A 132,235-nucleotide genomic window follows, 5' to 3' on the forward strand; every position below is an offset into this window, starting at 1 on the left:
CATTTAGTTCTATGATTCTATATCTCCTAACTATTTGAAGATAGCATAGGTTGCATATTGAAAACTATCTTTGCATGTGGTTGGGAAAAAAGCATTCTTTTTTTTTTTAAAGAGTGTGCTCAGTCTATCTCCAAGTCCTTAGAACGTAGGAGCCAGGGTGAGTGGTATAGTCAGAAAAGGACTAAGTATACTTAAAGGAAAGAGATATAATGTGGATTGAAAATTAAAGGATTAATGAATGTTTCTAGGCAACAGAGCCAGATTTCCAAAGAACACAATGGATACCAAAGTATTTTTTTTTGCATATATGCTATACAAAGAACTATGGAGAGAGACAGGTGATATAGGTATGGGGTGCCAGGAGAAAATATTAAGACTTTAAGTTTGTACCTAAGAAAATAGTACTGAATAATCAGGATTGGGGCCTTATAATAGGAGAGATATTGTTTTAGAATTCTATCCAGATATCAATTAATTGATGGAGGAAATGTACAGTTAACCCGACCTAATAGAATGTTAATGTTTTGTTATGTGCCGCCATTAAACATCTTCTCAGATATGTTTCAACACTTTGATGAATGTAATACTGGTTTTGAGGCTCTGGGCTTTCTGGCTTAGGGTAGAAGAGAAATAATAGCAACACCAGGGAGCTATCTTCTCTACTTTGCTAATGTGCTACAGTTTGTAAATTGAAGGGATTAGTTCTCAGGCCTTGAAATTCTTGGATCCAAACTTTCTGGTTCTGGGTAGGAAAAGCACAAAGATCTTGGACTTAAAAGGGCCTTATAGCCATGGTCATTTTATAAAATATAAAACAGCATCTGATATACTGTCCTTTGAATAATACATATATGGATATATATGTATACACACAATATGTGTTATATGCATGTATATGTGTACATATTTGTATATATACACATATATCTTTCTATTGACAGGGCTAGGAAAGAACATCCTAATGTTCTTTGTCTTAACACAATCCATTAAGGATTGACTTTTATCACAATTTTTGTTGAAATTCTCAGCTATTTGATAATTTTTCTCTCATTCATAACTGTAGCCATTCATATAATTTAGACAGCTTCTCTGAATGATTACTTATTGAGATCTCCCCTTCAGAGAAGTGGATATCAGATCCTAATGACTGCCAATTTAAGGATTCACTCCCCCTGCTGGCCTAAAACAACTTGTCATTTATTGACCTTCAGAATGTGTCCCAAGGCCGATTGCTTTTTGAAGTGATTCGCTAAAATACCTATAGCATAAGGATTTTACTATCCAGCAAAATGCATCAGTAATTTGTTTCTTGACCTGGAGATGTCTGTTTTCATAAATTAAATGGGCCTATACACATTTTTGTTTTCTTCCTATTGAAACCAAAAGTCTTTGTTGAAGAGTTACACACAGCTCAGTTCTGAGGGCAGCACAAATTTAAGGGATGAAAAGTGTAATTCAAATATGTATCAACAGAGTCTGTTCTAATCTTCCAGGTTCTGCTTTATTAAAAATATCACCAGTGTTTTATTTCTAGAGAAAGCAACAGCTTGTGTATGGGAATAAGGCACAAAGTCACAAATCAGTATCTTATCATCTTATCTTAGGAAAGCACTTTGAATCACGAAGGTTTAAAATATAACATGTGAAAGTCACATATGTTTAAGTAAATGAACTTGTTAATAACAATTACAAGTATTTCCAGTTTCATCCTGTTTTCTTTCAGAGATTGCAACTAAATCTATTTACAAAATAATTACTGGGCTTGCCCATATTAAACGGTAAAGCCTAGCCAGTCCCCCCCCCGCCTCCCAGCATGCCGCAAACCCAAGTGAAATATGTTGTAATCTTCCCTCACTGCAACAGGGTCAGGATGGGCTGGCGTCAGCGTGCTGGGCGAGACGTGGGAGACGAGAAGTAACTTGTCAATTTTTAATAAACTCTTCCTTCCTTGCCAAATCAACTGCACCATTCTCTCTGCAAACCAATGAGATGATGACATCTTTCTAGTTGGTTTCCATAGCACCCATTCCTGAAGAGCCCCAGGATGGTCTTTTGGAAGGACTGTCCTACCTCCTCTAAAAAGTTGGCAAAGCAGCGGACTCAAAAAACCTTTCCCTCTGCCCTCCGTGCCCTGTCCGTGGTCCTGAAATCCAGAGGCAACGCCAGACCGAGAGGGAGCTGTCCCCAGTGCTGAAAAGCTCTCGTGCTCTGTCCAAAATTAGACCTATTTGTCTCACTAAATCACATTTTCGCTTTTCATTGATTCTCGTTCCAAGGAGCGTCAAGTTCTCTCTCCATCTTTACTCTCCACTACCGCATATCTGAATTGCTTCCCCGTGAAGGGAGCAGAAGCTCATTTGTGAAGATGAAGCCTTAGGGTTGGCACTGCCCACCTAAGAGCTAAAAACCATCCATTAATTCTCTCTCAAGCTACTCTGCTACGGAAGAGGACTAACACTGGTATCATCTTCTCTTTGCACTTACAGAAGAGCTTTACGATTTCCTCTATTTGAAAATCCTGCCGTTTTTGAAAAGAGCTTCCAAACCAGAATTAGAAATCGTTTCCAAGAGGACTAACTTCCATCAAGAAGGACTTCTTCGTACCCGCCCAAATATCATGGCACTGCATGCTTCCTCTGCTACCGGATCCTCCCCTTCAAATAAGACTTTCTAATTGTGTCTAGCAACTCTCCTATTAGGAAAGCCGTGGGTTGCATGTAGCTGTACTCTGTTATATCCCCTTTCTCTCCCTCCCTTTCACTCACATTCTTCTTCTCAGAGGTGCACCAATAGCCATTTCGCGGGGAAGGAAAAAGAGAGAGAGAGGGAAAAAAAACACCTTAGCGATTAAGCCAATATGCGCAAGCTTCGCCTTTCATAGCTCAAACCTAGTACACACCGGGAGCCACTGCTGCAGGGATGGAGTCGATAAAACAAAGGATTTTGACCCCTGGCAAAGAGGGGCTGAAGAATTTTGCTGGAAAATCTCTCGGCCAAATCTACAGGTAAGAGAAAACGACTCCCGCGTTCACTGGGGCTTCTTTCTGGAGAAACTGTCAGATAGGTTTCAGTTAAATGAAACCACTTCGAAGGCTTGTAATTTGATCGGTAACGTTTGTTCGGTTAAACATTGGGGCTCACCCAAGGTTGGCAAAAGAATGTGGCATGAAAGCAATCTGGTGTGTGTGTGTGTGTGTGTGTGTGTGTGTTACCATCTGTATGGGATGATTAGTGGCAGATACTTCTCCCCTTTCCACTCCAGAATTCATCTCTTTTATAATAAGGGAAGACTCCACACCCTATCCACGGGCTTTCCCTCTTCTCTCATCATTTACTTGGAAAAAGCTTGAGTTAGATACCTTCCATGCAAAAAGCATTAAGCCCATTCGATTAGTAATCTCCCAGGAGATCTTCCTTTTGAATTAAAAAAGAAGAAGAAGAAGCACTAAATATATCAATAATTGATTGCGGGCCAATTTCTGGGTTTGAGACCGAAACAATTATGTATTTTTAAATTATGTATTCGTCCTCTCACAGACATCAGTCTCTGGTATGGCTTGAAAGGTTGTGCATTATGAAAAGAATAATCCTTCTAAGTGCAATGGATGGATAGAAACGATTTTGAAACTAACACTCGCTATAGTAACTTGGCCATTGAATCCTGTTACAACAGGTAACTCCAGGGAGATCGTTTTTCTGTTCTTTTCCTTTTGTTTTTAAGGGTTGTCTCTTTTCTTGGAGTATTCTTCAAAGAAAGGAGATCAATCCCCAAGGAGATAAAACAGACAAAAAAGAGCAAGAAAGTGTATTTTGGGTAGCATTTTCTTTCCAGATTTAGAAAGAATAATATTTAAGGAAATAAATAGAAAGTTTTGAGAAAAGGTAAGGCGGGTAGCTCAAATACTTCCTTCCAGCTTTTTTCAGGTTCGGGTTGGCTCCACTTCTGGTCAGGACTTGTACCTATCTATGCGGCAACATTCCGCATTCTCCACTGCAATCCTACAACACTACTGAGAATTGCTCATTCAGTCACATTCGATCAGATACTAAGGACACCCAAGGAGACCTTTTGCTCCAAGACTGGAAGTTAGATTTGGAAGCTTTCTAAGGGAAAACTTGATTGAGGGATACATAAAATCTGTATATATATATTTGTTTTGAATCCCATTACTTGAATCTTCATTTCCTCTTCTCCTCTAGTATTTGTGGCATTTAAAAAAATCATTCTTATATTCTTAAAAACTTCTGGTTAAGAATGATTTAAAATATTAAACTGTCAACATCACCATGAATTTATTATATTTAGAATAACAAGGAATTTATTATGGTTTCATGTGTTGTGAAAGGCTTGAAAATCATATTCCAAACGTAACACTCTTTGAACCTATTTGATAATATCATTCAGATTATCATATTACATTTATAATCATATTAATATTTATAATCACATTATATTTAAGCAACCCTATATGTGTGTGTTTATAGTTATGTGTATATGTAGTGTATATATAATATAAATGGCCGAACTGATAAAAATGAAAATTGATCCTGCTTATTTCAAACCGAAAATACTACGTTTAAGGAAAGGTTTCCTTTAAATATTCGAAACTCTTACACCCTAACGTAACTAGGAGATACTCCTTTTAAAAGGGGAGGGGGTGTCTTTGTCTAAAGAGAAATCTCACAGATTTAACTCTCGGAAGAAAACTGTTGTTACTCGAATGTAAGAAAGGATTTTAGCCCTCTGAGACAAATGCATTGATGTGATTCATTCCTGAAGGTTTGGAATTTTTAAAATATCGATGGCAATGGCATTTCCAAAGTGGTGCAGGGTCTGCATTGAATGCGGAAATGCCTTATGCACGAGTGGTTTTCTTTGGATGTGGATAGAATTGCATTTGAATGTCTAGAAAAGGCTCCAACACATTTTTTTTTTCCTGGCGTGTAATTGAGAAATGTAAATAATTCATTTCAAATGTATGAAAGGTAGTTTTTTTGGGGGGGGTTATTTTGTCTATATTTTCGAGGGCCCTTTCTTTCTCTTTCTCCCCCCCCCCCATCCTCCTCCCCGCCATCTTTAGAAAAGAAAAGCCATATATAGAGGATGAGAGCCAATGTAAAATCAAGATCAAGGATTTGAGTTCAGATGGCGGGGCTGATTCGAAAAAGACAATCTGGGCAGAGCCTGCTGCAGGTGTGACACACGAACCCCTGCATTGTCCTTCCCTCTTTGAAATCCAGATTCAGGAAGGACTTGGCCCAGAACACTTTTGCTACGAGAAGCGTGGGCGTGGCTACGTCACCTCCCACCCAGAAAACCCGCATCCCTTTGGGAAAGGACCCCCGCAGGGAAGTCAGAGGAGGGAACTGTTGCTTTTGCAGGCTAACGGAGATTTGGACTCAGCGGAGAATGACAGGAGATTGGAATTAAGAGTAGTAACAAAGAACGTTTAGGGCATAAATGCTGCAGGAGAGGGAGAAAGAACACAAGCGGAGAGGTTCAAAATAGCCACCTTGAAGCTATTAGCTCCAATTTCTTTTTTCTTTTTTTTCCCCCTTAGCTCAAGCAATCCCGTAGGGAAAACAACATGGAGACTATTTAGGAGTTGGTGGGGAGAGAAATGGGGTTCAGGGATTAGGGAGCATTCAGAGTAGGGAATATCGCGAGCATTTGAGCCAAAGGAGTGTAACACCCGGAGTTTGGTTGGGGTGGGATGTCCTTCTTTAGAGAAGAAAGGTCGAAAGCCAATTCAATTCAATTCAGTTCAATTCGATTCCACCAGCACTGTTTAAGCACTCACTGTGTACACAGTTAGACGCACAAAGCAGTTTCTCCTCTTAGAGTGTTTACCTTTCCTTCTATTGGGATTACAAATGGTAAAAAAAGCCAAGGAGTTTGATTAAAATTTTTAGCTAGAAAGACGAGTGGATTCCCTCGTCTAATCGCTCATACTCCCCCTCCCCCACCAGGTGCAAAAATCATTTCCAAGGGCTTCTCAACCTGGGGTGGCAATATCATTGCTTTCCTTAGTCATCTTAAATATTGTGTTTAATGCATCTCTAAATATTCTTTGGATAAAACGAAAGCCTTCCCCGAGAGGGTCCAAGACAAAGACAATCAACAATCATCAAAAGCAAGATTAAGAAGCTCGGGTTTTAAATAGATCCCTACTTGCCAGAGAGCTAAAAACACCCCTCCCCAATTCCACCCTGGAGAGGCGCTAAGTGAACACAGCAAGGAGAGAATCAGGGCTCTTCAATCTCCTCCAGTCACTCCACCTGCTCCCGGACCTCGAATTGGACGCTGTCCTTAATACCTCCTGTCTTCCCTCTCTCTTCCCTGCCCCCTCCCTGGCTCTCTGTCCTCCCTTCTTCACTCCAGGGTGCTCGAGAAGAAGCAGAAGACTGGGGAGACTATTGAACTGACCGAGGATGGGAAGCCCCTGGAGGTGCAGGAGAAGAAGGCGCCACTCTGCGACTGCACCTGCTTTGGCCTGCCACGCCGCTATATCATAGCTATCATGAGTGGCCTGGGCTTCTGCATTTCCTTCGGGATCCGCTGCAACCTGGGGGTCGCCATCGTGGACATGGTGAACAACAGTACCATACACCGAGGGGGGAAGATCATCAAGGAGGTGGGCCACTGTGGGGACACGGATCCCCTCTTCTCCTCTCCACTTTTTTTTCTTATTTCACCAGAGACTCCACTCCCTTTCCAACTCTATGGCCATAAAATCATCAGTTTAGAACTGCAGAGGGTCTTGGGAGTCCATGTAGTCCAAATCCACATTTTGTAGATGAGGAGACTGGAGGTCAGAGAGTGACTTCCCAAAGATGTAAGCAACAGAGATGGGAATTTAAACGTCCTGACTGGAAATCCAGTAAGGGGACAAAGTTGTCCTCAATTTTTATGGTCACACATGGAAATAGATCACATATAATATTATGGGATAGCAATGATAAGGGAGCAGGATTCCATGGGTAGAGGTAACTCCCAGTGAGAAATTTCCTCTATCAAAGCAGATGGACACCTTCTCTGTCATTCCTAATCTTAGAAACTTACTTGGCCCTAAGTTACTGGCTCAGATTCACCCCACCAGTTGGGACTTGCACCCATATCCTCATGAGTTTGAGGTCAGCTCTCCTGCCACAAACATCTAACTGCAGAAAATATTACATAATAATAAAATACTAATAGCTCCAATAGAGTTTTCTTAGTTCTCATCTTTGTACCTTAGGGGGCTCTTTTCCAAGACCATTGGACTGTTGCTCCCATCTCAACCTTATTGTGAATTTGTTTCTGCAAAGGAACACAACTCTTGATCTTAAATAGAGGACTTCAGGAGAGCTGTAGCTTTTCCACTGCTTCTAGGTTTCATGGAGGAAATCTGAGGGAAATTAGTATTTAAATAGAAGAACTAGATGAGCCAGGCCACAGGTCAATCAATCCACAACATTCACTGTGCTCCCTTTATGTTTCCATATCATTAAAGACAAAAAAAGATAGAAGTTTATAGTCAAAGGGCACACACAGACACACACAACACGAACACAAACACACAACTATATAAGAAATATATGGTACAAGTAATTCGGATACAGCATATGACCAGAGGAATTGATAAATGATGTTTCTTAAAAAAGAAAAAATATACTAGTGATCTCAAGTACAGCCTTTTTACTCCCATCTCTTCCCTCAGCAACCCTAGGTCCAATAATATGGGATTGAGAAAGAGCGAGCTCCCAGAGCTTATTTGTTTTGTTTTGTTTCATTTTTCCCTGAGGAGTGTAAGCTAGTCTGGCTTCTTGTGTGGAAGCTTGGCTCTCAACTTTGACCTCCATACACCAGTTTCATTTATATTCGTTTCTTTCTAACTAGTATCCAGTTTTCTTCGGAATAAAAACCGCCTCCCTTTTGGTATCCTCATAGCCCGGTGTTTACCCTTTACCCTGCCCTCCCCCAACTGATCTGAGTCCACAGACCAGAACTCTCTCTCTGAAGCAGGTGTGTGCTGCCTTCTTTTTTCTGCTCCCTCTTTACCACTTCTGTAATTGCAAGTTTAATTGCAGTTTCCAATCTTCGAATTTTGTTTCCTATATCAGCCCCATCTCGCCTTTAGTTCAATTAAACTCTAATTCAGCCAATATTTATGATGGCTCTGGAGATAAAGTTAAAAATCCTTCCCTTGTCCTCTATTCTAACCTTACTTCCCTTCCGGCGCTCCCTTTCCCTCCGAGTGTCCCTATTATAAGGAATCTAACATTTCCCTGCACCCCATCCCCACAAAGCTGCGGTTAGGGTATCTAGCTTGCAGGCAGACAGACCTTTAGCAGAGGAACAAAAGAGTGCGGGAGTTTTAGGTAACCTAAGAGAGCTAAGCCCGGGTCACTGTGCACTACAGATCCCTGTATCTTCACCATGGAAGGTGTAAAATGAAATTAGCAAAGACTCTCTGCGGTTCAGGCTAGCACGCTCATTTTCCTGCTTTCTTCTCTTTTCTCCTGCTTCTCTGGCCTTGGTAGAAAGCCAAATTTAACTGGGACCCGGAAACCGTGGGGATGATCCATGGCTCCTTCTTCTGGGGCTACATCATCACTCAGATCCCCGGAGGCTACATCGCGTCCCGTCTGGCCGCCAACAGGTACCTGCATTAGCCGGGGAACCGGCCTGGGGGGTCTCTGGGGGGTCAGGGAGACTGTGTGGAAAATCCGAGATCTTGGAGAAGCGAAGGATGACTAGAGGAAGAATATCAATAGGTATCAACTCTCCTCAGTGTGGTTGCTCTAGCATTCTGGCTGCGCCCTATGGGATCCGGGTCTAGCTCGGGCCTCAGACCAAATGATCAAGTCCAATCGAGAAGTCCCGGCCTAGTACGGATAGCTGGAGGGCTAGAGGGGAGGGGCACGGAAAGGCCTAGTGGCGGGGCTGTGATTGACAAAGATTTCCCTAAACTCACCACGGCTAGATTGGGCAGCTGGCTTGAATCTGGGTTCATGGGGAGATGTGGCGGAATATTATTATTCTCATTAGCTGATATCATTGCTATTACTTTCGTTATTATTACTATTAATGTCGGCAGTCTCATCCTTCTTCCCTCCGCGCTTCCCTTTCTCCTCCCGGCTTCTTGTTACCGGGAAAAAGCCAAAGCTGCGGGTGTCGGCTCCTTGGTGGGCGAGGTGAGGGCCGCGGGGGTGCTTCGGGCCCTGCGGCCGCACTGCCAGGCGAGCTCTTCTAGGCCCGGCAGGCCCGCCGCCCCCAGCCGCAAAACAGATGGTGCCGGGGTCTTAAAGCGTGGTTTCTATGGTGTCTGGCGAGCTTTCAAGCACCAGGGGTGAGATTCCACCTGTTAATTAGCTCCGCGGAGAACTGCGGGAAGACGGAAGGCATGGAGCTCAGTCCCCCTGGGCGGGGAGGGCCGGTGAGGTCCTAGTGCCTGCTCCCGGTCAGCTCGACCCCCTTCCCACCTAAGCTTCCTTCTCTGGGGCTGTCCCCGAGTCTGGGAACCTGAGAACCGGGAAAAGCCGTAGGGCCCTGGTTGGGGCCACAGACTGATGGGAGTCTCAGGTTCGTTTTAGAGCCCTAAATTCATTCCTTAAGACCGCATCGTTGCTCATGAAGGGGAGAAAGAACCCGTTTTGTTCCCTCCTGTTTAAAGATTTAAAATTGTTGCTTGCTTTAGACTGCACTCTAACGCCCCATCCTAACGCTTCTTTCCGTCCCCTCAAAAGAATCGTGCTTTAAAGATGAACAAAAATGACAAGAACAACTCCTCTTTTAGACCGTGAGAAGCATACGCCAGTTTCCTCGTTAATTACTCATTGGCTCTATTCAATATCCAGACCCAGTTTGTCATTTTCAGTCTCCCCGATCCCGCCCTGGTGTTTCTTAAGTCCAATTCTGCTCATCTAAGATTCTAACACAAAGATCAAGTCTTCCAGCCTCTGACAGACAGCTCAGGCATCTCGAGGGCCCTGAGGGGGACTCCTGGAAATTTACTTGAGGCTTAGCAGGCAGAGGGCACTGATTTCAGGAGAGTCCTTCACAGCGGTAGAGGATGGAATGGAAGAAAATTTCATAAAGTTGTCTTGGAATAATATCTACCCCCAGATTTTAACCCTTCTCTCCATACAAGTTACAAAGCTAAGACAAAGAAGTAGAGATAGAGGCCAACATCCCCATGTTCATGTAAAGTGACCTTAGGTAAAAATCATTAAGGGTAAAACAGATTTCAGTGTGCGTAATTATAAATTACAGAGCTTTTTAGCTTTCAATCAAGCTTCTAGCATCGAGGCTATTTTTTCCTTGAAAAGAAAAGTCTTGATATTTTTCCATTTCTTTAAAAAAAAATCTGCATTTAAGTGCACTTTCCATTCCTGGAACAACTTCAGGGTTCAAGAGCAATGTGTGTAGACAACTAAAGAAGAGATTGATGTCAAAATACAATAACTGGACCTTTAAGATTCCATCCAAAATCAGAACCTTAAGCTTGCCAAATGTTAAAAGGCTAAGGTTTTCCTGCCAGGCAGAAACACCTGGGATTTGCCAATTTCCCTCTCTTTTAAAAATGGGAAGCCAAAATGGAGAGAAATCGCATGTAAAGTGCAATCTTGTAGCTTTCATTAGAAATCACAGCTAAAATGGCACCGACTGACTATGCAGCACTTCAGGCTCTGGAAAGCACCTTAATACATTATTAATCTCATTTGATCATCACAGTTACTCTATGAAGGAAAATGCTAATATTACCCCCAATTCACAAATGAAGAACCTATCCCCCAGACAATAAGGAATCCGCCCAAAGTCAAACACAGCTAAAAAAATGTCCAAGGTGTGACTGGATTTAGGTCTTTCCTAAATTCCAAGTCCTGCACTCTGCCACATGACTTCTAGTATGCAGTATGCTTAACATTTATCCAATATCTAATGTCTTTGGCATAATTTCCTTTAAAAAAAAAAGATGGGGTGACTTAAAATTATGATTTACATCAATATTTATCTGATATTTTTAACCTCACATGAACTGTCTCTGCTTGTTCAGAAAGCTTGATAATATATATGAATTATTTAAAAGTACACATTATAAGAAGAATTTCTTCTATAAGAAATAAGGGGGAAAATTGCAATCCTTATCTGGAAAGCTATTCTGAAATAGAGAGATTCAATTCAACTAATTTGCTATCAACAGACATGGACACCCATTCAAAATTGCTTCTTCCTGGAAACTCTAAAAATGGCATAAGATTCCCCTTGGCTAGGATACTAGGGACACATTCTCTCTCTGGGGTGCAAAATAATCTCCCTTTGGGGGTGTTTGTCATGGTGTCTTCATGCATACAATCCTGTGGAACTGAGGTGTTTGGAGAGAGAGCATCAAGGGAAAGATATTCTGTGTCTATACCTTTTCATAGAAATGTTCCTATTGAAAAAAAAAAAAAAGATAATAGATCTTTCTATTGGCTGGGTCCAAAGCAATCCTATACCTGCTTACAATTAAGGTTGTTGGTTCATTGTCTAGGTAGGGCAAAATCCACATTTAGTTTTTTATTTATGAGGATGAAAGACTAGGAGAGCTGGGGAAAGAATGAGCTCAGTCCCCAGAGAAAGGGAATTCTTGCATCATTTTCTTTTCTGTTATCCTTAAAGTGATATTACATACCTCTAGCTGCAGAATTGGTGATCATGTAAGGAAAAATAGTCATTTTGATAAAGAAAATTGGAGGATTATTGTTTTTAAAAGGTGAGGGAGAAAAGCCCAGCATATTTGGCATTGTTAAAAAAAAAAAGAAAAATGTATTTTGATACATTTATATAATAGAGGCTCATCTGATGTGTTTACTTTTTAACTAAAAAAGAGATATTTTTTTTCTATTGTGGCATTTTAAAGTACAAAATTCTTAAGGATCTCTATATATCAGAACTAGAATCATAAAATATTAGATTGGTAGGGGAGTTTTGATTTTAGCCTGCCCCCAAACCTCATTTTACAATGTTAGTTCCATACAGCACCTACAATGTGACAAACACCAATGCTGGAAATGCAAACACAAAGCTACATCAGTCCTTGGCCTCTAGGAGCTTACATCCATTTTCCTTTTCTGTAATGTTGGCCAAGTGTGAGGTGATACCTTAGGTATGTTTTTGAATTTCTCCAATAAGTTGTGATTTACAGCATTTTTATGTGACTATTGATAAAAGAAGTCAACTTTCCTCTTGATTTACAAATGAGGAAAGTCCTAGAAAGAATGATTTGTTTAAAATCACACCATTAGACAGCACTGAAATTGATGGTAGAAACTGGGTCTTCTGACTCATATTCTAGTGCCTTCTTCACTGCAAATGCCGTCTTGCCAAATTTATAGCAGTCATTGAATGGACCAAGTAAGCAAGGGAACTTGTTCTAGTGAGGTAATCAGATTTTGCAGTTTTCGGGAGATAGGCAGCAAATACATAAAAGTTCATGTCCAAAATGGAGTTCTATAAAGCAAGTGATCCAAATATGATTTTAGTGTATCCTGTTTTGCAGCTTTTATCCTTTTTGCAAAGACAGATTAGTAGTTCATTAAATACAACAGTCTGAGACAAAAGAAAATATAAAACTAGAAAATATTGTGGTTCTGGAAGGTGAGGTCTAATATCTCTATCCATTTAATATATCTATCTCAATGTATCTCTTTCTATCTATATATCTATCATTTATCTATCTTATCTCTATCTTTATGCATTTATCTAGTAGTCACCTAAATATGAATTAGTTGCCTCAATTTCCTAATATGTAAAATGTGGATGACAAGAGCACTTGTCTTCCAGATTGCATTGAGGATTAAATGAAATAATATTTGTAAAGCACTTTTCAAAGCTTAAAGCATGCTGTATAAATGTTAGCTGTTATTATTATTCATTCTGCCTGCTCTGATTTTGTTTTTAATCTGATTTCAACATTTACAAATGTAAATGGAAAATTTCCATTGTGAAAAAAAATTGCCTCTTTTCAAGTGTCAAGTTTCAACCTTATTAAATTATCTTTTCGCCCCCATTATTCACTGTTGAAGTTAATGTCCACTGAAAATGCTTTACATCTCATTTGAAGGCTTTTAAAGAGCAGCCTTGAAATGGCTTCATTTCAACACCACTCATCCAAGCATCTAAAGTTCACTGACTGATAACAATGCTGTGTTATTCCTTTAAAATAAAAATGTATGTCATTTTTATACTCTAGGCAAGCAGACATAAAATATTAACCCAACTGAGAAAATTTAAGATTAGAGTTTAATTTTCCTTTTAACGTCTACAATTATTTCACTTTTGATATAATTTAAACAAGATTTTACATAAGGTACAATATGGTACAGAACAGAGAAATGTCCTTGGAAGCAAAGAGGCTTGGGTTCATATGTAGCCTTCAATATTTAATGTATATGTGGCATTTTGGGTGACCCTGAGCAAATTTCTTAATTAGTCAATGCTCTAGGATAAAAGTCAAGCATATGGCTTGCCCTTATAACATTCAACAGTATGGCACCAGATGAAACTATATAACTGGGAACTATTTAACAAAATAAATAAAAATGCGATAAAACATAATTGATATTACCATGTGGTTTTCTAAGTCATTATATATTTGCATTGATCCTTTTATTATTATTTAGTGATTCCCCCATTTCTATTTGAATTTGACACTCTTGCTCTAGACAACTCAGATTCTAAGTTGTAAAGAAGATAATTGACCTACTTATAGACCAAACACATTATAACAATGAAACCATAGGTATGGCTTCTATTCCTTTGCTTTAGAAAGGCAATATTTGTACTTTGGGGTGTATCTTATTCTCCTAATTCAGCTTTTCATTTGAGTAAGGAACCCCCCTTCCCAAATAACCAAAGTATCATAGAATTGTATCTTGAGGGAATGTCAAGGGTCATTTAGTCCAATCTCTTTATTATATATAGGAAAACAAGGCCAAGAGAAATGGAGTGACTAACTGAGGGTCACATTGTAAGTAGTAGTCCTGGGATTCAGATCCTGTTCTTCTGACTCTCTTTCTGCTGTCTCATCCTACCAGAAGCAAAAACTGAGGTGGTGATGACTGAGGCAGGGTTCCTGACTATCTATGATGATTTATAGCATCCACATAACCTTTAAACATTTTGCCAATCCATGACATGCTTTCCTCCTTTATATATATATATATATATATATATATATATATATATATATATATATATACTATAATTTTTTGCTGAGGCATTTGGGGTTAAGTGACATGCCCAGGATTACATAGCCAGGAAGTGTTAACATGTCTGAGTTCACATTTGAACTCAGGTCCTCCTGACTTCAGAGATGGTACTCTATCCACTACAATGACTAGTGTTTATAATTTTTAAAAGCACTTTGTTTAGAATTATTGAGCTAGCATCTCACCATGCTGAGATGTGGGTACTGAACGACAATTACAGATATCATTGCTGACTTTTGACCGATTAGAAAACTGAGGTTGAGGAAGAATTCAGTGACTTTCATGATCACACAAGGAGTATCAGAGGAGGTTTTCAAACCTAGGCTTTCCTGATTTCAATCTTCTGTATATAACCATGTACTTTCTCTGAGCTGTTGACTGCATGAGTGACTACCATCTATAGTATTTCAAATCCAGGGGAAAATCCAAGAATTAGAGAGAGAAGCTTTTAATGGATCCAAAGGGACCAAAAGGATTTGTGTCAGGAGTGATTGGGACATTTAGTCATTTTTAAACTACATCAGATACTAAACTCTTTTGACCTTTTTGTCTTCTCATAAAATCATGACAGACATTTCTTTTCTGCATTCTAAAAAAATCAAACCAATAGGGACATAATCTATGAATTTGTTTTTTACCTAAAGGACAGCATGGATTATATAGCCCTTGTGCCTTTTTGTACCCTCCCCTGAGATTACAGAGCCTTTAGAATGATGTGGGTATTGTTGACCCTTTGTTGGGAAGAGAAAGGAAGGCTTTTCAATGGAATTTTACAAAACATTTTATTATATCTTGATTTAAAACTGACATTTTCCTAGTACTAGATTTCATGTGGAGGATGATTTGTCTCCTGTAATAAACATGCAAATCCATAGACCTAAAAGTTAATCACTAGTAAGTATTTGTATTTTTTTTAAATAAAAGAAATAAACATTTCAACAGCTTGAGGAAATGTAGCCTTCCAGGAATGGTTATTGTTATAAAATCCATTCATGAAGAATAGTGTAAGGTTTTTGAAAGAGATGTGAACTCATTCTATCCACAAACCTCATATTTCAGGGCCAAAATAAAGAGAATTTATAGTGGTGATAGTGATGGTTATATGCATATGTGTGTATAATATATATATATATATATGTATATATATATATGTAAAATTATCTGCTTTATATATGGCGCAAAGGAGTGAAAAGAGAAAAAAATAAGCTGGATTTCTTAACAAAAATAATTCAGCATTTAGAATTCTCATGAAACTGATTTATTCTCTACTTAAGTTTAGAAATAACATCTCCTACAAAACAATGTTCCCTGGTTCCTTAACTCTGTGCCAGGCAACAATTCTGAAATCCCTTTGTGTGTGAAAAGAACTCAAGCATCAATAGAGGGGCAAGAGTTGGCATTCCGCTCTGGATGAATGGGTTTTACCCACAATAGAGTCAGAGGTGACTCTATCTCCCTGTTTATCTGCCTAATCTGTCTATCTGTCCATGATAGAGTCATTCCTGACCCCAGAAAAATCAAATACATGAGATTCCAATCTGGCTCCCCTTCCTTCCAAGAAGAGGAAGACCCTGCTGGACCCTTACTCCATGCTTTGCCATGTCTGGGGTAGATGATGAACTTAGCTTAGCCCGCTTGTCAGCAGAGGTAGAGAAGCTCTAGGGGCTGAAGGGGATGGTATGTGCCTCTGCCCTTTTTCTCTCCCTCCCCCCTCATTAGGGCTGCACTCATGCTGCATTGCAGTTTAGCAGACTCCCTAGCAGCCTCCCTGGGGTAGGGAAAAGTCTGGGGGGAGGGGTATATCAGGTGGGCAGCTGGTGGAGTGATTCTCTCGCTGCCATATGTCGCTGTTGGAACCATCTATTTTTTCTGTCATGAGTGATGAAGTCATTTTTACAACTTAATGATGTACCAAGGGACCCCGAGCACTGCGTTTGTGCATGTGTATTTCTTTTTTTAATATAAGAGTCGGGCATCAGATGTGGCAAAATGAGGAACAGAGAGGCCCCTGTTTGATTAGATTAAGCAGCAGGGAATCAGCCTGCTCCAATTCACCCTCTGGGAGAGACTTAGCCTTCCATTCAGGGTCAGTTATATATCAGCTCCACATTAAGCTACAATGGAAATAGATTGATATCATCTTTTAAAATGGCTTACCACCCATGTTCTTGTCACTTTTCGGAGTAAGTCTCCATGGGGGCAATGATTCATACAGGGGGCACGAAGGTGTTAGGACTGTGGGCCAATCAAGGGTGTAAATAGGAATCTCACCAGTAACTCACCATGGCCTATGTTGAGTAAGAATGTTCTCAAAATGTTCCCAGTTCAGCCATAGATGACTTGCCTCTCATTTCCCTCCAATGCTCAGTCTTCAATTCCAATATGCCTTTCCCAGGGTTAGCTACTAATTAGGCACAGATGACCTTGCCTTACCAAGGCACCACATGGCAAACTCAGGGAGATGTAGGGGACATGAAACAGCCTCATATAACAGGGATTTTGTTCAGCAATAGGCAAAAACTAAATCTCTTTCTTTTACACAGTATTTCCCCATCTTTAAATCTGATAAGAAAAATAAGGATGTGACTGTTTTTGAAGCAAACATTCTTAATGGCATTAAACTTCAATGTGTCACTTGTCACAGATGAAATGGGGAAGAGAACAAAAATTCAAAATAGATTTCTAATCTTTTCACATTATAGAGGATTTCGTTAATAAATGAATACATTCAATCTTTCTTCAGTAAACCAATAGATGGAACATTCAGGAAAAAAAAAAACACCTAAGTACTTGCCAATTTTTATATCTGGCACAATGAATGGAAAAAGAAAACCAGGATTGGGAGCCATAGAATCCAGTCCAAATTCTGGTTCTTACTTATTTGTGGCTTTGGGCAATTCTGTTCACAACATAGTGACTTAGTTTCTTCCTCTGTAAAATAATGATCTTGGATTAGAATATGTCTGAGGTCTCTTCTAGCCCTAAGTTTATGAATTCATTTGTGAAAGGAAATTTTAAGTCAGTATTTTTACTAACAATTTACATTTCCTGGCTTCTGTGTCTCTTGGTTCAATTGTTCGAATCTGATCAGGGACTCACTTTCACACTAGGAGAACATTTTTTAAAAATTAAATTCTGTGTCCAGTTGTGAGAAGCAGATATTTAAACCAAAGCTGTTTGGCTTTGATTCAGCTTAAATGGAATTTTGATGTTTCAGTTCTGCATGTTTTTTTTTAATATGTAGCTTAATCATTAAAAGGAAGAAAAATGAAAAAGTAATCTCTTTTTGATCTTACTAAATAGATAATGAAACCTACCTCCTCTATTTTAATAGAAGTGGAGTTTTGTGGGGTTTTATATTGCATACATAGTCAGAAGCTTATTAAGATAAAAATTAATATTTGGTGCCTATTTGCAATAGGCAGGATTTTTTTTGCTTGTTTTCTAAAAAGTCTGGCTCAGTTCTTTGCTCAAGAAAAAGAAATAGTCTGAGTTCTCAGCATTCAGAAATGAGTGTTGTGCAATGCGGTTTGTGATTTATTTCTCATTTTGATCAATTCCTCTTATTGGGACTGTACTGTCAAACTGTTTTTGAGAACCTTGATTCACAAATTTTTCAAATTTTACATCATTCAATTCCTTGTGTGATAATCACTTTCATTCCCAGGCTATGCTTCCCAGTATAAAATCAGATTTTTCCTCTAAATATGGCATTCCCAATCAAAGTTATATAGTGTCATCAGAAAGAAATAGAACTTAGATATAACAAAGGGTATTTTATTATTATTGTGGTTATTATTATCATCAGTAGTGATAATAATAAGACGAACATTAGGTAGAAACATATGAGATAAAAAGTCTTCCCTATTGTCTTGTTTGCTAGAGGAGTTGTATCAAAGCTGCTTTTTACTGCTACAACAATTAGATAAGCTTATCTCCTGATGTTTTGATTCCATTATAAAAAGCAACTTTCCCCCATCTATATAATAACCAATAGGATGAATGTAAAATGTAAAGGAACAACAATGAGATAGGTATTTTTTCTAGAACCATTTTTATCTGAACCCCCCCAAAAAACCAAAAGTGGGATGAAAATAATTATGGTACTTTGTTGTCTTTAGAAGTGTAAAAAGTGATAAATTCCTATATCATAAAAAGGCCTCAAAATATTCTTGGGAACTCACCTAATAAAACTACTGGAATTAGAGCATTTTTATAAACAGAACTGCCAGCCCATAATACCACCATTTCAAATGTCTTTAAGCTACATAGGATGAAAAACTTTCAAAATACAAAGATCAAACATGTGGGAACAAGCTGAAGTCCTTATCATTTCTTTTGTCCTATGTGCCACTGGAGTTGTTAGAAAGATTTTTTTCAGTGAGATTTACTGAAGAATTCTGGTATATTTATTCAATTATAAAAGTCATTAATTTTATCCACAGAAACTATAGTCTGTAAAGTATGAAATATTAAAAAATATAAGAGCACAATAGTGTCTTGTTAGGAGGGCCTTTTTAATTTAAATTCTACTGAACAAGATGAAACAATAAGATAACAATAAAGGGCTTTAAGGTTTACAGGTATTTTATACACATTATCCTATTTGCTTCTCATAACAATTCTTTAAGGGAAGATACTGGAGGTATAATATATTATTTCCAATCTTAGGATAAAAGGGAAACTCTAAAAGACTTTAAAATTTTCAGAAGTCACTAATAAGTGTTTTAAAACTGTAGAGAATTGATTTCTGTAATGCAAGAAAATATTGGAAACATTATCAGACATATTACATTATTATAAAGTAAATAGAATAATTACCCTTTGGAGAATAATGAGCAGGCCTGATATTATCTCAATGAATAAATTAAATAAAAACAAATCTAAAAATAGTATGTAAATATTTATTTCCAGATCACCTGAAATCAAACAGAAACATGCTTTCCAGTGTTATACTGAAAAACACCTGACAATCTATTTCTTGTTCCTTTCCCTGAATTCTCCCAAACCAGTCTAAAATGGAGGATTCTAGAGGGGGGAAATGCATAGTTACATGAATAATCTGACCCTAACCAAAGAATAGAAATGGGAATAAAATTTTCTTTGACATGATTTACATGTGGTACTATACTTAAATATAAATGAAGGTCACTAATCTATAAGGATCTCAGCCAGGCACAAATTAACTTAGTTTAAAAATCTACGGTTTACTGTATTTTTATTTGTTTTATTAAAATTTCCCAATTGCATTTTAATCTGGTTTGGGCCATACTTGGGAATGTTGTGGGCCTTGTGCAATTAGACATTTCAAAATATTGGGGAGAAGTAAGGTGAACTTGACAATGCAGAGTACTAATTTGTGACATTCAAAGCTAAAATTCTTCACTCTTCCTAGCAGTAGCCCTCACCCCTACTTCCTACTACTAAATCTGGGAGGCAGACAAAATTCTAGGTAATATATCAGCAGTGCTGCATTTAATTTTTAACAAGTCTTGTGCCCCCAGTATTTTTAGTTTTTTAATATTTCCTACATTTGGAAAATATTTGGGTGGTCATAACATTAGAAATATGGAAAATAATACTTATGATAATAGAGCTAGGAAGTGGACCTTGGATTACAGAGATAGAGGCAACTCCCAATGAGTAAAACTCTCACAGTAAAGGCAGTTTGGTACCTTCTCTTCCTTTTACAGTCTTAGAAAGTTGTCTAGAGAAGAGGTGTCAAATTAATAATTATTCCATTACATATTTATCTAGAAATCCTCAATTAACATTATGCTATATTGTATTTTTATTTATTTGTTTAACATTTTCTAATTATATGCATTCATCCTAGAGAACTGGCATCGTGATTTAATTGTCATGAGAATAGCTGATTTTTATATATCAATTCCAGAATTTCTATAAACAGCTTATTTGTATATATTTATATGTTATCTCCCTCATGAGATTGTAAGCTCCTTGAGGGAAGACTTTGCCTTTTGCCTCTTTTTGTATCCCCAGATTAACACAGTCCGCAGACTATAGTAAGTATTTGGTAAATGTTTATTGATTTAGTAACTGATTTGCAAAATATGCTGAACACTTTATTTAAACTTCCTATTATTCTGAGATTAATGCTATTATTCCCCTTTTTACAGATGAGGAAACTGAGGATGAGAAAAGTTAAGTTACTTGAACAGAGTCACATAGCTGGGAGAACTAGAATGACTTCTCAGGAACTATATAACTCTAAACCTAGAATTCTCTATTCCTACTTTAGGCTAAAATAAGACAGTAGATAAAGTGTTGGGCATGGAATCAGGATGATCTGAGTTCAAATTTGGCTTCAAATAGCTACCAGCTGTGCGATGATGAGCAAGTCATTTAACTTTGCCTCCAATTTCTCATCTGTTAAATATGAATAATGATCAAACTTGCCTCCTAAGGTTGCAAGGATAAAATGAGATATGATTTGTAAAGTGCTTTGTAAAACTTTAAGGTGATATGTGAATCGTAGCTATTATTATTCAAACCCAGTGATTCTTCATTTCAAGTCTAATTGTATTAGTCTAGTATCTACAATACCAAGCTGCTTTACGGTAAAAATTCTCATTAAATATTCTAAATGTGACATTTAAAAGCTCATTAAAAATACTGATTTAGGTACTTGAAAAATAATAAGATTTATACTTGACAGTTGCATTACACTTATGATTGTGTAGAGATTTACTTCACCAAATGTTTTCAAATGCCATACCATTTGACTCTTACTGTCAATCAAAACACAAGCTTTTGTTAAGCTTCTGCTCACTAGTCATTTGGGGAATACAAAACCCCAAATGGAATAATCTCTGATGTCAAGAAGTGTTTGTTTATTTGAAAAGACAACAATTATAAACAGAATAAATGTGATATAATTTGGTGGAGAGGGAGTCACCAGAAGTTATGGGAAAAAGACTCAAATATATGTCATGGATAGAGTTTTAAAGGAAGCAAAATATTCTGAGAGGCTGAGGTTAGATGGGAGTGTATTACAGTTGTGGAGGAACAGTAGTGCAAAAGGCCCAGACATTGGAGATGGAGAGTCATGTTCAAGTGGGAAATAATAAAGGCCTGAATTTGTGTGTTTTGCACTATGCATTAAAGCTGGAGAATGTTTTAATTTCATTTGTCCTTGGGTAGCACCAGGTAAAAGGAGAATTATGGCTGCAAAACAATTGTGATATAATATTCTCAACCATGTTAAATATTTATAAGTGGTAAATCTTGTTAAGGGAACAATCCATCACCTGTTTAATTTTGGAAGTAGACCTCAAGAGATTACTTTTTCCAGAGTGAAAGGTAATTTTTTTGATGGGCAGGAGGTCTAATGGAACTTGAATTTAGAAGATTTTGCAGTGTTATTTGGAGGAGATGTGGATGTAGCCAAAATGGGCCACATACTTGAACTTGTCAACTATCTCAAGTGAGGATTTATCCACAGGAGCATTCTGAAAGCTTGTCCAGGGCTGTTTATCTATACTTACTCTGAGATAGTTAGTGAGTCTTATAAGGACATAAAAATACATAGAACAGCAGTCTGTCCCTATTTAAAAAATCTCTCAGAGAGAAATGATTAGTAGATTAAAAAGGTTATTGGGATGGATGCATAAACAAAAGAGATCTTTTTTGAACTTGACGTATCTCAAAGGTAGTGGCAACCCAGGTCCTTCTGTCTTCTGTTTGGTTCTGTGATAGGCACTATTATCATAATGACTTGTTGACCATCATTTCATATCAAGTGTTTAACCAGTAAAAGATAGATATTGAGAAGAAATAAGGAATTCTAAATAGGAGAAATTTAGCCATGGACTTCCATTGTTGAGATCATTGTGTTTCTATTTACCTGCTATCAGTTTATCTAGGTCCTCCTGGGCTTCTCTCATATTCATTGCTTTTTAAAGACCCATGCTATGCCTTGATCAAATTATGAATTAGTCAATCAACACATATTATTTTGCTATGTTCCAGATGGTGCTCTAAGTTCTAGTGATAGAAAAAGAATACTGAGGTAGTTACTACCTCTTTGAGCTTACATTGTTACAGAGAGATAACATGCTCATACATAAACATCTAAAATGAATAAAAGATAGTTTTAGAAGTGAATGTACTAGCATCTGGAGATTAGGAAAACATTCATGTAGAAGGCAATAGTTGAGCTAAATATTGACAGAAACTAGGGATTTTGAGACAAAAAGGTGAGAAAGGAGTGCATTCTAGGCATGGAGGTCAGTCAGTGAAAGGCAAGGATGAAGCATCCTGTGTGTGTGTGAAATACCAAGATGACCTGAATATTTGGATTGTCTAGTGAATAGAGAAGAGTAAAGTGAAAGAAGACTGAAGAGGCCAGAAGAATCCAGGTTGTGAAGATTGGGATGACAAAGTAGTTTATATCTGATCTTAGTGGTGATGGGGAGTCAATGAAGTTTATATCGAAGAAGGTGATAGTATCAGAACTATGCTTTATAAAACATTTTCACAGTTATGTGGAAGATTGATTGGAGTGAGGAAAACTATGAGGCAGGATGACCAAATAGGAGAATATCAAATTAGTCCAAATGAGAAATGAGGATCTGAGCTAGGGTAGACACTCATCTGAATGAAGACGTATTAGAGAGGTAGAAATAGGAAGATTTAAAAATTGAATAAATATGTGGGATGAATGAAAGTGAGGAGTTAAAAGATATCAAAACTGGTTGGCTACATGGATAGATGGCAAGAATCTCAAAAATAGAAAGAAATTTGAAAAAGAGTAGTAATAATTCCTCTTTTGGACATACTGAATTTGAGATGCCCAGTTCAAAATGTTCATTAGACAAATTATTAGACAGGAAAAAAACATAGATTAGAATTGTATATATAAATCTAAGAGTCATCAGCATAGATATAGTAATTGAACCCATGGGAACTGATGAAGTCATCATATAAGATAGTATATTGAGAAAAAAGAGGAGGGTCCAAAACAGACCCATTATATCCATGTACCACAATTTGTTTATTCCTCAAGAGATGGGTTATCTCCTTTGTCTCCACTTCTTTGATAATATAAAAAGTTCTGCCATAAATATTATGGTGTATTTAGAATCTTTATTTGAGGTGGTAATATATTGTGAAATAACTATTGAATATTTAATGCAATCCTAAATAAAGTTAAGATTTAGTATTTCTCTGGTTAATTTCATCAGGGTAGAGGACCAAATTTATACCACTGAAACCCACTTTGAGCCTTGAATTACAGTGATCAATTCAAATAATGATTAGTTCTAATAAGAATGTTGAGACTTTTCCAAGTGTTTTTGCCCCACTCCAAATATCTAGCAACTATATGCTGACTAGCCACTTGCTTCCATTATTCATGATCAATCCTTCCCATGACTTCTGTCCATTTAGCTAAGTTCTGTCCATCTCCATGAAAGAAAGGGAAAGAAAGATAGATATACATCTTGTGAAGATACTTCAAAACATATAGTGACTTTCCCCCATATCCCAAGCTACTAGTCTAGGAAGATAATGAGTTATTTCCTCTCTGAAGGCAAATTGTTTCTTGGAAGATGGTCGTGGAGGAATGCTTGCAGGACCACATGAATCATAGATATTTGTGCCATTAGTGTTGGAAATTCGCTTGTTCTTTAATAGATTCATGGCTACATTCTTTTTTAATTCTCTAATTGTTTCTTTTATGTTTCTTCTGGTACCTCTTTTTCCTTAAAAAAAATAAACATACTCCTTAAAGAGTGTCTTCTTCAAATTTCTATGCTTTGCACTTTTCTCATCTCTATCAATACACCTCTTCCTCAGTGAACTCATCATTTACAATAGCTTTAACAATTACCTTTCTGTCTCTGAATCTTTGTTTCTAACTCTAACCTTTTCCTTGGCTAATAGTATTTTATGTATTTCTAAAAGCCCATTTTCATCTGTATGACCTTTCAGCATCACAACCTCAACATATCAAAACAGTTTTACTCCTTCTCTCTCAAGTGTCATCTCCCCTAATTTCCTTATTCCTTCTATTCACTCAGGCTTGATACCTTGGGATTATCCTTGCTCTTTACTCTCTCAGTTATCCTTGGCTTGTAAGCAATTGCCAAATTCTGACAAGTTTCTTTCACAAGGTCTTTCCCATCTGTCTTTCCGAATGACTTTCCTACTCAAAAGACTATAGTGGCTCCTTTTAGGATCAAATATAAATTTCTCTTTTTAGCTTTTAACACCCAATGCAATCTGACTACAACTAATCTCTTCAAGTTCATTGTACATCACTCTCTCTCCTACCCTTTGTGATCCAGCCAAATTTGACTTTTCCATGCACTCTTCACACATGATACTCCATCTTCCTTGCCTGGAATGCCACTTCCCTTCCTCACCTTTATCTTCAGCGGATAGAATTCCTCTCTTCCTCCAGGATGCAGCTTAAACACCACTTCCTACATGAAACCTTTCCTGATCGACCCATATACTGGTGACAAATCTTACAAACTTTCTTGTAGTTGACTATTTTTTATTATTTGTATACTCTTTATATTTACTCTGTATATACTAATATATATCCATGTTTTCTCCACTGTTAGAATGTAAGCTCTTGGAATGTAGAAATTATTTTATTTACTCCCAATAACCTAGCATGTAGTAGATGCTTAATAAGTACTTGTTCATTAATATATCCCTATTACAATTTCTTTACAATTTCTGACCTTACCAAATATATGTTTTCCTGCTTCTATTCTTTCTCTACTCCACTGCACTGGACATGCCTCTGAAAATAATGTATCTTTCACTAATTTGCCTTCCTAGAGCTACTTTTTAATATTGCAGCCCCATATATTACATGTTCTTGCACAATTGGAATGTGACATGTTCTGTACCTAAATTTGCTATATTCTTTTTACCTCTCCGGTTGGAACACTGAAATCATTGAATTCATCTGGTTCATCTTAAATTCAGGGTTCATCTTAAAAGCCACTTCCCCTGCAGAGTTTTTTTTGATGACCTTAGCAAGAAATTATTATTTCCCTTTCTTGTTTCTTATATTTCCTTGATATGTATAGATAACACACACACACACACACACACACACACACACACACACACACAAACACACACCACACACCTTTCTTACTTGAAGATAAGAACTGTATCCAATTCATTTCCTTCCTCCCAATACCTAGCACAAAGTAAAGATTTCATAACTATTAGCATAATTAATACTAAATGAGATCCAAATTTCTCTTTTGGATGGATGGATAGGAACAGAAAAAACATAAATTATTTTTAGATAGCCAATATCTAAATGCTTAGGTTTTTTTAATTATAAGAAATACTAATTACTTGGATCTGGTATTGATTTGGATAGTAATTAATGAAAGTAAGAATACAAGATGAAGCTCCAGAGAGGTTGAAAGATTTTGAAGATACAATGACCAGTTGTGAAAAAAAGAGATGATTCAGTAAATTAAAATTTTGCAGGTTTCTAAAGATGCTGTGGTAAATTTGTCAGATTATAAAAACTAATCAGAGTAATAATTGAAAGGAGATGTTCTTATATATGAAATGTGGGGAGCTTTTTATGATGGCCTCTTGAGGGGAAGGAGAAAAATGATTTCACTGGTAGGCAGTAGAATGGAGATCTAGTTCAGTTTCTACCATATGGGTTTTTGGAGTCTGGGCAAATTGCCTCTGTAGGCTTCAATTTTCACATTTGTAAAATGAAGGGATTACACCACAGGGATGTCCTCAAACTGAAATTGGATATGGGCTCTAAGCTTGTAGCACTTATTGATATTTATATGAATTATTTCAGAAAGCCATGATTTCCTGAAATGTATGTGCTATCACTATCAAATCACTATCAAGAATTGTCTTTATTGGTTTATAGTGGCCAAACCAATTATCTCCTGGTGGACTTACTTCTGCTTATGGGGCTTTCCAAATTTAATTCCTCCAAGAAAGGTTGCCACCTGGCATGTAATGAAAGACTATTTACTTGATATGACTTGCCAGAGCTTTTTGCCACTGGCATTTCTACTTGGAGAACACACTCTGTGCCATGGTCAAAGGTCATTTACATAATTAAAATCAAAATCTATTTTTCTTCATATTGATCATCTATTATTCTTCCAATGGCACAGTGGATCTGGAGTCTTTCCCTTGACACTGGATTTGGAGCCAGGAAGACTTGAATCCACATCTTAGTCCACATCAGATACTAGTTGTATGACCCTTGGCAAGTCAAGTAATCTTTCTTTATTTCAGTTTCCTCATTTATAAAATATAGATAATAACAGGATCTACCTAGTAGGATTGTTGTGAGAATCAAATGAGATCATAATTGTAAAGTATTTAGCATAGTAAGTAGAATATAGCAAATGGTATATAAATAGTATAATATAGTAAATCTATATAAATGTTAGCTATTGTTATTTTATTATTCCTTAAAAATGTTAATAGCACCACCTGTAGATTTTAAATAGTGTAAGCATTCAAGAAGGTTCCTAGAATTTTAACTCAGATCTTCCTTGGGGTCAAAATGTATTAAGGCACGATCCAGGGCAAAGACACTTGTATATCTCTGAAAATGTTCTATGTTGTGTCCTCCTACATTAAAAAATTGAACCCCTTTGCATTATTGTTCAGCAGGCACTTTGCACCTCCTCTATAAAACATGCGACTAGATTTCACCACAGAAAACAGAATTTTCCTGGTATTGAAAATATATACACTTAGAAAAAGCCATATTAAAGTCCCCCCCTTACTGCTATAGTATTATTATACCACTAGTTTGAGTTTTGTGTATATTTTAAAAGAGAATCCTAAAAATGTCCATTTAAAGTTATAGTTCTGGTAAAAATACTGTGGACCACAAAATAGGACTCCAAAATTTTATAATCATAGATTTTTACAACCAGAATGGAATTTTAAATTTAACTCCATCATTTAAAAATTAAGTTAACTGAAGTTCAGTGATGTGCAATAATTTGCTATTAATAATTAGTGGAACACATATTTGAAACCATATCTTCTAATTCTCTAAACAGTATTTTTCTACTTGGTTAGGTTAATTGTAAGAATGAAAGTAAAAAGATCTTTCAGATCTAAATAAAGAGCATTCCAAAGGAGAAAAAAAAGGTTGAAAATTTAAAAAAAAATAAAGATAGCCATCTTAAAAGTGGGAGAAGGCGGAGGAAAGAAAAAAAGGGAAAATACATGATAATTTTGTTGTATATTTGAATGGAATAACAAGTTGTGCATAGCAGATTTGCAGTGTCAGGTACAATCATCTTTTTATTGTGTGTTATAAAAATGCTTGTTTTATTTCATAAATTTAAAATAAAATTTAAAGAAAGAGAAGAAATAAAATCAGAAAATAGAATGCTAGTGGGGTGTAGGAGAAAAAGCACTTATCTTAGAGACAGAAGACATGATGGAGTTTTACCTTGGGCAGATTATTTGCTTGAGATATGGTTTCCTCATCTATAAATAATAATTGAGCTGCCTACTTCACAGAACTCTCACAATGAAAAAGTTTTGCAAATATTGAAGTACAATATATATAATAAAATCATATAATGTCACATTTGAAGAGAACCTCAATGGTCAGCTATTTCAATGCCTATCAGAATAGGAATGCCTTCTACAGATAAGTGGTAATCCAGCTTCTGTTTAAAGATTTTAAAAAATGGGAAACCCAACAAGCTCATAAAGCTTCTAATTCCTCTAGGGATAAGTGAAACAATTCTTAGCTCTTTTCTAAACATTTTTAGTTCCTTTAACAGATTTTCCTATTTTTCCCCTAGTTCTTGATCATTTTTTTGTAGACATGAAATAATTTGTCAGTGATCTTATTGGATGATGTATCCAGAACTTAGTGTAATATATTAGATCTGGGCTGAACAAATTAAATGTTATTGGTATTATTATGTCTCCTTTTTTTGAATACTGTGCTTATCTTAATAAAGTCTCAAATAGCAAAAATTGCTCAAATTTGAAAAAAAATTCCTCTTTTGCCCCCAAATAAAACTATTGATTCATATTAAGTTTGTGTTCACAAAGATGCTCTTTTCTCACATTTTTCCCTAGCCAAACATCCTCCATCTTGTACTTGTGTAATTGAAATCTTAGGCAAATTACTTAATTTGCCTGAGATGTTTTCCTCATAATAGTTGAGCTACCTACTTCACAGAGTTATCATGAGGAAAGAGTTTTGTAAATACTGAAGTACAATATACACAATAAAATCATATAATGTCACAATTGAAAACCTTATAATATACACATATCTACACACATAGATACACATATATTCTTATTAGGTTTCATTTTATTATATTTGCCCCATTTTGTACTATGTCAAGTCATCCAACATATCAGATATCCCTCTCAATTTCATGCCATCAATAAATTTAATGTATAGCATCTATGGTTTAATATATATATATATATGTATACATATGTATATATTTATATTCCATGAGATCCATGATCTTGCTAAAGTGAATATCTAATCCATTGGTGCAAATCACAACTTAACCACACTTTCTCATCCTTTATGAATCTATCTTCTCCTATTTCTTTTTTAATAATAATTTCCCCAAATGTTAAATCTTCTTTAAAGTATTTTTAAATTTCACAGAAATCAGAGCAACTCTTAAGCTGTTTATTATTCCTCAATAGCACCAAAGGAATGACCCACTTCCCTTTTTATGATATATTTTCTCACAATAATGCTCTTTATGCCAATTCTTATGTGTAGTTAAGTCATCATTAGAAATGTTTCAAGGAAGCCAAGATTAAAAGGGAAGAAGAAAACTGGAAAAATTTTTACAAGGGTTCTGATAAAGGCCTCATTTCTAAAATATAGAGAAAATGGATTCAAATTGTATAAGAATTGACACATAGTCAAAAGATATGAACAAATAATTTTTAGATGAAAAATTAAAGTAATTTCTAGCCATATGAAAAAATGCTCTAAATCACTATTGATTAGAGAAATGCAAATTAAGACAATTCTGAGGTACCACTTCATATCTCTCAGACTGACCAAAATGACAGGAAAAGATAATGATAAATGTTGGTGGGGATGTGGAAAAACTGGGACACTAAATCACTGTTGGTAGAGTTGTGAACTGATTCAACCATTCTGGAGAGCAAGTTGGAACTATGTCCGAAGGACTATCAAACTGTGCATACCCTTTGATCTTCTACTGGGTCTATATCCCAAAGGCATCCCATCATAAAGGAGGGAAAGGGACCCACATGTGCAAAAATGTTTGTGGGAGCCCTTTTTGTACTGGCCAGAAACTGGAAACTGACTGGATATCCATTATTGACAAGAACTGATGCTAAATGAATTGAGTAGAACCAAAAGAACATTGTACACATTAATGACAAGAATATGCAATGATCAACTGTGATGGACGTGGCTTTTTTCAACAATGAGTTGGTTCAGGTCAGTTCCAATAGACTTGTGATGGAGAGAGCCATCTACATCCAGATGGAGAGTTATCAGTATTTATGAAGGCTGGTTTTCAATGTTTTATGAGATAAAAACTTATAAGTGATTTTATATTCTAACCTTGCATTTGCTTTTGCATAAATGTCTTTCCTTTGGAAAAGAAAATCACATGTTTTCTGGGTACTTTTGCCTTTTTTATTGTTAGCTTTGTTTTTGTTAAACATTTTAAAGAAAATATTGACAGTCAATGTCAGTGACTTTGGCTTTTTCTGTTTCCCATTTTTGTCATTAATGATAACTTGTTTGAAAAGATTAGGCTGAAGTTGTGGAAAGTATTAGTGGTATCTTCTTGTCTCAACTTTTTGTCTAATTTCATATTGATTTTAGTCTTAGTTCTAACCAGTTAATAGTTTTTAATGCAAATTTTGAAACTCCATATAAATAAGTAGTCACTTTCTGACTCTTAAGATAGCCTTAATTTATTTTTTGGGTGATGTTGTTGAGTGCTCTACATGCCCAACATTTTCTGACTTTCTTCTGGAAGAAAACATTAATAATATTCATATACACGTTCACTTTTAAATATGAGGCTTTTCAGTAATCTACAATTTTGGGTATTTTTTGTTTCTAAAATCAGATTTACAAGTCTAATACATTATAAACTGATCAAGTTAAAATAAGGAATATCCTTTTCTTGGTGATTACAACTTCCTTTGTAAATACTCATGTTATATCTTTAATAATAAATATCAAAAATATTAAGAATCAAATTTCAGCTCATTAATAATAATAATTTTAATGATTCTCCCTTATTTTCTTTTTGGAAGGGTAGAACAATGTCATTATCAAGTCCTTTGACTTTTTTCCCATTCATCTCAATTCTTCAGAGCTTCTTCATATTGACTAATGAACCACACTTGCCAGTTCTTTTCATAATTTGGAATTTAGTTTAGTTTTTTTATACTTGGTATTTAAACTCATTGGGGGCAACTTTAGGAATAATCTTTCCAAGCCCTTATTTGACATACTGAAACCTGAAAAGGTTATGACTAGTTTAAGGTCACTGGTGGAGTTAGAACTAGAGGTCAATTACCCAATGTACAGTTTTGAAATCTGAGAATAAAGCATAGACTGAATCCAGGCCAAGAATAATGTTGTCATGTAAAGTGGTTATTTACTTCAGTGAAGAGAAGCTATAAAATAGATGATTACATTAGGGAACTGAATGAGAGAGAGAGAGAGAGAGAGAGAGAGAGAGAGAGAGAGAGAGAGAGAGAGAGAGAGAGAGAGAGAGAGAGAGTGTGTGTGTGTGTGTGTCAGAGAATCAGAGATAAACAGAGAGACAGAGAGAGAGAAAAGAGAGATTGCAGGTCTTTTTCTTTATTCAGCAATTCCTAGGTCTAATCCTTAAACTTTGGAAACTGATCAATGATGTTTAATCCAATATTCATTAAATAGTTACATGTTAATATGCTCATCTATACAAATTAGGGCTATTACCACATGATCTATCATGATTAAAGGTTGAATGGGAGGTCCATGTTGGGTCTGATCAAACTTGTATCAAGCACAAAGCCCGCAATTAGAGATCTTACATCCCTGAATATCTTGAACAAATTGGTTTATTTGAATTATTAAATTAAAATAATGTGTTTTTTTCTGATACAGCTTGAGCATCACTATAACATGCTTTAAAAGAACAAGGATTGTTTTTTTTTTCTTTTGCAGATATAATAAAATTTTAACTACATTTTTCTGTCAATATCTTCCAAAATTATGTATTAAACTATGTTTGCATGGAGAATTAAAAAAATACAATGGTAATGATGGTATAATAAGAACCTCATTTGTATTTAAATAATAATACTATCAAATTGTTGTTTGCAGTCCCAAAAGTCTTTAATTTCACAATTTTATCTTTTTCTCACTATGATCTAATGAGGTAGGACAAGTGTAAATAATCATCTTATACCAAAACAGGACATGATGTTCCAAAATGTTGCTTAAGGTTACATGCCTACAATGTAGCCAGCAAATCAGAGATTTGAGTCTCCTTTCTTTGGCTTTTTTTGTTACCTTTTCAAAAGAGATTTCATGTAGGAGTTCTTTTAGCATTAAAAGTAGGAGTCCATCTCATCCCAAATATGTGTGTATGTGTATATATGTATATCCACACATACACATACTGCACAATATATGTGTATATATGTATCATATATATTTTAATATATATAATACCCTTTATAGCATATAGTATTGTAGTCTGCCTGAATAGCATTATTATACATGTATGTATAGTTATATATGTATATATAATTTACATAGAATATATGCATATATTTATAAACATACTTATGTCTATACATTGGTCAAATGAGATTAATTAAATGTTAGTGTACTCATTTTCATGAATGTATATGAATAATAAACTGTTATTTAAAGAAATATAATCCATTCCTCTATTTGAAGTTGCTGATCATTCACAGTGAGGATGAGGAATGACAAATGTTCAGCTTTCATGATCCACTGGTATCTTTGAGATTCAGGAGAAGCCGAGGAAGGGATCTACTAGGTTGAGTGATCCTACTGTGGCAAATTTACAAGAGGATATTCAGAAGAGTCACATAGGATGGGCAGACACAGGTTGGAATCTGCTTTGTTGAAGGGAATAGCAGAGTCAATGGGATCAAGAACCCATGGAATAATAGTCAGTAAAATACAGAATATTTTTAATTTTTATTATCTGTGTCAAAGCTAATTTCTAACAGATTTTTAATTTACTCCAGAAATGTAAATTTGTGAGCACAAAGTGTGAGATCCTTCGAGTAATGTTTTCCCTTCTTTTCTGCTTTCTTTTTCGCAGGGTTTTTGGAGCTGCCATACTTCTCACCTCCACCCTCAATATGCTAATCCCGTCTGCAGCTAGAGTGCACTATGGCTGTGTTATATTTGTTAGGATCTTACAGGGGCTTGTTGAGGTATGCCGTAGGACAGCAAATGGAGTTAACAGATTAATATTTCTGACTGATAAATGAAGACTTGATATAAAGCTAGGTCTACACAATGCCAAACCTATTGGTTGGAATGCAGTATAACTCCATCCAATAACATCCTTATTTTGTGTTGAGCACTATACTCCCAGGGGAAAGCTAAAGACTAGATGTCAGGGTCCCTGCCTTCAAGGAGTTCAGAATCTCACAGGTATGGGATGGTTATAAGAGTTTTGATGAATCACTGAAATTTAGAGACGGAAGACCTCTTGTGCCATTTGGTCCAGTCTGCCAGAAAAGAATGCCTCCTGTAAGTTTCCTGACAAGGAACCATCTGATCTCTTCTCAAAGAAAATGAGAGGGATTTATTACCACTGGAGCCAGACTTTCCACTTTGAAATGTATTTAATTGTTTAAAAGTGGTTTTTCCTTCCCCTTTCCCTCCCCTTACCCCTATCTTTCTTCCTGTCCCTTCTCCTTCTCCTCCTCCTCTTCCTTTCCCCTCCTTCTTTTCCACTCTTCCTCCTTCTCTCTCTCCTCTTCCTCCTTTTTCTTCTTCATATCAAGTTAAATATTTTCCTTTGCAATCACTACTCTTTGCTCCAAGTTCTATTCTTTAGAGACAAGAGTACCTGAGTTCTCATCACTTCCGACACTTATCATCTATGTGACTATAAGCAAGCCTTCTGTCCTTGCACCTGAGCGGTCTGTGTAAAATAGCTATTGTAAAGCTGTCTCACATATCTGACAGTATAACAGGGAGGTTTATTACACACATGCATGCATATATATGTACATATGCAAATACATATGTATGTGTATATATATTTATATATATATCCATCCATACATTTTCTTTCTTCCTTCTTTTCTTTCCTCCCTCCTTCTTTTCTTCTTTCCTTATCTTTCCTTTCTTCTTTTTTCCTTCCTTACTTCTTTTTTCTTTCCTCTTTCCTTTTTCCTTCCTTCCTTCTCTTTCCTTCATCCCCTAGGATTTCTCATTAATGAAATCACAGATATTATTTACTCCCATTTTACAGATGAGGAAAGTGAGACTCAGGGAAATAAAATGATGTTCATTTTCATATAGCTAAGTCAGAAGTGAGTTTTGAATGCATATTTTTCTGATGCCAGATTGAGCATTCTTTCTACTATATCATACTACCTTCTCTAGACTCTAGGGAAATCAATTACTTATTTAATATGTCAGGGAAGGGTTAAGGAAGGAGATGCCTCATATTGAGATTATGGCAATGGGTAGAAAAAGAGAAAGGATGGAATTGACAAGACTTAGTAATTGGCTTTGCCAAGTGAGAAAGATGGGAAAGGTGGCAGATAACACTGAATATAAAGATGTATCCCTTTACAGTCGCTCCGTCTTCATGATACCAAAACATTGGTATGCGACTTTCAAGAATTGACTTTTTAAAAATTGATTAGTTTTCTTGGCATTGTACATATACAACTCTGTCAAAATGGGACAATAAAATATTTTGAGCCAGGAATTTGATAGGAAAAACTATGAGTCAACGATGAATTTCTCTCAGAAAGTTTTAGTTTGTAGTATTCCTGCTCTTGTTCTGCCAATTTAAGCTGCTATTCCACTAAACAGTTTCCTGCTGTCTAGAAATGGAAGGAATAACTGACTTTTAAGGTTTAAAACTTAACAGAAATTCTGAGTTTAGTCAGTGTTATTTTTATTTGATATCAATTTGTGAGGAAAAAGAATGTTTTAAATCACTGACAAAGGCCTTGTCCCTACAGTTAGCAGAAAAAACCACAAATCATAGAGGAAGCTAAATGTTTTGCTAAGGTCATTAGGCTTCAGAAATAATCAACAAAGCTTAGTAATTACATTGTTCCATAAATATGAGCTATAAAAAACAGAGCTCATCAATGGATCCTGGTTATTGTAATCAATAATTTGCATGGCGAAATTAACATCACCACATATCTTTCAAAATTTTCAGAGAAATGTCTAGAGGATCAGATCTGTGTATCTGGAAAAAAAGTCTTAGCTTCCTTTTTCCAAACTGGAGCTAAATTTTTTTTGAAGCAGTGGGTAAACCTTGGAGGGTGGATGTAATTGTTACTTAAAATAGACCTTCTCCCTCTTGAGACCAAAAGTGTCTGAGAGGGCAGGGAAAACTAAGAAACAATGACATTTAATTGCATTTTGTAATAACTTGGACTAGTTAGGTAAAACACAAGAAAGGCAAGCGTTCTCACTTTTTGATTTCTCAGTATTCTGTGACTCCTTTCCCCCATTTCCGACAACAGGGAGTCACCTATCCTGCCTGCCATGGTATATGGAGTAAATGGGCCCCTCCTCTAGAAAGGAGCAGACTAGCAACCACTTCATTTTGTGGTAAGTAACTTGCTCTTCTTCTCATGGAATACAAACTCAAGTCAACAATGTCTGTTCATTTCCTGTCTACTTTTCCATTTGTCGTAGGTTCCTATGCAGGAGCTGTGATTGCAATGCCTTTAGCCGGGATTCTCGTGCAATATACTGGATGGTCTTCTGTGTTTTATGTCTATGGTATGTTAATCTTTCTCATTCAAGCAGGCCTGTTCTGCTCTTTCAGATGTCAAAAGATAGTTATTATTAGTCACTATTAATTACGATAAGTCCAAGGTGAAAAGAAAATAATAAAGTGTTTTTAAATGAAAGATAATATTTGGTTATGGTGAATTTTGGCATGAATTAGCATTTCCTTTACTAAAGTCCACCTCTGATGCCATCTTGGAACTGGTGACCTGGATTTTTAAAAGCTAAATCTAATAGGTTTAAAACTGGATTCTCAAAAGCTAGGAAATATTGTTGGAAGGATCCTTAGAGAATATCTAGGACTCATTTTTATAAATGAGGCAAGTGAGACCTAGAGAGGTTGTGAGTCCCCTCTACCCAGATCTTAACTTGATATGTTTCCATCCTCTGTCAATCTTTCCTTTGTATTTTTTTACTTTTGGAATCTAAACACTGTCAGTTATCACTAAACTGGAAATGCTATGTCATCCCAGAATCCATTGGGCTTGTCAGCTAAGGACCAGATTAGCTAAATGGACTTGGTTAACCACCAAGTAATAAATATATATGCCATAGTAAGTCATAAAAATATTCTACTAAGGCATGGAAGGCTTACAATCTGTGGGTGAAGAGTAGTAGTCCATATGGTTGAAATCACAGATACTGTGAAGGATTTGAGTCATGTTGTATTTATTTCTGTCATGTCTCTCTCACCTTAATATTTTGAGATAAAAATGTTTCCCACTCATAATTCTTTTCATACTATTCATTTTTTCTTAGAAATAACTATTAAGTTGCCAACATAGGCTTCTCTAAGCAAAATGTTCTTTTTTTCTTTGGGTGTATGTGTACTTATAAAAGATAAGATGTTTTATTTCATTGGCATAGAGTGCTCTTCATAGGAAACTCCCCTTACAATGGACATCATTGCATATTCTAGGATTTATAGGCTTAGAAAGTTGCCTAGGGCACTTAAGGGTTAAATAACTGGATCAATGGCCCCAGCCAGTATGTGTCAGATGAAGATGGGATTTGAATCAGGGTTTTCCTGACTCAGACCTCCTCTCTATTTACTATACTATGCTGCTTTTTGCTAGAGATAGTGAAAGGGTGGATTTTTAAAAACCAGTATATTATTATTATTATTTTTGCTGAGGCAATTGGGGTTAAGTGACTTGCCCAGTTAGGAAATGTTAAGTCTCTCAGGTCAAATTTGAACTCAGGTCCTCCTGACTTCAGGGCTGGTGCTCTAGCTACTGCACTACCTCACTGCCCCACTATATACATACATATATATATATATGTATATATATATATATATATATATATATATATATATATACATATATATATATATGTGTATATATATATATATACATATATATATGTATATATATATATATATTTTTTTTTAATTTGTTGGTATTCTTTGTCTATTACAAAAAAATCAATGAAATATTTTTTTCTTTCTTCATCCTTTGCAAGGAGAAACATAATCAGTCTATTAACTAATTGCCAGAGGTTGAAATGTGATGAAGGGGACAGCTTGCAAAGACTTACTTCTTTACCTTTCTTCTCCCTCATCATCCACATTCTTTTCATGTCCTTTGACTTGTGGATGAAGGACTCCCAGTCTCCTAATATACTGGAAAACCATGTAGAACTCCTGTATCATTATCTTAAGCTAGTAAACTCAGACTGGTCTTTTTTCCCTAGACTTGAAAGGGAATCATGATCATAGATGTAGACATGAAAGGGTCTTTGAAGATCATCTAGTCTAATACCTAAATTTTACAGATAGGGAAACTGAGGTCCTTGGAGATTATGTGATTTGCCCAAGGTCATACAAATGGTAAGTGTGTGGATCTAAATTCTGGTTCTGAAATGTCAACACCCCATTCTTCATTCAATTATAGACCATTTTTCTCTAGTTACAAGCCTTGTTTCTTTAAAACCAAACTATAGTCTTCCTTTCTAAGTGACATTTTAAAAATAACTAGATAAATTGATAAAGGAAAGAAGAAATTGCTAGAGAATTAGTTTTCAACTGCCACCAATTGAACTTTGCCTTTCTCCCTTAATAAATGAAGGTGAGAATCTGAAAGATGAATGAAAGGTGACAGAGAATCAGGTCCCAACAGCTCATACAATTTGTCCTATTTTATTACTGTTTTATCAAGAAAATATCAGGGGATGGTGGAGATTGTGAATAATTTATAGGATATCTATTAAGTTGTGACTTTGTATTATTTAGGGAGTAAGAAGATTCATGATCTCATTAGATCAATAGCTCAACTGCTCATTTAGTTAGAGAGAAAGTGGAATAAATGAATTCAATTAGGATATTTATTATAAAGACCAGAAGACTGCACTAGGCACTAGAGCAGACAAAGTTTAGGGGAAATATAGTCCTTGTCTTCAGTGAGCTTTTGGGCCAATAGAAAATAAAATCAATAATTATGATACATGATAAGCGATAAATATATTATAGAGGTTCAAAACCAATGATTGGTGTGGTCCAATGGGAAAAGGGATCAGGGCAATTTTAAAGGTTGGGAAGGAATTTGTTGGGCATAACAAAAGCAGAAGATCTTTGTAGGTGTAAGGAAAAATATGAGAAAAGACTCATTGGCTCAAAGATTTAGAATTGGAAGACCTTGGAGATAATCAAGTCTAATCTTTTCATTTTATAGATAAGGATACTGAGGTCCAGAGAGGTTAAGTATCAAATCCCATGGATTTGAAATCTCTTCCCACCATATCATACTATTTCTCAAAGGCAATGGTGTGGAAAAGTACAAGGTCTGATCAGAGAACAGACAGTAGCCCAGTTGGCCTGAAGTGTAGAAAATGTGGATATGTGGATTTTGTGGTAAGGTAGGATGGTGATAGTTGGTGAAGGTCTTTGGCTATAAGGTACCTAAAACATGAACTTCTTTCTATATACCTTAAATTAAAGTCATGCTACATACAGTGATCACTACTGATGCTGTAGACACTGGACAAACGTTAGAGTTTAAATTTTTTTTTTAAATGTTATATTTAACAAATTTACCTGGATAGAAATCAGGAACTGAAATATGTACATCTAAGATAGGAAATGCAAATTTCAAGCTGTTTGAAATGGATATTTGAACATATAACCCCCTTCCCTGTGAGACAAAGAGAGAAGGAGAGTAAGTAATTTTCCACAATTGTTTGGAACAGAACAAGAATGTGAACTAGCCAGAATATTAAGGAGAATCAAAGGAGATTTAGAATGGGCTGGGGAGGGAGAAGATTGGAGACATTCACCTTGTTCCTTATTGAAATAAGCTGCCAAGAGAATAGCATGAGGGAGAAATTGAAATATCTACCAACTGAAAAACTCAAATAAATCAGTTGATATTCCTTCTATTATTATTAAGAATACAAAGTATACAAATACAAAAATACAAAGAATGCAAAGCAGGAATATTTTTAATGGTGAGATTGCTAAAAGAAAAGACTCGAAATTCATAGGGAAGGAGTTTACATTCATTTATGGAATGATTTGGCAATACACTAAGTCACAATATCATATATTAAAAAGAATATAAGGGTTATTTACATGAAATATAAATTTTGCTTGATTCCCATGTCTCACTTCTTTTGTGGTCCAAGCACCTTGAACAAGAGAAGATGCTGAGTTTTATTTTAATAGAGGTGCCTTCTCTGACACATCTTGGATAAGTAATCTTGGGCAAGTCACTTAACCTCTCTCTTCAGCAATTCTCTGAGACTATCTATCATTTGCTGAGAGTATGTGTGGAAGGTGGTTCCACATACATCAATGAAATCACAAATCCAAAATCCCCCAGCCACCAACCATCACCAAAAACAGCCTATGAAAGTGATATTTCTAAATTTTAGATAAATAGAAATTAAAAGAACTCTTTCCTCCAAAACACACACACACACACATACACACACACACACACACACACACACACACACACACACTCCCCTTCTTCTCTCTCTCTCTCTCTCTCTCTCTCTCTCTCTCTCTCTCTCTCTCTCTCTCTCTCTCTCTCTCTCTCTTTGTATCTCTCTCTCTCTCTGTCTCTGTCTTTGTCTCTCTCTGTCTCTTTCTCTGAATGTTAATTTTTTTTTACTTTTCATTTCTGTAATTTTTTTTTTTTTTTTTTTTTTTGCTCTACCAGTAGGCAAGTCATATAGAAATAACACAGGTCATGTCCATATAATAATTTGCTTTGATTGAATTCAGTTTAGAATTTTTGATTTATTAAAAGATTTTATTCAGATAAGAAAAGTGTTAATCATTTAGCTAATGCAAAGCAACCAGGTTATTTCCATTTATCACTTTCCAATGAATTGTCTTGGTTTGTAAAGATGGATTGGGCCTACCTGTAATGCTTTCTTAAATTCCCAGGTGCAATGGCCAGTAATTCGCTCTGCATACCATTAATATCTGCAACTCTATGTGCTGCTTAAACCAATTCGTGAATGCTCAGAGTGACTGACGTCTATTAATACAAGCTCTACTGTCTTACCCAGTGGAATGTATATATTGGTGAGAGCAATTGCAGTGCCATTCCCACCTCCACTGAGGTATGCTCTGATTGCTATGCTGATAGGAGCCAGAGCCATAGAGTAAAATGGATTCTTGGCTAAAACAACCAGCCTTTTGGATCCATAGGTCCTTTACATTGCTAATGAAACAAGAACTAATTGCCAATAATACGAAACGAGTGGAAACTTCTGTATGTGGGCCCATATTTTAAAAGATTTCTTCTTCATTGTACAATTTTCTGCCTTTTTCTTCTTAATAGGGAGCTTTGGAATGGTCTGGTATATGTTTTGGCTTTTGGTGTCTTATGAGAGCCCTGCTAAGCACCCGACCATTACAGATGAAGAACGAAGGTACATAGAAGAAAGCATTGGAGAGAGTGCCAATCTTTTAGGGGCAATGGAAGTAAGGACTTTATTATAGTGTATATGCCTGCTATTATTTTCTTTCCCATATTCTTTTTCAGTCCATATTTAAGAAAATGAATTTTCTGAATTTTCAATACTATTGTAAAAAGTCCAATTCCCCTTGATTCATTGGAATCAAAACTGGTTTGCTTTTAACTTCTCACTTTGGGGTTTCTTTTACTCAATTTCCCTTTGGTTAATAATTCTCTATAAAACTTTAGTCATATGATTATAGATAGAAAATGGTTCAAAACTACATCGTTTCATAGTTTCAATAATTGGTGCATCAAGAGTGGTTAGGAGAGCCACCAATTGATAGACTGAGTATGTCTCATGGAATTACATATGCACTGTGCCTTCTTATTAAGGGATAAGAGCCTGCATCAGAAGTCATAGAGAAAGCCTAATTGATGGCCCTAATAAGTAGAAATGAAGATGATTAAAGACCGAAAGCCAGGTGGACAATGATCTCTTGCTCAGAGGAGCTACTCCCTCTGCAATCATTAAAAAAAATTACTCCATTCTCTTTTGGGATTTTTTCCTAGAATTTTCTCCTTCCTTTACTCTTAAAACACATAAATGGGTAGGTTTCTCCCAACAAGAACTTTAATTCTTGACTCTCAATTGATAGTCATCTTTGAAGCAGCTTCTGGGAACTCTTCAAGAGTTCCTTATGCTATTTTAGTGAAATATGTATGCCTTGACAGAGAATCAAAGTGCAATCTAGTTCTAGAGAAGGTTCAAGTGAGGGATTTGTCTAGACACTCCTCCTAAACCAATTATCTGACTGAACTTAACCACACTGGTTAATTTCAAAACAGAAAATCCCTGATTTAAAATTTTCAAACAATAAATATTCTCAATGAATAAATGACTGTTTATGAAACTATAAAATCTGTTACTTGCATTTTGTTTTAAAATGCACTTACTAATTTTAGCAAGTGACAAACTCCTTGTTTGAACCATTTAAATTACCAAATATTACAATATAAATTTGATGATTGTAGACTACAAACACTTATAGAGTACCAGTGATACAACAGTCTATTCACACCTTGATGAACAGGTGATGGTTTTGAGATGCAAAATGAACTATATATTTCTGACCAATGTGAGAAATTGTTTTGCTATATTTGTTACAAGTGTTTTGTTTTTCTTTTTTTTGGATATGGGAGTGTGGAAAGGAAAGATAATCAATCTTTGCTAATTAAAATATAGTTATATAATCATTATTTATGCTTTTATATGCTACATATTGAGGATTACTTTCTGAAGCATTAGAATCTAGTAATTGACATTAGTCCTTAATAGCACCCTGAACATAATTTAATTTTATTTTATTAAAAATTGGAGTAAATAATCTTTAAGTGCTCCTTTAGTCTTAACATCCCAGTATTCCAATCCAATTTTAATGTATTAGAAAGCATTTAAAGAGCTTACAGGATCATAATCATGCATGTCACATAGTCTTCTCTAGTTGTATGGATGATTCAATCCAAAGTATACTGTGTAACAAAACTTGGAACCCTCTTTGAAGTCTTTGGACACCCCCAAGATGCCAATGTCTTGACAACATATCATATCAACTATCCACTAATTTTCCTTAATTCTTGCCTCCTAATTAGTTTGCCTTCTTTTCTGATAATATATTTGGTGACATTCCTTATAAAAGTTCTAAACTCAAATAAAAATATTAAAGTGATGAAAAGGTGCATTAATTACTATAAAAGGAAAATCTTTGATTCCGGTGTGATAGATATGACCATGTCACTTCCCTTCTCAGGAAGCATCCTTGCCCGCTATTGCCTCTATAACAAATCACAACTTTTTTTCAGGAATTTAAAACCATTCGCAATACTTTTCTAATCTACCTTTCCAGACTACTTTCATATTATTCTCCTTCATGCATTTTACATGCTTGCCAACCCGAACTCTAGGCTATTCTCGGTATACAAGATTCTATCTTTGACTTTCATGCCTTTTGGGTAGTCTTCTTCCCCACCTCCCTTATTGCGGTCCCCAGCTTCCTTCCTTTAAGGCTCAGCTGAAACAATTTCAGCAACAAGAAGCTTTTCCTGATTCCCAACAGTTAGTGACACTCTGAAATTATTTTGTAATTATTATGTATGCATTTTGAGTTACTTAGAAAAATTTAAACCTTTGATGTGAGATATCTCATTTTTTGGTTGTTATTTTTAATCTTATCCCTAAATAGTATTTGATACACAGTAGGCATTTTAATGTTGATTTTAATTGAATTATTGCCAAAAGCTGAACTGGTTTCCAAGTAAAACTACATAAGGTTTTGATCTGAAGGACAATTTGAAGTTGGGTCTGGGCTGTATCATATTATGTATATATAGCTTTATAATATAAAGCATATTTTCTAATAGCTCATTCAATAGATTGAGATTATAAATATGACTATTTTTATATTAGAGATAAGGAAAACGAGGCTGAGATAGGTGAAGGGAATTGTTCTGTGTTACAGTTAGGACATCTTCAGAAGCAGTATTTAAACCCAGTTTTCTCCTGTCTCCAAGTCTCTGTGACTCTCTTTTAGAACCTTTGAAACAGTTGGGAGTCTTAGTTATTATCTCCCAAGATGATGCTCTATGGGGCTAGAGAAGATGCAAAACAGCAGAGTCATTTCCAGAAAGGCTTATCCAAAGTCTGGTCAATAATCAACAGAAGTGTGTTGGAGACAGCTCAAACTAGCTCTTGAAAGCTGATTGCTAAATTTTCATCATTTACACCCTGAAAATTGGCAAATGTTAAAAATCACATCTTGATTTATGGTTTTACCTATTGAATAGACTTAGGAAGGTATTAATAATGAAAATTGAACTTAAAAGTGTGCATGAATTTTTCCATAGAAAGATGGTTGTAAAATATTTACCAGCAAATCTTTGTTCAGATGTGTCAAACAGTGTGGTAACAGTGCCATGTGCCATGAAATGACCCTATAACCAGAGAAGGAGAATTTAAATGTGGCTCTGACAGGTACTGTTGTCTGAATAGGGTTAAATTATTTATTTTAATGCCTCACTTTCCTTATCTAAAAATTGGGGGTAACAATTCTGAAGATTGCTTAAAGAACATTAAAAAAACTAAGCATTGTTTAAATGATAATAATAGTTTTCCTTTTGGGGGGATTTCAGAAATTCAAGACTCCATGGAGAAAATTTTTTACATCTATGCCAGTCTATGCAATTATTGTTGCAAACTTCTGCAGAAGCTGGACCTTTTACCTGTTGCTTATCAGCCAACCAGCTTACTTCGAGGAGGTCTTTGGATTTGAGATCAGCAAGGTATGTAAAGAGGTCTTCTCTTTATTTATACAATTTTGGTGAGGTTGGTTTTTAATTTTTATTTAGATGAAAAGCAAGTTCCAGGTTTTTGTCATAATAGTTATATATAAACTTTGAGAAGGTTTCTATAGATGGCATGAACTTGAAAATGTTGATCACTCATGTCCTTTTCTGGATAATCTCAAAAAATAACAAGAAATCTGCTTATTTTCTTTTCTATCTAGACCATCTACCCAAACTCTGTTCAGTATATAGGTTCCAAGGTACTTGAAATACCCTGTAATATAGAGTAGATTAAATAAGGTAGGATACTATAAGGTGGAATAGGACACAACAGGATGGGATATCTTTTCACAATAACCTAGGACATTCATGTATGTAGCACAGCATGGTAAATAAAGGTCTCATCTTAGAGTAAGGATGATATGGGTTGAAGTCCTGACTCAGACACATACTATCCATGTGGCCATAATCAAGTCACTTTAAACTCTCAGTGCCCCCAAGAAACTCTGTGAGACAATAAACTACAAGCGAGTTGACAATCTGTTGTGGTAGGGGGTATTTCCAAATTGGAAGTTCTTTAAACTAATGATTCAGTAATTTTGAACCACTTGCTTCCTCAATAAATACATGCTATATAGAAACACAAAATTTTTAAATGAAATTTTATGAAACACTAGGTTCGGTTGTATGCATGTACTTTGATATATATATTTATACAAAGCATTTTTGATGATCATAATAGCTAACATTTATATAGCACTTGCTTTGTGCCAGATATTGTACTAAGGGCCTTATAATTTTTATTTCATTTGTTCCCATCCTGTTCTTTATGTCCTTACTTACATACATAACAGCTTTCAAATATATGTACTAAACCTCTACATGAAAGAATTCTTTTAAGTGATGGACTAAAGAAAATTTGGTAGGGAGCAGCTATTTTTCGAGCCCTTTGGTAATTCCTGTTTCTAAGGAAACTATTTTTTTCCTTTCCAAGGAAGAGAGCTATATCCCATTGTACTCATCTTTTCTTTGTAGTGTATCAAATACTCTAGAGAGCACTGTGGGCTGTGACAGCTCAAAACCAATCCCTCCACTTTCATAAGCCAGGATGAGTTTGACACAGAGCTTATGAATAGAGATGGAGTTATCCATCTGGGTAAAAGGGAAAACATGGGAATGCTAATGCATTCCTGGAAATAGAAATCTATATAATTAAAAGGGCCTGAGCAAGAAAAAAAATATGTGAAAAATCAATATTACTTTTTTATTTGATTAAATCTTTATGATAAATCAAATGATATATCTCTATGTTCTTTTTGATTGATCCTTTGTTTTAGTAAGCCCACATCAGGAATATTGTTTTCAGTTTGGACCATTAAATTTCAGGAAAGATATCGACAATTCCTGGACTGTCCAGAGAAGGCAGCCAGAATGGCTAAAGGTGTCATTATCAAGTTCATTGTAGATAAAAATTAGGTAAAGGAGTTAGGAATCTTTAGTCTAGGGAAGAGTTGACTTCAGGGGAGAACATAGCTACCTTCAAGTATTTGAAGAGTTGTCATAGAGAAGTGGATTGACTCTAATTTTGTTTATTTCTAGAGGGTAGCATTAGAACTAAGATATGAAAGTTGCAAAGAGCCCAGCTGCATGATGGCCTGAAATATTTCCTAATAAGTACATCTATCCCAAAGTGGGCTGGGCAATCTCAAGAAGTATTAGATTCTTCCTCATGGGAAATCTTCAAGAAAAGATTGGATGACCTCTTGTTGGTATATTGTGTGTGGGGGTGTGGGTATATTCTTTTTCAGGTATGACTTAGAGTACATAGCTTCTGAGGTCCTCTCTAACTGAATTATCTAACTCTCCAATTTTAATTTAAGATTCTGGGATTAAACAATGAGCTTTGTATCTTTGGTTCATCAATTTAGCATAAAGAAATAAACCAGACTTTGTGATTACATAATACAATCAGTTGAATGACTTAATTTTTATCTTAGTTTTCCTAACATAATATAAATTCTCTCAAATTTCAGCAGTCTGATTAACAGAAAATTTTGTATGTGGTCTAAAATGGTCTAAGAATGTCTCATAGAAACATCATTTTGACACTATCTGAGGTCTGTTGATCCATAGATGAGGGACAAAGGTTAATAGAGAAATAGATGTGACAGGTCAGGTTACAGGATCTAGCCACCCATACACAATCAGTAAGAGGACCCATTTCCTTTCCTTCTAACTTTTAGTGGAGAAAGACTTTCAATGCTTGGCTAACATTCTTTGCTTCTGGGCAACCTGCCAGATCCTGCCACAGGATAGATTGATTGGATTAGAAATGTGACTCAAAGTAGTAGAAATGACTGAGTCATGAATTCTCATCCTCCGTAATGGGTGTATTAACAACTGATGAGCTAAATATAGGAAATAAATTTAGATTGTTATTGTAAAACCTGTGATAAACTATAATATCATTGCTATGGCAATAAGGTAATGGGCATTGGTTTTATGACAAATGAATACCAGTAATTGGGCATGAAATAGCAGAAGTGGTGAAAGGGAAATCGATGAGAAAACAGGAGTTTAATGTTCTTAAGATTCAAGAGACCCCTATCTAAAGCACCCAAAGGCTAAGTCTACATGATGCTAAAAGAAATGGTTTATTTAGTGGAGAAAAAAGTCAATTAAGCAAAATGAAAGCCATTCCAATATACTGTTGGGTCAAACAAACTTCATTCTTAAAAGATATTGTGTAGGGGCAGCTAGGTAGCACAGTGGATAGAGCACCAGCCCTGAAGTCAGAAGGACCTGAGTTCAAATCTAATCTCAGACACTTAACACTTCCTGGTTGTGTGACCCTGGGCAAGTCACTTAACCTCAATTGCCTCAGGGAAAAAAATTAATTAAAAAAATTAAGAAGATATTATATAACCAAATGTGAATGGATGAAGATATACAATGGTTTGACATATCTGTTTCTGAGATAAAACAAAGGCCAATAAATAGACCCTAGAGTAGCTATTTAGAAGTCTGGACATATTCCCAAGTTAAATCAGCATTTTAGACCTAAAAAAAGACTTTAAAAGTTCCAGGATCATAGATTTGGATTTGGAGGGTACCATAAAGGTCCTTGATTCCAACATTTTTATTAATAAAGAAAGAAATTGATGTTCAGACAAGTTTAGTAACTTGCCCAGAGTCATAGTGATAGGTGATAGGAGAAGGGAATAAATACATGTTGAATCTACTATGTGCCAGGCACTTTGCAAAGCTCTTTTTTTTGTTGTTTGTTTTTTTACAAATATTATATCATTTGAGCTTTACAATGTGAATTGTGTGATATAGGTGCTATTATAACTCCTGTTTTTCAGTTAATAAAACTGAGGGAAATAAATGTAAAGTGACTTCCCCAGATCATAAAACACACCTTTGGAGGCATAATTTGAATGCAGGTCTTCTTGATTCCATTCCCATTGTTTATCTGTAACATTACCTATATCATTTAGTTTAATATATTCCTTTTTTTAAATCTGTATGTATATGTAAATGTAGTATAGTGGATAGAGTTTTAGAACTGTCAGTTATTAGCCCTGAGTTTGAATTTAACTTTGGACCTATCTAGGTGGTACTGTGGATAAAGTTCTGGGCTTGGAACTAGGAAAACCTGAGTTTAAATGTGGCCTTAGACAGTCACTAACTGAGTAACCACCAGACAAATTACATAACCTCCGTCTGTCTTAGTTTCCTCAACTATGAAATGTGGACAGTAACAGGGCTGTTGTGAGGAGCAAATGAAATGATGTGTCAAGAACCTAGCATTCATGAAGCAATTAATCAATGCTTGTCCCTTCCCTTCACTATGTAATCCTCAGTTTCTTTAGCTAAGGAAATGGGGATAATGATATTCTGGCACTTACAACAGGAGGGTTTTATGAACCTTAGAAGATTATATAACGCTGAATCATGACAGCTGAGGAGACTGAGGACCTGAAAGGTTAAAAAAAAATCACATAGACTAGTGGCTAGAATAAATCTCATTATTCTAATTCAGAATTTCCCCTTAATAGACCAAAAAATCATAAGCCTACTTCTGATGGCTTTTCTAAGAACCAATCTGGATGGAATCTTCTACCAGACTTCTTCAAAAGTATCCATTCCTGAAAACTTACATGTTTAACAGAACTATTAGCCTTCTTTATAAAAGAAACATTTTTATGGTGAGGGAGGGAGGAGTTCCCAGAAAGAAGTTCTAATGTTGAGGAACCTCATTCTCCTAGGAGAAAATTGTGCTAAACTGTGACAGAAATGATTAAGAATCTTTCTATGGATATTGGAAATTATAGATATTTGGAATTTGCAAACAAATCTCCTCATGTTAAAATATATAGACAGCATAGGATTGACATTTCACCATTAGACTTAAAAGCAGGAGGTCAATATATTATAATATTGACTATGTGACATGAGTATTGATTTTTTTTTGTAAAATGTCCCTGGAAACACAATTCTGAAAAAGACACAGGATAATTCATCTGAAGGAAGAATTTTCTGGGCAATGTACTTATTCCCACTGGATCACCATTACCAAACTTATGAGAAACATACATCTTAGAATCCAATTAGAGTATTTTAATCTTGTTGAAGTAAAGCAATATGGCTATTCAGAATCTAGTTCACTTCCTTCTGAGGCATTCATACATGTATTCACAATACATATTTATAAAATGAATTTGAGCATATAAGGCTTTTGTTGAGGCAGTCAGGTATATTGTTACTCAGTTAATCAAGAGACATTTATTCAGCACTTATTAGATATCATTGTGCAAAATCCTTGGGATACAAAGAAAGGAGGGAAAGAGAAAATAAGTATTTATGTCGCATCTGCTATGTACCAAGTACTGTGCTAAGTATTTTTAGAAATACATTTCATTTCATCCTTACATAGCCCTGCATGGTAGGTGCTGGTATTATTCTCATTTTGCAGTTGAGGTGATTTGCTTAGGATCACACATCTAGTGAGTATCTAAGGTGTGTTTTGAATTCAGCTCTACCTAGGTTGAAGTCCAGGGCTCTACTTATTAACCTTGCAGAATTTTGAGAAGATTAAATGGGATAATATATGTAAAGTGGTTTGCAAATTTTAAAATACTGTATAAATGTTTGCTATCATTACTAACATCTGTAAAATGAGATAATTTATAATAGTAAAACTTACCTTATGAGGCAAAAGGAAAAAAAATTGAATAATGTATATAAAATTCTTATAATCTTTAGAATATAATATAAATATTTATTATTATTTATAGTAGAAAAAACACTGGGTAGAACTATGAGATTCAATGTCCAGTTATGACTTTGCCACTAAATCAATCAATGACCTTGGTTAAGATTCTCCCTGAATCTCAATGCCATCTATAAAATTAAGATGTTGGGTTAGGTGTATATTTGGATTAGATGTGTATTTTTCATAAATTTGGCAATGACCCATCAACTCTTAGATTCCGTTATTTCTATGATATTCTAAAGTGATTTATAGAATTGGTTTAGAGATCCTCCAATTTACCAACCAAATTGTAAAAATTTTCTCTTTTTGGTATAGATACATATTGTAGTGCATAGAAGTAGAGTGGAAGCTAGGAAGACATATATTCATATCCTACCTTAGGTATCTTAGCTATGTGGCAGTGGAAAAGCACCTCTCAGTGTCCTCAAGTGATTCCCTAGCTCTATAAATTAACAAAGATACAAGCAGATAACAGATCAGAAGAGTCATGGGGAGGTATTCAAAATTAGTAGGGAAAGTTTATTTAGGTTTTTCAGTTGCATTTTATCTCAAGGAAAGCTTCAGTGTAGTTTAAGGTAAAGAAAATTGTTCACTCTTGGAGACTAAAAGTAGAAGCCATTTGTTTAAAAGGAAATGGCTACCCTCTCCAGATTTTCATCAAAATATCCAAAGACATTTTTTGGGATTGGCATTAAGAGCTAACAGATTTCTTCTTGGCATTCATGTCTCTTATTATCTTCAAGATTTTTGGCCAAGTTCAGAACTGTAGTTATGATCTCAATAAATCCCAATCATGATTCTGAGAGTAAATCCACCCAAAAGATGGATCACAGCAATGGTGATTATAAAGGCTGAAGTGAGGAACAGAACCAATAATCTATCTCTTCTCAATACAACTAACTCAATGCAAATCCTAACTCAATACAAATTATTACTTATTCTAGGAGGTCAAACAAGTTTTTGGACATGTACATCATGTCCAATGTCCAAATGGACATAATTTTTTTCAAAAGGTTATTTCATCACCCATTCTTCATATACAAACCATGAAGAAGCCAAGATATGGGGCCATCAGACCTTTATGTTAAGTAATTAATATCTATTTCCACTCCAACCTCCATTTGTTTTCCATCAGGTGGGAATGTTATCTGCTGTACCTCACTTAGTGATGACTATCATTGTGCCAATTGGAGGTCAAATTGCTGATTTTCTAAGAAGCCGGCAGATTCTTTCAACTACTACAGTGAGGAAGATTATGAACTGTGGAGGTAAGTCAATGTATTGAGCAATCCCCTGTTTTTGTTCCACTGAGGCTATCTTTTCATAAATGGAGTGTGTTCATTCATCCTAAATATTAAGAAATATTCAGATCCAGCTGTTTATTTTACCTTCCATTTTACTTAACCCAAATTAGTTAAGTGACTTGCCCAAGAGCACATATGCATCAGAGCTGAGATTTGGACTGAAGTCCTCTGCCTCAAGAGCCTCATGCAAAGGAAGATGTGAATATGCACCATTAAATTACATCATCATTCTGAGAAAAATATTATATTATAACTACATAGAGATTGGTACTAGCTCTCGGACAATCCATCCTGGAAACGTCAAATTCAGTAATATACAGAAATTTTCCATGGCTCTCAAAAGAAGAATACTTTGGGTTCATCTCTTTCCCTCAGATTAAGATAATTTATATTCATTAAAATTCACTGCTTTCTAAATATTAGAGAAGACTAAAATTGCTCTCTGGTATCTACTGACATTATGCTTAGAATTAGCTTTGTCCTTTCCAGACATCATTTCAGAGTTGGAAAATTGGTGAACAACCTGTAGGAGATCATATTAAATGACTTGTTCTTCAGATCTTATTGATGCTCCTGTGAAATATCCTTGAATTTTGATTAAGTTCTTCTTCTCTGTTTGCTTCTTAAGGTTTTGGCATGGAAGCCACACTGCTCTTGGTCGTAGGCTATTCTCACACCCGGGGAGTAGCTATATCCTTCTTAGTGCTTGCAGTAGGCTTCAGTGGCTTTGCTATATCAGGTAAGGTACAAATTTAGTTTTTTTTTGTTTTTTGTTTTTTTTTCAATAGTGAAATTTATTTTCAAGGCTGTAATGAAAAGGCAGAATTGGGAGGTGAATATTCATGGGTAAGAAACAGGAATAAAGCCAGTGTCATTGGATTGCAGAATATGTGGAAAGATAGAAAGGGGTTAAATTATAAAAGACTTAAAAAGCTAAATGAAAGAATAGAAGCAGGAGAAGTAAAAACTGAGAAAGAGCTAGCATCTAGGACAAAATGTTGAAGAACAGCATCGAAGACCACAGAGAAATCAAGAAGGATGATTGAGGAAAAGCCATTAGATTAGTTGATTAAAAGATCATTCATGACTTTGGAGATAGCATTTTCAGCTGAATGATAAGGTTTGCAGGTTTATTGCAGAGGGGTTAGAATCAAATTAGAGGAGAAGAAATGGAAAGAGTGAGTGTAAATAGCTTTCTCAAGGAGTTAAGTCATGAAGGGGAGGAAAAATAAAATAATAATGGAGATATTTAAGGAAGCTTTTTTTTTTTTTTTTTTTTTTTAAGGATGGGAGAAATATAAGTAAACTTGTATGTAGCAGAGAAGGACCTAGTGTTAGAGCAGGAATTAAAGATTAGAGAGTAAAGATGGTAGAGAAGAAAAACTGAAAGAACAGATAGGATAAGATATGGCCAAATAATGGGTGTAGAAGAATTTGATTAGGAGAAGGATCATTTATGTTTTCATGTGAGATATGAGTGAAGAGGGAGATAGTAATGAAAGACATCTGAGTGCCATGAAATGAAAAGAAAAGAATGCTTTTCTTTAAATAACCTCAATTTTTTTTTCAGTGAATTGAGGTGAAAAGATTGGGGAGGGGTCCTGTTGATGACTTGAAAAGGGACGAAACGTTGGAATAAGCTCATAGGAGAATGAATCCACTAGATGAATGCAAAAGTATTATTTTACAGCATGAAGGACCAGTTGAGATTATGTAACCAAATTTGTAATATTCCTAGCTAGTTCAGTCTCTTGACTTTCTCCACTATTTATCATTACGTTGAAAAGGAGAAAGATGGTGGATGAGGTGGGTGGTGATAATAATCCAAGGTAGGGTTTGGCCATTCATGACTGCCAATAGGATAAGGGGACAATTGATTTGAATGTAGAGGTTAGTAGGTTGGAACTAAGTTACCAATCCATTGAGGAAGGGAAGGGAGAAGCCTGATGAATCTTGCCAGATGATGCGGAATTTGAATTGGTGATGAAGGTAGAAGAGGGCATCCTAGGTAGACCGAATTGTAACTGAACTAGGCAAAGGTACTAGAAGAGAAACAAATTTAGTGACTGAGCTCTAACGAAGCATGTTTGGGAAGGCATAGGAAATAAAGTTGTATAAATGAAGTAGGCACTGATTGTGAAAGAATTTTACAGGAATTGGTAGTTGACAAAGTGATTTTCCATTCAGTTATCCAGCCACAATTAAGGGAAATAAGGTTTAATTCTAGCTATGGACAATTCCCCTTTCTAAGCAGAATTGTATTGAAAATTGAATAGAAGGTCCTCCAATGAAATTTAAGAAGCACAATTGAAGGGAGAATTTTTTTTTGGTCTTCTATATCCTTAATACCTGACACAGAGCCTTGTACATAATATGTACTTCAATATATTTATTAAATTAAATGAAGTACAAGGGGAAAATCATAGGGAAGGGGCAGGGAAGTTGAGATTATCTAGCAATATTTAAGAGGATGTCATATTAGAAGTCTACTATCTCACAAAAGAGGAACTTAGCCCTAAATTAATTAGATTTCTTCTTCCCTTATTTCAAACTATTATTTTCAGAAAAGTTTTTTTTAAATGTTTTCAGTGAATAGAAGATTTGTGTGTTTGTGTGTGTGTATATTTGGCAATCTTTTTCTCTAGGCTCTGTTTTGGTAATCTTTTCCCTTAAGCCATAGAAAATCACTCAATTTTTCAACAATTTCAACTTGCTATTTAATTTATTTAATCAAGATGTGTGGTATTACAACCTCATGAATGAAAATCTGGGTGTTTGTTCCAGGATTCAACGTCAACCACTTAGATATTGCACCAAGATATGCCAGCATATTAATGGGAATTTCAAATGGTGTTGGCACATTGTCTGGAATGGTTTGCCCTATCATTGTTGGTGCAATGACGAAGAACAAGGTAGGTAGTCAAAGTGAAGCATGTGTTCACATTTTAAAGAGCAAAGAGCTCACATTCTGTTCATTGCTTCTGTTATTGTTCCATGTCTCCAAACAAAGAGCTGTTGACTTCCTTAAAGGTTAGAGATAGATCATCTCATTGGACACTACAAGACATTCTTCTTAACATCTCTCAAATGTCTTTGGGTGTAGAAGCCAGATTGCAGAACAAGTTTAACTGCTGCAAAATATTTATGGAGTGGGGTGGAGTGGGATTTTATTTTGCAAATCTCTGATAATATTGCTCCCTAATATTTTCTTGATGTTGATTGCAGCCATTCTTTTCAATTCGTACAATTACAGAATTAAAAAGTGCTTTAGGTATTATTTAATAAAATTCTTGCCTAAAGCAGGAACCTCTGCTATAAGATGTCTGACAAGTGACCATCTATCTTAAACACAATGTTGTAGAGGTTCACTGTCTCCATTGGTATTTTTGGTTGGCTAGCCTCCTAAGGAAGTTTTTCTGCCTGTCAATTATAAATCTATCATAAAGTAATGTCTACTTGTTGTTAACCACTTCTTCTCTCTGAGATCAAGTAGAGCAAAGTGCTAATCTTTCAACTTAAAACTTAAAGACAAGACAAGAAAAAATAAATAAATTCAATGGAAAAAAGAGGGAGTTCAAATTATATATTATGTACTTTAAATACTGGCTCTGGGGTTAGAAGTCCTGCATTCAAATTTTGATTCCTGTCTGTATTACCTTGGTCAAGTCATTTAAATTCCCCAGGTTTTTATTTCCTCATATGCAAAAATTAACGGCTTGAACTAGATGGCCTCTTAGATGTTTCCAACTTTAAGTCTAGGACTCATAAGACTATAAGCTCTCAGTTGATCCATGATTGTGCTTAATGACCCCTTGTGATGTGAGATGTAGAGGGGATTCTAGTTCAGGTACAGATTAGGCTACATGGTTTCTCAGGTCCTGTGATTCTTGGATCAGTGCAGGTTTTCTCACTCATGCAGACCATAATCCAGGCAAGACTTCTTCTGCTGTATAATTCTCATTCATATATTTGCACAAATTCTCCATTGAAAATGCATCCAATGCTCCAAGTGTTTTCCTCTATGTCTTTTAATTCAATTATAATCAGAACTCTCAGACTTTCAAAGAGAAATCATTTTTATCTTAAGGCAAGTCATAGATATTCGTTGCCTTTTATTTCAGAACAAGTATAATTTTCAAAAATGAAAACACTCATGCTGGAGATATATTATTTATAACAATGTTGGCCATCGATTGGTAGAAAATGGCTTTTTTTTTGTTTTGTTTTTTTGTTTTTTTGGGGTTTTTTTTGAAACTTTTTTTTAATTTTAGAATTTTTTTTATAATATTATCCCTTATATTCATTTTTCCAAATTATCCCTCCCTCTCCCTCCACTCCCTCCCCCCCATGACAGGCAAACCCATACATTTTACATGTGTTACAGTATTACCTAGATACAATATATGTGTGTAAATACCAGAAAATGGCTTTTTTTATGAAAAAGATGCTCTTCTTATTCATAAAAATATGAATCTATGTTTTATATCTCTATAGGAAATTTCTATAAAATTTGAATATTTAAATGAAGACATTGAGTCTTGAAAGGTTCATCTCACATTGCTTATTTTTATTGCAGTCCCGAGAAGAATGGCAGTATGTCTTTTTGATTGCAGCCTTAGTGCACTATGGTGGGGTTATATTTTATGGAATCTTTGCTTCGGGTGAGAAACAACCATGGGCAGATCCTGAAGAGACCAGTGAAGAAAAGTGTGGCTTTATTCATGAAGATGAACTTGATGAAGAAACAGGAGACATTACTCAAAATTACGTAAATTATGGCACCACAAAGTCGTATGGGTCAACGACACAGGCCAATGGCGGTTGGCCTAATGGGTGGGAGAAGAAAGAAGAATTTGTACAAGAAGAGGTACAAGACTCATACATCTATAAGGAAAGAGAAGATTATTCTTAACAGAGCTAATCATTGAATCTATTTTGTAGTGTTTGTGATTAAATCCATCGTGATTGTTTGCACAAGAAATGTGGTGTAAACATGTTGACACTTAACAAAACGACAGGTCTTGCTGTACAAAAAAAAAATACAAAAACAACTTAAAAAAAAAACAAAAAAAAAAAAATCAATCCCATCAAGTGACTATTTGTTCAAGTACAATCTGTCCCCATTGAGACATGGCATCACTTCCATTCAGGTCCAGCCATTTCTGCACTACACATTTCCTGATCAAAACTATAGAGGCAACTAGTTTCTTCTATAGCCACAAGAGCTCAAACTCATAATCAATGATGAAAGCACAACTATCTGGGTTGGCACATGGCACATCAAATACTCTGGTGAAAAAGCCAAAGCTACTTGATCATGAAAAATGCACTTATATATTTGCTACACTATATGGAAAATAGATATATCAACAGGACTTTGTGTTAAAGAATTCATATTTATTCAGTCAGAAGGAGGCAGTGCCTGCTGGCTGTGAGGTGAAGACTTTTGATTTCTGGCAACCCCCAGAAGTATGCTGAATAGGCAATAGAGAATTCTGTAGAGTTGTGATTATATGTTGAGGACATCAATGTTGAGGGAAGAGGACTTGTCTTCCAGTCAGCAAAATCATGGTTCAAATCTTGTGACCTGTGCTGGCTATGTGACCCTGGGCAAATCCCTTAACCTCTTAATGGCTCCAGACAACTCTCAAGACTAAAATTTACAGCAGAGATACTGATCTACTTTGGTGGAGGGAGTTTCTGTGCTGGGAGTTCCCTTACATCAATGAAATCATAGGTCTGATAAAAAAAAAATTTTTTGTTGCAAGCTATTTGGTAAAACAGAGAGGAATATCCGAGAGTAGTTTATATTGAATGCTAGAGTTTCCAGCATGAAAAGAAAATTTTTCCTTTTCATGCTTGAAATCTTGCAGAGTGAGGGGTATGCTTCAAGTTCTTCCATTCATTTACCTGACAGTATAAAATACTTTACATTTTAAAAATCTGAATTTTCATGCAGCATGTCTGATGACTTTTTCAAAGAAAAAAATAGACTTCAGTGTATTTTTATTACAACTTTGTACTGGTTGTAAAAACTCATTAGAAAAGACATATATCCCTTTAAGAGTCTAATAAGAAATTTATTATGGAGCTATATTCCTTAAAAGATCATTTTAATGATAAAGAAAATAGAAAACAATTTAGACATTCCTCCCTTCATGATTTCCATACTGTATTAGACTCGTGCCACAAATCTCTATAGAATATAAAAATATAAACTTAATAGACAATTTTTGTTACTTTACAAGTCCCATTTTAAAATGTATTTGTCTTTAAAATAGAGGGCAATAAATAATATGATTATATCTATATACATATATGTCTATATCTACACATACGCACACAAAAGTAAAAGCAACAATCCTCACATATACCAAAAGCGGCATACAATTTCTGTTGGGTTTGGGAGATTGCAATTTCTACTTTCATAAAGTTGTAGAATTTTAGCACCAGGAAGAGACAGCCCGTTGGCACTTCCTACAGTAATTCAACAAGAATTGCAACATTTGTGTACCAAGCAATAAGTGCAATGCATTACAATGGGCATCATCCTTCCGTCTGTATATTATTATCTTCATTTTGCTTATTGTAGATATTTTGGATGGCTGGAATGATCAGAAAAACAAAGTGAACACCAAATCATTTCCTAACGTTCCAAAATGTTAAGGACATTGTATTCCCAACTCAAATCCAATGATTATCAGTGTGTGTGTGTGTATGTGTATGTGTGTGTGTGGGTGTGTCTGTATGTAATTGTCCATTCTGGATTTTTTATCTGTTCATTGTATTGTGCTAGTGACTGGAGGCCTTGCTACTGCAAATATAAAACTTGAAGATTGTTTTAAAAATGCAAACCCTTCTTGACCCTAAGGGAAAAATCAGATAATCTTTTGCTTTGTGCCTCAAAGTGATGTAAAATGTGGTCATAGCTTTTGCTGTGTTGAATGACAAGATGTGAACTGTCATCTTTGTTGCTGCAAAAAGTGTTAATAAAATGCTCTATTTATCCTTTTATATAAAAAAGTGCATGTCATTTTGGTTTTGTGGATTTATTTAGGAAGTTGAACTTGGGTTTTCTGGATGACTAATTCTCTACATACACATCTAGTGAGAAATAATTTTCCCTTTTTGCCTGAACCTTTTTGATGGTTGATACTGAAAAGAGATTATTCCTTATATATCTGTAACTAGGACAAGGTGACCAAGCTTTGTCCAGGCTGCCAGATTTAGAGGGCATTTAAAATAATTGCAGTCCCTTAGCACCTTAGAAATAGCTAAACACCTAGTTAGGAAATATAAAAGTTAAAATAGGAAACCACCTGATGTCAGAGTCAAGGTGAGTACCTCTCTGTTTGAGCCTGCATTCCTCTCCTTATGGCACCATCCTTTCTTTTCCTTGGCCTCTATTCCTTACTTATACCTTTAAAGATGTCCATCCTATTTTTCTGGACCTCAGTTCCCTTATTTGTTAAATGACAGAGTTGGACTATATGATAATTAAGGTTTTTTTATCTCTAGATCTATAATCCCATGAGTTTAAATTTACAAATTAGTCATTCATTAGCCCCACTTTGAGGAATAGCAGTTGATATCAGGAGTATGCCTTAGAAGCCAAGAATCAGCATTAGAGAATATGTCTGAGATATGAATTTTAAGTGAGACTAAAATAATTTTTTAAAAAATTCATAGACCCAAGTTTTGGATGGTTTGGAGTTTAATGTTATTATAATTTACAGTAGACTTTTTCAGAAACAGTCCCCAATTTCTTTTCTTTTACCCCAAATCACCCAAATGGTCTGTCTCCATAGTCCAAATTATTTTCAATTTATGTTGCATGGCTGTGAGTTTACTAGTGATTTCAGAGAACACAAACCACATTCGCCCTTGGCCTTTTGTTCGACACTTGTCTGATGCACAGATGAAATTATTATCATAACCTTTATGAGTGTTTGGTGCCTTTCTGAAATGCAACAGTCACTTTAAAGGGAAAATATTTTTAAAATTCAAGGAAAAACAGAATAATACGCACCAGAGAATAGGGGTATATACATTAGAATAGATTTTTCCTTCTATGGGAAACCAAGAAGTCAAAAGACATTAGAATGAGATGAAATGTCACAAAGCAAAGATTTTCTTTTTGAAAGATTATATCAGAGCCCATTGCTTTTGGAAGATAAAAAAGGTTTTGTTCAGTTCTTTGAACACAGGTTAAAAATATCTGAGGTCTATAACCATTGTTGTAAGGAGAGATTAACTCTTTCAAGCCCAAGTTACAATTCTGATTAATGCTTTAATGGTACGATGGCACTATACTTCTCACTAGGTTTTATTTGTGTCCATGCTTGATTTGCCAAATCGTAATAATAACTGAAATATGCAAAGCACTTTACATATTTATCTCATTTGATCATTACAGCTCTGTGAAGTAGATGTTATCTCTCTTTGACAGTTGTTCAAACTAAGGCTGAAAGCAGCTCAGTGATTCTGCCCAGGTAAACACAACAGTAGAATGTAAGACCCCTAGGAGTGGGGATAGTATTGAAATCTTTGTATCTCCAGCACCATCTCTACAAAGCCCTGTTTCAAAACCTAACTCTGGTGCCTCTGGTGTGCTATACCAAACACAGTACAAGCTCTGTTGCAATGATTTCCAACACAGTCTATTGGATATCACTCTCCATCACACACTCTACAATCTAACCAAATTGACTTCCTTGATATTTTTCTCATATAACACTATCTTCAGTTTCTAAGTCTTTGAATGGGCTCATCTCCTCCTTACTCCACATTGCCTTCAAAGCTCAACTCAAATTTTACCTGGTATGTGAGGCTTTTCCTGTTCCTTGCAGCTATCTCTGTCCATCAAGCTATTTTATCTTTATTTATGTACATTTGTATATATGTAATCTTTATGTACATTTGTATGTGTACATATACATATACATATATATGTATGTATATTTTCAAAATGATGGTGAATTAACAGGATTATATATAAGGTTTTAGCAATAGGTCTCGCACATAGTAAGGACTTAATGTTTGTCAAATGAAACTAATTTGAGGGAAAAGAGAATTATATATATATATATATATATGGGGGGTTATCACCTTCAAAACAACATCAGTTCTTTGAGAGCTGAGATTATCACTTTTATCTCAATAACCCCAATACCTAGCACAGTGCCTGGTGTGTGAAAGTAGGTACATAATAATTACTTATTGACTGATCAAGTCCAAGTAATAGATTTAGGCAGCTATTAGAACTACCAAGTAACAGATTGGCCATGATAGCCCATGAAACACAGACAAACCAAAAATGACCCTCACTTTGTCTTGGCTCCATTACTCCATCTGTATAAATGATGGTGAATTAGCAGGATTCTATAGAAGGTTTTAGCACTAGGTCTTGCACATAGTAGGGACTTAATAAATGTTTGTCAAATGAAACTAATTTGAGGGAAAAGAGAATAATAGGTTTTTGTGAAAATGGCATTTATAGATTTTTTTGTTTGTTTGAAGAGATTAGTTTAAGTTATCACAGGAGATATCAGAGCCAAAAAGGACATTATCATCTCTCATTTTTTCAAAGAAACAGACCCAGAGAGGAAAATGACTTACTTAAAATCACACTTTAGAGTGGCTGGGTACTAGAGTCATGGTTTTCTGGTTCTGAGTTTCATAGACATTTTCTGTCTATAGTTTAATTTAATCTAGACTCAAAGTCTAGATTTCCTTTGAGTCTCTCTTTCAAGGTCACTAACTTTATCCACAAAATAATCAGGGTATAAATACAATGCAGCATAGAGTCAAAGGGTAACTTATAATGTAACATGAAAGCATATTAGGGTAGCGTGACTTGTTGCCTAGCAAGGAAGTTTCAAAGATAAAAGATGTGGATTTGAGACCCACATCTATAACACATGAGCAAATTTTTCTCTGTATCTCTGTCTTTGTCTCTCCCCACCCCCTCTCTCTGTTCCAAGCAAGGTTAAAGTGAAAAGTTATAAAACAGCTCCAGTCAAAGTTGATAGAGACAGTTTCCTCATTGGGAGTTTTCTAAGATAATAAAATCACAAGGTTGCATCCTCCTGCTTTTCTCTCTCCTCCCCTAATGAATCATATAATTCATTGTATAATTATGATAACATTATCTCAATCTTATATATAACTAAGGGATTTGTTTCTCTATTGAAATCCCACTCTGATGCTTCATCATGCACAGAGGTGACCAAGTTTTCACAGGTTTTACCCCTAGAGCACAAACTCTGAAAAGTACAACTAGACAGAAAACTTCAAAAATGGCTCTGATGAGATACTCTATCTAATCCCTGTGAACTGGTCTAGCTAAATTTAAAAGGATTACCACCAGGTTGGCCATAGGATAATGATCTGTATGGATACAGGAAATAGGGAAAATGAGATATCAACTTCGTAAAAGGTTATAATTTGTGTCAGCAGAAGTGACATTAACATTAATGAAATCATGAGTCCTTGAAGTACCAAAGGAATCTCCTGAATGGTAAATTGAAGCTTCAGAAAGAAGGAAATTTGGGATGGGGCAAAGTTATTTAGGAGGAAATGGGATTTGAACTGGTTCTTGAACAACAAGTACATTTGGAGAACTAGGAGAGAAAGAGATTATAGATTAGTTCAGTGATCAAAAGATGAGAAGAAGCCTGCTGGGTTGGGAAGACCTGTCTGATTAGTATGGAAAATTATGGTCAAAAAGTTGTGAAAGGTAGGATAAATTGGTAAAGTGAGGCTAGATTGTGGTGTTTCTTGAATTCTATGTGAAAGATTTAAAATTATGATAGGTCAGAGAACAATATGTCAGAGACAGTATGTCAGAGTAGGGAGAATGATGAATTTGATATCAGAGGATTGGAGTTTGATTGCCAGTTCTACCACTAAATATGTATATAATACTTGACTAAGTGGCTTCTCTTCTCTGTGTCTCAGTTTCCTCATTTTTAAAGTGAAAGTTTAGACTAGATGACTTCCCAGGTCCTTTTGTATCTTTGTGGCTCCAAATATATGATTCCATTTCCCTTCTTGATTAATTGATGTCTTTAATGAAAGAAATTTAGTGAGTCCAGAATGATTTAGTTTCAGTCTCACACTAGTATTAAAAAAAAAACAAATAAAATTAACTCTCAGGGTCATATAAAAAAAGCTGATTCTTGCTATTATCATATAGAGTGATATAGGGGAGGAGGGAAAAGGAAGATGGAGAAGCAGAATGGAGAAGTAGAATACTAGCAGTTTTTTATTCTTCACTCCAGTTCCTCCTTCTTATAATGAATGTTGCTTTAGAAAGTTCCTGGATATTCTGAAGACCATTAGTTCCAACAGAAGACATGGAAGAGAGCAATGAAGGGTGGGGGAAGGAAGAGTTACTTCCTCCTGGTTCCATCAGACTACACTGTCGGCTCCTTCCTGTATGTCAAGGGAGGAAAAAAATTACAAACATAATCATGCTGCTTCTTTCCACCCACACAGTATTCAAGACTGAGGTAGGGACCTGGGCTATCAAAATAAGCTGAAAATAAAGAGACAAGTACATTCATCCTCTCTCTGTTATATAATGGACTAGAGCTAGCATGACCCAATTGTAACTGTCACATATACCTCTGGGGAGAGTGAAGCACACAGAACTACCATTAAATAAAAATGCTGTCTTCTTCCATTTCCCATCTTTCAATAACCTGAGTGAGGCATCAAGGTCAAATAGGAGAAAGTTTTGATTCTCTCTCTCTGTCTCTGTCTCTCTTTCCCATCCTTGTACTCCTAGCCATAATTACTTTAGGGACAACTGAGGAAAAACTGAGCTAGAACCTTAGGATCTCAGGTTACTCTAGCCTTTCAAGAGGAAAAATGATTATGTTGCCTCAGACTGTGGCTGAATCTCTGTTTTTGTTGACTTGATGTGAAACAGGGATTTCTAGGACACAGAGAAAACCAATGGTCTCCAACTTCCTTGAATTCCTTTTCATTGGCTAGTTCAGGTCACCTTGTGACAGTATATAAATGAATTAAAGTTATGGGAACAACATTTTTTTTTTTGAGAGGAGAGTGTCTTTAATAGTATCAAATGCTTTAGAGACCTCAAGCAGAATGATAAAGTAATATTGTATATAAAATGATAATTATACTAGAGATGTCTTTCTTTGTATCACCAACTCTTAACATAGTACCTGGAAAATAGCACTCACTGATTATTTGAAGATGAGCTATTTTGAAGAATTGAATATATATATATATATATATATATATATATCTATATATATATATATATATATATATATATGTGGATAACATCCCTGCCTACTTCACAGGGTCATTGAGAGACTATATGAAATACCTGTACCTATATGAAAGCATGGTGTGAAATATAAAGTCCTACACAATGTATCATAGTGCTACCTGGAAGGGTTCTCCAAGATCACTTAGTCTAATGCTTCACTTTAAAGATAAGCAACTGAGGCTTAGAAATGTTTAATGATTTCTCCAAGATCACATAGGTAGTAAGACTTAGGAGCAGGATTTGATTACTATCATGATATAGAAAATATTACTGAGAAGTAGAGTATTATAATAACTAATACTGATTACATTACACATATTATCTCCTTTGGATTTTGCAATATCTCTATGAATTTGATCTTCTTGGCATTATTTGAATTTTATGTAATTGGCCAACAAAAGTCCTAGATCAATCTCAGTTGGTCTTTATTTTGACCCTGATTGGCTCAGAGTGAATGTAAATGGCAATTGTTGTTTTGACCAGAAATCCTAATGATCTTCCCCTTCTAGATTTTCATTTATTCATTCATTTGTTTATTCGTTTATTTATGACTAGATAAAAAAAAGGCCATTCTCTGGTCATTTCTTACCCAGACTTAATCACTGAATGGGCATTGCCTCAGTCAAACAGAGACCTGTTAAAGACCTTAGCTTAAAAAAGACAAAGATACCCCACTGCATCCAGGGCCATCTTTAGTCATCTTGATCTTTAATTGGCCACTGGACCTAAAGGGTTCTGGAGGAGAAAATGAGGCTTTGCCTCCCTCACTTAAATTCAATTCACTTGCCTGTCATATTTTCACTTCCCTGCTGTCATGATCATCTTTGAGAATGAAGGGCATTCAACAACAATCATTTTACAGATGAAGAAAGTGATAATGATAGAGCCTGAACTATTTGATCCTGATTTTGCAATTGGTCAATGTCAGAAGCAAATTTCAACTTAGCTCTTTCTGACTCCAAGTGTGCTCAATTCTGCTTGTGATATATTGTCGTCGTCGTCTTCTTCTTCTTCTTCTTTTTTTAATGAGTCTCAAGTTTCTTCATTTTTTTTTTTTTTTATAGCTTCTTATTGACAGAACATAAGCATGGATAATTTTTACAACATTGTCTCTTGCACTCACTTCTGTTCCAACTTTTCCTTTCCTTCCCCTAGATGGCAGGCAGTCTCATACATGTTAAACCTGTTAAAGTATGATATACGGTCTTTATGTTATAATAGTTAAATCATTCAACCCCTTTTGATCTCAAGCAAATTTCTTTTTTTCCCTTTTAAATTATTTTTAAAATTTTTATGAAGATTCATTTCTTTTACCCTAGATCCTTCCCTCCCTTCAACCAATGCCAAAAGAAAAATACTTCTAGTTTCACCTTTCTCTCCTCTCCCCTTATTACAAAGTCAATCAAAGCAAAATTCTACATTGGTCAGGAAAATATCTAAAATTTCAAATACCAAATCATAAACTATTTTCAATTTGCAAAAGAGAAGGAACTTCGACATTGAAGAAATGAGATTATTATTTTGTTTATTAATTTTTTTTACCATGCCCTCTTTGACCATAGCACACATATAAGTATTTCTAAGGTACTATGAAACAAGATTTGTACATACAGTCTTTTGGTAGTATTAATGTATGTATGCCCCAAATTAACTTTTCAATCAAGGATGGCTTTATGTGTAGGCAGATTAAGTGTTCACCTACATAGTGTGATTACAGAGTTCTTAAATGCTGCCTAATTCCAAAATCCTCTCCATTGAGAATCTGCCACAGACATCAGAAAATCCTGTCATTCAAAGTATTTTTTTTGGATTAAGGGATTTTATCTAAAAGATTTCTCCCATTAACAAAAGCTAAATCTCATCAGATAGAAGTAATCAATTAAATCATTAGCAGACAAGAGCAGATTAACATAGATTGGCATTTCAGATTAGCTGGGTTATTGGGGAGCATGCCCAAAAGGGGAACGTAAAGCAAATCTATTGTGATAGGAGTTTGGGAATAAGGAAAAAATTATTCTGAGATGATAAGTGGTGGATGTCCTGGACAGTTCACAGTAACTCATATATAGCATCTTAAACAAAACACTTTCCTAAAAATATGCCTGTAATTTAGTCTGCAAATATTTATTCTTATTGTTTCTGCTGAGGAAACTGAGGCTCCAAGATACTAGGAGACTTCTTCAAGGTCACATAGCTTTTTATAATAATAAGGATGATGATAATAATTATAATTACTATAATAATGTAATTATTATAATAATAGTAATAATTACTATAATAGCTAATATTTATTTAGTGCTTACTATGTACCAGACACTATTCTAAGAATTTTACAATTAATATCTCATCTGATATTCCCAGAAACCCTGGGAAGTAGTTACTATTCTTATCTCTATTTTATAGATGAGGAATTTAAGGCAATTCTGGGCCCCATGACTTTTCTTTTTTTTTGTTTTTGTTTCTTTGAGGCAATTGAGATTAAGTAACTTGCCCTGGGTCACACAGCTAGGAAATATTAAGCATCCAAGACTGGATTTAAGCTCAGGTTCTCTTGACTCCAGGTCCAGTGCTCCACCCATTGTGCCATCTTGCTTTTCCCAGTGACTTTTTTACTATGGCATACTATCCCTCAAATCATAGGATCCTGGGTCTAGTATGGGGGTGGGGAACCTAAAAGAATATTGAATTTCATCCTTTTATTTTACAGATGATGAAACTGAGACACAGTGAAGTTAAGTGATTTGTCCAAGATCAACAGCTAATAAGCATCTGAAGGAGGATTTTAGGTCAGGTCTTCCTGTCTCTAAATCCAATGAAATAATGAGTATGACTTGAAGCCCCACACGTATGATGTCTTGAGGAAGGAGGGAGTATTATTTAAAAAAAAAAAAAACAAAACTAGAGTGTTAATGATGGCTCTGGGAAATCTGTGATGGTGAACTTGACCAAATCACTCAATCCTGGTTCTATTTTTCCTATTTTTTAAAATTAATTTTATAATTATAACATTTTTTGACAATACATATGTATAGGTAATTTTTTACAACATTATCCCTTGTACTCCCTTCTGTTCCAAGTTTTTCCCATCCTTCCCTCCACCTCCTCCCCTAGATGGCAGGCATTCCCATACATATTAAATATCTTATAGTATATCCTAGGTACAAAATATATGTGCAGAACCGAATTTTGTTGTTGTTGCAAAGGAAGAATTGGATTCAGAAGGTAAAAATAACCTGGGGAGAAAAACAAAAAATGCTCTCAGTTTACACTCATTTCCCAGTGTTCCTTTTCTGGGTGTAGCTGATTCTGTCCATCATTGATCAATTGGGATTGGATTAGCTCTTCTCTATGTTGAAGATTTCCACTTCCATCAGAATATATCTTCATATAGCATTGTTGTTGAAGTGTATAGTGATCTGGTTCTGCTTGTTTCACTCAGCATCAGTTGATGTAAGTCTCTCCAAGCCTCTCTGTATTCCTCCTGCTGGTCATTTCTTACAGAGCAATAATATTCCATAACATTCATATACCATAATTTACCCAACCATTCTCCAACTGATGGACATCCATTCAACTTCCAGTTTCTAGCCACTACAAAAAGGGCTGCCACAAACATTTTGGCACATACAGGTCCCTTTCCCTTCTTTAGTATTTCCTTGGGATATAAGCCCAGTAGTAACACTGCTGGGTCAAAGGGTATGCACAGTTTGATAACTTTTTGTATTTTCCCTATTTGTAAAATGAAGGAACTAAACTCATCAATTTTAAAGGTAATTTCCAAGTCCCAACCTACAATCATGTAATGACATTAAAATAGGTCCTACTTTCCATCCTACTAAACAACATTTCCAGTTAGGTTCAGATGTTAGCTAATGTTGCTGGTTGCTGGTTTGTCAGTTAATCATTGGTCAATATTTATTCATCCCTGAACATGAACCTGGCAATGTGCTAAGAAGGAAGAAGGGTGAAAGTTAAAAAAAAGAAATGTAAGTTAAAACAACAAAAAAGTCCCTCTGCTGTTACTTCTTAGAGAGACATGTGTCTGTGCTACTGAATTTGGTGACCCTCTTGTTTCGCAAAAAAAATGTTAGCCTTGACTTAACATGGCTGACAGTCACCCAGCATCCTCTCCCAAAGACATACAAGAACACGATCATCTTGTTCCAGGGCCAGCAAAGGAAGACACTGTACATGTATTAGAGTCATGGAAGGCATCCCAAATGTGTAGCAGCCCCCATTCTGTTGACAGGGAGTCAGCTAGATGAAGTAGGCTGTGGATTCCCTCAAGGATCAGAAGGCAGCTTGTGTACACAAAGGGGCAGGCAACGCACTGAGCACTGAAGACAGGAACATAATACACGTGGACCTGGGTTGTGTGACCAGGCTCCCAATTCATTAAAGAGTTTGATTTCTGTCTCTGTTGCTGTGACAGGTCCTCCTGTTGCCCATGGCACTAATATTTACAGCAAACGGCGGTTTTAATCAAATGAATGGCCTGGTTTGGGAAATTAGATCTTTCAATCCCCACCAATTTAGTCCCCCTCAGAGATTCTAGGGAGGGCTAAAGATAGTCAATAGCATATATACTTCAGTGTCAGCTTATGAGTAACAAATAGCATTTACAACAATATCCAAGGGTGTTTGCCTAAAGTGATGGATAACAATAATAACAACAGAACTCACATTTTTCTATGGCTTTAAGACTGACAAAATGTTTTATGTGTTTTCTTATGTGATGTTGTCAACAACCCTGTGAGACAGATGCAATGATCTCTGTTTTTACAGATATGGAAACTGAGGTAAACAGTGATTAAATAACTTATCCAAAAGCACACAGCTAGCAAGTATAAGAAGAGAAATTAGAGAATAGATTTTCTTGGCCCATAAGTCCAATGCCCTCTTGTGAACTCCAGAATAAGAAAGACTTCAGAAGCAGCTAGATGGTGCAGTGGATAGAGCACCAGTCCTGAAGTCAGGAGGACCTGAATTCATATCTGACCTCAGACACCTAACACTTCCTACTTGTGTGACATTGGCAAGTCACTTAACCCCAATTGCCTCAGGGAGAAAATAAAAGAAAGGGAGAGATTTAATTGTGTTTCTTTTATTCTATCATGTTCTATTTTTCCTGAGCCCATGAACCACACTGTCCATGGCAGTACTTGGCAAACATACTGGAGTGGTCTGTGATTTCCTTATTCAACTCATTTTACTGAGGAAGAAACGGAGATAAGCAGGGTTAAGTGACTTGCCCAGAGTCACCAGCTAGTAAGTGTCTGAGGCCAGGTTTGAAAACAAAAGACAATAAGTTTTCTTGCCTCTAGGCCCAGCATTCTATCTATTAAGCCACCAGCTTAATGATGTAATAGTGATAAAAATAATAGTGGTAACTAGCATTTATTTGGGGCTTTAAAGTTTGTAAAACAGTTTATAAATATTATCTCATTTTATCTTCATTGGAGGTAGGTGCTATTATTAATCCATTTTACAAATAAGGAAATTGAGGAGAACAGAAGTTAAGTGATTTGCTCTTAGAGGTAATAAGTGTGTGAAGCAGGATTTGAATACAGGTCTTCCTGATTTCAGGTCCAGTACTCTATCCATTGTGACATCTAAGCTATTAATAACTTCAATTCCCTTCTCTAACACTTACTAGCTGTGTGAAGGGGGCTAGTCACTTTATCTTTCTGAGCCTCAGACAGTTCCTTAAAGACACACACACACACACATCAACATCAGAGATGTACTTCCTATCTGACTTCAAAGTATTAATCAAAAGGAAAATATATAAATATGTATACTTTTTAAAGTCAATATGCAGCCTATAGGGATCTTTATATACATTTTAGAGGTCGATTTGAGTTTGAAATCACAATCTTAAGTTATAGATATGATCTATCCAGTGGAGGGAGTTCCTGCCTCAGTTCCTTATATATTCATGTTAGATTCATGATGAGCACAGGTATCCCTCAAGAGGAACTCTATGGAAGAAGTTAAAGAATCACAGGTTGAGGGCAGCTAGGTGGCGCAGTGGATAGACCACCAGTCCTGAAGTCAAGAGGACCGGAGTTCAAATCTGGTCTCAGACACTTAACACTTCCTAGCTGTGTGACCCTGGGCAAGTCACTTAACCCCAGCCTCAAGGGAAAAAGAAGAAAAAAAAAAGAATCACAGGTTTAAAACTAAAAGGGGCCAGAGAAATCAAGTCTGTCCCCCTTCATTTTATGGATGAGGAAACTGAGATCCAAGATCACATAGTTATTAAGTGTACAAAGTGGGATTTGAACTCAAACTTTCTTGAGTTAATCTAACATTCTATCTACTACATGGCACTCTGGGCATCCAATCCAGAACAGTGCCCACTAACACTGTTGGATCTATTGTCCTGTAATGAATCTATTGTACTGTAATGCCGGAGAAATTGAGGCAAGATAGAGATTAAAGAGTTTTTAATAATTTACTTGAAAGGGAGAGATTGTGCTGGGGACATGCTGCCCCCAGGTTGATGTCCAAAGCATCCAGTAGCTAATGTATGCTTCCCATGAAGTATATATGCATGTGGCTCCAAGCTACCAGGGGGTAGACTGAGGCAGGGGTGGACTATCAATTTGGTTCTGACAGGGTGAGAGGGGGCCCCAGACATTCTGATAAGTTGGGATAAAGAAGAACAATGACAGAATGGGGGGGGGAGGCACAAGACATTCTGATAAGTAGGGAAAGGCTAGGTCAGGGGTTCTCAAACTACGGTCCACAGGCCAGATGTGGCCCACTGAGGATGTTTATGTGGCCTGCCAGGTTATGGCAAATGGGCTGAGGGGGGAAACAGAGTGTGAGTTTTTGTTTTTACTATAGTCCGGCCCTCCAGCAGTCTGAGGGACAGTGAACTGGCTCCCTATTTAAAAAGTTTGAGGACCACTGGTAGGTCATGATGTCTAAGATAGAAGGTCTTTCTCCTTATCTGGATCATGATGATTAGGAGGGAAGGATGGTGTTGCAGGATTAAGCAGAACAATTAGGAATTGAGGCAGAACAATCAGGGAAACCAAGGCAGGACAATTTAGGGAAACAGGATAATATAAGGGAACTGTGGCACAATAGCACTAAAGCAAACGCACTTGAAATTGGGAGAGGAGTGAGGCAAGTAGTGGTCAACATGGAGAGGGCAGCAAGAAGAATATGGATGAGGAGGGGCAAAGTTGCAAAAGGACAGACTGGAGAGATTTGATAAGAATGTATTGGGATATCAATAATGATAACGCTTTTATTTATTAGGCATTTTTACTTCACAAAGTTTTTGTTGCATGGTGATCTAATAAGGATACGCATTATCATGATCTCTATGAGAAACCTAAAACTCAGAGAGCTGAAATAACATTCTTATAATTACAGACCAGACATCACAGAATCTCAGTGTTGGAAAGGACTGCAGAAGTTATCTGCTCTAACCTATACTGGGAATAGAATTCTCTCTCCAAAGGATCCCATAGCAGGTCATTTAATCTTGGCTTAAAGGGTGATGTCATTACCACCCAACGCTATCTATTCCACTTTAGGACAGCTCATTATGTCAGGAAGTGTTTTCTTGTCCCAAACTGAAATCTGATCCTTAGTTTCAGTGTTCACTGTTGGACGGGATACTAACATCTGTAAGATCGCATTTCCAATTAAGCATGGGATTATGAAAATAACATTGGATTTAGAGTCTGGACATAGGTTCACACCCTTTCTCTGTTAATTCTGCCTATTAAGTTAGACAAATCACTTGATCTCATTTGTGCAATGTAGGGATTGGACTAGTTAACCTCCAAGGTCCTTTTAGGCTCTGAGGCCCTCCCTTCATTTTATCCTAGGATTCTGTAATTAGTGGTGGTGAATATAAGGATGCATTACAATGCAATACTGAAGTGAAGCTGGAACCTATTGTTAATTCGTCCATCCTGGCTCTAATCTTTGAGATAATCTTGCTGGAGTTTTCCCAAACTATCTAGTTAGCCTCTTTAAAAACAGTCACATCTCAACATACAATTTTATTACTCCCCAAATCCCATCTTTATTTCCTCCTTCTTCCTCTGAACTACCCAACTTCTTTCTGGTTCCTCCCTTTACTCCATAGATCCTGTCCTCTGACTCCACCATTTCCCCTGGGCTAGAAAAGTCGTGTCTCCCCAAAAGCAAGTTACTCGATCACTTATGTCTCTACCTTGCTTAGTTGTAGTTGGTTTGAACCCATATGCTGTTCATGTAATAAAACAGCAAATCTCTGCTCTCTGTGATGGGTACCTTTGTCATGATTGCTTCATGTCATGAATTGAATTTCTATTATACTGTTTTTATGATATTCTTTTATATAACACTCTCCCAAATCTACTTCATATTGCTCTATCATATTCCTACCCCAAATTATCACTTCTGATACCTTTATTCCATTTCAATACAAAGTCTTTGATTGAGGACATTATCCTGACACTAAAAGTCTTTTGTTTAGGGTTCAGATTCAAAACTGGGGTCTGTGAACTTTAAAAATATATTTTGATAATTATATTTTATGTAATTGTTTTCTTTTTTAATATATTATTTTATGCTTAAAAAAAGGATTCTGAAAATTGAACTCAGAAAAGGTTAAGAATTCCTGGTTTAGGCTTGTACTATGTATGTTCAGTCTATCATTGTCTGGTATAGAAGCTAACTACTCTCCTCGATCTGTCGTTGTCATCTGAGAACTTCATTCTTTGACTCCAAATCACTATCTGCTATAACTCTTTGGTACTTCCTTGCCTTTTATTCTCATCTGATTTTTCCCTGTCTCTTCCATTCACCAGCTGGCTTTGTGTGACCTTTTGATAAACTTCTGGACCACAGCAATTTGTGCTATTTAAATATCAGCAAAGTGTATTTTAAATTGAGTTTTGATTAAGACAATAACTCAAAGCTTAGCCCTTTATACAAATATCAATTGCATGATTTAAAGTTCTTGACTGAGAGACTGAGAAAGAGAGAAGTTAAGGATTTTCTGAGGGATTTTTCATCTTTCTTTCTTGGACATAAAATGAAAATGAAATATTTGGGACAAAAAAGATAAATCTTTAAAACTTCTAGGAGGCAACTGATCTAAATTACATTTTATGGCTTGTTTTAAAGTTTTAGTATTATTTATGTAAAATATCTCATTCAGTCTTCACAAGAAGTCTGTAAAGTTGATGGCCTTGGTGTTTTATATTCATTTAACAAAGGAGGACATTGGAGCTCATTATTAAGAGAGGGATTTACGCCTTTCAGATCTGGCTCCATAAAGCACTCAGGGTCACAATATTTGATAAGGTAATATTTTTTGTTGAAAATCTCTCTCCACAGTCATCCAAGGTCTAACTCAAGAACTCTGGGATAAAAGAGATTAGTTTAGTTTTTCCGCTAAATCTGTGAAGAGAGTTGTTCTTAGCTACTTCCTGAAGAAGCTCTAGGTGGCCATACATGGAAAGATTAACCCTTGGGAACAACTCTCCCTAGATTTATACTATAAAATCTGATAGTTACTGATAGTTGCAATAGTAACATGTACTTCTTAATTTTAGTGAACTACAATGCACCTGCTGCCCCATGATCTGATTAGCTAAAATACCTAATTGCTAGAAATGGCAATAGGGCTCCAAGAATTGGTTGTTGTTCACTCACTTTCCTATCTGTTCAATTCCTCATGAGCCCATTTGGAGTTTTTTTTTTTTTTTGTTTTGCTTTGTTTTTCCCAGAGATATTGAAGTAGCTTGCCATTTTCTTCTCTAGCTCACTTTACAGATGAGGAAATTGAGGTAAAAGGTAAGTGATTTGCCAAGGATCACACAGCTATTAAGTGTCTGAAAACTAATTTGAATTCACAAAGAGCTTAGTACTCTATCTACTGCATCATCAATAATTGGCTATCATGGTTCAAAATATCAACCTGATGGCTATAGGAATCTATATAAATAAAGATTTTTGTTTGGACCTGAGCCTAGAGGAACTCATTGGTATTTGAGACATCCCACTCAATAGTTAGTCCCCATGTTCATGAGCTGTCTGTTTCCATCAGGTGGTGGGTTTTTATTCAAACCTGCTTTCTAGGGTTCTTCTAATTTCCCTTTTATCTTATTCCCAGAATCAAGGGAAGATAAGACTGTCCTTTCCTCTGGGCAAGTCACAATCCCTCCAAAACAAAAACAAAAACAGTAATGGTTTCCCAGTTAATTTGCCTGATTAAACAAATGTTTAATTAATACCCCTCTAGTTAATTTAAAATGGCTTGCTTCATTCCTACAGCCAAGGAAGAATTTTTTGGAAGAAATTTTCTTCTAGTTGTTTGGATTTGTTTTCAATCAATTTGTTTTGCAATCAATCCAAGGGGTTAATCTAGGACTAGGAGTAGGCAGCTTTCTTTCCATTGCCCAACCTTAAAAGTCCTGAGTGAGGGGAAGGTACAGCTACAATCACAAACCCATAGCCAACTTTAATCTAGAAGTCCTTTGGTCACAATTGACCCTCTAAGGACTTAATGATGAAGGTAGATTCTTCCAGTCAATCCACAATTAAATTAAGAAACCATTTCTCTCTTTTCATCTGTATCACCTGTCAGAGTTGGGTTATTTGATTGTCTAGTATTAGCAGAAGACATATATTCAAGTGTTCCACCTTTTTGTCAAAAGCCCTGTCCATCCATCATACCTCACTATTCATCTCCTGAGCTATTTGAAAGTAACTCAAAGAAAAGGGGCGCAAGGTGAACTATCTAACCCATGTGCACATAGACTAAATAAAGACTATTTTTATACCTGATAATGATAGCATTGTGATAGTACTTTAAAGATCTGTACAGCACTCTTCATTTTATCTCATTTGATGCTCAATTGTAAAAGGCTCTCTGCTAGGTATGGCATTATCCATTCTAGCTGAAATAACATGGGTTCTTAATGATTTACTTCTCTATCTAAACATTCAAAGACTATATGTTTTATAAAATCATTTTCACTTAAATTGGAATTTTCCACTTTCTTCTCATGTTTTCATATAGGAACAAGATTTGTCCAAACTTAATCCTGCCTCACCAATGCCTATCACTCATTTGGTTCATTCAGACCTGAAAAAGGCATATTTTACCCCAATAACTAGAGCTCCTGCCTCTCCAGCCAATTACTTCCTGCTTGGCTGGTTTCCATTCTTGATCCTGCAGGCTCCAAAAGCTGGAAATGTTACAACCAGCATTTATATATGTGTTCTTGATGAATGCCTTCTGTTTTGATATAACATTGGCTATTGTGTTTATATTGTGTAATCTGGACAAATCACATCCTATCTGGGTCATGGTGCCATAATCAGTATAATAAAGAGCCTGGTTAAGAAACCATGAAGTCTTTTTCAACTCAAAAATTCTATGATACTATCTATTTCCAGCAATCTTTGCTCTACTTTCCTGAAGACTATAAAAAGCTGTGTAAATGTGAGCTCTTGTTACTATGTTTTATTCCTATTAAGGGCAGTTAGGTGGCACTATAATGCATAGAGTCCCAGGCCTGTAGTCAAAAAGACTAATCTTCTGGGGTTCAAATCTCTCTTCAGACACTTAGTAGCTGTGATACCCTGGGTAAGCCACTTAACCCTGTTTGCCTTGGTTTCATCTATAACATGGGCAAGAGAAGGAAATGTTAGTATTTTTACCAAGAAAACTCTAAAAACAGTCACAAAGAGTCAAAAATGACTAAACATCAACAGTAGCATTCCTAAGTGGGGCCAGATTTTACTCCTTGGGAGTAAGTCAGGTCAGGGGGAAGCTAAATTCACTTTTTCAAGTGATTAAGATGGGCAATTTTGTTCAATTAAATTCATCAAACATTTATTAAGTGCCTAGTGTATGCAGAACACATTAGAGAGGTAATGTGCTAGAGTAAGTAGAAAAGAGCATTGAATCTAGATTGAAATCTTCTACATACTACCTGCAAATCACTTAAACTCTCTAATAATCAGTTTCCTTATATATAATGTGAAAGCTGGGCTAGGGGACTTCTAATATTCTTTCCAGCCCTAAATATATGACTTTTGAAACAAAGAGATTTTATATGCTTCTTTGTATCCAGAATTGTGCTTTTGTTGGGCTTCTAGTGAAGAACTCATTTCCATTATGCACATGAGGAACTGAAAGATTCTAGTAGACCAAATGAGTTGCTTATCAGGCAAGATTTCAATGCAGATTTCCAAGTAGATAGATATTTATATTGAAGGCCAACCAGACAATGCAGTCATTTCAGTCTCATCTAGGTCTCTCTCAACTCCATATATCTATGCCTAGTGTACATTCCATTCCTGTTTTAATCTTCTTCCTTCAAGATAAAGTGGGGGAGGGATGCCCTTCTTTGAATCCCCCAGGTGAAGGTGATCTTACTATCCTCAATCTTTTCTTTATTACATTCTGTATTATATTATAAATATTTGTGTTATATCCTATTGTCTCTTTTTAGTTGTAAGCTTCTTGAGTGCTAGGATTATATCATTTTTCTTATTTAAATCCCAAAGCTATTATATTGCATTGCATTTTGTAAATAGCCCCCTCTCTCTCTTTCCTCTCTCTCTCTCTCTCTCTCTCTCTCTCTCTCTCTCTCTCTCTCTGTATGTGTGTGACTTTGTCTCTGTTGATGTCTTTGTCTTTCTCTCTCTCCCTGCTCCCTCTCTCTCTCTCTCTCTCTTTCTCTCTATCTTTATCTTAATCTTATATGCATATGTAATCTTCTCTTACTGAAATATACTGTGTTTTTACCTTTCTTTTCATTCCCAGAAATTAATACATGTAATGGCATGCAGTAAATAGGTAATAAATAAAGATTGATCAAATGAACAAATGAATAACTTTGTAGAGAACATTCTGGATTCAGTGTGATCTGACAGATTCTTCCCAACTGTTATTTTGCTTTATAGGTATTATTTTATGTATGGGAAAGGAAGTACAGAGTAAGCCAAAGCCATTTTTTTCCCCCTTTTACTACTTTCAGTTTTGCTCAGGTTATGTATGAATATGAACATTTTTTGCAGTCTTTCTATTTCTTTTCATTTTTCTTTGTTCAGGCTGCTGCAATATTTAAAAGCTCTGGGTAATGTGGAGGGATAATTAAATTTAATAATAAATCTATTCATTGAATTTATGGAAATTTTTTCATTAAAAAATTATAGGGATATCATAAATCAAAAAATCTACATTGTGCAAATGGGCAAAATGAAATAAATATCCAAGCACCTGAACATTTTTAATATTCAGACTTGTGTAACTGATTAGCACAAAGCCTTTTGCATTTCTTTCAAGGGATAAAATTACAAGAGTTTTCAACTCAGGCTTCAAAGTTGGCAATTTGATCTGGTAATAAATCAATAGGTTTTCCTGTCAAGTTGAGTAATCAGCTCTAAATATCAAATTTGTCCCAAGGAAGTGGGACAAAAAAAATGAAGAAATGAAAAATTACCTTTCTTAATCAATAGTTTCCAGAGAGCAATATTTCAACTACTGCTTATTTACTGATATCAGTATGCAAATTTTAAGCCCCTTAAGGGCTTATGTTGTGCTTATCTTAGTATGTCCCCTTGACCTATACACAATCCTTTGTATATAGTAGGCACCAAATAAATGTTTTTGAATTATACTGAATTTATTATTAATAAAGATATTAAAGATAAGGGAACTCCAAATATAACCTGGAGCCATTGAGATGGGGAAAAATTGTTCCCTTTATGCTAAGTTCTACACTACATCTAGATGGACATTTTGACTGACCTTGCCCACTGAAAGCCTAGGAAGTCATCTAAGCATATTCCTTTTGGCAACTGTAATTTGTCTTCTAATTCCCTAAAATATTTTCTTGCTGGCCTGGTTTAGCCTGGCATATTCTTTGAACTTATTTGAAAAATTTTCCCTTTTCTAATAGATTAGAGAATGAAGACAATGTCCCCAGAAGGTCATGGTTAAAATTCACATATGCTATCTTCTCTTTCATATTAGCACAGATTAATTTAAAAGTTTAGCTTTTTGGAACTTTGGGTTCTATACAGATGAGCCATGGTGCAAATAATATGCTAAAGGGTATCCTGGCAGGTGTGCTACCACTTTCAAGATCTGATTGCTAAATTTCCAGATAAACATCTCCATCTTGGAAATGAGTACATGCTACATATCAGAGCTTTTTAAAAGAATGTGATGGAAAAAAAAAACTCCATAATACAGTTAACACTTTAAAGTATATGCTTTGCATATTTTTTTTTTTTGTTTGTCTTGCTTTATTTTCTTGAAGAGCTTGTTGTTAAATATTTACCAATAATTACTTCCTGGGACTGGCAAATTCTGGCTTGGATGAATGAGATAGTGAAATAAGGCACAGCATGAAGAGTAGAATGGTAGTCTCAGGAGAAGGATGTTGAAAAGGGAAGGCTGTGACAATGAATTTCAAAAATGTTGTCAGGTCTCATCTCTATAAAATCAAATACTGATTATATCATCTGTGAATTAATGACATCAAAAACATATCGTAAAGACTTCCAGACATTTTCAGAAATAGGACTATTTCTATACACACACACACACACACACACACACACACACACACACACACACACACACATACACGCTTTGAAACTTGTATGAATCTTTGGGGGGGAAAATTTAAGAAGCTCTTGATTAAATCAATCTTTGTTTCAAAGCATGATGCTTTCATTTTTGCTGACTTAAACGTTCTGGATTTAGGACTTTTTACCTATTCTGATGCCTACCTATTTGTTATTTTTCCTACTCTGAAATCTTCTGCAGCTTATGAACTTAAATCAATAAAGGAAAAAAATATGTATAAATATGTATATATATATATATATACATACATATTCATACATATATATATATACATGGAATATTTAATATTGCAAAGAACATACATATGAACAACTTAGTTTTCTTAACCAGTGATTCCTAGCTTCTGTTTTATGATAATTACATATACTCATACTCATGTCTGGCTCCTAGGATTGAAATTTAGACCATAAGGGCAGCTAGGTGGCGCAGTGGATAGAGCACCAGCCCTGAAGTCAGGAGGACCTGAGTTCAAATGTGGCCTCAGACACTTAATACTTCCTAGCTGTGTGATTCTAGGTAAGTCACTTAACCCCAATTGCCTAAGAGAAAGAAAGAAGAAAAGAAGGAAGGAAAGAAATTTATATCACAGAAGGACTTTAGGCTTCTCTAATACACCTGTCTCATTTCCTGTGTCATACAGGATTTCAATTTCAGCTCAAAGCTAACAAGATCATTCTCTAGTCAAGGAGAAGAGAGAGGGTGAAGACATTCACTTGGCCTTTTATTTGAATTTTAGATTCTAAACTGGCTTCAGGTCCTATAGTAATGATTGATTTTCCTCATCCAAAAACTCAAAAGTGCATGTTTCTCCTCTGACTGATTGTTCACACCTAGGTAATGCCTTTAAATGAGTCAAAATGAGGCTTTGTTCACACCCAGTTCATTACTCTGATTGAATGATTCAATTGAAAAGTCTGGGTTCCCTAATTGTTGAGGTAGGGATATGGAAATAATACTTCTCTTGCTTTCAAACAAGTGAGGTCCAGAAAATTAAAATGACTTGCCTAATGTTGCAACGATAGTAAGAGATTGGATTCAAATTTAGATCAGAAGACCATAGGATCATAGATTGAGAGCTAACTGCCTCATTTAAAAAGTGTAGAAACTGAGGCCCAGAGAAGTTAAATTACTTCACCATAGGGAATAACTGGCAAAACTGCAATTTGACTCGAGTCCTGATTCTATCCATTCTTCCATCTTCCAGGCCTGACCTTGGGTGGTGACTACTATTGTACCACTCTTTATTAGACAAGTTAACACCTGAGATCTTGTTCTATTAATTGATCCCTCTAGTGACCCAAAAGGATTAATGCAGTTTATAGAGGGAAAATTTAGGGTGATGGATTTCCTTTAATACTTGAATACATCCATGATTTCTCTGATATGGCTCCTCCTTGCATGGGAGCAGGTGGCAAGCCTTTTCAGCCTTGTAGCCTATGTAATTTCAGGTAATCAGAGAAACTGGTTATTCAGTGGTAAGGTGACACAGTTCAAGACACAAAGCAGTCTGATTCAATGAGCATAGCTTAACCTGTTTCCCAAGCAAATAGCATGAAAGCCATCAAGACTTGATGCTATTTGCCCTAAAAGGTCTGCTGCTTTACAGGGGAAACATGGTGTAATCGTTTTTAATTTTTGGTGGGCAGGAGCTCCTATTAATTTTGTCTGCAATTGCCAGCAAAGTGAAAGAAGATAGATGAGGTTGAATTATTGATTTACACTTGAGTCCTGATTAGAACATGTTTGCAGTTCAATCCTGAATGATTCTGTTATCTGTAATGTGATAAAAACAAAAAATCAGTTTAATTTATCTCTTTAGTTTACACCCTTTATGAAAGGTGCTATTGGGAAAATGACCAAATGCACATATATAATATCCAAATGAACTGACACAATTGATCATGTTCCCCCCCCCCAATATTATCACAATTTAGAAATGGCAGCTTTCAGTTGTTTCATGGAATATGAACATGACCTGCTAACAATTTATTAATGCAATAACACTTGTAATCCAGACTCAATAGCTTTCTGTGCGTTAAAAAAAAAACAAAAAACAAAAAAAAAAAACATGTTGAAACTGATGAAGGGATAGGTTAGTTCAACTGAACTCTATCCTCTGCATTAATGGATTTTTTTTTAATTTTTTATTCTGCATTAATCCTTTACCCCTCTGTAACCTTGTTTCCCTCTCCCTGAGCTCTCCAGCTGTGATGTGACATCTCCTAGCATTTGGTAACTAGGTTGCCACACTCATTCTCTGTAGGTCTCTTTGTTTCCTGAGTCCTTGGAGGTGCTCAAGTGTTTTCTTTTTTCTTCTATTCTCACAGTAGACAATTGTAGCAAAGAAAAACTTCGTGGTGAGGGCTCTGGAGAAGGCTGCTCTTGGCTTGGCTGACTGTTTGAAACCTCCTAAACCCCTCCAGCTGCAAGATTTGATCCCACAAGTTTTAATTGAAGTGGGAAGGCAAGAAGATCTCTGCTTTAGCTCAATCCATCCCAAATTCTGCAACTAGGGATTTTAAATCAGCATCCCTAATAAAACCCACATGCCTTCTTGTGTGGCATCCAAAGGAAAAGGGATAGGGAACTATCTGTCGAATTGAAGCATAAGTTACACCAATTTAAAAGCTAAAATAAGGTGGTAAGGTGATGGGAGAAAAGAGCTAAATCTGGCAACCATTTCAACTGCTCTCCCTCTTTTCTTGGGAGAAATGATTTAATTATGTTCAGAACATGCTCATTAAATTTTTATTTTCTTAACTATTTTCGTATTCACTTTCCCTTTATGATTTATTCTGAAGTTTAGGAGTTTATATCTGTATCTCTCATCTGTGTTTGTTCCTCTATTTATCTCTCTCCCTCCCTGGCTGTTTGTCTCTCCATATAAATTTGAAAAAAATATATACATACATACACACACACACACACACACATATATATGTACATAAATAAACATATATGTAGATAGTATTTTTTCCCCCATTTCTCATGATGTTGAAGAAAAAAAAGGCCAGAGTTGGCTGATTTCTTAAGCTAAAATGCAACTTAATGAAGAACAGTGCTTGTGATTGGAAACCCTGAATCAAAAGATTATAAATAGCACGAGAAAAGCAGGGTGGACTTTAGGCTAGCGTGCTGAGCTTGGAATCCACAAGCCTTAGTTTTGGACTGAGCTTCTGAAGCTTCCTCACTGCAAGCTTTTTAACCTTTACATGCAAAAGACAAGCCAGGATCCATATTGGCGGGAGTTTATGATAATGCTTTGTGTATTAGCGTGACTCACCTGATTTCTATTCTGAGAATTTACAGGATCCAGATACAATGTACAGATTTTATCTGGCTTATTTTCTGTTCCCTCCTTCTTCTTTATACACCCTTTCCCATATACATAAGCACCCACATATCCATTGTCCCCTTAAACAAGATAGCTAAGAATATGTATTCAGCACATCAATATGACTTGGATGTTTTTCATGTGCCTTCATGTTTTCATGTGTCTAGTAATTCACTAAATCCAGACAAAAACTATGGCTTGGGCACAGGGGTAACTTTATTCATAAGTGAGTAGGTAGGAGTCGTGAAGAAAACTCCCATCTTTACTCTCAAATTTTAAAAAACAAAACAAAAACAAAAAAAAAAAAACCCACTTTTTTTTTCCTCTCAATCATGTCTGAAATTTTATTATTAGAGATTCACTCCTTTCAATTAAGCTCTGCTTTCCTCAATATCCTCTTTTAAAATATAGGTATTCTTATGCAAGTCTATGTTATTTTAAAATGAATTAATTTTATCAGATGCTTTCTGCTGATTACAAGGTTATTGAAGGGGAATGAGACAAAGTGTATAAGAGGTTCTGGTGGAGAAATTTTCTCTGTTCTGGCCCTGTTCTAGTGAATTGGGTAAAGAGTCACACATTTGGTCTCAGAATTCTGTGGTCATTTTGCCTCTGATCAGTGATTGAGCCAAGAAGATCTTTTCCTTTTAATAGGCATGGTTCTGAACGAAAAGGAAAATTGTCAATTCCCAAAGTAATGTGAGGGAACCCATCATTTATCATGAACAAATCAAGATATCAGGCATATGACATATGAATTCCCCATGGTCACAAGAAATTTGATTTAGAGGAAAGATTCTTATGCAATTTGCATCAAACAGAAAAGAAAAGAACCTCAGGAACTGAAGTTATCTCATACAGCAAAAGTTGGCCATTGTACAACCAGCCACTCTCTATTAGAAGTAATTAACACAACTTAGAAGAATCATTAGGAAAGAAGTTTTGGTGGTCTAATTTGATTGAGTATTCTCTATTGAGACCATTATTACAATTATTAAACTGTGTTACAGGAGATTGTCAGGTTTTTAATTCAGGAAGCTCAGGTGGATCCACAAAAACAATGGATTTCCATCTCTATAGGATATAAGGGGTCTCACTCTTTATTATTGTGTCAGCTTGAGATCCACCCATCTAGGATTGGCCTGTAGAGACATATCCAGTTTGTGTGGTCTCAAGAGAGTGTAGAGCTTAAGTAGTAGCTCCACTGAATCATAGGGTAGGAGGAAGGAGATGGGAAGAATTGGGCAGGTGGCTATTGAAAACTGGTTCCAAACTCAGCTAATAAAGTTTGTCTCTGGTGTCTACTTTCATCTCAAAACACCTGGAGAAGAAGATAGAATACTGACTATCACTAATCTTTGAAGTGATTCCACTTCCTAGTTCAAAGTCACCTTCCTTTTTTAGTGGAATACAAAAGAAACTGAACTGGGGGGAAAATCACAACTTACTTTCTAAAAGTAGTTATCACATAGGGGATGAAGAAGATTTTTTCATAGGTTGACATTTGCAGCAAAAACTGGTCCAGCGTTCTCTTCAAATTTGGGTTAAGCAATTCTAAATAAAACCCACATGTCAGTACTGAATCTCTGGACACATGGATTAGGTTCAGTCCTAGGGGTGTTTCTCAATAATCCTGCTGACTTATGCTCCCACCCTGGGCTTTCTCTGGAAACATCAGAACCTAGTTCATACATAGGTCTCTACAGCAGAAAAAGCTCCCATGCAGCAAGTATTCAAGCTTGAAGATAGACAAGTTCACAAAAATTCATAAAGGATTCACAGCTAAATCCATACAAATAATGAACATTTATTAGTCCATTAGGATTTGCAAAGCACTTTACATCAATGATTTCATTTGAAGCTCACAATAATTCTGTGAGGTAACTATTATTACCATTTTTCAAATGAATGAACTAAGGCTGGGATAAACTGATAGACTTTCTGAAGGACACGGTGCTAGTATGGGAATTTCTTCATCTATAAAATGAAGGGAACTAAGCTGAAACTTGTCCAACTTCAAATCCATGCTCTGTCCAGTACAACAAGCTGCCTTCACAAGAGATTTATGCACTCAGATCTGTTTGTCCAAGTTTATTTTTCAAAAAATGTAAGAAAGAAGAAGTGTCAAAATCTGAAAAGGCCACATTGTTCTATTTCACAAAGCCAAACACAAACAAACTAATTAGAAGTTAAGATGGGATGTTTCTTGTAAATTTGGTACAAATAGTCCTGTGTTCATCCATACATAGCCCAGAAAATTCTACCTTCTTATAAATTCTCCTGCTTTCTTTGCAGAATTATGCTTATAAGTATATAATCAATACCAAACATTAATACTTGTTTACATTGTCATTAAGAATAGAAACAAATGTGTGAAACTTTCTTCATGTAACTAATAGCTAATAATAATAGCTACCATGTATAAGATATATATATATATATATATAATACATACACACACACACACACACATACACACATAAATACCCCTTGCTAGCTAACATATATCTATATAGCTACCAGGTATAAGGTATATATAAACTATATGTTTATATATAACTATATATATTTACTTGTGTATGTAAATATACACATAGCTATTCATGTGTGTATACATATAGCACCCATGGATATACTATGTACTATATTTGTTATGTGTATTTATAGCAATATATGTATATATACATGTAAATATATAGCTACATGTGTGTTTACACACATATAAATAGCTACCATGTATAAATATGTTATATATAAGCTATATGCATGTGTATACACACATATGTTTGTGTGTGTGTGTGTATAATCACTATGATATAAATAAGGTATACCAAAGACTTTTTGGCATTTGGTCTTGATAACAGTTATATGAAGTAGGACTATTATTAAAGCCATTTTACAGATGAGGTAACAGACTGAGAAAGGCAAATAGATGGCACAGTGTGGAAAATATTGGATTTACATTCCAGAATACCTGAGTTCAAATCAGACCTCATTTACTTTACTATCTATGTGGTCCTGGACAAGTGACTGCTTCAGTTTCTTCATCTATAAAATGAGAATAATAACAGTATCTATCTTCCAGAGGTGTTTTGAGGAAAAATGAGATATTTATAAAGTACTCTGCAAATTTAAAAAATTAAAACTGATAGTGATTTTATTATTAGTCTTCACCTGGGTCACACATCTAAAAAGTGTCTAAGGAGGAATTAAAAAACAAGTCTTCCTGACTCCAAGTTACTCTATATATTAACTATACCACATGGAGATTTTTTTTTCCAGAATCTTTGTTTCAAAAGCTGGAGTTTGTTTCTCCCTGGCATCACATATAAACCCAGCAACTCTGAATGAGGCTTAGGAAGTCCCTGACCATAATATCTCAAGCAGAGTTGCTCATCTTGTTGGGAGAAGGAAAGACACTGGATGAAAAACAAAGGGAAAGGAAACTCAAGGATAATACAGTTTGGAAAATTTGAAGCTGATTGATCACAGTCAAAGAAAAGTTACTGTCAATTGAAAGACAAAGAGAAGAGAGAAGACAGAAGAGAGAGAGAGAGAGAGAGAGAGAGAGAGAGAGAGAGAGAGAGAGAGAGAGAGAGAGAGAGAGAGAGAGAGAGAGAGAGAGAGAGAGAGAGAGAGAGAGAGAGAGAGAGAGAGAGAGAGAGAGAGAGAGAGAGAGAGAGAGAGAGAGAGAGAGAGAGAGAGAGAGAAAAGGATGGAAAAAGAAAAAGATATGAAAAGGGGAGATAGGGAGAGAAGGAGAGACAAAGAGTCAGAGAAAGACAATGTACAGAAAGACAAACAGAAAGACAGAGAGACACGTAGATTGCACCAGAGATCTGTCCTTGGTCCTAGGAGCATCAGAACTTTTTTTTTTCCTTTTTTTTTTTTTTTAATGAACACATCGAATAAAAGCACAACTAGTTCAGAGACAGAAGTGATCTCAAAAGTAATCTGCACAACCTCCAACTAGTGAACCAAAATTAATATATTTTATTTTCAAAAAATCAATTGCCTTTGCTTGTTTTCTCATTCATTGATTCAGGGACTATTTATAAAATACTTGCTATGTTAGGCACTAGAAAATGTACAGAGAAAAAAAAACTACACCTTTTGTTACAATGAACCTTTGTACTACTTCCTTACTCCTTCAAAAGTCAAGGCACTAAGTTAAACACTTGGAAAAAAAAAACTATGGGTGTAATGTTCTGGCTAGCTCTCTGGAGGTCCTCCAAATGGGCCTTTGGATCAGGGAAGGCAAGAGCTCGTCTCCAGAGGAGGACACTTAAAAAAAAAAAAAAAAAAAAAAAAAAAAAAAAAAGAATTTAAAAATCAAATGAGAGTTATTAAGGAAAAACTAAAAAAATAGAAACTATCCAAGAAAAAAAAAGTTAACCAAATACAAAAGGAGGTACAGAGTCTCAAAGATGAAAATAATTCTTTGAAAATTAGAATTGGGCAAGGGGAAGTCAGTGAAGTTATGAGAGACCAACAGATTATAAAGAATGAGAAAATAGAATAGAATGTGAAACATCTTATAAGAAAAACTACAGATCTGAAGAACAAGTTAAGAAGAGAAAATGTAAGAATAATTGGACTGCCAGAAAGCAAAAAGAGAACCTTGACACAATAATGAAGGAAATAATCCAAGAAAATTGTCCTGAAATCATAGAATATGGAGACAAAGCAGAAACGGGAAAAAAAAAAAAAAAAAAAGATCCACTGATCACCACCTCAAAGAGATCCTTTGTGGAAAACAGAGGAATATTATTGTCAAATTTTAAAACCCTCTGATCAAAGAGAGAATTTTGCAAGAAACAAGAAAAAAATTCGAATACACTAGAGCTACAATTAGAATTGTACAAGACTTATCAACAGCTATAATAAAAGACTGATCCTGGAATCATCTACCAACAATCAAAAGAATTAGGCCTGGGCCAAAAAATACCATATCTAGAAAATTTTTCTATAATTTTTGAATGAGATAATATGGACATTTAAGGAACTTGCAGATTTTTAGAACTTTCAATCAACAAAACAAGAATTTAACAGAAAATTTGACATATAAGAGTCAATATGAAAGGTCAGTTTTAAGGAATTTAACGTAGCCAAATTGTTTAAACATGAACAATTTTTTTTTAACATGGGAAAATGTATATTGTATGCTTAAAATTCACTTCAACAATAGGGTAGCTCAAAAGAAAGATTGGCAGAGTCAAGTTAAATATAGTAATCAGGTTATACACATGAAGTACAGAAGAAAAATAAACACAAAAGAATTAGAGGAGAGAGGAGGGTTCATAGTTCTGAAAAACTACTCACATTGGGAATGGGTTCAATAGGCAACACTATATATATAAGATGAAGGATATAGCACCCTCCAAAATCTATAAAGAAATAAGGAGGGGAGCATGAGCAGATGGGAAGTAAAGGGTGAAGGAAAAAGACAAGAAAAGGATCCTTGGATGGGCAGAGGTTAAGTAATAGCAAGGCAAGTTATGGAGCAGAATTTAATTAAAGAGGCAGCAGGGATAGGAAAGCTGTGTTTATATGAGGGTGGGTATGAGTGTGTGTATGTATATATCTAGATATGTATACATAAATATGTATTTTCTTAACTGCAGCTTGTGTGGGGGTGGTAGTAGGGGATGAAAGTGATGAGCTTAGAATCCCCTCCATTCCCAGTCAGAAAACAAAAATGATGAGCTTAGTGGGAGTCAGAGAGTTGTTAAAATCCCCTTATAGTTGACGCACAGATTCTTCATGAAAGAATTCATGAACTCAAATTATTAATTGCCAAAAATGAAAGTTTATTGTTGGATAGGAAGGCAGTTTTGCCAAGAGACTGACTTCTTTAGTAGAAAAGTCCTTATTGGGGAAATAGAGGTTGACACTGAGAAAAGAATTCCTTCTCAGCAGGCAGGGTCCTAGCAAGCTGCTCTGGACCTTCTGCAAAGTCCTGTTAGGGAAACTGCCCTTTAGAGGGGGGTCTTGAGGCTTCAGATTTCAGAAAGCTAAAGTTCCCAGGCCTAGATGCTTATTAGTATCTGATCTAGATCTCCTATTGGAATTAACAACATTTCAAAGGGATGCTTTTTGACCAAGATTTCTAATCGAATCAAAAGTTCTGGTATCCCTGAAAGATAACTTATCTAGGGGGAGACTTCAAAAGGGATCACAGATCAAAAGGGAACCCAGTTTCAGAGTGATAATCTTAAAAAGAACACAGTTTCAGTAAAAGGAACCCCTTCAAAAGGGGAAAAAAATGAAATAAATAAGATGTGCAGTAGACAACCAAAGAACAATTTACAAGGAGTAATATAAATTTGTGAATATAATTTTTTCTACTAATAATTTCTTCCACTATATGTATTTTCTTGATCTGGTAATTTGTTATATATTTTGAATCCTCTCTGACATTCTGCTGGCCACACGACAATGTTCTCTTTTGTTTTGTTTATTTTGTTTGTTTGTTTTTTTTTTTCTGTTTTTTTGTCTTCCTCTGTTTTTTCAAGTAAAATTTAAAAAAAAAAAAGAAAAAATTGTGAACAGTGTGTCATTTTCAGTAATATATGGTATCAGAAAGCATGATAACTCTAGTCCTTTGTAAAAAATAAGCCAGAACTTTGTCCTGATGCTGTGGCTCTTTCAGATAGTTTTTAAGCTTTCCTCTGCTAATGGTCATATGATCTCACTCTATGTGGATGATTAAAGGATTTTTCTCATCACACAATACATTTGGCATTTTCTAACTCACTATTACTGGAGTCTTGGCTTATTTTAAAAGCTAGATAATTGATTAGCTTTTTTTTTTTTTTACTTGTGGCTGATATCTGATTGTCATTGTTAGCCAGAGATATCCTTTCCATTATAAGTTCACAGGTTCATAGGATCATGGATTTAGAAGACAGTGAGTCTAACTCTTTCCTTTTCTAGATGTGACAAATGAGGCACAAACAAGTTAGCAATTTGCTTAGACAAGGTCATTGGCCCCACTTCTTCCCTATGTTAGGGAATCTATGTTACCAAGATTGAGCCCTTCTTCACTTCAAGGACTATAATTCTCCCATAGAAGGACAGTGATCTTAGTCCTTTGCTGAATGTTTCTTCTTATATGAAGCCCCACTTATTCCACAGGACAATAGAAAATAACTGGATGTGGAAGACAAAAACCTAGGTTTAAATCCTTATGTCATTTACTATTTGAGTGACTTTGAGCAAGGCATTTGGAAAACTGGAGGAGTGAACTAGGTGGCCTTTAATGTCTCTCTCAATTGAGGACCATCCCTTAGGACTTTTTTTTAATCATTCATTACATGGTTACCACTCCAATACAAGGAATGTCCAATTGTTTTCTCTTATTCCCAGTGCATGAATGATCTGCTCCTTTTTCTGGTTATACATCACTCTGATGATAGATTTGATGCTACTCTTTGCATGCAAATCAATTCAGAGCAGCAGTCCATTCCTACCTACCCTGCATCTCCCCATTGTCTTTTGAGTGACACACAATTTTGACTCATTGGAGATTTCAATTTATCAGATGACTCTGTGTCATATCAAATTACAAAAAAATACCATTATTTTAAAGTGGGATATTGTTTCAGGAAGAATCTTGTGGATCATTAAAAACATTATACAGTTCTCAAATGCAATTCAATTTACTTGCATCTTTCTCTTTTATTCTTATTGTTTACAAGCATATCTGACCAAAACATACATAGGGAAAAATTCAGTGATATGTCCATCATTTGGATCTTTCTTAGCCATCTTCTAGTTTAACCACCTGTCTGGACAATAGTAGACCAAAGATTTCAGAGCAAAATTGCCAACAAAAACACCATTTGGGCCCTACTAAGGGGCTCTTGTGAGAGATAGCATGGCTTAATAGCTCAAGGGACAGGCTTGACACCAGAAAGACTTGGAGTCCAGTTGAGTTTCTGAATACCTCCTAGTTGTGTAACCAGTGAATATTATTTAATCTCTTAGCACCCCAGGCAATTCTTCAAGACTAGAAATTACAGATGATTTGTCATTTTGCTTTGGTAGAAGGATTTACCATAACTGGAAATCACAAGTCCAGATCAAAAAAATAATTTTCAGTGTCTAATACAGATATTCCCTTTAGCATACCGAATAATTTAGTCCAATTTTGAGATAGTATAGTAAATATTATTTATTTACTTACTTATTTATTTATTTGCTGAGGCAATTGGGGTTAAGAGCCCAGGGTCACCCAGCTAAGAAGTGCTAAGTAGTGTCTGAGTTCAAATTTGAACTCCGGACTTCAGGACTACTGCCCCCTAGCTGCCCCCTGAATCTTTTTTTATTCAATTTTCTATTCACAAATTTATAAGAGAACTTATTCAAGTCCAATTTGAGATAGTGTTACCGAATCTCTTTCTATTCAATTTTCTACTCACCAACTTATAAGAGAACTTGCTCATGAAGATATAACAAGAGTTAGCATTTATAAAGCAATTTATAGATATTTCATTTTATTTTCACCATAATCTAACAAGATATGTTTTATCATTATTCCCATCTTTCAGATGAGGAAACTAAGACATACAGATCATATGACCTGATCAAGATTGTGTAACTATCCTGAAGCTGAACTTGAACTCAGGTCTTTCTAATTCCTTTGCTCAATCCACTGAATCACCTAGCATTCATGTGAATTATCCCATTTTGTTCTCATATCATACCAGATAGAATGTAGATCTATTTTTCAGCTGAAGAAATTAAAGATTGAAAAGTTTAGCTGATGTCCAAGGTCACCTGGTGGCAGGCCAGGGTGGAAAACCAAGATCTTCTGATCCCATGTGCTCCTGGTTGAGCTCAATGCATAAAGGATAGATTTGGGGAAAGGGGATGGTAGTGGCACTTTTCCAAGGCACAAATAGTTTTCACTGTTATGTGTTTTTCTTGCTATTTTGTCTATCTTTCATCTTAATTAAACTCCTCTGTAGTTCAAAAGAACTATATATTTAGCATATGCACACACATATACATATAAATAAATTGAGCTCTTAGCTCAAATGTGCCATCACTCAGCCTGCTTGTGGGTGGAAAGAACTAATATGCCCCTCATTTTTTAGGGGGAAACTATTTCTATAACAATTGTTTTTTTCCTCTGTTTAATAAATGTCCTTTTTTCTAAATGTTAATAAAGTTATATTTGTTGATTGAAAATGGGGGATACCCAGCATTGAAATGACTGAAGGCTTGAAAGCAAAAGTTGTGGACATCCCCAACCCTTCAAGGTTACCCCTAGAAATGTGATTAAAGAACCCCCATTGTTCTCTGGGGACCTAACCTGCTAGTGCTCATGGGGTTGGAAGTATGAGTTGGGGGAGTAATATACTGTCTGTGTCTCTCTCTGTCTTTTTCCATGTCTATATATACACACAAATGTGGAGACATATACATATATATGTATATATCACAGCTTGGCAGTGTAATCACCTATAATCCTAGGGTGTGCCTCTAGCTTCAAGCCCTCTTTCAGTTCTCCCCTTTGGTCTGGAGTGGAAACCAGAAATCAGTCCTTATGTAAGTGTTCAAGCCAGCAACATCCCTGCTTCTGCATTCACCTGGGGGTGTGCTGCTTCCTTCTTGCCCAGGGCTTCATCTATGCAGCAGGGCCTATCAGCAGAGATTCCCTCAAATTTTGCCTGACTCAGACATTTGATTTCCAACACTGTCTAGAAGTGAAAATTCCTGTGGCTGGGACTCAGGCTATCTCCCATCCCAGCTAGCTCCAATGTTCACTGCTTGCTATTTCAGTGGAGCTAGCTTGGAGGTATTTATACTTCATTTGGCCAGACCTCAGACTCAGGATTTCTTCAGAGCTTTGCTTGTTCTAGGAGGTCTGCTCTTCTGCCTCAACTCTTGTTTGATTCTTCCCCCAACACACAAATATACACAAAACATTCATCCTGAGGTGATATTTTGTCTTGTTTGTAGGGGAAATACAGAGAGCTTGGAAATTTTTGAACTATTCCAATCATCTTACCCCCAAATAGAAGAGTTTTAATTAGACTCCAGAGGTAGTGGGGAGCCAGTAGAGTTTAATAAACAGAAGAGTGACATGGTTAAAGCTTATATTTCAAGACAAAACCATAAGAGATGATCCTGGTAACTTGATCTAGAGGCAACATAGCTTTTGGGATCAACCTTACCATTGGAATCTCCATTAAAGGAGATTATTTACCATCAAAATAAGACTTTGGCTTCTACAACAAAATCTAGTAGCTGGATAGAACACATATATATTAAAGAATTAACATACATATCAGATTGAATAATTGTAGAAAGTAAAAAGTTACAGTCGAACTAGATTGGGAGTCAGGAATTTTGAAGGTGGAACAGGTAGTTCAACTCATTTTGGAAAGAAATAATATGAAATTTAATGTCTAAGGTGCATAATCTTAGAGCACATTACATTTCATCTCTGGGCCTCAGTTTCCTCCTCTATGAAATAAGGGGCTTGGCTTATGTGTTCTCTAGGGTCTTATTCATTTCTGATATTCTATGATTCTTATATTAATAGAAAGGAGGTTGAGGCTTGACTGGAAAACAGATGGTATCATTAAGCAAGCTCTTGCCAGTTTTACCATTCATGGGGATTGTTTATTATATTTTTTCAGTGAGAAAAGATACTAAAAAAAAAAAAAAAAAAAAGATATTTAGGGCTCTGATCTCTTTCCAATGTGCTCACTTGGAATCCATTGCCTTGGATTGGAATCTTTTGGGATTTTTAAGGTATCTTTTAATCAAAATTCTTAAGCACAGACCATATAATAAACCAGACTTCTCTTTCTACATATGCCTAGGGAGTAGAAGAACTATTTCCCTTTCTTTATACAATCACTTCTCTAATGGAAAATATGTTTCAAATTAGGCGTTTATTTCATGAATGAGCACAGTGTGAATGCGCTAATGTCAATAATAGAAGAACTATTAAAATAAAAAAATGCACATTTTAGGTATTTGAACTAAATCCTTGGTTGAATCACCTTGGAAATATTAGTGCCTCAGCCCTTAGCTCTGTAAAATTCCTTCATTTTATTTTATCATAGTTCATTTTGAAAAGTAAAAAAGTAGGAGGAATAGTTGGCTCAGGAACAGGTAGTAGTATGGGAGATTTCTTTCTCAGTCAGTAGTTTGCCTTGTCTATAGAATATTTAACAAGTCTATTCTCCTTAGTTTTTCACAAACAATTCTCATTCATGTGTTTAGCATTTTGAAAAGAGATTTAATTACGTCCATTTTGTAGAATGGAAAAGTAAGGCACAAAGGGTAATTGTGCTGGCCAGAGAAAATTATCATCAGAGTATGGAGTAGGAAAAAAAAAGGAAAATCTGGATCAACTTCATGCCATACTTAGTCCTCTGGATTAGATCTCATTGTCAACTTTGCTAAGATTTAGATAAGATCCCTTAGGAAAGAAACAGGCTAAATTTTTCTGAAGATATTTTTCTTAGGCAGAAATGACCAACAAATGGGTGATTTCACTGAAGTTATCTTGGCAAAGAAACTGAAGATGTTTTCTCAAGAAGCAGGGCCTCCATCAGTCAGGAGGATTCTGGTGGCTCAAAATCTGGGAAAGTAATTATACAGAATGCAACAATTTTGTTGACTTTGGAGAAAGACAATGAAGGTCCACAGCTATACCAGCCCCACTCAGTCAAGTTTTTAGTCAATTTGCATGACTATTAGGGACATTATGAATGCTGAAAACAATTAAGTCTTTTCCAGTTTTTCCAGATTAAGGGACTAGAAGATGTCAAGCTTCCATAGAGTTAATGGAAGAGGAACATGCACATGAAACTTGTGAGAACATACTATATATGTATGAACACACATATAGGGAATACATATGGTGAGGAAATATGAATGTCTTTTCCAGTTTTGCCAGGTCAAGGGACAGGCAAGATGTCAGGCTTCCTGAGGCTAGAATTATGATAGTAGTCAGAAGGAATTTTGAGGAGCAGCTAGGTGGCAGTGGATAGAGCACCAGCCTTGAAGTCAGGAGGACCCGAGTTCAAATGTGACCTCAAACACTTAACACTTTCTGGATGTGTGACCCTGGGTAAGTCACTTAACCCCAATTGCCTAAGGGAAAAAAAAATTGGACTGAAAGACCTCAAGCAATATCAAGATAGTCAGATAACAAATTTTAAAAAGACAATTAGACTTCCGGCCAAGATGGCGGCGTGGAGGCAGACAGCTGCTTGAGCTCCTCGTTTTCTCTCAGAACTTACTTCATGACAAGCCTCTGACTTAATGCTTGACCCAGAAAGAAATCCACAAATAATCACCAAGAGAAGACATCCTTGAAAGTCGCCAGAAAAGGTCTGTGTTTGCTCGGGGGAGGGTCAATCAGACTGGGCGCAGACTGAGGGCAGACAGCCAGAGCAAGACAGGCAGCTCACACAGCTCAGACCGGAGGGGGAGGGGTGTGATCTCTGCCGTTTCTGTGAAAGGGCTTTTGCCCCAGTGTGGATGCTCCGTCTTGGCAGCAAGCCAGGAGCGGTGGAGAGGGTGTAAACACCGGAGGTGAAGATTAAAACCCCAGAAAGCCAGCGTCTCTCAGAGCCCGGCCACCCCCAACCCCCACCTGGACTGACTCGGTGCGTTCTTGGAGCCTCAGAGCGCAGACTCAATACAGTCATTGCTATTCTGTTAGTGGCTCTCTGCTGCCCTACCCCCAGTCTGTAGAGGAAGCCCATTAATACCATCCAGCCCCATCCCCCGCAAAACAGACCAATTGTTTCTCTTGTCAGTTTGTTTTCTTTGATTCCTACTCTGATAAAATGAACAAAAAATTCAAAAGGGCTCTAACCATTGACAGCTTCTCCTCCAGGAGAGGAAGCAGACTTCAAATGCTGAGGAGACTAGGAACAGACTGTCCCCAGATGTATCCCCTGGGAGGGATATAAGCTGCTCCTCAATACAAAAGAACCTCATAGAGGAAATCAAAAAGGCTCTCACAAGAGAGCTGGAAGAGAAATGGGAAAAGGAAAGGGAAGCTTGGCAAGAGAGCCTGGAGAAGTCATCCCATGCATTCAAAGACAGAGTGGATAAAGAAATCAAATCATTGAGAAACAAGATTAGTGAGCTGGAAAAGGTAAACAACTCCAAGGAAAACAGGATTAGTGAGCTGGAAAAAGAAATCAGCTCTCTAAAAAATAAAATGGATAAAATGGAAAAAAATTCCATAGAAGATAAAAACTCAATTGGACAATTACAAAGAGATATAAAAAAAGTGAGTGAAGAAAATACATCATTGAAAATTAGACTGGAACAAGTGGAAATGAATGACTCAAGGAGAAACCAAGAGGGAGTCAAGCAAAACCAGAGAAATGAAACAATTGAAAAGAATGTCAAGTACCTTACCAGAAAGACAACAGACCTGGAAAACAGATCCAGGAGAGACAATTTGAGAATAATCGGACTCCCTGAAAAATGGGAGGAAAAAAAGATCTTGGACACCATTTTCGAGGAAATTATCAAAGAGAACTGCCCAGACATTCTGGAAACAGAGGGTAAAATAGACATTGAAAAAATTCATCGATCACCTACTGAAAGGGACCCTAAAATCAAAACGCCAAGAAATATAGTGGCCAAGTTCAAGAACCATCAGACAAAGGAAAAGATATTGGAAGCTGCTAGAAAAAAACAATTCAGATATGGAGGATCCACAATAAGGATAACCCAGGATCTAGCAGCATCCACATTAAAAGAACGAAGGGCCTGGAACATGATATTCCGAAAGGCTAAGGAACTTGGTATGCAGCCAAGAATAACTTACCCAGCAAGAATGAGCATCGTTTTCCAGGGAAGAAGATGGACATTTAACGAAATAAATGAATTCCATCTATTTTTGATGAAAAAACCAGACCTACATAAAAGGTTTGATCTTCAAATACAGAACTCAAGAGATTTCTAAAAAGGTAAAAAGAAATCTTGAGAACTATACTTCTGTCAAAAAAATATGTAAAGAACATATGTACAATTTGTCTTAGAAACTAGAGGTGGAAAGGAGATTATATCATAAAAAAGTGTAAAGTGGTGGTACTACATCTCATGAAGAGGCAAAGATAACCTATTGTATCTGAGAGAAAGAAAGGAGGGAGATGAACATAGCGTGTATCAATAGACATATTCGATTTATGGTGAAACTTCTTCCCCTTCATTGAAAAGTGAAAGGGAAGGAGTAAGCTAAGGGGAAGGGAATACAGTAATTTCGAGGAAAAGGGGTAAAATAAGGGGAGGATCTTTAAGGTGGGGGAGGGATCCTAAAAAGGGAGGGCTGTGAAAAGCAAGTGGTGTTCACCAGTTTAATACTGGATAGGAGGGTAAAAGGGAAGGAAAGGGGAAAAGCATAAGCAGGGGTTAATAGGATGGCAAGCAATATAGAATTAGTCCTTCTAACCATAAATGTGAATGGGGCAAACTGCCTCATAAAGAGGAAGCAGTTAGCAGACTGGATTAAAAGTCAGAATCCTACTATATGTTGTTTACAGGAAACACACCTGAAACAGAGTGAGACATTCAAACTAAAAGTAAAAGGGTGGAGCAGAATCTATGATGCTTCAGGCAAAACCAAAAAAGCAGGAGTAGCCATCCTCATCTCAGATCAAGCAAAAACAAAAATTGATCTAATTAAAAGAGATAAGGAAGGGCATTATATCCTGCTAAAGGGCAGCATCAATAGTGAAGCAGTATCAATATTAAACATGTATGCACCAAGTGGTGCAGCATCTAAATTCTTAAAAGAGAAATTAAGAGAGCTGCAAGAGGAAATATATAGCAAAACTATAATAGCGGGAGATCTCAACCTTGCACTCTCAGAATTAGATAAATCAAACCACAAAATAAATAAGAAAGAAGTCAAAGAGGTAAATAGAATACTAGAAAAGTTTGATATGATAGATCTTTGGCGAAAGCTAAATGGAGACAGAAAGGAATATACTTTCTTCTCAGCAGTTCATGGAACCTATACAAAAACTGATCATATACTAGGGCATAAAAACCTCAAAATCAAATGCAGTAAGGCAGAAATAGGAAATGCATCCTTTTCAGACCATAATGCAATCAAAATAACATTTAATAAAAAGCCAGGGGAAAATAGACCAAAAAATAATTGGAAACTAAATAATCTTATACTAAAGAATGATTGGGTAAAACAGCAAATCATAGACATAATTAATAACTTCACCCAAGAAAATGACAATAATGAGACATCATACCAAAATGTGTGGGATACAGCCAAAGCAGTAATAAGGGGAAGTTTTATATTTCTACAGGCCTACTTGCATAAAATAGAGAAAGAGAGGGCCAACGAATTGGGCTTACAACTAAAATTGCTAGAAAAGGAACAAATTAAAAACCCCCAGACAAACACAAAACTTGAAATTCAAAAAATAAAAGGTGAGATTAATAAAATTGAAAGTAAAAAAACTATTGAATTAATTAATAAAACTAAGAGTTGGTTTTATGAAAAAACCAATAAAATAGACAAACCCTTAGTAAACCTGATTAAAAAAAGGAAAGAGAAAAAGCAAATTGATAGTCTTGAAAATGAAAAGGGTGAACTCACCACTAATGAAGAGGAAATTAGAACAATAGTTAGGAGCTACTTTGCTCAACTTTATGCCGATAAATTCGATAACTTAAATGAAATGGAAGAATACCTTCAAAAATATAGCTTGCCCAGATTAACAGAGGAAGAAGTAAGTAGTCTAAATAGTCCCATCTCAGAAAAAGAAATAGACCAAGCTATTAACCAACTTCCTAAGAAAAAGTCCCCAGGACCAGATGGATTTACAGGTGAATTCTACCAAACATTTAAAGAACAACTAACTCCAATGCTATGTAAACTATTTGAAAAAATAGGGATTGAAGGAGTCCTACCAAATTCCTTCTATGACACAGACATGGTACTGATACCTAAACCAGGTAGATCGAAAACTGAGAAAGAAAACTATAGACCAATTTCCTTAATGAATATTGATGCTAAAATCTTAAATAAGATATTAGCAAATAGACTTCAGAAAATCATCCCCAGGATAATACACTATGAATAAGTGGGATTTATACCAGGAATGCAGGGCTGGTTTAATATTAGGAAAACTATTAGTATAATTGACCATATTAATAATCAAATTAATAAAAACCATATGATCATCTCAATAGATGCAGAAAAGGCATTTGATAAAATCCAACATCCATTCCTACTAAAAACGCTTGAGAGTATAGGAATAAATGGACTATTCCTTAAAATAATAAGGAGCATATATTTAAAACCTTCAGTAAACATCATATATAATGGTGATAAACTAGAACCTTTCCCTGTAAGATCAGGAGTGAAACAAGGTTGCCCACTATCACCATTACTATTCAATATAGTACTAGAAACGCTAGCCTTGGCAATAAGAGCCGAGAAAGAGATTCAAGGAATTAGAGTAGGAAATGAAGAAATCAAATTGTCACTTTTCGCAGATGACATGATGGTATACTTAGAGAACCCCAAAGACTCTGCTAAAAAGCTATTAGAAATAATTCAGAATTTTAGCAAAGTCACAGGATACAAAATAAATCCACATAAATCCTCAGGATTTTTATACATTACCAACACAATCCAACAGCAAGAGATACAAAGAGAAATTCCATTCAAAATAACAGTCGATAGTATAAAATATTTGGGAATATATCTACCAAAGGAGAATCAGGAATTATATGAGCAAAATTACAAAACACTTGCCACAAAAATAAAATCAGATTTAAATAATTGGAAAGACATTCAGTGTTCTTGGATAGGCCGAGCGAATATAATAAAGATGACAATACTCCCCAAACTAATCTATTTATTTAGTGCTATACCAATCAGACTCCCAAGAAACAATTTTAATGACCTAGAAAAAATAACAACAAAATTCATATGGAAGAATAAAAAGACGAGAATTGCAAGGGAACTAATGAAAAAAAAAGTCAGAGGAAGGTGGTCTAAGTGTACCTGATTTAAAGTTATATTATAAAGCAACAGTCACCAAAACCATTTGGTATTGGCTAAGAAATAGACTAGTTGATCAGTGGCATAGGTTAGGTTCACAGGGCAAGATAGTGAATAAAAATAGCAATCTAATCTTTGACAAACCCAAAGATCCCAAATTTTGGGATAAGAATTCATTATTTGACAAAAACTGCTGGGAAAACTGGAAATTAGTATGGCAGAAACTAGGCATGGACCCACATTTAACACCACATACTAAGATTAGATCAAAATGGGTCCAAGATTTAGGCGTAAAGAACGAAATCATAAATAAATTGGAGGAACATGGGATGGTTTACCTCTCAGACTTGTGGAGGAGGAAGGAGTTTGTGTCCAAGGGAGAACTAGAGACCATTATTGATCACAAAATAGAACATTTTGATTACACCAAATTAAAAAGTTTCTGCACAAACAAAACTAATGCAAACAAGATTAGAAGGGAAGTAACAAATTGGGAAAACATTTTTACAGTTAAAGGTTCTGATAAAGGCCTCATCTCCAAAATATACAGAGAATTGACTAATTTATAAGAAATCAAGCCATTCTCCAATTGATAAATGGTCAAAGGATATGAACAGACAATTTTCAGATGATGAAATTAAAACTATTTCCACTCATATGAAAGTGTTCCAAATCACTATTGATCAGAGAAATGCAAATTAAGACAACTCTGAGGTATCATTACACACCTGTCAGATTGGCTAAGATGACAGGAACAAATAACGATGAATGTTGGAGGGGCTGTGGGAAAACTGGGACACTGATGCATTGTTGGTGGAGTTGTGAAAGAATCCAACCATTCTGGAGAGCAATCTGGAATTATGCCCAAAAAGTTATCAAAATGTGCAGACCCTTTGACCCAGCCATACTACTACTGGGCTTATACCCCAAGGAACTACTAAAGAAGGGAAAGGGACCTGTATGTGCCAAAATGTTTGTGGCAGCCCTTTTCATAGTGGCTAGAAGCTGGAAGATGAATGGATGTCCATCAATTGGAGAATGGCTGGGTAAACTATGGTATATGAATGTTATGGAATATTATTGTTCTATAAGAAATGACCAACAGGAGAAATACAGAGAGGCTTGGAGAGACTTACATCAACTGATGCTGAGTGAAACGAGCAGAACCAGAAGATCATTATACACTTCAACAATGATACTGTACGAGGAAGTATGCTGATGGAAGTGGATTTCTTCAACATAGAGAAGAGCTAATCCAATTCCAATTGATTAATGATGGACAGAATCAGGTACATCCAGAAAAGGAACACTGGGAAATGAATGTAAACTGTTATTTTTACCTTCTGAATCCAAGTCTTCCTGTGCAACAAGAAATTTGGTTCTACACACATATATTGTATCTAGAATATACTGTAATATATTTAACATATATAAGACTGCCTGCCATCTGGGGGAGGGGGTTGGGGGAGGAAGGGAAAAAATCTGAATAGAAGTAAGTGCAAGGGATAATGTTGTAAAAAATTACCCATGCATATGTACTGTCAAAAAAATGTTATAATTATAAAATAAAATTAAAATTAAAAAAAAAAACAAATTTTAAAAAGCCTAAGTGGTTTGATATAATTGATAAAGTATTTAATCTGAAGTACTGAAAACCTAGGTTCAAATTTCCTTTGAATTTACTTTGTGTGACTGTATATAATTAGTTTTCCTGAATCTCAGTCTTCTCAAACTTAAGTAGGAAAAATAAAGGCATCTACTTGAAGGATTTTGGGGGAAATCAAGAGAGACAAAGTGAGATAAAAAGCTTTGCAATTCTTAAGGCACTAATAAAAGTAAGTTTGTACTGTTATCAGCTAGCTGGTTGAGTGGGGTTGATTGGAATTTGCATCATAAATGAAGTAAACATAGTCCTGGAGTATTTAAGAGTTTATAGATTCCTCCTCAAGAAAAGATACCACTTAAATCTGAAGACCAGAATATAGCAGCAGAGAGCAGCAATAGCTCAATGAAGATTGCTTAGCAGAAAGCACATTTCTAGTAGAGGGCTGCTCTTCTGAGATATCCAGCAGAGAATAGCATAATGACATTACTTGAGGATGTCTGCTGCTTTGTAATATCTTGAGATATTTCTTCTGCTCTGCAGCAAAACCAGGAATTAATTACTCCAGCTAGTCATGTTTCCTGGTCATATGTATTCCCTACCTGTATGTTGTATAGTACGTTCTCATATGTTCCCAGAGCATGTCCCTCTTCCATTAACTATATGGCAATTATTAGAGTAGTATTATGCCCTTATGTACCTAAGAGAGATCTTTCTTCTTACTTGCTTTGTTATTTGGCTAATTGTCTTTTGCCTTGAATTAATGTGTCCTCTGTTTAATCTGATAAAAGTGGACACACTGGTAAGGGCTCATAAACTATGGTATTGAATAGGTGCTGTCCCACAAAACACGTCAAAATTTTCCTGGAGACTCAAAACACTAACTTAGCCATTGGTATTCCAAAACTCTTTTTCTTATCTAATATTCTTTAAACTAGCACTTTCTATCAACTGCTATGCCTACACATCTGCATCTACAACACTCTGATAATTACCTTTCCTAATGAATGCTCCTGAATTCTACAGAGTCTTGAAATGTACTTCTAATTATGGAAGAGAAATCAAACTTTGTCCTGTATAGTTAAGCAGTTCAGGTCTAATATATTTTATTGTATCCTAAATCTTTGATAATTAGTATCCCATTTGCAGAATACATATCAAATTTGATAGAATAGACAGAATAGATATCAAGTTGAGTCAGACATTTCATCCACCAATCTTGATAGAGAGCTGACTAAATTTATCATTAATTAATTATTATTTATTATAAATATTATAATTAATTCAATTATCTGAACAATGAATTGAACTGAAAAGCAATCTTATAAGAATCTTATATTCTCACAATGGAAGCTCATAAAAAGAAGCTGGGTGTGGGGCTAGAGAAGGGGATAATCCTTGAGGATTGAGGAAATAGTGTGGAAACTTAGTTCTGGGCAAGATGAGACAAAGACTCATCAGAACCTTAGGAATAGAGTCAAAGGTTCTTTGAGGTGGAGGAGAGAAAAAAATAACTTCCTAAAGGTTTCTTTTAAATGTTTGTGGCTAACAATTTATTACCCCCCTCTTAAGAATCTTTGCATGTTAACAAGGGGATTCTCCCTAATGAATGCTATCTCTGAAATATCAGTCCACATCTGAAACCATGACATTTTGGTGATATGGAGAAGAATGTCTTTAATACTCCTTTAGGTATGCTAAGGCATACTTTGCACCCCAGCAAGTTCATTCCTTTATAAGAGGACCTAAGAGAATGGAAGTTAGGCTGTGGCTATACTTTAAGGGTTAAATAGATGTCAAATTCTTTAGCCCTCCTTTTTTATTTCCTATTTTGGTTCTGTCTAAAGAAATTATTCCACCAAATAATAACAACAATAATAATAATTCCTCTTCCTCCTAATTCTTTCCCTTCTCCTTTTTTTACTCCTCCTTCTCCTCCTCCTCCTCCCCTTAAACAGGAACTGAACCTGAGATTTTGTGGATATATAGAGCTCTCAGTCTAGGAGGCACCTTCTCTGCAATTCATAGTCTCAGAAAGCCTCAACGATTGTTACAGAGGCAGTAAGTTTAAGAGCCAGTATATTTATGCAGATCTTTCTGACTTTGAGTCCATATTCATTGTGCACTTTCTATTTTATGATTTCAAATGTAATAAAGTGGAAGGGGAAAGAGATGCCTCTTCCTGAAGGTTCCACATAGGGATAATGGGAGGTCTCCAATTATAAAGCTGCAAGACCAATTGTTTAAGTTCACAGAGGCTGCGTCCAGACCCTTTAAGGTAAAAGGAGATCCCAAGTAAAGCCCCACTCTCAGGTAAAAGTTGTTTGGATTATTGCCTGTCAGTGATGGCATGGGAGGAAATTTTACATGGGTGACAATGTACAAGATAACTTCTAAATTTCTTTCAAACCTGGAAAATTCTATGACCTTTCAAAGAATCACTGTTTTTCTCTTCTTTCTGTCTTTCTTCCTTCCTTCCTTCTCTCCTTCCTTCCTTCCTTCCTTCTCTCCTTCCTTCCTTCCTTCCTTCTCTCCTTCCTTCCTTCCTTCCTTCCTTCCTTCCTTCCTTCCTTCCTTCCTTCCTTCCTTCCTTCCTTCCTTCCTTCCTTCCTTCCTTCCTTCCTTCCTTCCTCCTTTCCTTCCTTCCTTCCTCCTTCCCTCCCTCCCTCACTTCCTTCCTTCCTTTCTTCCTTTTTCTTTCTTCCTTTCTTCCTTTCTTTCTTTTTTTAGGAGCTCCACAAGGAATAACTAGAGTCTAGAGGAACTTTGAAAAATTTAATGGAAAAAGAAGCTCTCAGTTAAATACTCATCAGCCAGACACAAATCCCAATTCCATGATCCTGGGAGGAGGGAGGACAGTTTTAGATATCAAAATTCAAATGACTTAGAATATGGAGAATGTTTGGAATGAAATCTGTTAAACATCTAAATGTATCCCCCCCCCCCCCCAATAAATAGTTATGAGGTCTACGAGTTCAATTGTTCTTCTTTTTTTGAGATTACATTTGGTATTGGTTATGAACTCCTGGAAATTTACTTTCATTTGGGTTCTAATAAATTCTGAAGTCTACTCATGAAACAGAAGTGGTATGGATGTGTTTTTGACCTGTTTGCTCATTAGACAGCAAATTTAACAGATGGTTATTTCCTTTCACTGTTCCCAAATTTAGAGCTTGAAGAGAGGCAGGAGATCTTTTAAACTAACCCTTTCATTTTTCAAAGTGGGAAACTGAGGCCTGGGGAAGCTTAATGACATCAAAGATATTAGATCACAGATTCAAAGCTGGAAGTTACTTCAGAGGAAGATATGGCTGGAGCCAGCTCCAATCTGCCCTCAGAGCTAATTATTAAATTTTCAGCTTAAGTATTTACACTTTGGAAAATAGCAAACACTATGAAACAGTATTTGATTTATTATTTTGTTTATGATCTGGACCTAAGAAGTAGATGGAGAAAATGTAAATGATATAGTTTAAACTTAAGAGAGTATCATGGACATTTTTTCCCCTTGAGAGATCCAGTTGTTAAATTTAGCACACTCCTGTTTAGATAGTCATACAATCTTTGCTTGAAGAACTCCAGGGAGAGGTAACTTAGCACCTCTAGAGACAGCTTTTTGTGGAACTTCGGTTATTAGGAAAAGTTTTCCTGCCTCAATTCTAAATTGGTTTCTTTGTAAGTTCCATCCATTGCTCCCAGAATGCCCTTTGGTAATATAAAACAAGTTTAATGCCTTTTCCATGTGACAATCTTTCAGATTCTTAAAGGCAGCTGCCATGCCCCTTCTCCTGAATCTTTTATTTTTTTCAGGTCATTCCTTCAACTTACCCTCACAGGGTTTCCAATGGACTTCAAGCCTTTCACTATCCTGTTCATCCTTCTCTAGCTGCTCTGCAGCTCTCCTTTTAAAAATTGGGTCCTTAGCAATGAAATAATGTCACAGGTCTGTTCTAAGCAGGGCAAAATATATACAGCAGCAGCCTCATCACCTCCTGAATCCTATCACATACATTCTAAACATGATAACAAATAAGAGCTAGAATTTAATTTATATAACACTTGAAAGTTTGCAAAGCACTTGTACATGTTAACTCATTTGACTCTCACAACAACTCCGTGAGGTAGAGGCTATTATCTTCATTTGTATAATGGAATATAAGGAAACTTATATGGAAAAATAAGTAACTTGCCGAATGTTAATACAGCTAATAAATGTCTAAGGCAGAACTGGAACTTAAATCTTTCTCTACTGTGGACACTAACTACATTACTGACTCATGTTGGTTTTTAATTCAAGCAAGTAAACTTCATTAATTTTTTTTTCAGATGAATTGATGTCTAGTCACAATTCAGTCATCTTGTACTTGTGAAATTAATTTTTTTTAACAACTCAAGTGTAAGATTTAACATTTTGTCTCTTAATTTTGATTCTATTTGTTTCAACCCACTGCTTTAGCCTGGAAAGATATTTTGGCATCTTTTCTGTCACCCGGTGTATTTGTTATCCTTTCCATCTGTGTCCATTTGCAAATTAATAACCATGTCCTCTATGCCTCTAAGTTACTGTTAAAACATAAAACAAAGGAGTTGGATTAGATGATTTCTAGGAGCTTTTCCAATTCTCTCTGGTCCAGTATAGATTCTAGGATGCTACACAAGATATCTACATCCAAATGACCAATAATCCTTTGTTCTGTCTGTTCCCACTGTGCCTTCCCTTCTAAGGTGGAAACTCATTAATCTAATAAACTAATTCATTTTAATGGATTAATTGGTGATCTCCCAGATTATTCAATAAGACTAATAGAAACACCTAATTGAGTACCACTTAATGGTGAAAACTTCAGGCACCAGGGAAGGTAACCTTTCCCCATTACCCTGTTTTTAATAATTAAGTTTCATTGTTTTCAGGGCTTGGAAATTGCTTGTTAATAAAAATAATTCTGATATTCTTAAAATGAGTGGACTTAGAGCTAGCCAAGAAGCTAAAGTCAACTAACTGGGAGAAAAGACAGACTCTCAAAGATTCAGTAAAATTAATGAAAGAAGTAGCTAATTCAGCCCAGGTGATGATCTGCACACTATTGTTTTCTAGCTGGGTTTATAAAAATGAAGATTTGTAATAGCTTCCAGGTGCTTAAAAACCTCAGACCTATAAAAAGCACTGCAATTTGTAGAGTTCTTAAGTGAGAAGCTCTAGTCTGTTCCATCACCCAAGGAAAAATAAACGAGAGCCTACTGGGGAAGAAGCTTTCAGAATCAACAATTTTTTGTGGAAAGTGTGGAAATCAAAGTGTATTGGCTTTGTCTGTCAGGACCAAAAAAAAACACCAAAAAAAACAAAAAACTTAGGCCTAGAAGAGAAAGGTTTTTATAAAAAATAGGCTTGGAGGAAAGGGCTATTTCCCTTTCTAGTGGTATTACCAAAAAGTAGTCCATATGAAGTTAAGTTTCAAGGCAAGTTGTAAGCTACTACCAGTCAGAATTGGTATATCAGAGCAAAGATTGTCAGTATAGTGACCAAGGCTACCTTGAGGTTGGTTGGAAGGTCAGATGTAGTGTCCTTTGGGGGCCCTAGGTTCTGAAAGGCCGTAGCAGTGGAAGACAGATTTTAACAGATCTCATCAAGCTGTAGAGGTTGTAGGTTGGGCTGGTTACGAAGTACCCAGGGTCCAATTCAAGGTTCCCAGACAAGTTGGCTATTCAAAGTTCAACTCCAATTCCCCTTTCCTAATACTCCCATAGTCTAATTTTATCACGTACATGATATAATCTCCCAACAGAGTATAAACTCCTTGATGTCATCATGGCATAGTGGACAGATCTCTGAATTTGGAGTCAAGAAGATTGTAATTCAAATTCAGTTTCAAAATCTGTTGACCCTGGCAAATAATTTAAGCTCTTTGGGCTTGAGTTTCCTCATTTGTAAAATGAAGTGGCTGTACTTGGTAGCCTCTAAGGTCCCTTTCATCTTTAAATCTATAATCCTATGACTATTTAATTTTTCTCTGTTTAATGCAATGCCGTTCACATAATAGTTATTTAATGAATGTTTAATGAACGACCAAACAAAGAAAGATGAATTTTCCTGTTACAGACTCTCTTAGATTGGCCATAGAGATATAAAGAAACAGTGATCTGTATCTATGAAAAGAATGTCCACAGTGATGAGATCCTTGAAGACTTGGAGGGGAGGAGCATGCATACTAAAATAAAAAGAGCTCTGAGCTTGGAACCCAAAGACTTAGGCCAAAATACTGCCTCTGCCACTACTGTAAGGGGTCTAAACAAGTTTTTCCTATCTACCATTCCACCAGTAATCTTCACATGCTTAAGGTAGCTATTCTCTTAGCAATGGATTTGGAGCATTTAGAGCTTGGTCAGATGTTGAAGATGGCAAGGAAATCCACTGCATCCCAGGCCATCACCAATCTTCTTGACTTTTGCCCTGCCACTGGGTTTGGATGACTTTTAAAAAGTTGTGAGCAATTCTGCCTTACTTAAATTCAATCCACATGCAAGTCACGACATTACTCATGATATCATCGGTCCTCTTAAAAAAAAAAGGATGGAAAAACAACAAGAATTCTAAAGTTCAACTTCATCCATAAAATGAAAATAACATTCAGCTAAGAGTGTCAAAAGGGATAACAGTGCAAAACTTGAATTTAGGAAGACCTGGGTTCGAAATTTACTTCATATATTTACTGGCTATACAAATAAACAAACAAATAAAAAAAGATAGATGGATAAATAGATATATAGATAGATAAATGGATGAATGAATAAATGACTGACTATATAAGGATATAATATATATATACATGTGTGTATGATATCTATATCTATAAATAGATATATAATGATCTTATAACAATCCTGTGAGATAGGTACTACTATTATCCCTATTTTACAGATGAAGAAACCAGCAGAGAGCTTAAGCCTCACAGTAATATAGCTAGTAAATATACAAGGCAATATTTGAAGGATAGTTTTTTTTTTTGTTTTTTTTTTTTGTTTTTTTTTTTTTACTGCTGTTACTTAATCATGTCCAATTCTTCATGACCCCATTTGGGATTTTCTTGGCAAATATCCTGGAGTGGTTTACCATTTCTTTTTCCAGTTCATTTTACTGATGAAGAAACTGAGGCAAATGTGGATTAAATGATTTGCCCAAGTTTACACAGCTAGTACGTGTCTGGGACAAACTTTGATTCAAATCTTCCTGACTCCAGGTCCAGTGCTCTATATTGCACTGTCTATCTGTCCCTAAGGAACATAAAGAGATAGATGATTGCTATAACAATGGTTTTCAAACTGGAGGAGGAGGAATAAAGATATTTTTCCTTAAGAAACAACCTAGGTTTCATATCTATTTAATTTTGTGTTTCAATCTGGCTATATTATTAGGATGGCTGTGGAGATGCAGACATTTTACCAGTATGCCATTGACTGATGAGGTCATGAATTTTGTGATGACTTCTTGAGTTATTTGTAGAGTTCTGGGAGAAAGATGCCAAAAGAAGAGAAAGGAGGGAGAGTTCAAGTATTTAATATTCATTTTTCTTGAAAAGCATGTGGAGAGATGCTAGGATCCAGGTTTGTTTGTATCCAAGTCTTCTTCCTTCCCCCATCAGTACCAACTCTTGCTGTCTACCACTACCCCAGAAAGAATAGGATAATTAGCTGATTATAGTTATTGTGTGGCTGATGCTGGGGGTGAAGACAGTGTGCTGCTATGGTGTGGAAAATAAATCTGGTTTGGGTTGGTTTATTAAACATATAGTTTGGTCTGGGAATTATACTAGTCACTGGGGATGAACTGAATGAAACAATTCCTACTTAAAAAGAGATTACATTTTTATGTAGACATTAAAACATATGTAAATCCTATAACTGGAAAGAATTTATATGTTACATAGTCCAACTCCTTTTTGCCTGAGAAATTTCTATGCAATCCTAGTTGTATAGAGGTATATAAAATAAATGATAATAAATTATAATTTCACATCCCCCACATTCAGTTTTGCAATCCATAATCTAGTCCAATCCCTTGTCCAATGGATAAATTCCTTATACAATATACTACAATATAAACTACCATCCTGAGTGGTAGGTGAATCATCCAGCCTCCAGTGATGGGAAATTTATTCACCAAGAAATCCATCTTTCACAAATCTGTCATTTTATGTCTTTTGTATCGCACCCAATCCCTTAATTTACCATTCTGATATTTTTTTTTCAGTTATGACCAACTCTTTGTGATCTGGTATGGAGTATTCTTGGCAGAGATATTGGAGGGGTTTGCCATTTCCTTCTCCAGATCATTTTATAGATGAGAAACTTGAGTTTCTCATAAAATGACTTGCCCAGGATCACACAGCGCGAATTCTCCCTGACTCCAGGTCTGGTAATTCCTAGGAAAATGTCAACTAGAGATGAGAAGTTCCCTTGTTTATTTATTTTTTTTGTTTTTTTGTTTGTTTGTTTGTTTTTTGCTTGCTTTTTCCTTTGTATCCATAATGCTTTGCACATGATCTAGAGCTATGATTTAAAATATGGAGAAATTTAAGTGAGAAAAGTCCCTTTTCCAGTACAGAACAGTAATTGCTCTGTAACCAGTTGGCAAGGCTACTGAGACTTTCTCAATGCCACACAGTTCATATATGTTAGAGGCCAAATTTATATCAAAGTCTTTATGATGCTGAGGCCCACCCTCTATTCAGTGCAAGAGTTTTTAATGTGGATCCATAGCCACAGTTTCAAAAGGGCCTGTGAATTTACTTTGATAACTGTACTTCTATATTTCTTTTGTAATATTAGGCATTTTATTTTAATTTTTTTTGCATTTAAAAAACATTTTTCTGAGAAGGGGTCCATAGTCTTGACCAGATTGCCAAAAGATTCCATGACACCAAAAAAAGTTAAGAATCCTGTACAGAATCCTGTAAGATCTACTGAATGAACAAATCAATCAATAAACATTTGTTAAAACTCTTCTATATACCAGATACTGTGCTAAGCTTTGGCATAAGCACAAAAATGGGAAAAGACATTAAGCTGCCCTCAAGGAGTTTTCCATCTAAATATATAAGCAGAAAAGGAAGTTTCTCTCTCTCTCTTTTTTTTTTTTAGTATAGTTATCAAAAAAATCAAAGTAAGTGTTCCCATTTCTTTATCATTCACGGTGAGGTGTGCTGGACCATTACCATCACCACCTTATCTGTCCCTTTCCTCAAATAACTAACTGTCACCTTTAAATAGCCTTGGGCTCTGCTTGTATCCTTGGCTCATTCTTCAGGAAATGAAGTGCCATTAGCAGAAGAAACTGCAGAGCTCTTCAACCAGCCACTCCACAATAGGCAGGCTTTGCTTACAGGGAATAAATCCCTGAGTACCATATTCTCTTTGAAGGGCCAGCAAAATCTTGAAGGAAGCAGATTTCAAGCCATGACCTCCTGCTGCTGCTCCGGCCTGGCAAGCAGGGCTGCCAGAAGCAGCTCTTGATTGGATCTTTCCTCTGAACAAAGTGAAATGGAGTCACTTGAGCTCCAAGCCTCTTAGAGTGGTGCCTTTTTACAACAATCACCGAATTTCATTTCCCAGTGCTATAGACAGAAAATGAGAACTAAGTGAAAGTGATAATCCCTAATGGAGAAGAACAAAGTCACTGAAATGGCTTTGAAAACCAGAGTAATTTCATTATGCTGAATGTATCAATTCACATTTTTCTCAATGGCCAAACTCGAGAAGAGGCAAAATAGTATTTCTTCTCTAAAATATAATCCTTAGGTAATAAATGTTTAGAAAAATGTTACCATACACACACCAGCCAATCCAAGCCTCCACTTTTGGTCCACCAGAATCCATAAAAACCCCTTTGTGAAAAGTAGCTTTCTTATTGTGTAAGGCCTATTTTGGATGGACTCAGGCTCCTTGCATCTGATTAAAGGCACTGTGAAATTCATTCCTCTGCAAAATTCAACTTTCTTGTATATTTACAGGTGAATATAGCAGAAGAACATATTATATGTGTAAATAATGCTTTACAATCACTAATTACTCTCAGAGTATCTGAGAGAAAGAGGTGTAAAATTATTTACACCTGAGAGCTGGGAAAGTGAGATAAAAAGTGTCAAAATATTTCTAAAACTAAAATAAGGGAAAGACTGGAGATTAGAACTATCATAAAGTCCCAAAGAAATCCCTGTTGTTGTTTTTGTCTCTAGGACAAACAATTACTCACAATTAGTTTGTAATGTTCTCCTCCAACAAGGTCTTCTATCTTTAAAATCAGCTTTTATATTATGCATTTACAAGGAATAGCAATTGGTACATAATAGATTTGGTTTCACATGAGATCATTGTTTATACTATTATGGAAATGATTGTTTTTTCCATAAATTAAAAAAAAAAGAAACTTATTCACTCTTTTAAAATTTATTTTAATACACAGTTTTATGAATCATGTTGGGAGAGAAAAATCAGAAAAAAAAAGGGGGAAAAACTATGGGAGAGGAAAAAAAAAAAAACAGAAAAAAGAAGTGAACATAGCATGTGTTGATTTACATTCAATCTCCACAGTTCTTTTTCTGAATGCATATGGCATTTTCTGTCCAAAGTCCATTGGGTTTGCTTTGGATGGCTGAACCACTGAAAACTAAGTCTTTCACAATTGATCATCACACATTCTTGTTGCTACTGTGTACGGTGTATTCCTGGTTTTGTTTGTTTCACTCAGCATGAATTTATGTAAATCTTCCCAGACCTTTCTAAAAATCAGCTTGGTCATCCTTTTTCATAGAACAATATTATTCACTTTTTAAAAACTTAACGGGGCAGCTAGGGGGCGCAGTGGATAGAGTACCAGCTCTGAATTCAGGAGGACCAGAGTTCAAATCTAATCTCAGACACTTAACACCTAGCTGTGTGACCCTGGGCAAGTCACTTAACCCCAGCCTCAGAAAAAGAAAAAAGAAAGCTTAACTAAAAATATCATTCCATCAAAATGCTCTTCCTCAAGAGATGGCCCCATTCTCTAAGACTAAGCAAGCAAGAGTCCAAGTCCTAACAAAGTGGAAAAATTTCAAGTATAAACTGGGGACAATCTGTATACCTGTAGCATGAGAACCAGCCTATTTCACTTCTGACAAGCTCATCATCAGATTAATTATAGGGCACTGATGTATTCCTTTGTCCCTGGACCATTACCCATGAGACCACAAGAAGGTTTGTGATCTGCCTTCCTGGAGGGAACATGCAAACAAATAAAAATCTCAGACCTTGAAATGAAGCAAGATGACTATACATCTAGGATCACATGAGTTTTACAAAATCTTTGTCAAGTGGTCATTCCCATTTTACAAATGGGGAATCTGGGGCTCTAAGGGATAGGGTGCTGGACTGGTGGAGTGTAAGAGAGGGAGTTTAGGTTTCGGAATCAAGGACTCTGGATTTTGCCACTTACTATCTGTGTGATTTTCAGCAAATCATTTTTCCTTTCACCCTCAGATCTTTCATATGTGAAAATCAAGGGTTTGGACCTGAAGGATTCAGAAGTCCATTCCAGCTGCTGCTAAATTCTAAACTCCTCTGCTTAACATTTAGGAACTTCACAATTTTGCCCTCATTTAACTCAAGATGATTGCACACGGGTGGCCCTTTCATTGAGCCAAACTGGACTGCTTGATAATTGTCAGCTGGCACATTTTATCAGGTCACCTTGCCTCTCCCTGGACTGCACCCCTATCCACTCCTGGATTGTTCCTCCTTTTTATCTCCACCTCCAGGACCCCTTACTTAACCTGCTTCCAAGTTTGGCTGCTATCACTCACCTCTAACAAGACGACTTTTCTTGATCTGGTTCCCTGGAGTTGTTTTGTCTATTTTACATATACTTCTCTGCAGAAACTTTGTAGGTGTCAAGGATCGGAGGACCTGGGTTGATATCCTGTCTCTGCCCTTACTGCTGCTTGCGTCACCTGTGGCAAGCCATCTCCTTGGGTCTCAGTTTCCCTATCTATAATTAGTGGCCTCCTGAGCTGCAATCCCAACTTTTCCCAAGTGGGACGTCCTTGAAGAATGGGGCTTTTTCATTTCTGTCTTTATAATAACTCAAAGCAAAGTAGAAGCCATTCAGTGCTTGTGGAATAGAACTGAATTGACGTTGAAGGCTCGGTCCAGCCTTTCTCTGGGACCCCACGGTTCATTCGGGGCCCGATTGTCCTTTCGTTGGCATTTAGCAGATTCCTTAAACTTTTATCTCCTCCCCTCCCCGCCACCCTTTGCCATGGCTGGGACGGGGCTGTAGAGGCCCATGACATCGGGCAGAACCGGCCCTCTGCATGCGGTCACCCTCATGAGAGCGGTCAGTTGGGAGGGACCGCCAGTCCAGAGACCTGCCAGGGAAGCTCTGTTCAATTAAAACGAGAGGAAGACTGGGACGGTTGCCATGGCAATGCTTCGCAGCGTGCGCCACTAAAGTGAAAACGGAGCCATCAGGGACTTGGTCCCTTTGTGGCTAGGGAGGGAGGGAGGGAGAGATGGGGACTGCAGCAGCTCGAGGAGCCCGGCTCGGGCGGAGAGAGGCTGCGCGCGCGCTTGCCCCCGACTCAAGGCTGCCAGCTCGTGCCATCCCTTGGGGCGGAGGGGAGACCAGGACCACGCCCACACAGCCCCCAGCCTCTCTCTGGGCTGAGAGCTCGTGCCTTCCTCTCCCTGGGGGCTGGGGCCACGCCTCCCCAGCCTCGGTCTGAGCCGGGAACTCGTGCCACCCTATCCCGGAGGGGCTGGGACCGCGCGCCTCTCTCTGTCCTGCAGACGCGAGCAGCGCGAGACACCGGCCCACTCTCGCTAACACTCGTGTCCCTGTCTTTCTTGGGGTCATGGCTACCCAGCTGGCGCTTTGCCCCCACCCCCGCTCCTTCCAGGCAGCTGTAGCAGCCCGGCCCTCTGCAAGCGACCCAGCTTCCCACGCAAAAATCTTGAGTGCCCGGCAGCCATTTTAGTTATTTGCCTTCGACTTTTGTTCTCTCTTAAATCAATCAAGGCTTTTTTTTTTTTTTTTTTTTTTTTTTTTTTTTTTTTAAATGGAGAATTGCCCAGACTGGCCAGACTCCAGCGTTTTCTCCCTGCGGAGCCTGACGGTGTTTTCCATTTGTTTGTTTCCCGTTCCCTTCCCTGGGGGAGAAAGGATGAAAACTAAATTCCTCAGAGGCTGCAAAGCAAGAAGGTATCCCCACCTAGATCCAGGTCCCCGGAGCTTAGAGTGAAGGGAGGGACTCAGAGAAGGGAGAGATTAAAAGCGTGGACACCGCATCCTCTGCGCATTTTGTCCGGGGCCATGCGTTTCATGCATCATTTCCATTACACCGCAGTGCGATGATCTCAGAAGCGACGCAGCAAACGCCTTGGGGCAAAGAACTCCCACAGCAGGGAGGAAGGCAGCCACTCACCCACCTCCGCCACCACCCCCGTCCGTACCGCAACGGTCCAGTTTGGCAAAGGAAGCCCAAAATGTTCTGGCGCTAACACAGTGTCCATTTAACTCCTCTGAGGGCTGCAGCGAATAAGGCAAAACCTTTGGCATTCGTCAATTATTTCGGATCAATTACTTGAGAAACGCTGATTCGCGTGCGATGGATAGGAACAAGACTGAATTATAGTGCCTTAGGGATCTAGCCTATGTTTTTATATATTACCGTGGCCATTTGGGTCTGATTCTCACAGCCTTTAGGCTGAAAAGGACCTTCCAAGCCATTTAATATTTATTCTAAATTATGCTAGAATTTAGTCTAACTCAGATGAAATAGAGTATCAGAGGGACTCAGTGACTTTCTCAAGTTCCTTGTAATGAATGACAGAAGCAATTTTCGAATCCAGATCCTCAGACTCGGGAACTCAACCCTTTTCCCACTGTACACAGATTCATAAAAATCACAAAAATGTGGCCTCAGTGATTGCAGTAATGTAATAGAATGTAAGACCCTCTGGGGAAGAGGCTCAGGAAAAGGACTGTGATTCCAGAGAGTGATGATGGATGTGGAAAGGCACTAAAAGCATTGTCAAGCAAAAACATTCAAACCAGAAGCAAACTTCACTTTTAATCTAGTCGATTTCAAAGAAAGGAATCACATGGAATTCACCCATAATAACTTAGAAAAATCCACACAGAGATAATGTGAATAATAAGATGGACTTGGAGTTTGATGAATAGAGGACTAAATCCCAAACCAAGATAAAAGACTGATGGGAGGGGAGAAGAAATAGTACAAATGAATAATCGATTTATCATCTAGCTAGCTATCCATGGTCCATCCTTGTGTGCTCTTCTGATCTAATTATTAAGTTTCTTTCCCCTCAGAAGTACTTATTAGTAAATAAATAAGGATTTGCTTAAATTTCTCTGTGTAGAAACTTCACTATCTTTTATTTTGAAGTGAAAATAAAGACAACTTTTCACTTAATGACAGTTTTTCTCAAGGTATCGAAGGCAGAGCAAAGACTTTGGAGTTCCGGATGGATAGTTAGAAAGAACTCTCCTGAGTAAATATGGATCTTATTTAGGAGGCTCTGTCCTGTTTTTGATCTTGATGCCATAATCATGATGTCTTCCATGATCAGAAAAATCTAGAGGATTCCAGCATCTGACTTAGATGGACATCCTATATGGTAGTGGCAAACACCTCTGATCATTGTTCCTTCCTTCCTTCCTTTCCTTCCTTCTTCCTTTCATCCTTTCTTCCTTCCTTTCCTTGTTCCTTTTTTTTCTTTATTTCTTTATTTCCTTGTTCCTTTTCTTCCTTCCTTCCTTCTTCTTTCTTTCTTTCCTCCTCTCTCTCCTCCCCCCCTCCATTTGCCTCAGTTTCCTTAACTGTGAAATGAGAATAATGATATAATGATAGCACTTACCTCTGTTGTGAAGATGAAAAAAGATATTTGTAAAATCCTTAGCACAATGCTCGGCACACAATAAGTTCTATACAAATGCTAGTTATTATTATTAGTCATTATTAATACTAATACTGGATTCCTAAATCAGTAATCAGTCATTTCTTCCTATGTCATAATGTTTTATTTTTATTTTGTTATCTGATTCTTACTATATCCAAAACATCTTCCCTAATTCTGCCCCAAAAACCATGTTTCATTATTACTAGGATACAAGATAAAATAGAAATATCCTAAAAAAAAAAGATTTATGGGGAGAAAACCATATTTATTAAGATATTATGGCATAATGCTATTACTACCATCATTATGAAGCAGCTATTTCCAATAGCTAAAGATAGTAAAGATAATTAAAAGTTCTTATCTATTGAGAGGGAAATATGGTCAATAGAATGTCATTTTTTTAGAGAAAATGTATTATATAGAATGGTAGTAGATGGCACAGTGGATAGAATAATGGATCTGGCTTCAGGAAGACATCTTTCTGAGTTCAAATCTTGGGTCAAATGCTCATTAGTTGTGTAATCCTAAGCAAGTCATTTAAACTGCTAAATTCAGTTACCTCATGTATGACATGATCTGGAGAAGGAAATAGCAAACCCTTTTAGTATATCTGCTAAGAAAATTTCAAACAGGATCACGAAGAATTGGATACAATTAAAAAACAACTGAACAAAAACCATACATAGAAAGGATTTGAAATAATTGTAAAAATCTTATACTCAGAACCCAGGAAACACTTTGAAGATATTCCCAGTGTGGGAATTTAGGAAGTAGAAAGTAGGATCTTGAGATATTAAAGTCCAACAAAATAATCTCTTGTTATAGCTACTTTTTGGAATGGGACAACTAACTTTTAGATGTAAACTACATATTTTGAAGAAGGTTGAGAACAGAATTTGTTGTTAGTTAGAGAAGCTTCATAATGCTTCATTCAGGAAGTATATAAAATCTTGAATAATGAGAAACATTTATTAGGATGATGTATAGCCGTTAGAGTCCTAAGAAGATTCATCTAGTTACTTCATGGGAAAAGATGCTTATTAATTTATTCATATAGAAGAGTCTCTTGAGCACAAAGCTTATTTCAAAGGCACTTTATAAAACCTTTGAGAGATGCCCTAAATGTAGTGAGAAGTATACATACTTTGCTGTTACTTGAAAGGAAATTAGGCCCAGTGGAAAGAGTGCTAAAACAGAGAGGAGGTCCAGTCTTTCTTCAGATATTTTTAGCAACTCACTTACCTCAGTTTCTTTCTCTGTAGAATGGAGACAAATAATGTATGAAATATTAACCTTAGTTAACAGAGGTTCAAATGAGATAATACATGCCAGGCTTTAAGTTATCATTTTGTATCTTTCTAGACTATAATTCTTTTTTTAAATTCTTTTTTCTAGTTATATGTAAAACAAAATTTTATGTTTGTTTTAAAATTTTTGAATTCCAAATTTTCTATCTTCCTTCCCCTCTCCCCATTGGAGTAATATTAAATTCTGTTACATTTACAAATGACAAGGAGAATGACAGAGGAGGACAATTTGTATATAAAGGTGGCAATGTATCAGTGACGTGACAGCTGGGTGGCGGTGAAAAGAACATGTGAAGTTATGCAAAATATTTCTATAAAAGTCATATTGTAGAAAAAATAGATTCTCCCTGAAAAAAAAAAAACTCTTCAAGAAAAATAAAGTAGGAAAAAAGTATGTTTCAATCTGTATTCAGGCACCATCAGTCCTTTCTCTGGATATGGATAGCATTTTTCACCATAAGTCATTGAGTAGTCTTGGATTATTGTACTGATGAGAATAGAAAAGTCAGTAATAACTGATCATATTATAACATTGCTGTTACTTTTAACACAGTACATTTCACTTTGCATGAGGTCATGGAGGACTTCTGACGTTTTTCTGAGATCATCCTGCTTATTATCATTTCTTATACAATAATAATATTCCATCATGGTCACAAAGCACTATTTATTCAATCATTCCCTAATTGATGGGCATCCCTTCAATTTCCAATTCTTTGCCCTCAAAGTTGCCATGAATATTTGAATATTTTTGACACATATAGATCCTTTTCTTTTAAAAAACATCTCTTTGAAGATACATGTTTAATAATTCTATTTTTAGGTCAAATGATAAATGATCAAAAGATATGATTTATGCCCAAAGAACATAACTCTTATAATAATTATGATATGCTTAATATTTACAAAATGCCTTTAAAATATTACTTCTTTTGATTCCCAAGACAATCCTGTGACATAGGTGTTCTTATTATCTCCATATTACAGAGAAGGAAACTGAGCCAGACATAGATTGTGATTTACACAGATAAGTTTTTGAGACTGAATTTGAACTCAGAACTTCCTGATTCCAGATTTTGAGTGCTAGATTGAGAATTTGAGGACCAGGGTTCAAATCCCACCTTTTCTACTTACCACCTCTCTCTGGATCTCAATTTCCTCATCTATTAAATTAAAGATAGGGTTGGAATTGATTTTTAAGGTTTCTTCTAGTTCTTTTTTAAATTTTATTTTTCCCCAATTACATGTTAGATCGATTTTTGGCATTCATTTTTACAAGATCTTCTTAAAAATGATAGGCAATTTGATATAGCTTATGATTGTGCTATCATGTAAAACATCATGTAAGTCACAAATGTAAAAGAAGAAATCAAAAAGAGGGAAAAAGCTGACAAAAATAAAGTGAAAAAATATGTTTTGATCTACATTCAGATCTTTTATTTGGATGTGAATAGTGTTTTCCTTCACAAGTCCTTTGTATTTGTCATGGGTCATTGTTACTCAAATTTTTTCAACAATGCAATAATCCATGACAAACACAATGTTGCTGATACTGTGTACAATGTTCTCTTGGTTCTTTATTTCACTTTGCATCAGTTTATGCAAGTGTTTTCAGGTTTTCCTGAGATCTGACTGTTCATCACTTCTTATTGCACAATAGTATTCCATTACATTCATATACCACAGGTTGGTCAGTCATTGCACCCCCTCAGTTTCCAATATTTTACCACAGTGAAAAGGGCTGCTTTTTAATATTTTTGCATATATATATCTTTTTCCTTTTTTATGATCTCTTTGGAATATAAATCTTCTAGTGATATTGCTGGATGAAAGGGTATGCACAGTTTTATTGCCCTTTGGACATAGTTCCAAATTGCTCCCTAAAATGGTTAGATCAATTCACAATTTCACCAACAAGTAGTGTCCCAATTTTCCCACATTTCTCCAACATTTATCATTTTCCTTTTTTGTCATGTTAGCCAATCTAACGGGTATGAGGTTGCATTGAGAATTGTTTTTTATTTGCATTTCTCTAACAAAAAATGACTTAGAAGGGGCAGCTAAATGGTGCAGTGGATAAAGTAGCCAGGAAATAAATGTCTGAGGCCATTTTAAACACAGGTCCTCCTGTCATGTCTAACTTCAGTGCTTAGCAAATGATGCTTATTAAATGCTCATTTGTTCACTCATTCACAACAATGTAATACCACCTCAATAATCAAGAAATGTCAAAGATTCATAAAATAATAGATTTTTGAGTTGGAAGGAATGAAGACATATCACAGAGTTCATGATCTGTATTTGAAGAAACTGAAACTTGAAGAAATGGAAGAGACTTTGTAGAAAAGGTTTTTTCTCCTCCAAAATAGAGCATAGCTAACTTTTTAACCTAATAATTCTATTAACTCAAGGTGAAATGGGGAAAGAAAAAATAAGAAAGTAGCATACAGTTTCTTTTAGAAAATGTATATATTCATAGCCAAATCACACAACTAAAAGCTAGTTTCCTTTAGATGGAATTTCAAGGACCTTTCCAAGTTCTTTGGTTTTACTGGGATCATCGAATCAAGTGTTGCTTGAAATAAATGGACCACTGGCTGAGTTTGGAGAATATCTGGTGTATTTAGGGAATATTCATTGTGATGCTATTTGTCTGAATGTCATTTTATGAAGCCCAAGGGATTCACTGGTATTTTATTCTACTCTGTACCAATTTTATAATGTTACAACAATTATAAATACAATGAAATGATTAGGAAACAAATAAAATTCTTTTAAGGAGAGGGGTTTCATGTGAATCACTGAATTCTTTGCTCTTTATAAAGAACCTTTATGTACCCCAAGTTCCTATAACTTCTAGGATAAGTCTTAGCGAATGATCTATTTGTTTCAAGCAATATTTAACAAAGCAATCCCGTGAATCAATTGAGTTGATGATGAGCTCATGAGTAATTTACCTTTGATAGAACAATTTTGAGATAAGTTTTGGAGAGACAAAGACTGATGATGAAAGAAAGTAAGGAACCATAATTTGTAGAATATTGAGGACTGACTGAGGTGAAGTTGGATAATTGATATCCTTAAGATCCTTCTTTCTGTCTCTCTGTTTTTCATAACTGTATGCCATTGCTGCCCAGTCTTCCACCAGAGAATCTCATGTGGGCCAGCTATCATTGGTAGCAACCCACTGATAATAGTTCCAGATCTGTTGTTCTTATATCCCATCTTTATAAAACCTATCACTGCATCACCATTAAAACCTTCTTGAACTGCTCCTCATTCTCCTCAAAGAGTTACAAGGGAACTGCTTAGAAAGGAGGTCAAATAGTGGAGGTCTGAAGTGGTTTGATGCTCATTTGACTTCTTTGTTTTCCATTGATGGAACTTAGAAAGTGACTCTCTAGATATAGTTTAAAATTTAAAAATAAGATATAGAGTAATATATGAATTCATAAGAATTATTTTCTAATATTAGCACTTAGGAAGTGATCCTCTAGATATATTTACATTCTTTAAAATAAGAAATAAAGCATTATCTTAATCCATAAGAATTATATTTCTAATGGCTTTTCCAGAACTGTGGTAGTACAATAAAAGAGATATTGTCAGAAGGGAAGGCTTTTTATCAATGGTCCTAGGTCACACCAAATTACTGATCGCAAGATGTATGAGATAAACTTTCAATGTTGGTGTTTCTTTGGGCCCAGATTTGAACAGGGAGGACCCTTAAAGATCAATAAATCTAATTTCTTTATTTGTCTATGGGAAAACTCAGAACCAAAAGAGTGAATTGATTTACCCACTAAAATATAGCTTGTTAGTTGCAGAACAAGGTAGGGTCCAGTCTTCTTGATTTGGTTATGTCACATTGGCCTCATAACTATCAATGCATAAGCACTTTCCCCTTCCCCTGCTCCCATACCACTCTGGATGGGTGTAAGTAGCCATCATGAATTGCCTTCTTTATTCCGTCTCACACCTAGTTCATCTGTAGAATGTCGCCTGCTTAATGCATGTGTGAGCATATTCTACTGCACCATCAGAAGTCTGCTTTCCCCTGATCACAGCCAGCATTCAGAATGATTAAGTAGCAAAGTGACTTTTTTGTTAGTGTCAATCAAACATAGTGGAAAAAAGAAAGTTATGGGAGAAAAAGTTGGCAAGAATCTCTCACATGGGTTTCATTCTCACAGTCCCTGTGAATTTTTCCATTTCATCCACAATATTTGAGTTAGAGAAACAGGCTACCATTCTGCTGCTGCCCTGCTTATTCTTCCTAGTGTGGCCAGGGTGCCATCCATCAAAGGCACACCTTCCAAAGTAGGAAGAATGCCAAATCTTGCTGACAAAAGTATGGGAAAATAAGCCTGCCGTTGAATAAAACTCTTTCTCTCCTTTTCTCATATGGACTCTTAAATAACCAACAGCTGATGATGGAATATTAAGAATTATTGAAATAGAATATTGGCTATGGCCCTGGTTCCAACCACATTCCATTATCACTGAAAAGACCACTGCCTAAAACAGAAACAGACTAAGAAGTTATTGAAAATATCTTCATCAATGTTTTATATGTCACTTCCCTTAGATTTTCAAACTTTGTATCCCAAACATGTAGCAAACACAGGACTATGAATTTAATAAAATTTTTAAAATTGAGTTTAATTGAATAAAATAAAATTAAGTGAAATCTATATACAAGGTTAACCATCTATTTGTACTCACATATTTTCACAAAGCTCAACACAAAATGTGCTTACAATTTAATTCAACAAACACTTAGAAAATACCTACTATGAACCAGGGATTGTGTTGGATGCTGAAAAGCAGAACAGTCTGTGTTTTCAAGAAGATTAGATTATATTGGGAAGACAACATTGGATCATAGTTTGCAAAGAGAAAGAGACCTTAGATATTACTTTACAGGTAAGGAAACTAAAGGGTTAAGTGGATTGGCCAAGATCATACAGCCAATAAGGTACAAAATTGAGGTTTGAATCCAAGTCTTCTGAAGCCAAAGCTCTTTCCATTGTGCAGTCATTTTTATTACACTATGTTATGGAAATGTTTGTTTTGTTTGATGAATTGAAAATAAAATTAAATTTAAAAAAACCAGCCTAAACAACAATAGTTAAATATTTAAAGAAACCCAAGATCATTTGAGGTGGAAGAAAGTGATTAAATGACTAATGACTAAAGATATTTCTAGCTTCAGTGTCATTAAATATTCTTATACTTGTGTATAAGAGAATTTTTAACAATAGAAACAACACAATTTGGCAACTGATTAGATATGTGGAGTGATGGAGAATGTGAAGTCAAGAATGACTGTGATTGCAAGCATGAGTGATTGAAAAGATTGTAGGGACATAGAGAAAGGTTTCAAAAAGAGAGATTGGGGGGGCAAGTAAGTTCTGTCTTGAGCATATCAAATTTGAGATGTCTACGGGATGCATTGTTACATATTTATGCCTGGAAAATGCTAGTTTGTAGTCATTGTCTAAGGGAAGGTCCCTTATGGAGATGTTATCTGGAAGTTCTATAGCCCTACTCTATTCTACCCCCAGCAGCCATAGTTGCTAATCATCCAGAAAGGAATATTGATGATGTCCAAGTTCCTGGAAGATATACAAACTGATGATGTTTTATAAATAAAAATGATACTATAAAAAATATGCATTACCATCTGCCTTGCTACTGCATCCTAAGGACCCCAGGGCATTTTCATCTGCCCTGATGCTGAAACCTGTATATTTTGCCTCCTGTTAGAATAGAATATGAGTTTTACTTGTGCAGACAATGATGATTTTCTGTTTATACCCATTATTTTGCCAAGTTCTATTTACAATGTATTTAAAAATATTTTTTCATTCATCCCTCTATCCATCTGCCCATCTAATCATGTGTTTAGTATGCATTCTGGAGCTGAAAAAAGGCACATCTGTTTAACAGAGCAGATAGAACACTAGCAGCAAAAAGGAAATAGGCTGGATTCATAGAGGTGAGACCAGTAAGGTATAACTACCATACCTATGCTACAACCACCTAAGCATTGAATATATGGAAAAATACAAGTGTGTTCTTTAAAAGCCATAGTCCTTACATAATGGTGTCTTGAGGATGGGAGTGTCACATGCACCAGATTTGTGCAGTGTAGACAAGCTGGGGAAAGAGGCGTCGACTATTGCAGCTTGGAAAGTTTCCCATTAACGGACATGTCCTCATCTCATAAAGACAGTATTGTACAAATAAGAAAAGCAAGTACACACAGTTGTTGGGATCTAATCTTGCCTCTCTTTGCACTTTTTCAGAGGAGCTTATTGTCTTTTTTCTTATTATGTATATATGTATTTATATTAAATTATATTATTTATGTTATTTTTAAAAATAGTCCCCAAATTTATTCCTCCTTTCTGTTCCTTTCTCACTCGTTGAGTAGGCAAGAGACATGATATCAATCATACATTTAAAGTCACATAAAACATTTTTTCTATATTAGCTATGTTTCAAAAATAAATATCCAAGAAACATAAAGAAAATGAAAACTATTCTTTAGTTTACACTGAGTTCATCAGTTCTCTCTCTAAAAGTGAATAGCATTTTTCATCATGGGTCATTTGGAATTGTCTTGGATCATTGTCCGACCAGAATAATTAAATCTTTCACAGTTGGTCATTATACAATATCATTGTTACTGTGTATACTGTTCTCCTGGTTTTATTCACCTCACTTTGTCTTGGTTTACTTTCCCAGCTTTTCCTGTTCATCATTTCTTAGAACACATCAATTATTTAGTCATTTCTCACTTGATGGACAATCTCTCAATTTCTAATTCTTAAAGCAGGTTATTGTTGAACAAAATCTGGTCAATTATTATTCATAGCATAACCTTTTTGACAGTGTTTAGATAATTTTTTCCTATTTCCTGGTTGTGTGAGTTCATCTCTTTCACAAACATGATCATTTAGATCTGGGTCCAAGAGGCTATAACTTGTTCTATATATGACAGGAAGAATTAAGAGTCTTTAGAAAGAGTCTTCAGGAAGAATTTTCAGTATGTGGGCAATTGAAGGGGTCTGGGGATCTGATCTGTCAAGTTCTAATGAGTAGACACTATCAATTTTTGAAAATGGCTCACTAATACAGGTCTCCATTTGGTTCTTGTTAGGGATAGCTCCAAGATGCTCACTATACCCAGTCTTCATACATACAACTTGGACTAGAAGTGAGTGCCCTTAAGGGTCAATAAGAAAAGAGCCATCCTTTCCCTAGATCTTCTGCAGAATGTCTATTAGGGAAAGTTTACCCACTCTTGATTATCTCCAGGCATTGTTCAGGAATGGATGACATAGATTAAATGAACAAAGGGAAAGGTCTGAAAAAGCTTTATGGAATAAGCAAGACATGAGTTGGTCTTTGAAGCATGGCTTAGAATTCAATAGATTAAGAAGAAGAGAGAACATTTCAAATATAGGAAATAATACAAAGAAAGACCTGGAAGGAGAAGATCCTAGTGTATATTTTGATAGCAGAGAGCAGTGCTCAGATTTATCAGCATAGAATGTATGGAAAGGAAAAATATGAGTTAAGGAGGGAAAGAAAAGGCGGTATCAGGCTATAGAGGGACATGGATGGAGCATGCAAAGGAGCATAACTTTGACTCAGTAGGTAATGAGGAGCAGCTGAAAGTTTTTGAGCAGAAGAGTATAGGGGAAGGACGTCTGGTTTGTGCCTTATAAGCAGTTGGAGATTCAGGACTGAAGCTAGTGTGATTTCTAGGAATAGCTGACATAGTTTTATCATTCTAGCTACAAAGAATCATAAAAAAATGAAACAGACACTAGGATATTTATAAAAACATTTTTATGTCCATCAGCCTAAAATAAATGAATTGTTCTTACTAAATATGGAAAATGTCACCCACAATCAGTAGGCATTTTCCCCCTCCTCCCCAGAAATGAGGACTATTCTATGCAGATTTCAAAAGTTTCTTCTGATCTGGTATACTTTATGCCCTAATATAGTTTGAACATATGGGTATGGGTCATGGGTATAAGCAGAGTCTACTTCTCTCTATAGTTTCTTATGAGGATTTTCAGACAACCTTGGGTTCAGATCCTAGTTTTCTATTTACTATCTGTATGACTTTAGACATATTTTCCCTTCCTATACTATGAGGGATTTGGACTGAATGAGCTATATTGTTTCTTCTAGTTCTAAATCTCAAGATCCTTGTAGAAAACTGATTTGACTAATAACGAGATGAGGGCAGGAAAGGATTTTCCTTGTGGTAGTTTCAAACTGACTTAGAACTAACCAAAAAAACCCATTAATGGATTATCAATGAGTAGCCTGGAACAATAGGAAGAGCAACGGACTAGATTAGTCCAAAGAGTCAAGTTTTAATTCAGACTCTGCTTCTATCCAGCTATGGTAATTTTGGAAAAACCAAGGAACCTTTCTGGTGCTCTGTTTTTTGAGCTGTAATATAAATCTAATAGCTTGTATACTTACCTTACAGAGTTGTAAGGTTCACATCCATTCTTTTATTTGAATATGTTTGGAAAAGTAGCAAACATCAATGAAGAAAAGACATTTTACAGAATATTATCATTTTATAAGAACTGATTTCAGGCTGATTTCAGAAAGGTTTGGACTTGCATGAACAGATGATAAATCAAGAGAGCAAAACCAAGAGAACATTGTACACGGCAACAAAATTATATGATGATCAACTCTGATGGACTTCACTCTTTTCAACAATGAGATGATTCAGGGCAATTCTGTGTCTTGTGATGGAGAGAGCCATATGCACCCAGAAAGAGGACTATGGAAACTGAATATGGATCATACTATAGTATTTTCACTTTTTGTTGTTTTTTTTGCCTGTTTGTCTTCTGCTTTCTCATTTTTCTCCTTTTGATCTGATTTTTCTTGTGCATCAAGATAAATGTAGAAATATATTTAGAAGAATTGCACTTATTTAACCTACATTGCTGTCTAGGTGAAGAGAAAGAGATCAAGTTTTTCCAGGCTTAAATCTACAGACCACAGATGGGAGGATAGATCAGCACTCAAGGTCCTGATTATTAGCTAAGTAAGTCATATACATTTACTAACCAAAATTTATATATACATGCTCATAAATTCATATATACACATAGATAATAGATGGGAAGATTATAGATAAGATAGATAAGACAGATAGATATGCTCTCTGGCAAATATCTATCTATCTATCTAATTGCCAGAGAACAACTAGAATAACTTATTGGACAGGGAGCCATCAAGACATTATTACATCCATAAGTCTTGGAGTTGTTTGAGGTATAAAGACATTTAAGTGATTTGCCTAAAGTCAGGAGGTTACTGTCAAGAGACAGGATCTGAATATAAGTCTTCCAGCTCCAAAATTATTCCTCTATTCTCTTTTTCAAGCTTTTCTGATTCATTTCGTATCTCTCTCATAATACTAACTTTCTCAACTAAATTCCTTTTCTCATCAAGAAGTACCAGATAAAATATTAGCTCTCACGAGCAGGACTTTTTTTCTTTTTCTTTTTTTGGGGAAAGGGGAAAAGGTTTGGTTATATTACCAGTGCTTAGCATATTGCCTGGTGATTAATTAAAAATGTTTGATTAATTGACTTATATATTGCAATGGGTTATCTTCACTATAGGAATTTACCCACTAGCATGAATTTCTCTGGAAAAAAACCCTCAAAATTAAAAAAGTTACTCATGAATATTTTTAAGGCGCAACCTTCCCCCCCACCCCCATTCCACTTCAAAGTTGTTTTTCAGACCATGGAGAGCTACAAAGAGTTTTACGGCACAGTCCGGGATCTTATTTTACCATTTTCACATCAGCAGGACATATCAACTCAGTTTTTATTTGTTTGTGAACTTAAAATGAGATTTTTTTCTTCCTCACAATTACTTTATATAACTTTCATTCTGTTTTTCTGTGATCATTTTTTGTCTTGTAAGTTATATTTACTTACATCAGATTTCATGGGTGAGATTTATTGGGCTATTACTACTTGATAACTGCAGCAGCCTAGGATCCCCCCAAATGCATAAGAAACTTCCAACAGGCCTAGCTGGCAGAATTGTTTGGATCACATAAAGTGAAAAATATCTTGTTCTGTGCTTACCTCCTGGTATAGTGCACACCTCCTCCTGCTTTATTCCACTCATTGCTTTTTCACTCTAGGGATGAAGACACAGTGTTCAACACTATTCTTCTTTCTCTCTATTATAAGTGGAAAGAGAGCTTCTTCTTCTTCTTCTTCTTTTTTTGATCCAGAACAATAATTTCATCTCATTTTGGTGTGAAAATTCTCTCCATTGAGGCTTGTTGAAATTTGGTCCTCAATAACATCTTATAGTACTGCCTGAAATACCAAGAAGTTCAATAATTTGCTTGTGATCACACCTAATATGGTTGAAAGGCAGCACATGAACCCAGGTTTTCCTAATTTCTATAATCAGTTCACTATCCCTTACTCCCAGCTGCCTCTCATTTATCCTCTTAATTGTTTTTATATTTACAATTTCCTCTCCTCTTACCTTTTATAGTTACTAATTACAGTTCCAACTTATGGAAATAATCAGAGCACCTGTTGCATATCATTAAAGAATATAAAATAAACATTTTTCCATGAAGTCTTTTCATTAGTAATAGGGACAGTCTATCCAATTTTCCAAAAGTCAATGAGGTAGGTTCTCTCCCACTTTTATCTGTAGTGCATCCTGTGGTGAGATAAAATACCCTAGAATCAGAGGGAAACTTGAGTTCTAGTCTCTATTTTTTCATCCTTTGTCCCTCTCTCCCTTCCTTTCCTTCTTTCCTTCCTTCCTTTAACTCCCTTTCTATTTCTCCCTCCCTTCCTGCTTCATTTCCTCTCTCTCTTCCTTATTTTCTTAGTCCTTTCCTCCTTTCTTTGTTTCTTTAGTCTTTTTAAGTACAAAATAACTAATGTGGAAATGTTTTATCTGATTACACATGTATACTCTATATCAAATTGCTTACCATTTTAGGGAGGGCAGAGAGAAAGGGAGGGATAGAATTTAGAACTCAAAAAAGGTCTTAATTTGTAATGGGGAGAAAATATTTAAAAAAAGAAGTAAAATGCTTTAATGCAGTATTGATAGAACTATGAATTTTTCTAACCATTCTGGAAAGCTATTTGGAATGTTTTAAAAGTCATTAAATTGTCCTTAACCCTTTGAAAAAAAATAAATGGAAATGCTTTATCAATGGCAAAGACCCTAAAGAAAATGCATTGTTAGCTACTTTTTACTGCCCTCCAAAGACCACTGGACTTCTCTCTCTGCCTTCAAGCTGAACCATTCTATTGCATGTGCATTGTCTCCCCAAATCACAAATCAATATTTTTCCTCCAGTGGTCTTCAGCAGAAGAGAGAAGATGGCCATATTTTATATATACTAAGGCTCAAATGATGATAGAACAAGCAAGCAAGAACATTTATTGAAGAGGGTCACATATAACTGAAATGCTTAACTATAATGTTAAGACTGAGAAGGGAAGAAAGTAAGGCAAGAGAAGAAGTAATAGACTGGGAATTCAAAGAGGGTTGCAAAGCTAAGTGAGGAAAAAAAAATAAATGTAAGGAGGAGAAACCAGGAAGAGAATTAAAAGGCTTCATACTTGTGATCGGAGAGAAAAATTTCAGAGTTCTGGATTATGGTTGCAAAACAGTTATGAGTGATGGTATATAATGTATAGCTGTGCCTCTTCATCTTTCTGATGTGAAATGAAGGCAAAGGTCTCATGATTTGGAGAGCTGTATAAACAGGGAGTCTAGAGAGTTTGAGGAAATAAGTCCTCATGTATGAGGGCAAGAGTTGGACTAAAAAGAGATCCAAGCACAATATTTCTTGCCAAAGAAGGGTGGGATGAACCAGGTGATAGATGGCTGCAACAAGGATCTTTATAGGATTATCTAGAATATGGTATGAATCTCAAAAAAGATGATTTTCAGTTCCTGTTTTGTTCTAATGGTCTAATTCACAGTATGTTTATCTTTCTTCAAATGTGTCATAAAATTTAGAAATTAAAGAAAATTACAAGGGGAAAAAGTCCATTTCTTTTCTCTCTTCTTTCTTTCTTTCCTTTCTTTCCTTTCTTTCCTTTCTTTCTTTCCTTTCTTTCCTTTCTTTCTTTCCTTTCTTTCCTTTCTTTCCTTTCTTTCTTTCTTTCTTTCTTTCTTTCTTTCTTTCTTTCTTTCTTTCTTTCTTTCTTTCTTTCTTTCTTTCTTTCTTTCTTTCTTTCTTTCTTTCTTTCTTTCTTTCTTTCTTTCTTTCTTTCTTTCTTTCTTTCTTTCTTTCTTTCTCTCTTCTTTCTTTCTCTCTTCTTTCTTTCTCTCTTTCTTCTTCTTCTTCTTCTTCTTCTTCTTCTTCTTCTTCTTCTTCTTCTTCTTCTTCTTCTTCTTCTTCTTCTTCTTCTTCTTCTTCTTCTTCTTCTTCTTCTTCTTCTTCTTCTTCTTCTTCTTCTTCTTCTTCTTCTTCTTCTTCTTCTTCTTCTTCTTTTTTACCTTTTTCCTTACCTTTAGAATGGGAATGGGAAATATATTTACTTGTTGGCTACAAAAAGGCTTTACATATATTATATTACTTTGTATTTAAGAGATTCAGTTCATCTCCCCTAGAAAATTCATGATATCCTGAAGTGTTTTAAATATCTCAGGTGATTATGTTTATTAGGTATGTTTCAAAGGCTAATATTTATATCCCTTCCCCTTTTTTACTCAAAAGTAATGATGACAAATAAAGGGTGCTTTCCCCATATACATGGTAAAGATGAGTAGAAGTGGTAACTTCGAGATATGGGATGGGTAGGTGGGAATGCAGGTGGGTACTATGGAGAATGAAGGAAAAAATTCTGGTGAGTGACCAGTGATCTCACCAGGAGTGAGATACCTAAAAAAGGTTTTGTGCCCTTCTTTCAAATTGAATAGATGAAATTTAGAGGATTGGAGGATTTTATATCAATAATATATTTATTTATTTATTTATTTTGTATGACTTGAAACAGCAAGCCAACTTGACCTGAAAAACTGAGGCACTGGGCTCCCATGTTATAGAGTGAGGAGAGACAGAAAGGAGACAGATAGAAACACCATTCACTCCCACTGCTTTTTTGACTGGCAGAAGCCATCTAAAGAATGTTGGGCAATGACAAGACATGATGAAGTCTTGTAGTAGAAGGGTAGTCCTTGTGCTAAGGATTGCCATACATGTTTTGGCATAATATGATTTCTATTGTCCCATTTTACCTTATTCCTTTAAATACCTCTAGCACTGCACAGTTGGACTTAGACTGCTGAAAGACTGTCTTGTGTCACTATGTTACTGCAGGAAGATGTAACTCCTGATTTGTTGAGAGACTTATGAAGAAAATAAGCAGAGAAGAGAGACAGAGAAGAGGCAATGTGAACTTTGAGTGGCAGATGGAAGGCCCTGACACTACAGACATATGGAGAAGAACTGGCAATATATCCTGAACATATCCCTTGATTCCAATATCTTTATGCAAAACTTTCCAAGAGTGGGCTAGATCATGTTCTCCTTGACTGAGCCAAGATTTCATCTTACTCCTGAGTCTTGCAGCCTTTGACTCTTCTGTATTTTATAGCTTAAACTAATCTTTATAACTTCCTTGATTACTGTTTTGTCTGCTTTGATAAATGTTTCTGATGATTGTGTGTGTGTGTGTGTGTGTGTGTGTGTGTGTGTGTGTGTGTGTGTGAGTTTTATGGGAAGAAAACTAAATTGAAGTTAAACTGATTGTTTTCCTCCCAATTTGAGGAGGCATTACTTTCTATCCAGAATGACCAGGGAAAATAGGTTTTTTTAAAAAAAATCCTGATCCCCAAAAGAACATTGTACTTCTAGACTGCAAATATTTAATGTGTGGTAATAGATAGAATACTAGCCCAATATCCCTCCTGAATTTGAGAGAGCAAAGCTGTAATTTTCCAATGATCATTATCATCTTTCTTCTTTCCACAAAATTACAGTCTTCCTTGGAGACACTGAACGAAGCATTGCAGATCCTAGATCTTTCTACATAAATCCTAACAACATACACTGCTTGGGGTCCTCATAGCCCAGTTCAAAATATTACATAGATCTTTTCTCAATAATATTGTTAGCTGCATGCTAGCATGTAGAACATTGATTTAATTCAATAAGGTGATTCAAGTCAATTCCAAGATCTGTGATGGAAAGAGCCATTTGCATCCAGAAAGAGGACTATAAGAATTGGATGTGAATCATGACATAGTATTTTAACCTTTTTGTTGTTGTTGTTGTTTACTTATTTGTTTTTTCTTTTTCATTGTTCCCCTTTTGATCTGATTTTTCTTGATAAATATGGAAATAGATTTAGAAGAATTGCACGTGGTTAACCTATATTGGGTTCCTTGCAGTCTAGAGGAGGAGGTGGGGTGAAGGGAGGGAGAAAATTTTGGAACATAAGATTTTGCAATGGTGAATGTTGGAAACTATTTTGAAAAATAAAAACTTATTTTTAAGGAATAAATAAATAAATATGAGGAGCATGGGGGTGAGGGAAGGAAAATTGGTTTAATTACACTAGGATTACCATGCTTAACATTTTCCAGGAGGGGGATATGAATCAGGACAGTTAGAAATTGCCTCAAAGTAAACCTGGGTCTTTTGTTCCAAAAGAGTATCTGAACTGTATATAGATTTTGTATACAGATACAAAAGAATATCTAAAAAAGGTGTTTTCTGTCCTGTTACATAGTACTATTTATGCAGAAATTGGTGCATGTAGAGAATTTTACCATATGTATGCCTTCCTCTCCAGCAGAATTTAAGTTTTTTGAGCTTAGTGAGTTCCATCATTGTTCTTGTATTCCTCTCAGCATAAACATTGTTTGAGGGCAGTAACTATCTTTTGACTCTTTCTTATATCTCCAGTGTTTAACATGGTTCCTGGAACTTAGGAGGATGTACTTAAAAAAATCTTTATTAATATATTTGTAAATAAATATTAACTACATTGAATACCTATATTGTGTTTAAACTTACAGATACCAAAATAGGAAATAAAGAAAGGTATTTATTTATAAGCAGATTGGCTCTCAAGAGAATAATGATGAATTCACAATTATAATGGTCTTCACGAAGGACTTTCTTCAAAACAACCCTGTGATGTGGGTAGTATTATCTCCATTTTACTTGTGAAGAAGATGAAACTCAAAGAGAAAGCCCAGCACTTACTCCACAAAAATCTCCCCCAGTAATGGTAGAAATTCTAGCCACTGTTATACTAGGTATATATTCTAAGATGGTTAAAGAAAGAGTCCAATATATACAAAAATATTATCACAGTACTTTTTGTGGTGTTAAAGACCTAAAACAAAGTGGGTCCCCATCAACTGAGGAATGAGTAAACACATTATCATATACCAATGTTGTTAATTATTATTGAATAGTAAGAAATACCAAATATGAATTATTCAAATAAGCATGGAAAGGTTGCATGGATTGATAATGGAATAAAATAAGCAGAATTTTAAATGATTTACAAAATAATTACCTAAACAAATAAAACATCACTGAGACAGAATTTATCTCTGAATAACTTAAAAAACAATAATAGTTCCAGAAAATAATGAAACACTTCTCTCCACTTGGTAGAAGGACACAGGATTGACTCCTCAGAAAAATGATGGCTATGTTATCACACAAGGTCACTATGTTGATTGATTTTGCTTCTTCTTTGCTGTTTTTTGTTTCAAAAGAGGATTCAGCAGGGGACAGAGGCAGAATGTAATTATACAGAAATGACTGCTCTAAAAAGGCAAGTCATAAACCTTTAAAAATTAATTCCACTACTAAAATCTCACAATTCTCTACCATTAAAATGTGGCTCTGAGAAAAATCCCCACAACATCTTAAGTGAACACTGTGTAATTATAATGATTAATCTTGACCCTAAAGAAGAGAGAAGAAAATGTACCTTCTCCTTTTTTTTTTTTTTCCTGCAAATATGGAAGACTGTGAGTGCGAACATTGCCTATTAATGTCAAACTCAATTGATGTCAGTTTTGCTGAAGTTTTGTTTTTTTCTTCTTTGTTTTATATTCTTTGCCAAATGAGCTGGTTCTCTGGGAAGGAGGGAATAGAAGGATATTTTTGGAAACAAAGGTAATATAGAAACAAAAGATATTAATATATGTGTTTCAAAAAAGTTTTTTCTTTTCATCTTCTAAGATGCGAATAATTCTGATGATCAAAAGTTACATCCTTAGTAACTTATGGAAGATTCTCTCCTAAGTGCAAGGGGAAAGATGATTGATTAAGGTCCTAATCAAGGGCTGACCCCACTTTGGAAGATAATGTTTTAGAGGAAAAGGTTTGGCTTCTTTATCTGGGATTTGCAGTTTTCTAAATGAGCAAAGAAATTTGACCAGATCATAAGTTTTTCTGGGTAGGGCCATCACTTAACTTGTCTAGCAATTCCTCTGCCTGCAGTGAGGGGAAAAATGGTGCAGGGGAGGCAGGGCTATGCAAATGCAAATGTAAATAAGGCACAGCCCTAGGTCAGACAGCACCTGGTCTGGAAGCTACCACCAGCTCTGCCGCAGGCCATTCATTTTACGAGGGCCAGACACTGGCAAAGCCAGTTTGTTTTCCCGAATGTCATTTGTCCTGAATTTATTTCATGTTCAGTTGGGAAAAAGGGAGTGGGACTGGTAAGGACAGATTGGGCAGATATTGGCCGTTTGCAGACTAGTCAGCCCTGCTCACCATCTGCAGCTTCTTTTCTTTCTGGGCCAGGCTCATCAGAAAGGATTTTCTGTGACCATTTTAAAGTCAGTGTTGAGCTGGTTTGCTTCCTGCTTACTTCTTCCCCCTTTCCCCTTTCCCCTGCCTCCTATAAGACAAACCTCCAGGGCCTGCTCCCACCTGTTTCTACCAACATGTCCCCAGAGCCCCACCTGCAT

General features: G+C 35.9%; 1 protein-coding gene across 1 annotated transcript; it reads left to right on the forward strand.

Moving 5' to 3' along the window:
* Positions 1 to 2,358: 2,358 nt before the first annotated feature.
* SLC17A6 (solute carrier family 17 member 6) lies at positions 2,359 to 55,166 on the forward strand. Its single transcript, XM_074276221.1, has 12 exons — positions 2,359 to 3,005; positions 6,383 to 6,635; positions 8,524 to 8,642; positions 32,571 to 32,685; positions 34,978 to 35,065; positions 35,153 to 35,239; positions 40,039 to 40,181; positions 43,345 to 43,494; positions 49,911 to 50,043; positions 50,708 to 50,818; positions 52,864 to 52,991; positions 54,656 to 55,166. Exons 1-12 carry the CDS (start codon positions 2,920 to 2,922, stop codon positions 54,989 to 54,991), a joined length of 1,749 nt encoding a protein of 582 aa, XP_074132322.1. The 5' UTR covers positions 2,359 to 2,919; the 3' UTR covers positions 54,992 to 55,166.
* Positions 55,167 to 132,235: the final 77,069 nt, after the last annotated feature.

Source organism: Sminthopsis crassicaudata, chromosome 6 (assembly GCF_048593235.1).
Source record: "Sminthopsis crassicaudata isolate SCR6 chromosome 6, ASM4859323v1, whole genome shotgun sequence".
Classification (NCBI taxonomy): Eukaryota; Metazoa; Chordata; class Mammalia; order Dasyuromorphia; family Dasyuridae; genus Sminthopsis; species Sminthopsis crassicaudata.

Coding starts and splice junctions, on each gene's coding strand:
- SLC17A6 (XM_074276221.1), top strand. CDS start 2,920: ATGGAGTCGATAAAACAAAGGATTTTGACCCCTGGCAAAGAGGGGCTG. Junction 6,636..8,523: donor GGGGGAAGATCATCAAGGAG/GTGGGCCACTGT, acceptor TGGCCTTGGTAG/AAAGCCAAATTTAACTGGGA. Junction 32,686..34,977: donor TCTTACAGGGGCTTGTTGAG/GTATGCCGTAGG, acceptor TTCCGACAACAG/GGAGTCACCTATCCTGCCTG.